The sequence below is a fragment of the Lepus europaeus genome, chromosome 22, assembly GCF_033115175.1.
Source record: "Lepus europaeus isolate LE1 chromosome 22, mLepTim1.pri, whole genome shotgun sequence".
Taxonomy (NCBI): Eukaryota; Metazoa; Chordata; class Mammalia; order Lagomorpha; family Leporidae; genus Lepus; species Lepus europaeus.
The window spans coordinates 32,085,321-32,206,733 of NC_084848.1; the positions used below are offsets into that span (position 1 = coordinate 32,085,321).

Genomic DNA, 121,413 nt, shown 5'->3' on the forward strand with positions numbered 1-121,413 from the left:
GCCGGCCGCAGTGGCCATTGGAGGGTGAACCAACAGCAAAAAGGAAGACCTTTCTCTCTGTTTCTCTCTCTCCCACTATCCACTCTGCCTGTCAAAAAAATTAAAAAAAAGAAGAAGAAGAAGAAGACAAGAGAGCAGGAGACGAAAGCCAGAGATGATGAGGCCCCGTGGCCAGTGGAGTCGCAGGAAGCTGTGCAGTAGCTGCAGGCCAGCCCAGGCACCCCCTCAAGGGGGATGGTTTCTTACCTTTCCCTCTCCTGCCTGCTCCACTCCACAGCCTGACGCGGGCAGCTGCCCTAAGAAAGACATTCTGCCTTTGAAGGCAGCAGTCACCCCTCCGCTACACCTGCAGAGCCTGTGTCAACTCATCTGGCGCACTTCTTTCTTTTTTGTAATTATATGCTCCAACTCAGCGTTCACTCAGAGACATATTGTGGAAAGGTTGGTTTAAAAGCCTTTTCTGCGCCAAAAGTGATTTTCTTTAAGCTTCTCAAGAGAGCAGGGAGAAGGCTAATGAGAACTGATTGCATCACTTAGCCGAGACAGGCTCTGCGACCTTGCCAGGAGATGTTTGAATTTAAGGTCTCTGGACTGTAATTTAAGGGAAATGGGATAGATCATGAGTTCTTCCCTGGAAACCTGGCATTGAAAGGGTTGCCATGGTAATAACCAACCGCTACCTTTGCCCACAAGTATTTGTTGTGGGACTCTGCACTGTTGCAGGAACCCGGAGCCTGACCAGCTAGATGGGAGGAAAAGAGTGTGACGGAGTCGTTTGGTGTCTGCTCCCGGGTGAAGAGTCTGAAGAGCTCTCAGCAATGCTGGTCCTTTCCTCCCAAGGGCCCTGGCCGTTCCCGACAGTGCTTCGCCTCGATGCTGCCTGGGAGCCCAGGTGCCTGTCGGAAGCGCAGTCGCTGCCTAGCACCCGCGATGCAGTTCCAGGAAGGACGACCGTAGGGCGCACTCCGGTTGTCGCAGTGGGAGGTTGCCGTTGGAGGGGAGGCGGAGGCAGCCCCCTGCTTCCTTGAGGAGCACCAGGGCAGGATCTGCAGGCATCGGCATTGCAAGGCTGCGGAGCCCAAACAGTCATGGTTCTGTAGAGTGAACGAGAGGTCTTCAAAAAGTTCATGGAACTGTCTGTTATGAAAAAGTTATTCATGAATTCCAAATGTTTATGCACCATAATAAGTTTTTATTTTTTTAATCCCATTTTCCACAAACTTTTTGAAGTTCCTTGTATACTGAAATATTTACAGGCAAAATGGCATCATACCTGGGATTTGCTTCAAACGATCCCGTGACAGGGTGTAGATGAAATAATATTGGCCACGAAGTGATCACAATTGAAACTAAGTGATGAGCATTAACCTCTGCTTTTTTATATGCTTGAAATTTTCCATTAGTGGAAAGACTGAAAAAGGGGCACCTGCGCTGTGGGGTAGTGGATAAGGCAGCCGCCTGCAGTGTCCACATCCCATATGGGCACCAGTTCGAGTCCCAGCTGCTCCACTTGTGATCCAGCTCTCTGCTATGGCCTGAGAAAGCAGTAGAAGATGGCCCGAGTCCTTGGGCCCCTGCACCCACGTGGGAGATCTGGAAGAAGCTCCTGGCTTCTACCTGACCCAGCCCTGGTTGTTGCAGCCATTTAGGGTATGAACCGGTGGATGGAAGATATTTCTCTCTCTCTCTCTCTCTCTCTCTCTCTCTCTCTCTTTCTCTCTAATTCTTCCTTTCAAATAAATAAAAAAAAATTTTTTTTTTTTTTAAAAACAAGCCTTTGCTCTGGTCTATTTGGATGCTTGGCAGGAGACATCTGTGGCGGTCGGGGGGAGGTGCTGGGCTGTGTCAGGCTGGCCTTCCCAAGCGTGGGAGCCAGGCAAGATGTCTGGAGCCATGGAAGCTGCATTTCTGACACATGCTAATGAGCCTGGCCCAGGGCTGTAGACAGAGACAGCTTCAGACTGCATAGGGGAAGGATAGCCACCCTGGCCCAGCCCCCTTGACTGCTGCTGACTGGACACGGTGCCAGGGCAGAAGGGGCACTTCCCACCTCTTGACAGCGCTACAAAGCCACTTTGGAAAAGCTGCCAACTCTGCCCAGCCTTGGCGCAGGCATCCCCGAGGAGCAAAGCAAATGTGTTTGCTGAATGCCCGATTTCAAGCCTCTCGGCTCGTCCCCAGGATCTTGCCCAGCCTGGTGGGGGGACGGAGCTGTCGCGCTGGGGACCCCAGAGGGCGCCTGCCCCAGGAGTCAGCAGGCTTCATTAAGCCAACACTTGGCAGCTGATTTTGTCATGCTAACTTTAGACCATTCCTAATCAAGGACCACCAGTCCCTGAGGTGGTTGGATCACTGCCTATTTGCAAAAGTAGGTCTTCCTCTAGCAAGCAAATCGGCTCTGAGTTGCGTTACTCGGTTAGTGATGTGGACAGGGCCAAGGAGACCAGGGACACGGATATTCCTCCTGTGGCGACATTAACTGCTCTGTGTCACCTTGAAAGCAGGTGCCAGGAGCTTAAAACAGAACTCCTCACCCCACCCGCCTCGCTGCCCCACCTGCAGCAGCTCTTCCATTCAGGACCGAGACCTGGGCATAAGATTTGATTTCTCTTGCACATCTTCCATATGCAATTGGTACCCAAGTCTTGTTTTCCCCTTTGCCTCCCTGCCTGCGTTCATTCATTCCCACAGATGTTTGCTGGGCACTCTCCATGGGCCAGACACGTGCTCAGCTCCGGGAACGCAGTGGTGCGCCACAGTTCATCTCCACGCAATCCCTGCCTTTGCTTCCTTCGTCCTCTCCTGTCTGGGGCCCCACTGGTCCATTTGCCATTGCACTAACGAAATACCTGATGCCGGGGGCTGTATAAAGAAAAGAGGCTGATTCAGCTCACAGTTTTGGAGACCAGAAGTCCCGTGTGTTCAGCTCCTGGTAAGGGCCGCCCTGGCTGAATCATACCTGGGAGAGTTGGGAAGGGAAAAGGCTGCTTTGTAACAGCCCAGTCCTATGAGAACTACTTTAATCCCTTCCAAGGGCAGGGTCCTAATGATGTCATGACCTGCCACAAGGTGCCACCACCTTTCCACATTGCCAATTCGGGGACCAAGCTTCTAGCACAGAAGCCCTTGGGACTCACACTCTAACGATATTAAAACTGTAGCAGGGAGGGCAGCACTGTGGCAAAGCAGGTAAAGCTGCCGTCTGCAGTGCCGGAATCCCATATGGGCGCCAGTCCAGCTCTCTGCACTGGGCTGGGAAAGCAGTGGAAGATGGCCCAAGGCCTTGGGCCCCTGCAGCCACTTGGGAGACCTGGGAGAAGCTCCTGGCTCCTGGCTTTCCGGCCGTTGCAGCCATCTGGGGAGTGAACCATCAGATGGAAGACCTCTCTCCCTCTCTGCCTCTGCCTTTCTGTAACTCCGACTTTCAAATAAATAAATAAATCTTAAAAAAAAAAAAAAAAAAAAGCATAGCAGGCCCGAATCGCCCTCCCCACTGCCTTAGTTAGGCCCTGCCTTCCCACCTGCTGTTGTTTCCTAACCCATCTTCTCAGTGTGACCCCGGGTCTGTTAGTCACTCGTCATCGTCTTGTCACCAGTGTCAAAATCCCACCCTGATGTAGCTTGGACAACAAGAAATAAGGTGTCCTTTATTGACTTCCAGAGCAAAACCCAGGAAGAGCCAGATGCTCATGGGCCTACTGTCTCTAGTCTCTGCGTTTCTTGCACTCTTCCCTTGGACCAGCATCTTTCACTGGGCTGTCCACAGAGTCCTCAAACTGTACCACTTTGGAAAGATTCCTTCCGGGGGCCGGTGCCGTAGCTCACTTGGCTAATCCTCCACCTGTGGCACTGGAATCCCATATAGGCACCGGGTTCTAGTCCCGGCTGCTCCTCTTCCAATCCAGGTCTCTTCTGTGTCCTGGGGAAGGCAGTGGAGGATGGCCCAAGTGCTTGGGCCCTGCACCCGCATGGGAGACCAGAAGAAGCACCTGGCTCCTGGCTTTGGATTGGCGTAGCACCGGCCGAAGCAGCAATTTTTTTGGGGGGGGGGGGGAGGGGGGTGAACCAACGGAAGGAAGACCTTTCTCTCTGTCTCTCTCTTTCTCTCTCTCACTGTCTAATTCTACCTGTCAAATAAAAAAGAAAAGAAATATTTCTTCTTTCTAGTTGAGTTTTAAAATCCCAAGGAAACATTCTGATTGGCTGAATTTGGGTCACTTAACCTAGGAGCTGGGCTCTGGGTGGTGAGCAGCCTCCAAGGTGACCCCATGGCCCACCCACAGGCTGGTGCCCTCTCTTAAGTGGGGTGGACTTGTTTCTAAAAAGCAGAACACAGCAAAAGTCTTGGGGTCTTACTTCCGGCACAGAGTCATAGGCAGAGAGTGTCTACCGTCTCAGGTGCACCCTGTGACTCTCGCTGGTTGTTCGCCGTGGGGGCAGCCTGCTGCTGCGGACAGCCCTATGCAGAGGGCCCCCGGGAGCCAGCTTGGGGCAGGTCCTCAGAGCCTGCCAAAGGCCATGCCAGCCAATCTGGACACAGATTCTCTAGCTCCGGCTTGACTTACAAACTGCAACCGCAAGAGAGGCTCCGAGCCAGAGCCGCGCATTTGCTGCCCCCGGACTCCTGACCCGCAGAAGCTGTGAGATAATAAATGTCTGCCGATCCCAGCCACTAATTGCGGGGTGTTTGCTACATGACAATGCATCGCTATTAGTCTATAATAAAATGGGAGCTGCTATTCCAACCACAAGAGAAAGCGCGTTTCCCCAAGGAGGGAGGGGGCTGGGCTGGCGATGGAAGAGAACAAGTCCACTCCTACTCCCTAGCGCTTTAGCCTCTGCCTGGCTGTGCAAGAGATTTTTCTATAGTGGAAATCTGATAATGTCGCTTTCCTGCTTAAGTCTTGAAACTCTGTATCACGCTGTCTGGGTCATTTCAGGCTGTTGTAACAAAGTACCTTAGACTGGATGGCTTATAAACAATAAGAATTCCTCTCTGGCAATCTGGAGGCTGCAACGCCCACGATCAGGGCTCCTGCGTGGCCAGGCTCGGGCAAGGGCCCTATTCCAGGCTGCAGGTGTCTCACGGCGAGCAGAGGGCAAGACAGCTCCCTGGGGTCTCATAAAGGCACCAGTTCCATTCACAAGGGCGCCACCCTCCTGACCCAAGCACCCTCCAAAGGCACCACCTCCTAACACCAACACCTTACGGGTTACATTTTCAACATATGCATTTGTGGGGAGACACAAACATTTTAATTCATACTGAAAATAAAATCCGGATTTTTCTTTTTTTGAAGATTTATTTATTTATTTGAAAGTCAGAGTTACACAGAGAGAGGAGAGGCAGAGAGAGAGAAAGGTCTTCCATCTGCTGGTTCATTTCCGGTTGGCCACAATGGCCAGAGCTGGGCTGATCCAAAGCCTGGAGTCAGGAGTTTCTTCTGGGTCTCCCGCAGGGTGCAGGTGCCCAAGCACCTGGGCCATCCTCCACTGCTTTCCCAGGCCACAGCAGAGAGCTGGATTGGAAGTGGAGCAGCCGGGACTAGAACCGGCGCCCACATGGGATGCCAGCACTGGATGCATCAGCTTTACCTGCTGCGCTACAGCACCGGCCCCGAACTCTAGATTTCTTAGCATGACATCTAAGCCCTTCATGATTAGCACCTGCCTGTTTGTCAAAATTTAGCTCGTTGGCCGGCGCTGTGGCTTAACAGGCTAATCCTCCACCTTGCGGCGCTGGCACACCGGGTTCTAGTCCCGGGTGGGGCGCCAGATTCTATTCCGGTTGCCCCTCTTCCAGGCCAGCTCCCTGCTATGGCCCGGGAAGGCAGTGGAGGATGGCCCAAGTGCTTGGGCCCTGCACCCGCATGGGAGACCAGGAGAAGCACCTGGCTCCTGGCTTCGGATCAGCGTGATGCGCCGGCTGCAGCGGCCATTGTAGGGTGAACCAATGGCAAAGGAAGACCTTTCTCTCTGTCTCTCTCTCTCACTATCCACTCTGCCTGTCAAAAAAAAAAAAAAAAAAATTTAGCTCCTAACCCTGCTTCATGCCCCAACCACACCTCTGCCGTTCCACAAGGACACCCCACAGTCTCCCCATGACTTGTAGTGTTTTTCCTTTTAGGGGCCCACACATGTCTAGTTCTTCAAAGCCCACACACTACCGTCAATCATAGGTTAAGGCTCAACTCTGGCGTCACCACCTCCAGGAAGTCTTCCTTGATCATCCAGTCCCTCCACCCCTCCATCTTCTGAGCTCTAACTGCCTCCTTTCCCATGGCTGTTATCCCACCATAGGGAATTGTTGGTGTGATTATCCACCTCCCTCAATAATCTCTGCTTTTTGAAGGAGGAACCAAATCCTTCATATTAGAATCCCTAGTGTCTTCTTGCTATATGTTTGTAATTAATTAGCCAGTTAGCTAATTAATGGATATATTGTATCAGGAAATTACTCTCGCCGCCACCTACCTATTAATACTAGTTTCATTATCAAGGAGTGTGGGAGGGGGTGGAAGATAAAATTTCATCTTTTTAAAAAGATAAAACCTGATTATGATCAAACATATCTTTTTTTAAAAAAAGTTTATTTCTTTATTTTTAATCTATTTGAAAGGCAGAGTGACAGAGGCAGGGAGACAGAGAGAGGTCTTCCAACAGCTGGTTCACTCCCCAAATGACTGCAACAGCCAGAGCTGGGCCATCTGGAGCCAGGAGCCAGGAGCCTCATCCAGGTCTCCCATGCAGGTGCAGGGGCCTAAGCACTTGGGCCATTTTCCACTGCTTTCCCCGGCCATAGCAGAGAGCTGGATTGGAAGAGGTGCAGCTGAGACTCAAACCAGCACCCATATAGGATGCCGGCACTGCAGGTGGGGGCTTTTTCCTGGTACACCATGGTGTCAGCATTTGTTGTTAATAATTTTTTAAAGATTTATTTATTTATTTGAAAGTCAGAGTTACACAGAGAGAGAAGGAGAAGCTGAAAAAGGTTCGATGGTTTACTCCCCAGTTGGCCGCAACGGCCGGAGCTGCATGGATCCAAAGCCAAGAGCCAGGAGCTTCTTTCAGGTCTCCCATGTGGGCGCAGGGGCCCAAGGACTTGGGCCATCTTCTACTGATTTCCCAGACCATAGCAGAGAGCTGGATCAGAAGTGGAGCAGCCAGGACTTGAACTGGCGTCCATATGGGATGCTGACCCTGCAGGTGGTGGCTTTACCTGCTACACCATGGTGCCAGCCCTTGTTGTTAATAATTTTAATTGGATCACCTAACAGATTCCAAAGAGAAATGAAGATAAAGTGGTTTACAGAAATAGCATAATCTAAGAATAAATTCTGCAAGTCAGACATCCTTGGATTCCAGGCCCTGCCATTTCCTAGCTCTGTGATGGTGAGGGGATCACGGAACATCTCTGAAGCTCGACCTCCTTGACATGAGTGGAGATGACAATGATTTCTAGGTCACAGCGTTGGCTTGAGATGGAAATGACACCGTTGATACGTAAACACTTGGGTTCTGGGCGTCGGATCAGCTAGCCACCTGCTCCCCCTTCCCTGGGTCCCCACCCCTCTCCTGTACACTCCTGGGGTAAAAAATCTGGGTCAGCGCGAGTGGCTGCTAAGTGAGAAGAATATTGAAGAGAAAAACCAAGGAATTATAGCCTTCAGGGAAGCTAGAACATTTTACTTAAAAATTGCTTGAGCGAAGTCTTTGTAGAGGTTTGCAATTTGTATGCAAATAAACCGGTCTCCCGGTATCCTGAGCTGAGACCTCGCCCTGGGCAAAAGCTTGAAGAAGACCGGCTGTGTGGCCCGCAGAGGAGCCTCCAGCATCTTCCCTTGCTGCCAGGTTAAATGGAAACGTCCGATAATTTCCACCGCCGTAGCCTTTAACGAATGCACCGGTATGGAAGGCTATTAAAGCCAGGCCATCCCCGTCTGATTTTGCCACATCATCTCTGCTGTACCCACTGTGTCCTTGTTCTCACAGTCACTGTCTGGGCTGGGTCTCCACTGGGGAAAACCGCACCCGACTTCCTGAAAGCCCAAGTCGACAGCTGCCGGAGAGAAAAAGGAGAACAAACGGACAGGCATCCCAATTCCCAGAGACTCGGAACTGAGGGGGAGCAGAGGTTTTGTTGTCTCCATTCGTTCATTCAATCATTCAACAAACACAGCCTGCCGCGAGCTTAGTAGGCACTGTTATTAGGTCTTCTGCTCTCATGCAGTTTTCAGTCCAATGGGAGTACAGAAGGATACAGGCAAATTTTTTAAGGATTTGTTTTATTTATTTGAAACGTAGATGGATGCCCCCCTCCATGCTGCTCTGGCTGGAGGTCCTTGATTCTAATAAATACTTTTAAATTAAAAAAAAAAAGAAGAAAGAAAGAAAAAAAGAAACAGAGTAATAGAGAGAGAGGGGGGAAAAGAGAAACATCTTTCATCTGCTGGTTCACTCCCCAAATGGCCACAACAGCCAGGGCTGGGCCAGACTGAGCCAGGAATCTACAGCTCCATCCAGGACTCCCACATGGATGGCAGGGTCCCAAGGATGTGGGCCATCCTCTGCTGCTTTCCCAGTAGGGAGCTGGATGGGAAACAGAGCAGCCAAGACCTCTGTGGCCTTTTGGGTAGTGAACTAGTTGATGGAAGACTCTGTCTCTCTCTCTGCCTTTCAAATAAGTAAATAAATCTTTAACAAATTAAAAAACAAAAAGCTCATGGTGTGTGTCCTTAAAAAGTTATCTGTGTCCTTAAAAAGTTATGCATGGATTTCAGATTTTTTTTTGGCACCAAAATAAACTTACTTTTTAAATTCCATTTTTCTTAAAGTACCCTCCCTTGGGATTCCTCCCCCCTCCCCACCCACCCCCACAAAAAGCCTGGCGGTTTTTTTTTTTTTTTTTCAGAATTATTTTTGTTTATTTGAAAGAGTGACAGAGAGAGAGAGAGAGAAAGAGAGGGAGATCTTGCATTCCGCTGGTTCACTCCCCAAATGACCACAATGGCCAGAGCTGAGCTGATCCAAAGCCAGGAGCCAGGAGCTTCTTCCAGGTCTCCCACTTGGGTGCAGGGGCCCAGGGACTTGGGCCATCTTCTACTGCTTTCCCAGCCCATAGAAGAGAGCTGGATTGGAAGAGGTGTACCTGACACTCAAACCGGCACCTGCCTTTCAGGGTAGGAGGCCTGGCCATGGGCATTGTCTCATTTGACACCATTTTCCTCCCTCCCTCCCTCCCTCCCTCCCTCCCTCTCTCTCTCTCTCTCTCTCTCTCTTTCTTTCTTTCTTTCTTTCTTTCTTTCTTTCTTTCTTTCTTTCTTTTTTCTTCAGTTGAGAACACTGGACTCAGGAGGCCCAAGTGACTTGCTGAAGGTCTCCAGATTCATGAGTGCCTGGGCCCGAGCCGGAGCCCTCTCCTCTCCTCTCCTGCATGAGCCTGGCTGCTGTGTGAACGTGCAGAGCCTCAGGTGAGCTCCCCGCTCTTCCACAAGGCACCCCAAGTCCCCACCTTGGGCGGATAAGGCCACAGGGCAAGCTACCTACACTGGGGACCCACAAGCACAAAGCTAATTTACCAGGAGAAATAACACAAAACAGGGAGCCTCAAGGCTAGAAAGACATTGGGGGGGGGGGGAGCCTTGGCCAGAAGGCAGAGAGAAAGCAGCCCATGCAGCCAAGGAGCCCTGGGCCAGAACATTCCAGACTGTCACCCTTCTGAGCTCCAGAGAAGATGCCTGACACCGGGCAGAGCGGCAATGGCCTGCGTCGCTGTGCCACGGACGCCGTGTGGCCGGGTCCGCTGAGTGCCGTGCCTCTCATTCCCTGCCTGTGTCTCGAGAGGATTCAGCCCCTTTGCCCGTTTCTACACCTGCAAAGTGAGGAGAGCAGGACCAACCGGGCCCCCCTCGCCATGCAAGCCTGTGGGGTGGCAAGCGTTTGTCTAGCAGAATAGACAAGACCAAGCCTGGCTGGGCTCTGCGGTGAGACCGGGAGAGCTATCTAGAGCCCCAGTGTGCATGAGTGGGACAGCCACACACACCAGGACACAGGGGTCAGCGTCAGTGTGAACCCAGAAGGCCATGAAGGGCAGGAAACAGACCCTGGGTCTGAATTCATGACTTCAAATCTTGCCTCTACCTCCCAGTGGCTGGGTAACCATGAGCAAATGTGAAGACTTCCATGGGCTTCCATTTCCTTGCTTGTAAATGAGGTGATACTACAAACACCTGGGAGGCCGGCACTGTGGTGTAGTAAGTTAAACCTCTGCCTGCAGTGCTGGCATCCCATATGGACGCTGGTTTGAGTCCCAGCTGCTCCACTTCCAATCCAGCTCCCCGCTAATGGCCTGGGAAAGCAGTAGAAGATGACCCAAGTCCTTGGTACCCTGTACCTATATGAGAGATTTGGAAGAAGCTCCTGGCTCTTGGCTTTGGATTGGCTCAGCTCTAGCCATTATAGCCATTTAGGGAGCGGATGGAAGACCTTTCTCTCTCTCTTCCTCTCTCTGTAACTCTGCTTCTCGAATAAATAAATCTTTTTTTTTTTTTTTTGACAGGCAGAGTGGACAGTGAGAGAGAGACAGAGAGAAAGGTCTTCCTTTTTCGTTGGCTCACCCTCCAATGGCCGCCGCGGTAGGCGCGCTGCGGCCGGCGCACCGCGCCGATCCGATGGCAGGAGCCAGGTGCTTCTCCTGGTCTCCCATGGGGGTGCAGGGCCCAAGCACTTGGGCCATCCTCCACTGCACTCCCTGGCCACAGCAGAGAGCTGGCCTGGAAGAGGGGCAACCGGGACAGGATCGGTGCCCCGCCCGGGACTAGAACCCAGTGTGCCGGCACCGCAAGGCGGAGGATTAGCCTAGTGAGCCACGGCGCCGGCAATAAATCTTTAAAAACAAAACAAAAAACAGCCGGGGTGGTGTTTAGCCTAGTGATCCGCACATCCATGTCTCACGCTGGAATTTGTGAGTCCAGTTCCTGACTCCAGCTTCCCTCCAATGCAGCCTCTGGGAGGCAGTGATGATGGCTCAGGTGGCTGGAAGCCTGCCACCGATGTCAGAGAGCTGGACCAAGTTCCTGGCTTCTGACTTCTGCCCCTAACGTTTCCCTGGCCATTGCAGGCGTTTGAGGAGTGAACCAGTGGATGGGGGCTCTGTCTGTCTGCATCTCCAGTGAATGACAGAATTGTTGTAAGGACAGGAGAAGTGTAAGCGTGTGAGTCCCAGCATCTGGTCACTGGGTGACAGGCGTGGCGGTGAGCATCAGTGGACCAGCTTCCCCTGACTTCAGGGAGATGCACGCCCGCCTGCAGGCTGGCCGGTGCAGCCCTGAATCCTTGATTAATGGCTCCTCCGGAGCGGAAGCTCTTCCAAAACGAAGTCGGCCATCTGTGGCTGGCGTTGGGGAAGAAACTCATAAATCACAAAAAGCAAGATCGGCACGTGGCAGCTGGCTCTGTGGCAACCCTGGACCCAGCCTCCCAGCCTCGCTCTCCCTATATATAGAATGCTTTGTGGATGCGAAGTCTCCATTCCTAAATGTAAGAATCCTCTGTCTTCAGAACAAAACAAGGGTGGATGTCTTGCCTAGTGGTTAGGGCCCTGGTTGACACGTCCCATCTCAGAGCACCTGGGTCAGGTCCTGCCTCCACTTCTGAGTCCAGTTTGCTGCAGTGCCCACCCTGGGAGGCGGCAGCTGACGACTCCAGTGGGTGAGTCCCTGCCACCAAGGTGGGACACCTGGGTTGAGTTCGGCCTGGCCCAGCCTTAGCTGTAGCAGGCATCTGGGGAGTGAACCAGAGGATAGAAGAGCTCTGTCCATCTACAAATAAACACACACACACACACACACAGCTAGCGTGCCTTATCTTTTCAATCATTCATTCGACAAGCAAGCATCCACCTTAAGCCTCTGAGAGCCAGGCTCTGGGCGGTGGCTGTGGTTGGCACAAAGATGGAGCAGGTCCATCCCACAGACAGGTGCCCGTCCGGGGATCAGGAGCACAGTGAGGATGAAGGTGGGAGGTGAGCGACTGAAACTGGAACAAGGCTGCAGAGTCTTTCAGGCGGGGAGGGCTGTCATACAGGAGCAGCGTCACCCGGGAGATAACGAGGAACGAGGAACGGCGAATCCACAAATGAGAACGCAGGGAGCAGCTTCAGCAATGGGATGCAGGACGCTTCGGCAGGATCGTAGGGCGAGCAGGAGAGCAGGGGCGCTGAGGCTGGCCTGGCTGGCCGGTGACCATCGCGGTCCTCTGAGCCTTTGTGGGATCGGGGCTCAGCACCGTACTGTGGGCTCCATGGGTCCACGATGATGAAGCCACAGGTGTGGGTCCGTGTGCCCCGCCTAGGGCACCCCCTAGGAACCTGAGCCACTGCGCAGAGCATGCTCCTCCTCACAGCGCCCATCCGAATGGCAGGAGTCAGTCCCATGCCCACCACCTGACAGCTGCAGGTCCAAGACCACACAGCACACACAGAAGAAAGCCCCAGTGCCACCCTGCTGCTCCACCTGCTGCCCCCATGGGGCTGACTGTGACCCGACAGAATCTTCACAACTCCCCTCCGTGCTTCCGCCCACACAGAGACCAAGGCTCTGGAAAGTGCCCTCAGCCTGGGGCCAGGGAACCGGAGCCCTGCAGCTGCCAGAGAGCTCTGGGCCCTGCGGTCCCCTTGTGCAGAGAGCAGCGGGACCCCACTATGCAGGGAGCTGCCCCTAACCAGATGGGGGTGAAGCCTGCGGAGGTGGCCCAGAGCAGCCACCTCCAGAGACCCCCACTCCCTGGGTGTGGGTCCAGAACCCCCCACTCTCCTGCCAGCCCTAGGGTCCTGTCCAACCAATGGTCTCTCGGTTGGAAGATTTCCGTGCCGGTGCTTTGCTCAGGCCTCTGACTCCTAAATCTAATCCAGATTAGACGCAGTAAGGAGTACAGCGATGGCCTCCCCCCCGCCCCCAACTCCTTCTTACAGGGGCCTGGGCTCCACGTGGAGGCAGGGTTGGCCCAGCGCTCCCCGGCATGCCCTCCCCTCTGCGGGCCACCAGCCTTCCCTCTGGGTGCAGATGGGTCACCAGGGCCACTTGTCGACAAACACAGGAGTTCTGAGCCCATGGCTCTCAGCCACAGCCCAGGATGCTACAAGCACCACAAGGGACTCTGAGCAGACTATTGGACTCACAATGAGGGACGCTTATTTGAAAGATAAATTGTTGAAGGACAGGGGCCAGTATTGTGGCATAGCAGGTTAAGGTAAGCTATGAGCTCTGGTTGAGACCTGGCTGCTCTGCTTCTGATCCAGCTCCCTGCTAACGGCCTGGGAAAGCAGGTGAAGATGGTCCAAGTGCTTGGGCCCCTGCACCTACATGGGAGACCCGAAAGAAGCTCCTGGCTCCTGGCTTCAGATTGACCCAGCCCCTGTCATTGTGGCCATTTGGGGAGTGAACCAGCGGATGGAAGATCTCTCTTCCTCCTCTCTCTCTAACTCTGCCCTTCAAGTAAATAAATAAATCTTTCAAAAAAATAAAAATTTAAAAATTTTTAAAATAACGGTAGGAAAACAAACTTACTAAGCATTTAGAAAGGACCAGATGCGTGGCAATCATTAAATAAATCAATCTTCAAAAAATCCCTCAGGGCTTAAAGTAGTTGCATTTTACAGGTCAGGAAACCAGGCCCGAGAGATGATTCCACAGCACACAGCTAGTGAGTGGCAGGGTGGGGGATGGGCCCAGCTGATGGAGCCACGACAGTCCATGCACCTAGAACACTCTTCCCTGTACTTCCTGGGGTTGAACTGAACAGGAGATAGCTGACCTCAGCTGGTCCTCGAGCCACGGCTCCACAGGGCCACCAGACAGCCCGGCTGCCAGACCAGGAGAGAGAGGAGCCTCCCAGCTCCAAGTCCTGGCCTTTGCTACACGCCTGCCGGTGAAGGCCTGCTACGAGGGAAGCCGTGGGCCTCCTCTCTCCTGGAAGCGCACTGACTCAGACCACAGGGGACACTGGGAACATTGCCGGGACTGCAAGTGAGGACATCACCAGCCCTGGGTTTTTTTTGCCAGGTTTCCTTTCCTGTTCCCCGATGGGAGAGGACCACACCCGCTCCAGCGGGCGGACACCCCCAGCAGGCCTGGGCTGCCCTTGGAGAACGTCTGAGTTACTTCTGTCTGCAGGTGGGCGGAGCCCTCCATTTCCCTCCAATCCCAGGAGCCTGGGATTCAGAAATTGCTCCGAGCTGGATACATGGCAGATGTGCTCCCTGCCCTCCCAGCCTGGGCCCTGGGGACAGCTCCTGCTGGTTATGCAAGGCCCGAGGTCATTAGTGACCAGCCCCAGGGCTTCGCGGAGTCCTCCAGCGGCTGGAGGAGAGCCCAGAGCCTCAGTTCCCGGGGAAAAAGAGAAAGAGTGAGAGTGAGAGAGAGAGAGAGAGAGAGAGAGAGAAACGGGCCTGGGGAAGGCTGCGCTCAGAGAGCCAGAGACAAAGCCTGACCCTGGAGAAGCCCTTCCTGCTGAGAAGGGGTGGGCCGTGGGCTGTGCTCCCGGGAGGACGGATGGACAGATGGATGGAGACTGCCGCCGGGTCGTGGTCTGGGGTGAGCTGCATCCTGAGCCCAGGCCCCGCTGGATGCTGCAGCCAACTTGTGAACTCTGCAGCTGGCCAGGGTTTTGCTCCAAGACCCTCAGGCCCAGGGGTCAGCGGCCCTGGGATAAGATGGAGGCAAGGGCAGAGACTGTGTCCCAGAGAGGGCACTAGCACCCTGGCCTGTGGGCGGTGGCTGTCTAGGGGCGCCGCGGCTGCGTTTATTTCTCCCTGGTAGGTTCAGCTTCTGATCACAGAGCTCCTAGGGGTTGTCCTCTGGTTCCCATGGAAACATCAAGCGGAGCACCTGCTCCCTGATCAAGCGAGGCTGGGGGGATAGGACTCTTTCCAGAACGATGTTGCTGGTTTTACCCAGGAAGGGTGTCCCCCTCTGAGTTTTCACCTTTACCTTCTTTTATTTATTTATTTATTTGAGTGGTAGAGTTACAGTGAGAGAGAGAGAGAGAAAGGTCTTCCTTCCATTGGTTCACCCCCCAAATGGCTGCTACAGCCGGAACTACGCGGATCTGAAGCCGGGAGCCAGGAGCTTCTTCTGGGTCTCCCACGTGGGTGCAGGGGCCCAAGGACTTGGGCCATCTTCTACTGCTTTCCCAGGGCACAGCAGAGAGCTGGATTGGAAGTGGAGCAGCCAGGACTAGAACCAGCACCCATGTGGCATTAACCTAGTGCACCACGGCGCCAGCCCCACCCTCGCTGCCTTCTTGTGTGGGGAGAGGAGCAGAAGAAAAGCTCAGAGGGGCCAGGGCCGGCCCCTGGGGAAGGAGAGGGTGGCAAGGCTAAAGGCAAGCGAGGTTGTAGGGCCGGATCCATTCGGAAAGCAGTTGGGTTTCCATTTCCAGATCCCAGCAGTCCCTGCCAATGCCACAGACACCTGCTGCAGCCTTACCTGAGCTGGCGCCTGGGTTCTTGGCCCTGGTCCATGGCAGCAGGACCACCTGCCGGCTCCACCCAGAACTGCCAGCTCCCAGAGCAGTTCTAGAGCCTTAGGTGTGCCCAGGGTGCTCAGATGAAGAAGTTAACCAGGGGCAGGTGTGAGCACGTCCTGCCTCGCTTGGAGGTCTCTACTTCCACTGAGGCATGGGGTGTGGGAGGGTGGCACCGAAGGCCATGGCTCTGGACATGGAAAGGAAGGCGCAGGTGCACGTGAACCTGTAAGAAGTGGTTTTATTCCAGGTGTGTTTCATAAAGATGAAGTCCTCAAGGACAGCTAGTGGCACATGCTTTGGTCAAGAGGAAAAGCAAAACAGAACGGGGCTGAGTCCCCACAAAGGACGGCGGATGGGGGCAGAGCCTGGCTGGACCACAGGAGGTGAGGGGAGACCCTCTGAGCAGCAGTCCTCTTACATTCAACCAGAGAAGCTCCTGCTCACCAGCCCAAGCCTGGCCCAGCCTCCAGGGAGAGGCCTCCCAGGCCCCAGCTCTGTCCTAGGCAGCAGCAAGAGGCTTCCCAGAGGAACAGGGGACCCGAGGCGCCCCCCGATGGTGGCAGTTGAAACATCGGGCGAGAGGACGGAGAAGTGTGGCCATGGGGACAAAGGGCCCTGGGCCTGAGTCCAGGGGTCCTGCGCAAGGGAGCACAGGAGCGCGGCAGAGGATGCCGGTGAGAGACAGGAGGTGAGAGGAAACCGCCAGAGAACCCTCCAGAGTGGGCGCTGCAGACCACGGCTCCAGACCCCAAGGGCTGCGTGGAGTGTGCAGGACGATGGCAGCTGGGGCACACCAGGGAGGGAGACCGGGGGGCAGCAGCTCCAATCCAGAGCAGAGCTTCAGACCCGCTGGGGAAACCCACAGACCCTCCCCCCAGGAAAATGCATATGTGCACACACGTACAATAAACGGGATCATTTCTGGAAGATTCCCACACCTTCTGGAATCCATGAGCTTCTGATGAGTGTGTGGCTCCCTGAAAGATCAGGGGCTCCTGGGATACCTGTGTCTTCCCCAGGCTGATGTGCCTTGGGAGGGAGACCCCCCAGGGGTCCTGATACCAACAGTCTCTTACCCAAAATCCCACTGCTTGAGCCAGTGGGTGGGGCGAGGGGCATGGCAGAAGGGGTTCCCTATAAGGCTGTGGGGCAGACGGGGTAGATGTGTTCTCAGTGGCTGGCACAAGGAACTGGGAGTTCGCTACCCAACCAGGAGCCCCCAGCTGGCCTCCCAGCCCGCTGCAGTGGCTCACCCCTCATCAGAATCCTTCCTGTCGTGGGGAAGGGAAGAAGGAGGTTTAGCCTGGGTGACGCAGCCCCCAGCGACACACGCATTTGTCCACGGTCCAGAAAGGATGCCCCCTCCTCACCGGCCACCCTGACCCACGGTGCTGGATTACAGAGGCAAATTCCTCTGAGAAAGCAGGGATCTGAGGCTATGATGAGGGTGGGGCCGCTCTGGGGTGCGTGGTGGCTGTCCATCTACCCAGGGGCACAGGGGCACAGGGCACCAGCTGGTCAGCCAGGTCCAAGAGAGAGAGGTCTCAGCCTGACACAGGGCCAAGCAGAAGCGGAATCTGTTTTATAAACGACAGCTCAAGTCCGTCCCTAAAGATCCCTCGGCGGTTTCTGGCTAAGCACGTGGGCACCCCCAGGATCAGGACAGGAGGCACCGTGTTGGGCTCTGGCCCCAAGCCTGCCAGTGTGTCCCGGAGAAGATACTGTGTTCTCTTGGTGCTTGGCTATTCCTCCGTCCATGTCCTTTAGCAAATTGCCCATCCCTTGTCCCAGGACCCCTTCCCTCCCGCGCCCAGTCCAGCAAGCACAGCTCTGGATTTGGTCTGAGCGTTTCACCTCCTCCCTGTTCTTGGCCAGCCCGCAGGCAGCCCCTCCCCTCTCCCCTACTCCTCCCAGCCTCCAGCCTGCCCACCGATGCCCGACTTCTTCTATCACATCTGTCCCCACAGGCAGGCTCCAAGACCCTCCTGGGCCCCTGCGTGAGCTTCTGTCCTTGTGCTCCCCAGGCAGCGAGGAGGGGGCCCACCCACACACCACTGTCCAGGCTTCCAGAAGGCTCAAAGGAGAGGATAAAGGGCCAGGCACCTGCCCAGCCACAGTCCAGCACCCCGACCATCTCCTGTCCTGGGGCGAGGGCGGGACAGCACAGGGGGCTTGGGGTGCGCCCCCTGCAGCCACCCCGGATCAAGTTTTGGAGAAACGTGTGTCGTGGCAGGGATGGTTGCTGATGGTTCCTGCAGAGATGTGAGGAGATGGAAACGGCCCTGGACACTTCCCCACCCTAACCCCCGTCCAGCCCCAGAGTCTCATGCACAAGAGGCCCCGGGGCTACCGTCAGGTGTGCGGCAGCAGCTGCCACTGCTGGGCCTGGGCGTCGGCCTGACACTTGCTGGTCACCAGCTGGCCGGGCTTGGTCTCCAGGCAGAGGCCGCTGACCGAGTGCTGGATGAAAGTGCCTTTTCGCCTCCATTTCTGTGAGGGAGGGAGGAGGGAGAGCAATCATTAAACAAGATGCGCCTGCTGCTGCCTGCGTTTCCCAGGGGTGTGCACAATCTCACGGACAGGGGGACTTGGCGAAGCTTGCGGAAAACGTGGAATTCAAATTTCAGCTTATTTTAGTGCAAAAGAAAAAAGTGAAGTCCGTGCCCTTTGCTCGTAATAGCATTTCCCCCGAACTTTGTGAAGAGGCCTTGTATGTGTGGAAGTGCTGCATGTACCTGGGACATTCCTCCTCATTTAAAACAGACAGCACGACCCCCAGAACAAAAGGCTGCCCCGCTCCCAGGCTGTAAGCCAGGCCCTCCCCCCCTGGGGCTCTTGCTTGTGCAGATTGGCAGGGAGTTACGGTCCAGCCCTTAGATGGCCACGCAGAGGCCCGGGGGCTGGAGCCAACCCAGAAAAGAATTTTCTTTGGCCTGCACAATGTTGATCTAAAATTTGGCTTAGTTCGCTCATAAAAAGCTGCATTTCTAGCTTTTATGTAGACGTTAGGCACCATGTTTTTTTTTTTTTTTTTTCTTTTTACATTTTTACTTATTTGAGACAGGGGGAGGGAGGGGGGAGAGGGAGGGAAAGAGAGGGAGAGAGGGAGAGAGGGAGAGAGATCACCCATCATTCATTCACTGGTACATTGCCCAAATGCCTCCAATGGCTAGGGCTGGGCCAGGCAGAAGTCAGGAGCCAGGAACTCCATCTGGGTCTCCCATGTGGGTGGCAGGGACCCAAGTCCTTGAGCCCTCACCTGCTGCCTCCCAGGTGCTCACTAGCAGGAAGTTGGAGTCAGGAGCTGGGGCTGGGATTCGCACCTGCAACTCTGATGGGATGCGAGCGTTGCTGCTGAACGCCCACCGCTGGGCCCCACTTCCCACGGGACAGCTAGCAGGGGCTGAGGATTCCGTCTCTGCTTTGGGGGAGGGGGGCACTCATTCTCCAGTTTGCCATTGCCCCTGACTGCTCCTCACTTCCCCCCAGAGGGCTCCCCACCAGCTCCCTGCGAGTCCTGGTCTGCGTGAATCTCCTACTCCCACAGACGAGAACTCCCTGTGGAGCTCTAAGCCTCTGCCCTGGCCTGTAGCTGTGGGGCGGGGGCCTGCACCCTGTAGAGGGGACTGGCCACCCTCTCTGTAGAGACGGCAGGGCAGCGGGAAGGCTGGCGTTCCCTGACCACAGGCAGAGTCACAGAGGGGCTCCCAGGTCAGTTCCTGCACCTGCTGCTGCCTGCCGTCCCCCAGGTCTGACGAGGGGGAGAACAGCTGTTCTCGGAGAACATTCTGGAAGTGCCTGAATGGAGGGTGGCGCGTTTGGAACACTGAGAAGGGATAAGAGGCTGAGACCCAGGTTTCAAGCCTCTGCGAGACAGGTCTATTTTTAGTTCCTTTCTGCTTTCCCTCCTACGCAACCATCTCTCCCCTTCTTCTGTCCACCTCATCCACCATAGCAGGTGGGAGTGCTCGTGACCGTGTGGGTGGAGCCCAGAGGGCCCTGGGCGGTGGGGGTCCACGTGCTCATTGGAGTCACTGCGGAGGTGGGATGAGCCACCCGGCTCCGGGCCAGGGCCAGGGCTCGCCTTGGGAAAGCAGGGCTGAGAAGTGCCTCTGGGCCTGTGTGGCCCCAGCAGAGAACGTGACGTCAGGGGTGGTGGGTGGGACAGGGCTTGTGCTGTTGCTTTGAGCCCTTGTAGGGCCTGACATTTTCCTGGCCAAACCTCCAGCAATGCCCAGCAGGGGAGGTGAGACCACCCCCTGGCTGGGACAGCGGTGTCACAGGGTGTGTCCACTCTGGGCTGCACAGCCCGAGCCCGGTGCTCCCTCTGCACCCAGCCCCCAGCAGAGTGGTGGCTGCCTCCTTTCCCTTTCTCCCCCACCAGACTTAAGTTCCCTAGGGGTCAAGTCCACGCCTTTCTTTCATCCTTGTGGTCAACATGATCTGCACATGCCCTAGCACAAGGTAGTCACCCAGTGCAGCTTTGTTTTATGATAAATGAATAAATGGGGAGGGGGGGCGGGCACTGTGGCGCAGTGGGTTAAAGCCCTGGCCTGAAGCGCCGGCATCCCGTATGGGCGCCGGCTCGAGTTCCGGCTGCTCCTCTTCTGATCCAGCTCTCTGCTATGGCCTGGGAAAGCAGTGGAGGATGGCCCAAGTCCTTGGGCCCTTGCACCTGCGTGGGAGACCCAGAGGGAGCTCCTGGCTCCAGATCAGCTCAGCTCCGGCCATTGCGGTCATCTGGAGAGTGAACCGGCGGATGGAAGACCTCTCTCTCTGTCTCTACCTCTCTCTGTAACTCTTTCAAATAAATAAATAAATCTTAAAAAAAACAAAAAGAATGAATGAATGGCCCAACCACTGGGATGGGTTCCCCGGGTTGCAGGGTTCTCACTTGCTACCAGCACCATCAGGGCCTCTCTGATTCTCCTGTGCACAGTTCTGGGCCTGGCCAGAGACACAATATCAGGTCCCAGCACTCCCCCACCCCCACAGCCACGACCCTTGCAGATTCCCTTCAGGGCAGGCAGGGAGGAAGCCTCCTGGTTTAGCAGTGGGGAGCCTGGGGCTCAGACAGGTGCAGGGAGTGCCTGGGCTGGGAGCTGGTCTAACACACAGGAGCCTCTCAGAACTGCCTCTGAAGCAGGGACGACTGGGGACCCAGACGGCAGGTGCAGGTTCTAGAGGGTGCCACCGTGGGAGGCTGCTCATCCTGACCCCTGAGCATGGAGGGGCACCAGTACTGGAGCTCCCTGCTGGGGGCCAGGCGGGACTTGCAGGAACAGAGGGAATGGCTCCAAGGAGATTCCCAGGAGCTCCACAAGCCGGGGCAGCGCACAGGGGCGAACGGATACATCAGCCCCAGAGAAATATCTGAGCAGAGGCTGCCCTGGGTGATATTTCCTGCTCTGGCCTCTTCAAGGAGTGGGTGGGGGCTTGAGCTGAAGGGAAGACCCGGGCACCAGCCCCACTGCAGGGCACAGGACAGGCAGCTTCGGGGTGGAAGGGCAGGCTGCACCCCCACAATCAGAAAGTGCTCCAGAAGCCCCAGGGATGCCCATCAGGCAGGCCACAGCACACAGAGCGCTCTCTCTCTCTCTCTCTCTCTCTCTCTCTCTCTCTCACACACACACACACACACACACAGAGGCTGGAGGGAGGAGAGCTGGTTGCTTTCCAGAATGGAATAGCACACTGCCAGTCAACCCTAAAGAGACAGCCGGTCCAGGCACACAGAGAAGGGGCAGGAGGCAAACCCTGCCAGCCGATCAGAGAACCAGGCGGCCTCCCGACCCCTGCACTGACCTCCTGCTGGCCAGCGCGGGCACAGGGAGGACCACCGAGAGCAGTGGGCAGGGGATGGGCTGGGGCAGCCTCTGGCCGTGGGCTCCTGATCCCTCCCAGACAGAAAGGGAGCAGCACAGGAGACAGCCGCGGACTCTGGAAATCCAGCTTCCAGTCCTGCTCTGTCACCGGCTGCTGTGTGCCCAGAGCAAGTGACTGTGTCTCTCGGGGCGGCGTTTCTCTCTTGACGGTTGGCCTGACCTGTCTCCCAGGATTAACAGGGACAGCATGAATGACAGTGCTGGACAAATGCAAAAGGCAGTGCCCACGTGATGCTGGTCGTGCCAGCTTGGAAATGATGGTGTCTGGGGCTCAGGAATTAAAAGGTAAGTTTATTTTGGGGCAAAAGTTTCTGAAATCCATGCCTATGAGTGATCTTCAAAAAGTTCGTGGAAAATGTATATTCTGCACGGATTTCAAAAATTTGTGGCTGCAAAATAAACTTACCCTTTTTTTAAAAAAATATTTATTTTATTTATTTGAAAGGCAGAGTTACAGAGGGGCAGAGGCTGAGGTAGAGGCAGAGAAAGAGAGAGAGAGAGAGAGAGAGAGAGAAAATCTTTCATCAGCTGGTCCACTCTCCAAATGGCCACAGCTGGAGGACCTGTGCTGATCTGAAGCCAGAAGTCAGGAGCTTCCTCTGGGTCTCCCACGTGGGTGCAGGCACCCAAGGACTTAGACTATCTTCCGCTGCTTTCCCAGGCACATTAGCAGGTAAAAACTTACCTTCTAAAAAAGCAATTATTTGGAGCCGGTGCTGTGGTGTAGCAGGTAAAGCCACAACCTGCGGAGCTGGCATTCCATATGGGTGCCAGTTCAGGTCCCAGCTGCTCCACTTCTGATTCAGCTCCCTACTAATGTGCCTGGGAAAGCAGCAGAGGATGACCCAAGTCCTTGGGCCTCTGAACTCATGTGTGAGAACTAGAAGAAGCTCCTGGCTCCTGGCTTCAGATTGGCCCAGCTCTAGCCGTTGTGGCCATTTGGGCAGTATACCAGCAGATGGAAGATCTCTCTCTCTTTCTCTTTGTAACTCTGTCTTTCAAACAAATAAATACATCTTAAAAAAAACCAATTATTTTATTATAGTTCAAAGGCTGAGTAACAGAAAGAGAAAAGGGGAGACCGGGAGACTTTCTCTCTGCTGGTTCACTCCCCAAATAATCACAATGGCCAGGGTTGAGCCAGGCTGAAGCCAGGAGTCGGGAGCTTCATATGAGTCTCTGATGTGGGTGGCAGGGGCGCAAGCACTTGGGCCGTATTTTGCTGCCTTCCCAGGTGTCTGGGATGCAAATCAAGGCTGCAACATGGGATGCCAAGGTTTTTTGCAAGAAGTGACTCAACCTGCTTCGCCACAGTGTCGGCCCCTACAGTAAGCTCATCTTTTAATTCCACTTCCCCAGAACTTTCTGAAGTCCCGTTGTAGTCCCTGCCTTCACAGAGCTCACAGATGGGCAGGACAGACATCAAATACGTGTTTCCTTGTGAGTAACACGTGGGCGGGGCCTGATGCTGACTCGGGCCCCAGGAGCCTCCCTTTAGAAGGCTTAATTGAGCCTACAGGTCTCCAGCCGCCCGTGCCTGCGCGGGACCCTGGCGCGGGGCCACTTACCTGCTTGCCTTCTCTGGGGTTGCACACCTGCAGTGTGACTGGGGATCCAGGCGAGGACATTAAGGTGGAGGTGGCAGCCAGGCACTTCCCCTGCTGCTGGATGAGGTGGTCAGTGAACAGCCAGGCCTGCAGGGAGGAGAGAGCAAGTGAACACGCACAGCCCGGGGCTGGTACTCCGCCCGTGGTGAAGGGCTCCTCGGCAGGTCCGGCAGGTCCGCAGCCCATACTGGGGTCCTCGGGGTGGAGCCCTGGAGCCACTCCTGATTCCAGCTTGCTGTCAGCGCTCACCTGGGAAGGAGCAGGTAACGGCCCAAGTGGTTGGACCCCTATGGGATCCATGTAGGAAACTCTAGTGGTCTGGGCTCCGGGTTTCAGCCTGGGTTGCTCCTGACTATCGCCAGTATTTGAGGCGTGAACCAGCAGGGGGAAGATCTCTCTTTGTCTCTCTCACTGTCTTTTAAATATATAAAATACAGTAAATATTCTAGGTCATAAAAAGTACAGGCATAGAAAAGTGAAAAAAGCAAATACAAGGATACTCCAAAAGTCTGTGACAATGGCATTAAAAAATAGATCTGGGCCGGCGCCGTGGCTTAACAGGCTAATCCTCCGCCTTGCGGCTCCGGCATATCGGGTTCTAGTCCCGGGTGGGGCGCCGGATTCTATCCCGGTTGCCCCTCTTCCAGGCCAGCTCTCTGCTGTGGCCCGGGAAGGCAGTGGAGGATGGCCCAAGTGCTTGGGCCCTGCACCCGCATGGGAGACCAGGAGAAGCACCTGGCTCCTGGCTTCGGATCAGCGAGATGCGCCGGCCGCAGCGGCCATTGGAGGGTGAACCAACGGCAAAAAGGAAGACCTTTCTCTCTGTCTCACTGTCACTATCCACTCTACCTATTAAAAAGAAAAGAAAAGAAAAGAAAAGAAAAGAAAAGAAAAGAAAAGAGGTCTGTTTTAGTGCAAAGAATTTTGAAATCCATGCATAGGAGATCTTCAACAAGTACAGAAGAAATGTGTGTGATGCAAACACTATGCATGGGTTTCAAAACCTGTTGGCACCAAAATAAATCTTTTCATTCCATTTTTTTTTTTTTTTTTGGTGAGCTTTTTGAAGTACCTTGGTACACTGTACATTTTTTTGTAGAATTTTCCACCAATAATCATAGACGCTAGGGGTGAGTGTATGGGTATTCAATGTATAATTCTTTCCATTTTTCTGTATGTTTGAAACTTTTCATGAAAAATATTAGGGTGGGGTGGCTTAGCTACAGCCAGCTGGAGGGCATTCAAGGATGTACCAAGGGATACTAGGGGGTGAGGGAGGCTGACAAGACCAGGGAGGGCCAGGGAGCCGGGCACTCTGAGCCTTCATCGTCTCCTCTAGGTCGTGTGGATTTCTTCCTCCCTCCCTCCCTCCCTCCCTCCCTCCCTTCCTCCCTTCCTTCCTTTGAGAGACAGATAGATGGGTAGAGAGGAAACACTCCCTCACCTGATGGTTCACAACCCAAACAGGGGCCACCAAAGTGGTGAGCTGAGAATGCAAGCCGGGTCTCCCGCCTAGCAGGCAGGAACCCCAATACTCAAGCCGTCACTGCTGCCTTCCAGGGTCTGCATTAACAGGAAGCTGGAGTCAGGCACTCCAGTGTGGGACATGGGAATCCTAATGGGACATGGGAATCTAATTGGTCCTAAGTGCCAGGCCGAACGCTTGGCCCCTACTGTAGTTCTGCCGTGGGGCCCTTAACACGCCTACGTAGCACCAAGGAGACCAGGACGTCTGCTGCCCCCAGCGGTGTCCCAGGAGAGATGGGGCGCCGTTGGGTCCAATGTCTTCCTCTGCAAGGGGAGGTGGGTGCACCGAGGGCTGGAAAGGCGGCACTCCCGTGGCAGGGGCAGAGTGTGGGGCCCTTGAGCAAGGCACAGGGTACAGGCTGAGGACAGGATGTGCAGAGGGAAGCCCTTCACCCCACTCCCGCCCGGTGCCCCTGGCTCATCTGCCACTCCCAGGTCTGACCCCAGGCCCTAAGCTGCTTACCTGGGCTGGAGGGGGGCTCTTGGCAGACCCCCTGCAGATCCCCATTCCGAGCAGGAAGTCACCGGCTGTGTTCTGGCCCTGGGATTCTAAGCAATTGACCCCTTGTTTAATGATGCCTGGGAGCACCTCCTTCACGGGGACACTGAGAGGAAAGACGGGGGTCAGGCTGGACCTCTGCCCCCCACCCCCAGCTTAGCCACCAAGGTCTCTGCGGGAGGGGGCGGGCCTGGCAACAAGGGAGGGGAGTCGGAGATGGGCAGGGGACAGGAGCAGCCCCTGGAGAGACTGGGTCTTGGTCTCCCATGGGTTCTTCTGGAAGCTCCAGGGCTGGCCCTGGAGGTGAGGCCTGAGATAGACCATGGGGACAGAGAGGGCCCCTCCGCACAGGAAGGGGAAGCTTGAGCTGGGGCCTAAATACGGGCTCAAAGTCATTTTCAAAATGACAAGAAAGTGGATATTTTAAAGAGGCAAATTTAAAATACACAAATGAAAATGTGTTCAGCTTCACCAGTGACTAAACAGGGGGATAGTAGGGGGAGGCGCCACTGTGTGCCATGTGCATGGATCCTTCAAAAAGTTCATGCAAAACAGAATCAGAAGGTGAGTTTATTTTGGTGCAAAAAGTTGAAATCCATGCACATACACATTTATGAAAAATGCATCTCAGGAAAAAACTGTGCAAGAATTTCCCAAGTTGTTGCACCAAATACATTTATCTTTTAACTCCATTTCCCACAAACATTTGAAGGCCCCTAGTGTGTACACACACACATATTTTTTTAATACAATGCCCGGTGTTGGCAACAGCTGTGGGGTTGGATCTTCTCACGGCCTGTTGGCAAGAACAGAAGTTAGTCCAAAACTTTATGGGGGCAGGGAGGCTTTATGTATCATAGCCCTTAAACGTGTGCACACTTTTGACCTAACAACGCCGCCTCTAGGAGTTTATCCTATGGAAATAATTACAAATGTGTTAAAAGAGACTCATCTCTTTTAACGGAGCCCTGGTGGGGGTGCACCACTCTCTCTCCACCCACCGGCAGCAGGTATGCTTCCTCTGGCCCCTGGGTTGTGGGTGCACAGCTCCCTAGGATGTGGGTTGGTTTTAACAAAAACATTGGAAATTCCTACACCTGCAACACTCGGGGAGAAGCTAAATAAATTCTCATCCTTGCATGAGATGGAAAATCCTGCAGTCATTGAAAGTGGCTAAGACTAAGGAAGAGGCCCCCGTGGTGCGGTGCAGTGGGTTAAGCTGCAGCCCTGCAATGCCAGCATTCCCTTTGGGCAGCAGTTCCAGCCCTGGCTGCTCCACTTCCTACCCTGGTGCCTGCTCACGGGCACCCTGGGAAGCAGCGGGTGACGACTCAAGAACTTGGATCCCTGCCACCCACGTGGGAGACCCAGATGGAGTTCCTGGCTCCTGGCTTTGGTCTGGCCCAGCCCTGCTTCTTATGGGCATCTGGGGAGTAACCAGCAAATGGAAGAGCGCTCCCTCTCTCTCTCTCTCTCACCTTTGCTCTGTCACTCTGCCTTTCAAATAAATAAATAAATAAATAAATAAATAAATAACTTAAAAGAAAAAAAAATCCAAGCCAGTGGCTGAGTTCACGCAGGCTTGTGCTCCTACAGGTGGTTATCTATGTTCTTGAATTATGGAGCCACGGGTGGGGTGGGAGGGACAGGCAGCCAGCAGGGGTTAGTCTGACCCTGTGCCTAATTGCTGCCCCCTGGGACCCTGTTCTGTCAGGGTGAGATGAGGGGTTTGGTGGCAGGGGCGTGGTGCTCTGCAACATGTCTGGCATTCCTTGATGTGGGGGCCCTGCAGCCTCCTTCAGCACCAAGCTGGGCCTTCCTTCCTCAGGCTGGCTGGAAGCCCACAGAGGCCAGGAATCAACTCACTCACAGAGCCCTGGTGGGGGTACACCACTCTCTCTCCACCCGCTGGCAGCAGGGTGTGCCTCCTCTGGACCCCTGGGGTATGGGTACACAGCTCCCTAGGGTATGGGTGCACAGCTTCCTGGGGTACAGGTGCACAGCTCCTTGGGATGTGGGTGCACAGCCCTCTGGGGTGCAGGTGCACAGGCCCCTGGGGTGCGGGTGCACAGGCCCCTGGGGTGTGGGTGCACAGCCCCCTGGGGTGTGGGTGCACAGGCCCCTGGGGTGCAGGTGCACAGGCCCTTGGGGTGTGGGTGCACAGCTCCCTGGGATACAGGTGCACGGCTCTAGAGTGGAGGTCTGACTCTGGCCCAACCTGGGTCCCAGACACCTTTGGTGCCAACTGGCACAGTGGAGTCACTGCTGCTTTGTATCAGTTGGCAGAATCACGAAATGTGAAGAAAAATCTCAATCTGACTTCTCTTGAAAAAAGATCAGACCACACGGAACCTGCAGCCCAGCATGGCACCCATCCGCTGTCCTGAAGGCTGCTGCCCCCTGTGGATGCGGCTTCTGTATCCCAGTTTCTCACAGTCCCCACGACTTCGTAATGCCTGCTCCCACCCACTTAACTTCCTCACATCACTCAAAGAACTCGAGTTTGCAAGGTGCAGGGGAGCCGGGGACGACAGCCACACCCTGGGTGCCTCGCACAGCAGCAACAGGTCACATTCTCGCTCTCTAAGGAGACCCGACGCCTGCTGAGGCTTCCGAGAGACCTGTGTCCAGAGGAACGCAGCCAGGGGGCCCTCGGCCTTAGGGAGGTGTGCAAGCAGAAGCGAGGCAATGGCCACTGGCACTGAAGGCCTGCCCGGCGATGTTCATGGGGTAACCTTGGGAAGGGCAGCAAGGACAAGGCCAGGTGCGGCTCCTGAGGCGTCTCCGAGGCAGCCGCCCTGGGGCAGCTGGGTGGCCGTCACTGTCACTTTCCCCAGCTCCCCTCCACCCCCCGCACAGCCTGTTTGTTGGATTCTCCCAGTCTGCACCTGCTTCCCTTTTTAGGGGGCCCCTCAAAGTGGGGCTGCCCGTGGACTTTCAGATGTCTTTGTAGAAATAGTAATAGGTGCCCATTTCTCAAGACACTCCACTTCCATTTGTTAGAAAATTGTCCTTGGGGCCGTCGCTGTGGTGCAGTGGGTTGGGCCCCTGCCTGCCACACTGGCATCCCACATGGGCACTGGTTCAAGCCCTGGCTGCTCCAGTTCTGATCCAGCTCTCTACTAATGCACCTGGGAAAGCAGTGGAAGATGGCCTGAGTTCTTGGTCCCCTGCCATCCATGTGGGGAGACCAGATAGAGGTCTAGGCTTCTGGCTTTGGCCTGGCCCAGCCCGGGCCATTGTGGCCAATTTGGGGAGTGAATCAACAGATGGAAGATCTCTCCCTGTTTCACTCCCTTCTCAGAAATTCTGCCTTTCAAATAAAGAAACTTTTAAATAAAAAAGAAAATTGTCCTAATACACTGATTTGTTAGAAGACTTTCCTGCCATCTGCTTGGAAATATTATCATAAATGTACCATGTCCTCTTGTGATTAGCATCTTCACAAACGGGCTGGGTTTGTGCAGTGCACAGCCTGCACAGTTGTTCTTGCTGGTCCTCCTAACAACTGAAATAAATTAGCAGTGGCTTGGGCCTGCTGCAGGGCTGAGTCCTGGATAAGAGGATAGGGTTGCAGGCCAGCCTCCCACTGCACCTCTGTAAGTGTACACAACTCTCAGGACCCCCTCTGGAGGGAAGCTGGTACCACCTGGGCCCTTGGATCTTCTCTCCAACCCACATTTTGATCCACTCCTGGTCCCTAAGCTCAGAGCTGGGGCTGAGTAACCGGGGAGGAATGAGGTCTGGAGTTCCCAGCGTTCACAAGGGGACAGAACAAACAGAAGATGACTCAAATGCTCCTCATTTAACGTAACTGGTTTCCTCCACTCCTCTATCTTGTGATCCATCCAGGTTTCTTTCCTCATCTTTTCAAAACTGTTATGTATTTGAAGAAGAGGGAGAGAGAGAGAGAGAGAGAGAGAGGGAGAGGAAGAGGGAGAGAGGGAGAGGGAGAGGGAGAGAGGGGGAGAGAGAGAGAGAGGGAGGGAGAGAGGGGGAGGGAGAGAGGGGGAGAGAGGGAGAGAGAGAGAGGGAGGGAGAGAGGGAGAGAGAGAGAGGGAGGGAGAGAGGGGGAGAGAGGGAGAGAGAGAGAGAAATCTTCCAACTGCTGGTTTATCCCCCAGATGCTCACAACAGCCAGAGCTGAGCCAGGCCAAAGCCAAGAGCCCAGATCCCCAGCCAGGTCTCTCACGTGGGAGCAGGTGCAGGGACCCAGTGACTTGAGCCATCACCTGCTGCCGCCCAGGATGCATGTAAGCTGGACGCGGGAAGGGAGAGCGGAGCCAGGAGTCCAATCCAGCGCTCGGATCCGGGATGCGGGTGTCCCAAGCGGGGTCTTAACTGCTGTGCCCAACACCTGCCCCGGTCCAGGTTTCTGACGCAACCCTTCTTCCTCTTGGTCCCCAGGGGGTGCTACCTTGGGAACAAGGCGTGGAGAGGAAGGACACATTCCCAGCCCTGCCTCTACAGGCTTCTCGGCTCCTGGGCCTGGGGTCACCGGGCTCCACACGAACGCTCTAAGAACTCTGATGGGAAGTCGAGAAGTGATCGCTCTTCTTCCCTCAGCACCTCTGAGATGACATTCGTGAGCGAGACTGTCCCCTGCAAAGCGGTCCCTTCAGGAAGTTGTCCATTTAGCACCGTCTTCTACATTAATGTTCCTCCTTTCACAGTTATTTTCCGGGGAGCCGGGGCTAGCCAGGCTGTCAACTTTCTTCCAAGGATGCTGCGGTTCTCAGATTGTTCTGGAATTTCTTGGAAATGTCTCCTGGAGTCAGTTTGGACTTGTTACCTTAGAGTCAGCCTGCCTTCAGGACTGGGGATTATATTATCTGGGTTAATCATCTGCTTATTCACTGGACTTGGCTACAACTTACCTGGGCTGCTTACCAAAAATTAAGCCTGCTCTCAAAAGACAAAGATTTGCTTTCTTCAAGGATATGAGGGGTGGAACATTCCAGAAAGCCACGGCAGGGCCCTTGGGGGAAAGCTGGCAGCAGTGGGCTAGTCCTGCTCCCCAAGGTGAGGGCTATCGAGGGACAGTGCTCACTCAGACATCACTGAGCCATCCTGGGCACGCCACTCACAGTGTTGACCGAGTGCCTGTTCTGTGACGGGCACCGTTCCACCTGCTGCAGATAGAGCAGCGAACAAAACAGAGAAAAGCCTCTGTCCCCACGCCACTCACGGGCGCGTGTGGGGCGATGACACCAAAATTAATTGGCCAGATATGAGGTAGGTCCAAAAAGTTCACGGAAAATGGAATTGCAAGATCACGGTGGGGTGGGCATGTAGCCTAGAAGTTATGACACCTGCATCCCACATCTGGGCTCAACTCTCGGCTCTGGCTGCTGACTCCAATGTGCTGCCAACGCAGACCCTGGGGGGGCAGCAGTGATGGCTCAAGCGGCTGGGTCCCTGCCACCCACGTGGGAGACCTGGACAGAGTTCCTGGTTGCCAGCTTTGGCCCCAACCAAAGGCCACTGGGTGCATTTGAGGAATGAGCCTGGGGCAAGGGGCTCTAATTCTCTGTCTCTCAAATAAGTGAATAAGTAGTTTACTAGAAGAAAACTTAAGTTTATTCTGGTGCAAAAATATGTTTAAATTCATGGACGGTTTTTCCTTACTGCATATTTTCTGTGACTTTTTTGAAGACCCCCTCGTATGCATGGATTTCAACATTTTTTGCACCAAAAAAACTTAGACCTTTTCATTACACGTTTCTACTGCCTTTCACCCATGCCGGTCGGGGACTGGGGCTACAGAGCAAAGCAAGCCGGGAAGGCAGAGGAGGAAGGCGCTGCTGCTGCTGCCCCGTGTTCCAGGCCAGCGTCCCTGAGAAGGGCACACCTGAGATACGACTGGAAGACAGCGAGGAAACAAACCACAGGAATGTACCCAGCACAAAGAGGAGGGCTTAGAAAAGGCGACGGGGGCAGGGGCACCACCGTGGGCTCACCCCAGCCACCCAGCTGACTCCCTACAGTCCTCTCTGGAACCCAAGAGTGTTCACACGGAGCTGCAACCGGGAGCCAGCATTGCAGCATAGTAGTATCAGCTGCTGCCTGCGACACTGGCATCCCACATGTCTGCCCGCTGAGTCCCGGCTGCTCCACTTCCGATCCAGCTCCCTGCTAATGTGCCTGGGAAAGCCGCGGAGGATGACCCAAGTGCGTGGGCCCCTGCACCCACGTGGGAGACCTGGAGGAAGCTCCTGGCTCCTGGCTTCGGCCTGGCCCAGCTCCAGCACTAACAGCCGTTTGGGGAGTGGACCAGCAGATGCAAGATTTCCCTCTGTCTCTCTCCCTCTCTCCCTGCCACTCTGCCTATCAAATAAAAAAGCAGCAGAAGCAGTGTACATGTGCCACCGGCCCTTTGCTTTGTCCTCATTCGCTCGTGTGCTCTCACAGTCCTCAGGACTATGATACGGACGAATGCACAACCTGCTTAAGTCGATGGATGGGGAGTCCCTGAACCCAGACCCTGTTTGTTAGCTGTTTCTCATTGTCCCATAGTGGCAGACAAGGCTGCCAGGGACCCTGGTCAGCCACGCGTGTTTTGCTCTGGCCACTTTATTCCCTTAGGATGAACTCCCAGAAGCGAGAGGGCGGGCTCAAGGACAGATGTCTCTGTGGCCTGTGCTACCCAGCACAGGGCTGTTTCTGGAAGGCCATGATGTCCCTTTCTGGGTCTAAGATCTGGTCTATAAAAATGTTGGTTCCCAATGCACCTAACTGATAGCTCCTAGAAACAGCCACTCAGGTCTCCCAGCGCCTTCCCATGAAGATAAACACCAGGGGCTAGAGAGAATCCATTCCTGGGGCGGGGGTCCTCAAGCCGCCAGCCCCTCTCCCACCCCCCCACCCCCAGGCACTCACGTGAGCTCGGGGTAGACGTTCTCCAGGTACCAGCGGAAGGACTTGCAGTTCATCTTCTTCCTCTGCTCGATCCGTGTGGCCACACTGAAGGAGACAAGCTTGGTGGCCGGCGGTGTGGGCAGAAGCCCCCAGGAGGGGTGGAGCCACCCCTACCCCGCAGGGCCCATAGTCTCAGTCCCTCTTCCCACTTTCCTCTGGGGAGCAAGGACCAGGAGCCACCGCGGCCTCTGCTGTGCTGCTCTGGCCTCCTGCCCGAGTCATTCTCTGGGCTCTTGCCCTGAGCCCGCCTTTCAGGACAAGCCCAGCTCTCGGGGGACCAGGCTTTAGCCGGCTTCCTGCCCCCTCCTCCCCAGAGACCTCGGTGCACCCTAAGCTGGTGCTGAGCTTTGCAGAGAGCAGAGCCGATTCCAACAGGTGTCTCTCTCTCCTGAACGCCACTCTCCAAGCGAGGCTGCAGCATTGAGCCACATTTACACCTCCTCTGTGAGTGTGGCCACGACCATGCCAGCTGATGTGTCCATGGGACACCAGCCCCGCGCTCACCTTCCATGCCTACACCTGCCACAGCAGCCTCTGGCCGATGCCCCTGTGGCCTCCCAGCCCAGCCTCCGTGCCTTCCATAGCAGCCCACCCACCCCAGAAGACTTTTCTAAGAATCAGACGAATCTAAGGGGGCGTGAAGGACTGAGCACAGGGCAGGCCCCCAGCAAATGTTAGCTCCCAGTGAACTATTTCGTGGCGTATTTTCTTATAGAGACGGTGACAAATCTGCATGAGGGAGACCAGAATTTAAGCAGGAGATGAAAGTGAGGGGGCTTCAAAAAGTGCATGGGAAAAAAATGGAATTAAAAGATAAGCTTATGGAATCAGCGCTGTGGTGTAGCAGGTAAAGCTGCCGCCTGCAACGCCAGCATCCCATATGGGTGCTGGTTCAAGTCCCAGCTGCTCCACTTCTGATCCAGCTCTCTGCTATGGCCTGGGAAAGCTGTAGAAGATAGCCCAAGTGCTTGGACCCCTGCACCCATGTGGGAGCCCTGAAGAAACTCCAGGCTCCTGGCTTAGGATCAGCACAGCTCCAGCCATTGCAGCCATTTAGGGAGTGAACCAGTGGATGTAAGACCTCTCTCTCTCTCTCTTTCTCTCTGCCTCTGCCTCTCTGTGACTCTGCCTTTCAGATACAGAAAGAAATCTTTTTGTTTAAAAAAAAAAGTAAGCTTATTTGAGTACAAAGCAAATTTCAAAACCCACACGTGGCTTTTCCATAGTGCACATTTTCCATGAACTTTTTGAAGCCTGTTCCTATATCCTCCGCTGTGATCCCATATATACCCATATAGGTAGGACACACACACACACACACATACACACACAACTGAAATCAGAGTTTCATCATACAATGTTTACCCCTCACTGTAATCAACACTAATTTTCTATTCTGTTCAGTGCTGATCTAACCCGTAGTGTTCTCTCTCTCTCAATGCTGGTCACGACCCACACTAAATGGATTTCACAACCCATCTGCCTCTGAAAAACGCTTAGCGAGACTGCAGTCGTCACAGCCGGCAGGAAAACAGGGGAGCAGATCACGGCAGTGAACAGGAGTGGAGAGAAAAGCCCAGACATCTTCTGCAGACAGCCCCTCCCAAGGTCCTGCTACAGATGTCCCCGTGCTGCCGGCAGCGGTGCAGAGCAGCTCAGTCACAATCGACTCTCCCCCCGGGGAGGCTGCGGGCACCTCTGGACCAGGGCCCTGTCCCTGCGTGGCCTCCCAGCCCGGGGAGAGCTCTCTCCCTAGGGAGACTGTGGAGGTAGTTTGCTATGGCTGTGCCCACGTGGATGGAGGGAAACCGAGGGCGTGGGGGTAGGGTCCCACCTGCCGAAGGCCTTCCCGATGGCGGAGGGCCGGGCCTCGTAGTAATACTGCTTGTACTCGTCCATCCACACCTCTGCCGTGCGCTTGGTGTTCCTAGAACAGAAGAGCAAAACAAGGTCGCCAGAGAGACTGCAGGGTGGGGTCAGGGTCGAGATGAACGCCGCCATCCTGCTGGTTAGTTAAAAGTTTGCAGTTTGTGGGGACGGCGCTGTGGCATAGCGGGTAAGGCCACCGCCTGCAGAGCCGGCATCCCATATGGGCACCGGTTCGAGTTCCAGCTGCTCCATTTCTCATCCAGCTCTCTGCTTTAGCCTGGGAAAGCAGTGGAAGATGGTCCAAGTGCTTGGGCCCCTGTACCTGCATGGGAGACCAGGAAGAAGCTCCTGGCTCCTGGCTTCGGATCACTGCAACTCCAGCCGTTGCGACCAACTGGGGAGCGAACCAGCGGATGGAAGACCTCTTTCTCTATCTCTCTGCCTCTCCTTATCTCTCTGTGTAACTCTGACTTTCAAGTAAATAAATAAATCTTAAAAAAAATAAGTATGCAATTGCAGTTTGTGAAAAAATGAGCAAGCAGGCTCTCAGGAGCATGTGCAAACGCATGCCGATTGGGGTGATATAAATTAGCGTAGTCTCCAGGGAGCGAGGAACATCTGTCAGTGTCCACCACAGACTCGGACACTCTCTAAGGAATCCATTCTACAGACGTGCAAAACCTCCCCGGCATAGCAAGGCCACGCACAAGAACATGGAGAACAAAGCACCTCCACGTGATGGAGTGTGAGGCCGCTCTGGGAAAGGGTGCAAGGCTGCAGGCTCAGCATGGGTGCGTCACATGAACAGACGCCTCTGCTCCACCCTGTGCAGCGTAGCCAAAACACAGGCGTCAGGAACAACCACAGCATGGCCCCCTTTCCATAAAAACACCAGCATGGACCAGTGGCTGTGTGTGTCTGTCTCTGTGCGTGGAAGCCAAAGCTATGGACGTGCAGAGCGGCTACCTTTCAATAGTAGCCACTCCTGTGGAGCCAAGAGGAGGAAGACAGGTCATGAGTGGCTTTCCAGGCTAACAGCAGGTGCACCCTGTGGCTGGGGACTTGGCTGCAGAGACAATGGATGAAGTCAGGCATCCGTGACCAGCAAGCGGGCCTCAGTGAGTGGCGGGCAGCACAAGTCAGTGAGTGAAAAATGTAGCAGACAGAAAGTAAGGGTAGGGGCCAGAAGAGAGGCGGATTGTGATGCGGCAGATGGATGAAGTTCTCATAGAGAAGAACACATCGGAGCTGAGACCTGGACCAGCCAGGGAGGCAGTCGCTTGGTCCAAGAGAGCCAAGGCAAGGGAGACCTGGTGGAAACTTCCTGGAGGACCTGCAATCCCAGAATGTCAGACCTGGGAGGGGGCGAATGGGGAAACCAGGGTGTGTGTGCGTGTGGGTGTGCATGTGCGTGACTGCCCGAAGTCACGGCTGAGCAACTGGGAGGCTCAGCGTCTAGAGCCAAGGCGTCCCAATCCAAGCCCAGGGCACGTCCCGCCGAGACTCACCTGATGTAGGTCAGGGCATTGCCCTCGGGGAAGTTGTAGGGGTGCCGCTTCCTGAAGACGTGGCCCACGCGGCTGCACGGGATGATCTCCAAGCTCCCACCGCACATCCACACCCTGAAGGAGAGCTCTGCAGGAGACGGCAGGGGTCAGAGGGCGAGGGGCTGCAGGCCGAGGTCCACTGAGTGACGGTGGGGAGGGGCTGGGCCTTCTCTCCGTGGTGTCTCATGGTGGGGAAGGCTGGGGTGGCAGTTCCCTGGGCCGATGAAGCTTGGTGCCCGTCTTGCTGACAGTTCACACCCCCCTGGCCTGGTGCATGCGCACATGTGCCTGCACGCCCATGGAGGCACGCCCACTCCACGCTGCAGTTTGCCTAAGATTTGGCCCCGGGAAGACATGCAGGAGTGTAGTTCCCCAAGTCTGTGTTAACGGTGCTAAGAGGGCAGAAACTGGCGGGGCCCCTGATGAAGATGGGTTTAGGTCATTACCTGGGGCCCCCGTGCCTGGATGCTGCTGGCTTTCTAAGTGAGGAGAGACCACAGAGAGGTGGACACACCGCTCCCTGTCTCCTGCCCCAGGAGGCTCTGTGCTGCCTCGGACTTCGCCAGGAGTTAGACCTTGTACCTCCAGAACTATGAGCCCCAACAAACCTCTTTTTCTTTGCAAAGTAACCCACTTCTGGTATATATATATATTTTAATATTTTACTTATTTGAAAGGCAGAGCGACAGAGAGAAGGAGGGAGAGACAGAGAGTGGGATCTTCCATCCGCTGGGTCACTTCCCCAATGGCAGCAACAGCAGGGGCAGGCCTATCCCAGTTGTGGAATTGCAAAACAAAGCTCACAATTGGTCCTGTGCTGTTCTAATCAGATCCTCTAGCTCATGCCACAAACTTTTATTGAGCATCTATTATATGGTCAGAAGCTGTCTTGGACTCCTTTATACTGTAGTGGCAGGGGGAGGGGGCAGGAACTCAGTAAAATAAGAAATAAAAAAATAGAAGTCACAAGCAAATGAGTGAGCTATGCTCATTAATTAAGCAGGGAAGAGGGCTGTGCGTGTGCGTGTGTGTGTGTGTGTGTGTCCCATTTTGAATGAATTAGGCTGATTAGGGAGGTACTCACTGAGCTAGGCCCTGAAGCAGGGAGACACCTGGCTCCCAGGGGACGAGCACCCCCCCAGGCAGAGGGGCAGGGAGGGCAATGGACTCCTAATTAGTAACGGCGGCAAGTTCCAGGGCAAAGAGGAAGCCCGGCCACGGGAGCGCAGTGAGGACTGGGAGATGAGGGCGGGGCTCGCAGGCTGTGGTTTTGGAGGGAAGGGCTGAGAACAGGTTTGGTAGTGACAGAAAGGGCTTGGGGTTTGCTCTGAGTGACTTGGGAGCAGGTTTTGAGCAGAAGAGGACGTGATCCAGCTATGGGTTTTGTTTGAACTTTTACGATTATTTGAGAGGCAGAGATCAGATAGGGTGGTTGGTAGGAAGAGGGAGAGTAAGTGGGGGCGGAGGGAGAGCCGCCACCTGCTAGTTCACTCCCCCAGATGCCCACAGTGGCTGTGGCCCACACTGGGTTGGGTTGAAGCTGGGAACTCAGTGCAGGTCTCCCACGTCGGGTGGCAGGAACCCAGTTACTGGAGCCAAGCCATCACCAGGTCTGCATTAGCAGGAAGCTGCAGTCAGGGGCCGGAGCTGGGGCTCAAGCCCAGGCACCCCGACGTGTCCTTACCCACCAGGCTACGTGCCTGTGCCCCGCTATGTTTAAAAAGGATCCTTTGCTTGAATCCACTCAGGGCGGCCTCTGGGCTGCTGAGTCTGGTGTCCCTGGGGACACAGGAACACATCTCGACTCGGTGTGGGCGTCTGCCTTCCTTCAAAAAAGGAATAAAAGAAAGGCCTGCACCCCCCAGAGACGGGCGTCCCGCGGCTCCCTTGGTGGAACAGTGCCCCAGCCAGCCTAGACCTTTCTTGGAATTTTTTCTAAGAAACAAAACCCTGGCCAGAACCACTCCACTGGTCCCCTTTCAAGTTCCCGCAGGTGGAGCCCTGGCCTCGGGCGCAGTTTGAAGTGAGCTATTTGATCATTCACTTGTTTCTCCATCGGTCCCCAGCCAGAGGAAGAAAGAAAGGAAAAAGCAAAGCCTTGGGGAGCCGGGAGACAGCTGCTTCCCAGCTTCCAAAGGCTTTCCCGAAGCCGTGGCTGCTGAAGCTCGCTCAGGCCCAGGACACAAAGGAGGTCACCAGGGCCCCGAACCCATGGGAGGGGGTCAGGACAGAAGGGTCGCTGCCCCAGGACGTTCAGCATTTGCTTCTCCAAATGCCTGCCTTCAATGGATTCCAGGAGTGAATGACAAAGGGAGGGCCCCCGCCCCCCCCCCCCAACCCCACCCATCGCCACTCCGGTTGATTTGGAGTTGGGGTCAGGGCTGTTCCAAGTCCGGCTGTTGTTCTCTGGCTCCTGTAATGCTGCTGCCTACAGCCGGGAGAGATGGCGAATTTCCCGACTGAGATGTGGAAGGCGGCACCCACCTCGGTTTTTCTGCCTGCCCAATGGGTGATGGTCTGAGAAACCCGGCCAGGCTGAGAAAGGAGGCAGTGGGGAAAGGCTGGGTCTGGTGCAGGGGCAGAGCTGGGCCCCCGTCCTGCTCAGGCACACATGGACCTGCAAGTTCCTGCGGACCCCTGGGTGGCTCCGCACCCTGCTCTGTGTCGGCAGCTGCCAGCCGGAGAGAGGCGCGAGGGTGAGGGCAGCTGTTTCCCCCGACTCCCTCCTCCTGGAGCCTGGCTGGCAGCCCGGGCCCCAAGACCACAGCCAGAGGTGCTCCCTCCATGTCTTTCAGACCTGGGGTGGGCACAACCCACCCCCAGTAGCACACTGTCCCCGGTAGCTCCCCATATCTTGCTCACTCTGGGTAAATGCATCCTTAAGAAAAAAACAACAACACAACCCACATTGGAGGCACCAGCTGTGTCCCACCAGGCCCTTGCCCGAGAGAACTCAGTCTCACCAGCAACCCTGGGAAAGAAGGGCCTTCACTTCCTGTTTCGCAAATGAGGACCTCAGATCCCAAAAGCTGTCTCCGGGGTGGGCATGTGGAACAGTGGCTAAGATGTCACGTGGGATGCCCGCATCCTGAACCTGGGTGCCTGGGTTTGAGTCCAGGCTCCACTTCCAGTCCCAGCTTCCCGCGAATGTGCACTGTGGGAGGCCACAGATGATGGCTCAAGTCCTTGGGTCCCTGATCCCGACGTGGGAGACCTCTACGGAATTCCTGGATTCTGGTTTCAGTCTGGCCCAGCCCTGGCTATTGCAGGCACTTGGGGAGTGAACCAGTAGATGGAAGATCTCTGTCTTCTTTAAAAAAAAAAAAAAAACAAATCTCTTTACCCAAGGACACCCCGCCCCACATACTACAGCCTGGAGCCTGGGCTCGGATCCGCTGTGACCACTGCACGGTGCTCCGTGGCCCTCAGAGCATGCTGAGAAACAAGAGCGTGGGGCAGCGAGTCCAGCCCCTACTGAACGTTGCTCGCCCGCCCGCCCGTGTCTGTCTCCTCCACCGTTGCTCCAGGAAGCGGCGGGCAGCGGCCCCCTGCTCCTGGGCCTGGAGCGCTCCGCCGGCCTCACGCTGCAGGACAGTGGCCGCCAGCTCCGTGCTGTGTGTCCTCACGCATCACGCCCCCACCCTCAGCGACCTCCTGCAGAGACTTGGCCTCCGAGAAGCGTCACGCGTGCAGGGCTTGCACCCTGGCCGTCTGGCCCATCGTCACCCTCCACTGCCCACCTCCCAGCCTCTCCGGCAGGAGAGCTGCCCTCTAGTTAAGCTGTGACCTGTGTGTTACACCCCACGCAACCAGCCACGTGGCCCCCTGCTCTCCCAAACCCCCAGACTTCTCTGTTAGCTGACTGTGTGGCTCTGGACAAAGGGCTTAACCTCTCTGTGCCTGAGTTTTGTTTTGTTTTAATCAATAAGATGGAGATTATAGCATGTATCTCAGAGGCCCTGAGGATTAAATGACTTCATTATGTGTAGACCCCTTAGGCCAGGGCCACAGGCACAGGAGGCACCTAGGGGTGACTTTGATTATAGGCCCTGTTGTGGCTCCTGTTACTATTTCCCAACTCACCAAAATTCTCTCCGCCCCAGATGTCCATCTGGGCATCATACTTTCCCAGGTGGTTAAACCAGGCCTTGTCAATGACAAAGATTCCTCCAGCTATGACCGGCGTCCTGGGAGCAAGGAGAAGGAGAGGTGACACGCGAGCCGCGGGAGCCGGGAGCCGAGGCCCTTGGTCCTCACACACCTGCTTGCAGGGTCACTGAGGCACAACCGTCCCAAGGCCTCTGTCCTCTCTGTCCCTGCAGGCAGGGCTCTGAGGGCCCCCAAGCCACGAGCACTGCAACTGTGCACTGACCTGGCCTCCCAGGCCCCTGCCCCGGGCAGGAGGAGTCTCCCCAGGGCCCGCAGCAGCCTGACCTGATGGGCCTGGTCGGGTCTGTGCGGGTTATCTTCTGCTCCAGGGGGATCTGCTCCCATTTGAAGTGCAGGCTCCAGTCAAATCCTAGGGCCAGAGCAAGGCAAGGATGGGGCTCAGGGCAGAGCCCCCCAAGAGGCTGCGGACCTCCCTCGGGGCCTCCCTCGGGCAGAATCCAGCTTGCAGAGGGCCCTGGGCTCTGCATGTGGCCAGTCCCCTTGTTCAGAATAAGGCCAGGGCCACAGGCTGGAGCCAGCCCTGTGGCTCAGGGGGCTAAGCTGCTGTCTGCAGAATAAGGCCAGGCCCTGCCTTCAGGAAGTTTACAATCCACTGGGTGACACTGAGCCAACAAAGACAGGGGAGTGGACACTATGTCTTCCCAGGGTTAAAAGCACTAAAGAAGAACACAAAGGAGGGAGCCCACGCTACGGTAGCAAGAGGGCATGGAGTGGGCACCTGCCCTGCAGGAAGGTCCCGCGCACGTATCTGGGGGAAGAGAATTCCAGGCAGAGAGAGCAGCAGGCACACAGGCCACAGGTGCTTGTCCAAAGGGGAAATGCCTGGCTCCCACCTGACCCCAGGAAGGAACTGAGGGCTGGGTCCATTTCCTGGGAGTCCTGGCCCCAGACAGGGAATGCTACAGCCAGCTGGCTCCCAGCCACAGAGTCCCCGGGCCAGGAGCAGTCCTGTATAGGGAGCAGTCCTCTATCGGGAGAATGTTCTAGCTACACGATCCAGAATGGCAGCCTCTGACCGCATGAAGCTCTTGAAATGCAGCTGGTACAACAAAAGAATTGAATTTCCAATTCTGTTTCATTTTAATTAATTTAAGCAGTCAAATGTGGCTATTGTCAACTGTGTTAAAGAGCACAGCTTCAGCATCTCCAGCCTTCAGTCCAAGGGAGACACAATACAAGCCACAAATGTGAGTCACAATGTAATTTAAAATGATCTCATAGTCATAGCCAAAAAATAAGAACATATGAGACTAATTTGAATAAAGTATTTTAATGGAATACGAGGGTACTTCAAGATGTTCATGAAAAATGGAACTCAAAGATAAGTTTATTTTGGTGCCAAAAAAATTGAAATCTTCACAGATGAGAGGTCTTTAAAGCATTCATGAAAAATATGAATTATGAAAAAATGAGGCACGGGTTTTGATTTGTTTTTTTGTATCAAACTAAACTTATCTTTTAATTCTAATTTTCCACAAACTTTTTGAAACACCCTCGTATATTCAAAATATTGTCATTTCCGCACGTAGTCAACATAAACAGTTACTAATGAGATAGTTTCTATTATTTCACCCTATGGCTTGGAAACCTAACGTGTGTTCTTATCTTTACAGCCCATCTCATTTCCAGCTGGTTGCTCTTTAAGACGAGCCACATTTCCGGAGCCCAAGAGCCAGACTGGCCAAGAGCCACTTTTGCCCTCCTCTGGGGTGTGGCTGTTAGGAGCTCATGCAAAGCCACACGCCAAGACAGCTGTCACCTTATGGCCTGCACCCAGGATCACCTTGGGAAGCCAACATTTGGGGGGCAGGAGAGATGAGACACTAGTTTGATTCTTGCAGTTGCCAGCTCTGGGCCCTTTGTCCTTAACCCCAGGGCTCCAAATGACCCCTCCTCATTTTCTCTTTGGGAATAAGGATGGGGGTGGTGGAATGAGCCTCTCTGACACCATGGGGAAGGGCACCGCTATGGGAGCAGGACCCACCTCCACGAAGGTCAGCAGATGCCGCGAGGTAGGCGAAATTGTCCAGGCTGATGACGTCGATGATGGGGCTCACCACACGGGTGTGGTCCTAGGAGAGATGTGAGATGCGGTGAGACCAGGCCCAACTGATACTCTGGGGAGACGATCTGGCTGAGATGGGGGCCCCAGCACAAACCTCCCTGCGCAGGACCACCCAGAGCCCTGGTGGGCCCTGGGTGCTGGGCTGCATCACCACGCCCACGGGCCCCACGGCCATAGTCCTCTCCTGGCCTCATCATTTTGAGCCCTGCTGGGATTCTGCCTTCTCGGACAAAGCCTTCCCTGAACGCTGCAGGCTGAAGGGTTTCTTCCTCTTTTAAGCTGTTCTCACAATCACGGTCCAGACAGTTCCTGGGATGCTGACTCATTGCTGCCCGAGGTGGCCCTTCCGTGGCTGGTGGGAGTCGCTGATTTGCTCACTGCCATTTACCTCTGTACATGTTGGGGTTGAGTCTTTTCTTTCTTTCTTTTAAAATTTATTTATTTGAGAGGCAGAGTTACAGAGAGAGGGGGAGAGACAGAGAGAAAGGTTCACTCCCCAAATGGCTGCAATGGCCAGAGCTAGGCCAATCTGAAGCCAGGAGCCAGGAGGTTCCTCCGGGTCTCCCACGCGGGTGCAGGGACCCAAGGCCTTGGACCATCTTCCACTGCTTTCCCAGGCCATAAGCAGAGAGCTGGATCAGAAGAGGAACAGCCAGGACTTGAACCTGTGCCCATATGGGATGCCGGTGCTGCAGGTGAAGGCTCAGCCTACTACGCCACAGCGCTGGCCCAGGATTGAGTCTTTCCAATGGGACTGCTAACAGCTCAAAGACAAGGACTCTGGGGGCCGGCGCCGTGGCTCACTTGGTTAGTCCTCTGCCTGCAGCGCCGGCGTCCCATATGGGCACCGGGTTCTGGTCCTGGTTGCTCCTCTTCCAGTCCAGCTCTCTGCTGTGGCCCAGGAGGGTGGTGGAGGATGGCCCAAGTGCTTGGGTGCCTGCACCCACATGGGAGACCAGGGGGAGGCACCTGGCTCCTGGCTTCGGATTGGCATAGTTCGGCCGTGGCGGCCATTTGGGGAGTGAACCAGTGGAGGGGGGATCTTTCTCTCTATCTCTCTCTCTGTCTGACTCTATCTGTCGAATAAAAAAAAGAGAGATAGGGACCCTGGGGACCCCACAACGCTGGGTGTTCTTTCCCAGGCCACACTTACTTCAAGGTCAGACTTGCCATTGCTTCCAGCACCTCCCACAACACAAGTCCAACCCAAAACGTGGGTGAGTCAGGTGGATTTCACTGAGGGCTCTTGGGGTGGTGATGATGGTGGTGGATGATGTCATACTTCAAGTGCAAACATTAATGACCTTCAGCAGCCCTGTCTGCTTGCTCCCTCTGTGGGAGGACACGGACCCGAGCCTCATCTGTCTCTCTTCTTTGTCGTCTGCAGATCCTCTTGTCTGCACCTGCACCCCATGTCTGCGTATCCCAGAGTAACAGCAGCCCCCGGGGCGGGTGGCTGATGAGGGAGATCACAGGGAGAGGAGTGCAGGGCTCTGTGGATGGGGCAGGGGCTCATCTTCTTCATAGGGTTTTTTGAGCTAAGATCCCATACATGTGCCACCCGGCTCACCATGTTGCAAGAGAGCAGTCGGGTAGATTTCAGCGTGTTCGCAAAGCTGTGGCACCCTCACACCATCAGGTGGGGAACACTTTCACCTCTCCATTAAGAAACCGAGGGACTTCTGACTCCCACAGACTTGCTTACTCTGAGCATCTCATGTAATACGTGGCCTTCTGTGACTGGCTTGCATTTCGCACAGGGCCTTCAAGGTTTAGTCACACCGCCACACAGGGCCGTGGATGGATACGCCACATTTCGGTTATCCGTCCGTCAGCTGATAAGCAGCTGGGTGGTTCCACCTTTTGGTTTTTTGGAACAGAGTTGCTCTGAACATGGGTGGACAAGTTTTTGTGCAGACACAGGTTTTTATTTTTCTCAATTATAAGAGGACGCTTCAAGTGTTCGTGGAATGGAATTAAAAGAATCATTTATTTTGGTGCAAAAAGATTTGAAATTCATGCATATGAGGAGTCTTCATGAAGTTCACAGTAAAATGTGTATTAAGAGAAAACCATGCATGGATTTCAAAATGTTTGCATCAAAGTAAGTTTCTCCTTTTTTTTTTTAAAAAAAAAATTATTTTGAGAAGCAGAGAGACACAGACAGAGCGAGCGAGCTGCCATCTGCTAGTTCACTCCACACACACCCAGAACAGCCGGAGGACTAAAGCCAGGAGCCAGAAACGGCTGGCAGAGGCCCAGCTACTTGAGCCATTACCACTCCCTCTCAGAGTTTGCATTAGCAGGAAGCTGGGATCAGGAGCCAGAGCCAGGAACTGAACCCAGGCATTTTAATGTGGGAGGCAGGCGTCCTAATTAACATCTTAATAACTAGTCTAAAAGCTGGTCCCAACTTATCTTTTTTATTTTTAAAAAAAATTTATTTATTTGATAGGCAGAGTTACAGAGAGAGTTTCCATCTGCTGGTTCACTCCCCAAATAGCCTCAGCACTCAAGGAAGGACCAGGCCAAAGCCAGGACTAAGGAGCTTCTTCCAGGTCTCTCAAGGGCCCAAGCACTTGGGCCATCTTCTGCTGTTTTCCCAGGCACATTAGCAGGGAGCTGGATGGGAAGTGGAGCAGCCGGGACTCAAACTGGCACCCACATGGGATGCTGTGTTGCAGGCGCCAGCCTAACCCGCTACGCCACAATGCTGCCCTCTCCCACCCCCACCCCCATTTATCTTTTAATTCCATTTTCCACAAACCTTCTGAAGTTCCCAGTCACAATTGGCCATGGAACTGCCAGGTAAGTCTATGTTGTTTAAACTTCTGAGGAGCTGTCCAACTGTGTTCCGAATTGGCTGCACTGCTTAGCGTGCCGCCCGGCCCCACGGGAGCTCTCCTATCTATCCACATCATTGCTAGCACTTGTTGCTATCCATCCTTTTGATAGCAGGCATCCATTCGGTAGGTATGAAGTGGCATCTCATTACGGTTTTGAGTTGCATTTCTCTAGTGGCACGGAGCATTCTTTCATGGATTCATTGGTCATCTGTATACCTTCCTTGGAGAAAAGTCTTTGCAAATCCTTTTCCCATTTTTTAAGTCCTGTCATTCTTTTCATCACATCCTTTTGCCGTCTGTCCAAAGCCTCCCCCTCCTCCCCACTGTCTTGGAGAGCACCTGGTTCTCCTCCCTCTCTCCAGGGCCTCCCAGCCAGACCAAAATCTCCCCCAGCAGAGAAACAGCACCTGTGCATGGGAGGAGCCTTCCAGTGTGTTCAGGCTCCCATCCAATTTCATTGTCCCAACCCCCCAGTGGATCAACTATTGCACGTATCCCCGTTTTCAGCTGACGTCACCCAGCAGGACGCAGAGCAGGCAGGCACCCCAGGACGGCAGCCCAGCTCCAGAGACTGCTCCACAAGCCCTCGAGCCACGACTGTGGCGGGCGCGTCCCCGGGGCAGACGGCTCACCTCCTTCACCCGCTGCAGCATGGGCTGCAGCCACTCGGTGTTCACTTCGCAGTGGCTGTCCAGAAAGGTGAGGATGGCAGCTGTGGCCACATCTGCCCCGCGAACTCGGGACCGGATCAGCCCTGCAATGCAGTGGGCGGGCGTTGGTGCTGGGACTGAACCAATTTGCTTCTCAGCCGTTCCCCCCAAGGTCCTGGGGCTCCCGTCCCTTCAGGGGCTGGGGACTCCTCCGATTATGGTGACTGGACTTTCCTTTTTACTCCTCTGTGAGTCCTTCCTCCCCGACTGCGCCCCTCTCTTGTTCTCATCCATCCATCTATCCATCCTTCCACCATGACTCCAGGGTCACAGCCTGAGTGACACCCCAAGGAACAGTCCAAGTTCAGGGCATGGAGACTGCATTGGTTGGGGACTGAAGGAGGACCAGAAAGCAAAGCTTATCCCCTGGGAACCTATGGGGGTCCCCTCTAGCCACATCACCATGGTGACATGGACAAAGCCTTCCGGACTAAGTTCTCTGCGTGCCAGCACTCACCCAGAGCACGTGATTTAACCTCTCTGAACCTCAGGCTTCTTGTCTGTAAGATTCGGAGAGAAAACAGTCCCTGTCCGCCAGGACTGAACAAGACAACAAGGAGGCAGCCTGGCGCCTGGGGCCCCTTGCATGTGTTAGGATCGGCTCTTCTTCTAGCCAGGTTTCCCGATGGTCTCACCAACTGCTCACTGCTTTGGGTAGCCCAGCTGGTCCTGGCCCTGCCCAAGCAGCCATCCACGCCCTGTGGGCTGTGGGGAGGGAAGGGTCTCACTTTGAGATCGTGGAATGGAAGTGACTTCTTGCAGGGATGTCCCTGGCCACATCTCTGCCTGGCACTCTGCCGCTGTCCATCTGTCTAGCCTCCCATCTGTCCGAAAGCCCATCCCAGGTATCTGTACTGCATTCTAATCATACGTGTCTGTCCATGGTTGGCAGAACTCCAGGGACAGCATATCCCCAGCCCGGATGGCGCCCACAAGCCCTGTCTTGGGAGACAGCTCTCTCTGGCCTCTTCCACTGTCTCCCTCACCAACATCCTCGTGGCCCCTCGGCCTGACTGGTCTCCCCTCGGCATCGCTATCCCACCTCTCTACCTCTAGAACCTGGATCTTTTCCAGAAGCAGAGGGAGGCTAAGGGAGAGGCTGGCTTTGGGTTGGGAAGCAGGTTCAAATCCAGACTCCTCTGTTCACCATCCTGAGTGAATTACTGAATCTCTTTAAGCCTCAGTTTCCCTATTTGCAAATGGGCTGCACTGAGGACTGAATGGGAGAATGTGGGTGCTATGGTTTGGATGTTCCTTGCACCAACAAGGGTTCATGGGCTGGGAGTTTGGTCTCCAGCATGGTGATCTGGGAACAGACGGAGCCTTTGGGGGTGGGGTGGGTGGGGGGTTGGTCATCGAGGGTGCTGCCCTCGGAAGGATTAAGGTAGTTCCCTTGGACGCCCTGGTAGTTCTCTCAAGAGAGCTGTTAGACAAGGCGTGAGCCTGGTCCCATCGGCTCGCGAGCTTCCTGTTTGGAGATGTGAACCTTCCCCTACAGGAGCTCTGACAGGGCATGAGGCCCTCACCAGAGGCTGCACAGTGCTCTTTGGACTTCCCGCTTCCAAATCTGTGAGCTAAATAAACCTCTTTTCTTTGTAAAGTTAGATCGCCGCGGGTGCTGCCTTAGAGCAGTGACAGGCCCGTCCAGCAGGCGCAGGGGCTGCCGGGCAGGGCCCGTGAGCACCTGACCTGTACTCACCCCTGACTGATGCCTTTGCCTGCAGAGCTCCCAGCCTGGCAGGCCCTCCCCTGCTGCCCTCCCCTGTCCCCTCGTGCCCCCTCCTCCTGAAAGCCCTCCCGCCTCACTCCAGCTCGCCATCAGCTCCCTCTCTTCCAATCTTCATGCTATTTCCAGGTAACTATGTCCAGCCTGTTGCTGCGATGGGTTTTGATCCCCCACAGCCCCAAGGGCAAGGACCGTGTTTTGCATTTCTCTGTTGTCCCCTAGAGTGCTGTGCACGGTGCCATGCCTCGGCTGGTGCTGCAAACCCAGCCTTTCCACGTGGCCTATCTCATTTAACGCTTCCGATAACCTGGCCAGGCAGAAAAGGCTGCTCCGAGGTGACAGCGACGGCAGCCCGACGGGGAGCCACTAGCCTACAGTTGTGGGGGGCTAGGGGCTGGCCTGGGGAGGAGGAGCGCCTCCTGCACACCCTGGTCCGAGCCATCCGGAACACAGCAGGCCTCACGGCTCGCTGTGATAACAGTTCCCAAGGGGATGAGCAGGACCTCCCACCCCCACCCTCCACTGTGGAAGCCGGGCTCCGAGGACCCACCTTCCCGCCGGTCGTTGCGCAGGCACTTGACTTTGGGGATCCTGGTCAGGAGCAGGCAGTCTTCAGCTGCGGGTGGAGAAAAGGAAGGCAAGCTCCTTCAGGCCAGGGTGCCGGGCCACCACCAGGAGCTGCCCCTGACCAGGCCTTGGAAAGGGCTGGGGATGGGGGAGGGTGAAGGGCCTGGTCATCACTACTGCCCAAGGGGTTGCCCCGCCCCCGGCTCCAGGCCGGACTGAGGGTGGCCTGTGCCCACCCTCCCCCACAGTGCACCAAGGGCACAGCAACGGTTCCCAGCCCAGCTCTCCACGCTCTGCTGAACCAACACTTGCTGCATTTGGCAGCTGTAATAATGGATGTTGTTGATGTTTCTATTTTTTTTTTGACAGGCAGAGTGGACAGTGAGAGAGAGAGAGAGAGACGGAGAGAAAGGTCTTCCTTTGCCGTTGGTTCACCCTCCAATGGCCGCTGCGGCCAGCTCACTGCACTGATCCGAAGGCAGGAGCCAGGTGCTTCTCCTGGTCTCCCATGGGGTGCAGGGCCCAAGCACTTGGGCCATCCTCCACTGCACTCCCGGGCCACAGCAGAGAGCTGGCCTGGAAGAGGGGCAACTGGGACAGAATCCGGTGCCCCGACCAGGACCAGAACCTGGTGTGCCGACGCCACAAGCGGAGGATTAGTCTATTGAGCCGCGGCGCCAGCCATGGCCCCATATGTTTCTATTTTTATGGGCCCAGTTTTGTGGTGTGGCAAGTAAAGCTGCCCTCTGAGTTTCTGGCATCCCATATGGACCCCAGTTCAAGTCCAAGCTGCTCCACTTCCAATCCAGCTCTCTGCTGTGGCCTGGGAAAGCAGTAGAAGATGGCCCAAGTCCTTGGGCCCCTGCACACAAATGGGAGACCCAGAAGAAGCTCCTGGCTCCTGACTTCCGCGTGCTGCAGCCCCAGCCATTGCAGCCATTTGGGGTGTGAAGCAGCATAGAGCAGATCGCTCTCTTTCTCTATCTCTTCCTCTCTGTGTAACTCTTTCAAATAAATAAATAAATCTAAAAATAAAATAAAATGTATTTATTTAAAGGGGTCAGAGGGAGGGAAGGAGAGAGAGTGTTCCCATCTGATGAATGGTAATCCAAATATCCACGAAGGCTGGGCCGGGCCAAGGCCAAAGTGAGCTGGAAACTCAATCCAGATCTCCCTTAGGCGTGGCAGGAACCCAAGTGCTAGGGCAACCGTGGCTGCCTCCCAGGTCTGCACTGGCAGGAAGCTGGAGTCAGGGGCTGCAGGCAGACTCTCAGATACGGTACACAGGTGTCTAAACTGCCAAGCCAAATGCCCACCCCTCCCCTTTTGAGGTCATCTCTTTGGTGCCCGCTCCAAAGCCATTCCACTCTTTCCTGTCCTCTGGCACCAAAGAGTAGGACCAGGGAGGGGCCTAGGAAAGCCCGCGGGTCCCCACTGAGGACAGAGGCAGAGAGATCAGGCTGTGATGCCAGGAGTCGCGCATTCTGGGGAAGCAGGGGCAGGGTGGAGGAGGCGACGTGCAGTGGGGGAGGAGGGCACTCACGATCCGAACTGAAGTCATCCACTAGAATGATCTCCTGGATCAAGCTGGCAGGAGTTCGGTTCAGGACACTGGAGCAGCAGTGGGGACAGAGAAAGAGCCGGGATTGAGAGGCCACTTTTCTGCGTCACGAGGCTGACCCAGTGCTCAGCTGCAGGGCCAGCGCACTGGCCGTGGGCACCTGCTGGCAGACCTCCTGGGCCCTCCCCAGTTCTGGGAAGCAGTGTGTCTCATGGCTAGACCAAGGCTCATCCAGGGACATGGTTTGCCCTGTTGCCTGGACCCTCAGATGCTTGGGACCACTTGCAGACAGCAGGGCGAGGGGGTGGGGGTGCCCTGGCTGAATTATCAAGGCAGGAGCTGGGGCTGCTCTGTTGCCCAAGGCTTAACAAGCCCTCCCAGGGACAGGAGCTGCTGGACAGGGCTGGGGAGGCTCCGTCCAGCCAGGAAGGCTGTTCGCAAGGAGCCCTTCTCCCCCCCTGCCTGGAATGCCACTGGGCACTCCTTCTCATTCTTGTCTCGGTTCACTGAGGAAATGAGGTGAACGGGGTGCTACTGGACCACAGACAAAGCTGGGGAGGGGGCGGAAGGGGCATCTCTCTCTCTGATTCCCCAACAGGCCCCTACTGGGCTGATCTCTGCTCTCCTGAGACTTCTGCTCCATCCCTGCCCCATCCCCCATGCCCTTGACCCCTGCATTTCTATACTTAGGCTCGACCCATGACCGTGTGTTGGACGGCTCTGAGCTCTGGGGATCCCCTTGACTCTGGCTCACCAGTCCCAGTTTCTCAAGACAGGTCTGCCCTCCAGGGCCACTGGGTGACAACACCTCATCTCAGTGACCTCCCTTTGCCAGAGACAGGCTGTGCAGGTCCCGTGAGGCCATAGTCCCGCTGGGGGTGGGCTCACCTCTTCACCGTGCGCAGGAGGGTGGAGCGGGCCTCATTGTGGAAGGTGATGATGACGCTGGTGGCCGGCAGGTCCAAGGAGTAGGACACAGACGGGCAGCTGAGGAGGGAGCAGGGAGGTGAGTGGCATCCCCAGGGCCAGCTTGAGGCCTTTCTCTGTCTGCCACCCCCCTGGGATACTTCTTCAAGATGGAGAGGGCCAGGCAGAAGCCAGGACACAGGCCTCACCTCCTCCATACCACCCCAGCCCACACTGGCCAACTGGGGGTCAAGGAGAGAGAAGAAGCGGCAGGTGTCATAGGAGGTGGGGGCTCTTTTTTTTTTAAGATTTTATTTTAAGGGTAGAGTGACAGAAAGAGAGGGAGAGAGAGGAAGAAATCTTCCACAGTGGCAGGGCTGGGCCAGGCACTTGGCCATCTTCCACTGCCTCCCTGGGTGCACTAGCGAGGAGCCGACTCAGAAGCAGAGCAGCCAGTCCTGGAACCAGAGCTCCTAAGGGATGCTGACGCCACACTCAGTGGCTTGACCTCTTAGATCACAACACCAGTCCCTGCCCCTCCCCAGCAGCTCAGGGCTCCGTCAGCTCCCAACACCACGTGTGGGTCTGCTGGTGCCGCCTTCTCCACAGAGGGAATGAGGTCATTGGCACTGCCGGGCCTCCACTGGGCCTTGCGGGCGGGTGCACTACGCTGGACCGGCCGCACTCTTCATGATCACGCCTGCTCTCCAGCCATCCCAGCAGTGACCATCTTCCCCCTGGCTCTGATCCCACGGCCCACAGTGCACAGCCCGAATTCCCAGGCCCCTTCCTGCCTTGCAAAGCAGACCGGATCAGACAGGTAGGAGCCCCACGGGCCTGGCACCCTCATGGGAGAAATCCTGAGGCTTTAAAATCATTGTCCTCTGGGAGACAGATGTGAGTGGCCATGGCAGGGGCAGGAGTGGACCTGGCTGGCTGGGAAGGCGCTTCAGCGAGAGGCCCCGTCACCTGTCCCATCTCCCTGTTCTCTGTCCCCATCAATCTGCTGCCCAAGAAGGAGGGACTCTGGATGAGGGTGCCCATTCTCTTCCTGCAGGGGGCAAACTACCCCCAGCCTGTCTGGAGGGCGTACTGGAACTCCACCTACCCCTCCCACCTCCTCTGCCAGGTGGCCCTGCGGGAGTCAGATCTGTAAAGACGGCTGAGGAATTCTAGAAGGGTCTGTTTGCTTCAGGCCCATCGTGTGGGTTTGGGCTGTCGGGTTTTCTCTGTGACCCTTGTAGGTCTGTCTGCAGAGCTTTCTACCACTCTGCTGCTCACAGTGGGCTCCCTGGGCTGTACCAGGAACTCGGCCCACAGTCTGGCATCCAGCAGCACTCCATGGCTCACACCAGTTCCACCAGAGGATGCCCTGCTTGTCAAGGTCAGCATGTCCTTTGCACCCTCTGCACACACACACACACACGTGCACACATGCATACAGTCACACCCCTCCCCCACACTCCGGATCTACCTCCAGCCCAGAGAGCGCCCGGCAGCAACACAGGGCACCTCCCCACCTGCCATGGCCTTGAATTTGGGATCTCATTTAAAAAGCTGTACACAGCTGTACACCCCCTTTAAGGTTCTCAGTGAGCACCTGGGAAGGTTCCCAGAGAGATGGACTGGGAGGATGGGAGGCGCCTCCAGGGGCCAAGCCCTTGATTCACAGACTTGAATGGGCAGATCCTCCAGGCCATGGGTGCGAGACTGGCCATGGCTGGGGCTGCCATGCGGACAGAACCTGAGGGGAGGCTGCCCTGGGACTGACTGGGAAAGGACTTCTGATGTCCGGAAGTGGCCATGAGGTCCCGGGGGGGGGGGGGGGCCTGCCCAGCCACAGGGTCACTGACATGTTTGGGGCATGAGAAGTTTCTGAAAGCTGACAGTGGTGATAGGACTTCCCCAGTCCTGGGTCCATCCTATCCCACCCAAGCTGCCCCAGCCCACTGGACCCCAGGCATGTCTCTGTGAGTGATAAGGAAGGTGCTAGAACCACCCTCCATCTGCACTGTCCTTCCATCTACCCTGGAGCCAGGACTAGACGAAGGCCCTGCCTCGCTTTGAATCGAGCTCCTGTGGGTCATCCTGAACTGAAGCTGGATGGTGGTGAGCTCCAGCAGCACCCTCCAGTGGCTGGACCTCGGCACGGAGCACAGAGGAGGTGCCAAGGTCCTGGGGCCAGCTTCCCAGGAGGGGAGGGTGCTGCGGGGGTGGGGGCAGGGCGGGTAGCATGCTCAGGCAGAGGAAAGAGTTATGAGGGAGGGGGCGGGGGACAGGGGAGGGTGGGACTATGGGGGCATGAAGGGCCGTGGTGGAGGGAGGATGGTGGGTGAGGCCAGTCATGGGAGAAGGATGTGCTCCAAGATCCAGAGCTCAGAAAGAAGAAAGACCACAGGTGGTGGCTCTCACACTCTGGACAAGAGCAAGGAGGTGGTGAGGGACTTGCCCTTGGCCCCCGAGCTGAGTCGGAGCTAGGATTGGATGCAGGCGTCCTTGGTCCTGGGCCAGGAGCTCTCCTGCCTCACCACCCTGCCCAGGAGAATGAAGGGCAGGACTGGGGTGCACTGCTGGGAGTGGCTGAGGGCTGGGGTGCAGGGCAGGAGGAAGGGATGTCAATGGGGGGGTCGCCCAGGGCAGGGCTGATGGCTCCTCTTCAACCCAGGTACCGCCAGTAGGGCGCCAAGAGCACCTGGCCCGCCCACACGCCCAGCTCCCCCCGCCTCCCATGGTTCCGGAAGGTCACTCTTCCTGGAGTGCCAGACTGAGGCAGGTCCCCAGAGCGCTGATGAAATAAAGAGGGGACAAGCAGGCTCTGAAGGAGGAGCCCGCCGGTGTCAGCGCCCCCGCATGGGAGCCAGCAGGCCATACCTGTAATGGCGGGTGTCGCGGATGGGCCGGTCTGGGCTCAGCTTGTCGCTCTCCAGCTGGTTGAAGGCGTGCTGCCTGTAGGGGTCCTCTCCCGGCTTCAGCTGCTTGGCCGACAGGTAGGCCTTCTCATCGAAGCCCTTGGAGGGCGTCCCTGTCACCTGAGACAGAGGTTAGTGTCAGAGGGAGCCCCAGGCGTGAGCATCCCACCGTGTGCCAGGGGCGCAGGACACACCAGGCGGCAGCTCACTGTTCCCTGCCACTGGCACCTCACCCCAACTCTGTGTGGAGAGCGTGAGCTACCCCACTGTACAGAGCAGGCAACTGAGGCATGAAAGGCTTTTTTTTTTTTTAAGGTTTATTTATTTATTTGAAAGGCAGAGTTATAGACACAGAGAGGAAGAGAGAGCGTTTCCATCCACTGGTTCACTCCCCAAATGGCCATGATGGCAGGAGCTGAGCAGGTCCAAGCCAGGAGCCAGGAGCTTCTTCCAAGTCTTTCATGTGAGTGCAGGGGCCCAAGCACTTGCATCATCCCCCACTGGTTTCCCAGGCCATCAGTAGGGAACTGGATGAGAAGTGAGCAGCCGGGACTTGAACCTTTGCCCATATGGGATGCCGGCTTTGCAGGCACCTGCCCCTGTTGCTATTATTAGTAAGTATTATTTTCTGAGCGCATATGACACACCAGGCCCTTTGCTCAGGGTGATGACACAAATACAGACAAGTCAGAAATGGACCCCACTCTCAAGAATTCACATACTATAGGGTGGGTGTTTGGTGCTGTAATGAAGACACCACTGAGATGCCGGATCCAATATCACAGTGCCTGGGTTCGAGTCTCGGCTTTGCTCCCAAATCCAGCTTCCTGCTAACGTGTGCCCTGGGAGGCAGTGGATGACGGCTCAAGTATTTGGGCCCCTGCTGCTCCCACGGGCTCGGTACACAGGAGGTTCCTCACCAGGGCTTGGCCAAGCTGCTGCAGAGAAAAGCAGGCCCCACAGAGCCCAGGCAGAGCCTGCAGGACTCAAGTGCACAGACATTGATGCGCCCTCTCGGGGACTTCCCTTGCTGCTGAAATGGCCCCGGGCATGTGCACTGAGCCCACGGTGCTAAGTGCTGGGGAGTGATGGATGGCAGGTATCATGGCCCAGCCCCCCTTGCTCCTTAGCCACACCCTCCCCCGCACTCCCAGAGTCTCCAGTGAGTCACACTGGGGAGGAAAGCATCTGAGATGAATGCATGGAGAGAGGCATCCTGACATCTCACTCCTGGAACCGACACTGGCGGATGTTCCCCAGAGTGCCGCGAAACAGCATCTATCCTGGGGCCTCCCAGCTGCAACAACTCCTCCCGACCAGAGGCCCCAGGCTGGAACTCTGGGCCCCCAGGGGCATCGGGAAAGTGGGTGAGAATGGCCCATCCCCTGAACCCTTGCATGAGCACCCACCTCCCAGCCTGGAATGGATGGCCCATGGCAAGCCTGCTGAGGGCAGAGCCCATGGGGGAGACCCTGCTGTGTGTACTGAGCCAGCCCCAGACTAGACCCAGATACTCAGGATGGTGGTACTGTGCACTGTGACATTCGGAGTTGGTGTCACCCCAGGGAATGCACAGATGTGGCAGAGCTTCCCATGGCTTAAATCCATGTCAGGAAAGACAGCTGGGGAAGGAGGAGGGAGGGGGAGAGGAGGAGAGAGAATGTTCGGGCTTGAGCCCTGGCTCGCCTAAGAAGGATCCGAGCCATTCAACGTTGAGAGCGAGAATGAAAGGGAGAGCGAATGTTTGCGTCCTTCCCACTTGGGGAAATACTGGGTGCTAACTACCCCACTCCCACGTTCCCAGCTGGGGTGTGGGAAACAGACAGGAGCCTCCCATTGGCTGAGGTGCTAAGACTGCGGAACTACAAGGCTCGGGAGCTCCCAGAGTGGGCACAGCACTCCATTCTCTGAGCCAACGGCAGAACACACCCGTGTTTGCTGATTCAGGACCTGGGAGCATGCCGGGGCACAGGAGACCCCTGAGTCCTCAGCCCACGCTCAGTCACTGTCCGGGAAGAACTGACGGAGAGCACCCTGCTCCCACCAGGCGCTGGGGTGCCTGCTGCCAGGGCCGGTTCTCCCATCTGCTTATGAGTGCTTCAGATCCCTCCCTCCTTCCCCCCTCCTCTCCCTCCCTCCCTCCCTTCCATGGTCCAGGGTCCCAGCTGTGAGACAACTTGGAAGGCAATGTCCCAGGCCCACTCCCTCCCAGAGGTCTGGGCTCCCTCCCCATGGTGTCCCACAAGGCCCTTGGGTTTGGAGCTGAAACCTCAATGCGCCTTGAGTCAGCTGCATTGAGGGGGACACCGAGGGAGGCCTCTCCAGGGCTTCTACTTCCTCCTCAGACTCCCCCTGACCTCACCCCGGTCCCCACCCCGAGCCCTTCTACCTCTGACATCGGAACCCCAGGTGGTATGCCCTAGTGGAGCTCAATCCCTGCCAGCTCACAAGTCCCTCCTTTTGTCTTCAGCCCCATTCTTTGACCATGAGACTTCCGGGCCTCTGAATGTCTCACGGGGGCCTCTCACTCGGAAGCCCCCAAGGGATTCCTGATTTATCCCAAAGCAGCTGTTTCCCCTGCATTCCCTCTTGCAGAGACGGGCAGTGTTGCAAGTTCAGGGTCACCCTTGGTGCCCTTACCCACGCTCTGCAGCCTGAATTCTGATCTACCCTGGGATCCATCCACAGGTGGCGTCCTAGGGACATGCCGCTAGTATTAACCCCACCACCATCTATTGAAATCTACTGTGCAGGGGGTTGGGAATATGGGAATAAGCCAAAGGCAGCATGGCCCCCAGAAGAGGAGTTCAGGAAACTCACTGCTTTCCTGCCCCCTTCCATGTCAGGAACGGCCATGGAAGATCACCAAGGGGAAACCCAACCCAACCTTGGTGCCTGGGCAGCTGCAGAACTGGCCGTAGGGCCTCCCCCACCCCACCCCAGTTGGTGACCACTGACTGGTGACCACTGAACGCAGTCTCCCTTCTCCCCTCTTCTAAAGGGGTTCTCATCCACACTGCTTCTTAAGTCTCTTGGCGAGGAAGTAAATGCACCATTCAGAGCCACGGGCATTGCGCCTGGAGCAGCCTGAGAGACAGGAGAGCCTGGGCTTGGAGCCCCCGGGTGGCACTGGCATTGCTGCCCTTCTCGAAGGGATGCGGGTACTGGGGGCAGCTCATGCACTCTCATGTCAGGCAGGGGCACGTGTCACGTGGTCCTGACATCTGTGCTCTCCTTGCCACTAGACCGTGAGCTGCCTGCACCGGGCACCTAGTAGGCACTCAGCAGGCCTGGATAGAACAACGGATGGAGGATGAATGAGCACCTAAACAGTGTCCCTGCTCTCAAATTATTTGTGATCAACTGGGGAGAAAACAAGAGCGAGCAGAGGGACGCCTCTGACACATCCTGTGACCTTCAGTGCCCTCTGCTGCACACAGCATAAAGCCCGGAGCGCCCAGCGGCCCACAGGAGCATCTAGGAGCGGCGCCCTGACACCCTGCCTCCTGTGGCCTCTGCCACTGGCCCTGCTTGCTCTGCCGCAGCCACACTGGCCTCTCGGCTCTGTCTTAAGCCCACAGGCACCCTCCCCCTTAGCCCTTTTGTTCTTTCTGGAAGACTCTTATCCCAGACACCTGCAGGGCTCTGCTCAAATCGCTTCCCCCCCTCTGTGAGCCTTCCCAGGCCAGCCCATGTAAAACGGTGACCTCAGTTCACCTGCTGCTGGCCAGGCTGTCATTCACCATCCTGCTGTCCCACCAACACGCCAATCGTGATCACTGGGGCGTGCACAAGACACAGGAGGTCAATGTTACTACTGCACCCCTAGGTACAGTGATTGGCTCAGGTATGGGCATCTGAGTCTGTCTGAGCCAATCAGAATCTCCTCCTGAGACTGTTTATTTACATTTGAAAGACAGAAAGAGGGAGCACAGCGGCCCAAGGGACAGGGCACCCTATCTGCTAGTTCACTCCCCAGATACCTTCACAGGCAGGGCTGGGCTGAGGCTGAAGCCAGGAGCCAGGAATTCAATCAGGGTCTCCCCTGTGGGCGGGAAGGACTCAGCGCTTGGGCCATCCCTTGCTGCCTCCCAGGGTCTGCAATAGCAGGAAGCTGGAGTGGACGGCACAGCCCAGTGGCCTGAGATGGGATCCGGGCCGCCCACGTGGCACCCAGTGCTCACCGCTCCCTGAGACTGTCTGTACAATGAGCTCTTTTCATCAGTGCTGCGAAGCTTGGGAAATGAGGCTCTTCCTGCCATTACCTGGAGAAATCTTGTCTGAAGAATGGAACCAGGAAGAGACCATCAAAGCCAAGAACTGGAACAGAAGGACTCTAATACAGTATGTGAGTCCCTGGATCCAGTTCTCTGTGTCTGTCTGTCTCCCTGTGTACATACATCTTCTGTTGTTGTTGCCGCTAACTGGTTGGAGCTGAGTGTCCTTCTGTAGGAATCAAGTTCAGTCCTTTCAAGGAACAGGAAGTCACCCTCCAAGAGTACAAAGCGAGTCAAAAACCAAACCCAACAACCGAGCCACGGACAGCCCTGACACAAGGTAGGTGGCAGCCATCCCCTTCTCTCTGGCATTGGGCCCGGTGGCTTGAGTCCAGAGCTGGGTGGGAAGAGGGCTCTGTTCAGGCTGTGAGGCAGGGGGCTCCATCTGGACCATGGCTTCAGAAGCCCTCGCGTTGCCATGGTGAGGATCGAGGGTTGGGGACACAGTGAGTGCTGGCCTGATGAGCCTCCCACATCCTGCAGCCTCCTGTAGAGAGGGCTTGGCTGAGCCACCCTCTCCCCTCCAGGGACCGCCAAACCCAGCACTTCTGCGTCCAGTAGGGTCCATAACATCAGAAAGAGCTGGAGCTGAATAGCAACTCTTCCCCACACCACGGGAGGCCTGGCTTCTCTTGGAGAGCTTCCTTTCCAGCCCATCTCTTGGATTAAACATTGAAATTTGCCTGACTGGCTTCAGATATTTTCTCCCTGATACATTTGCCTATGGCTGCTTGGCCTGCTAAATTTAGAAAACAAACAGCCAAGGGGGAGGCTTAAAATAAGACTGAAAAATATTTTCTGTTTCATTTTCATCAGAAACAGTTCAACCCAAATCCCCCAACCTTGTAAACTTTCTTTTTAAGACATATACATACCCCTCAGTTTTAGTTTTAAACAACTCTAACTCCTTTTAAATAATTGCTGTCCAATTCCTTTTTATTGCCTGTAAAACAGGTACCTGCTGGGTTTGCCTTTCACTAAATTTCAATGAAACTGCACATAAAAAGGCCCTGGTCCTATTTTGTGGCTGGCTCTTGATTTTTTTTTTTTTTTTTTTTGAGTCTGCTATAAACCAAAAAACACCTGGTGAACAAAGTGTGCGCCCCCCCCCCCCTTCCCCGTCTCCTGGGAGTGCAGTCTCATCAGAAGCTCTGTCCCAAGTTGAAAGACAGCCATTCATTAGCAGAGCCTGGAAGCCAAGTGCATGATTCAACATCTCTAAGTTCAAGGGCTCAGGTTGCGGCTGTCCCAGGTGAAAAGGCTGACCTGCCTTGGGAAGCAACCAGCCCAGAGCTCTCACCTAGCCAGACCAGGTGGGGCGAGCAGCACAGGGAAGGAAACTCGGGTTGTGTACAAGGGAACAGGGTCCCCGAGGAGCCTGCCTCGGACATGCCCCCATCTTCCACTCCACAAGCAGTAGCTACAGTGGTGAGCAGCCAGGGCCGTGAAATCTGGCCCGGGCCTGGGGGAGAACACCAGCTCTCACGGCCCTCTGGCCTTAGAAAGTCACTTACGCTTTCTGAGTTTGCTTCTCCACCCGGGAAGATGGGAGTTACGAAGATTAAAGGAGGCACTGTATCGTTATCATTATTACTTTGCCTGCCTTTTGACCAGCTCTCCACCTTGGCCACACGTTAGAATCACCTGGAAAGATGTTTATTACAGCACTGCGCACAGTGGCCAAGAAATGGAATCAACCTAGGCCGGCGCCGCGGCTCACTAGGCTAATCCTCCACCTTGCGGCGCCGGCACACCGGGTTCTAGTCCCGGTCGGGGCACCGATCCTGTCCCGGTTGCCCCTCTTCCAGGCCAGCTCTCTGCTGTGGCCCGGGAGTGCAGTGGAGGATGGCCCAAGTGCTTGGGCCCTGCACTCGCACGGGAGACCAGGAGAAGCACCTGGCTCCTGCCATCGGATCAGCGCGGTGCGCAGGCCACAGCGCACCAGCCGCGGCGGCCATTGGAGGGTGAACCAACGGCAAAAGGAAGACCTTTCTCTCTGTCTCTCTCTCACTGTCCACTCTGCCTGTCAAAAATTAAAAAAAAAAAATGGAATCAACCTAAGTGTCCACCAACGAGTGAATGAAGAAACTGTGCTGTATAGACATAATGAAATGCCATTCGGCCATGAAAAAATCAAAATCCAACACAGACGAACCGGAGGACACTGTGTCACGGGAACTGAAGCCAGGCACAGGGAGACAAACACCACACGCTCTCAACTACATGAGAACTTTACAAGCTGATCTCACCCAAGAAGTAGAAAATAGAACGGCGGGTACCGGAGACTGGGGAGTGGGGGAGGCGGAGAGATGGAGAGAGACTGGCTGACTGGTACTGAGTTCCAGTTGGAAAGGGTAATTCCCGTGTTCCATTGCACAGTAGCGTGACTATTGCACACTTCGAAATAGAAGAGAAGGTTTTAAGTGTTTTCATCACAAAGAAACGACGGGTGTTTGAGGGGATGGATTTGCAAAATCCTCTGCTCTTATCACATAGTAGTCAAACAAATTGAAACATCACTGTACACTCCATAAATATGTACAAGTATTGTGTCAATTAAGAAAAAAACTAAAAAAGAATGACTTGGAAAAATGTTTAAAAGGCTGATGTCCAGGTCACACTCAAAGTGACCTGAAGGAGACTCTTTGGAGGTGGGACAAGCACAGGAGGTCTTAGAGCTCCAGGCGGCTCCAAGAGGCTTCACTGAGAGGGGCCACACGATGGTGGGGGCCACCCACCACTGGCTGGTGAAGTCACAGGGTCTTAGGAGCTACCTCCTCTGACGGCCCCTCCCCCATCCCCACCGCCCCCGCCCAAGGAGCCTCACGGTGAGTTTGGATCTTCGGTCTGTATTTGTACTGGCGGAGCCTCTGCCATCACTATGGAAACCCACCACCTGGCAGCTCTTTTGTCTCATAAGCCTGGAAGGCTCCCATTAATTACAAATGGAAGGGCTTGGAATAGAGGCTGCCTCGGGGACTCCCACCTAGGACCTGCAGTTAGCTGTGCAGTCCTGACACGTCTTCCCCCTGCGTGCCGACGACCCACACCAGGGGTCTCACCAAGGAAGGGGTCTCTGAGTTCCAGCGGCTCCCCCAAGTCCCCAAGGTTCCCCCTTAGGAATCTGAGCAACCAGGGTTTTTATTCAAGGCTGGGACAAGGAATCAAGCTTCCATTCCAGATAGTCTCTGCTCAGATCCAGAGAGAACTCCAAGTTTAACAGGCTTCTCAGGCCCCCAGTCCCTACCTTCTGCCCAGCCCATAGGCCAGCTGGGGTTGGAAGGCTTCTGAGGACGGTCCCTACCAGAGACTGGTGGTATGACAGCCATGCCAGGTGCTTTCACAGACATAAGTTCAAGTCCTCCTGCTAAAATAGGAGCTTGTCTTATCCTGAGGTCCAGAGAGGGGCCACACCAAGTCCAAGGTCACGGCAGCTGAGCAGCCAGGTGTGGCTGGAATTGAGGCTGTCTGCCTGTTGAGCCAAAGCACAAAGCCTTTTCTGTGCCTTCCGACTACTCCTGGGCTCAGACGCGCCCGGCACTCTCTTGCAATTCTTGCCTCCAGTGCCCAGCACACAAGCTGGCCCTGACAAGTGCAGGCAGGAAGCTGCCTCCCTCCTTGGCTCAGGGATCAGAGCGTCAGCCCATGGCTCAGCTGGGGACTTGCCCAACACTGTCACCTCTTGGCCTGAACACGGACTTGGAAGCACCTCTCTGCTTGCGGCTCAAAAGAACACAGAAAAAAGGCAAAATTACAAGTGTTTGTGTTACTCGGACGAAAATAGCACATAGCTGGATTTCCCCAGGTCAGCCTGGGCCTTTCTGGGTCTTCCCAGCTGGGGACATCCTCCGGGACCTGCTGACCCTTAGCTGTGCTCAGAAGTCGAGTAAGACAAAGCTGATTCCTGCGCAGGGTCTTCCCTGCCCAGTTACAACACAGCCACGCTCTAGGGCTGAGGGAGAGAGATGAGATGAATTCTGAGACCAGACAGCCTCGGGGGGGGGGGGCCCCCAGGCCCCAACAAACACCCTCCCAGCTGACAAATGGCACAGGTCAACACCTGTTGTGCCGTAGTTTCATGTGTTAAGTGTCAGGGTCCGCGCGCTGTTGCTGCATTGCAAAGTCAGGATCTACTCAGCCGAGACCTGCCAGGTGTTCACAGGAAACCAAAGCAAAAACGGGCCATGCAACGCACAGAACACACACGGTGGCTGCTGCAAAGGTAGTGACAGCCTCCTGCCCCGCCTCCTGAGGTCAGGTTCCATCCATAAGGACTCAGCCAGGCCCGAAGCATCAGCCAGGTGTCTCAGTCTGTAACATTTTTCAGAATAAAGGGTCCAGTCAGGGTAGTGGCCCACGGAGTGTGTAACTGGTGTGTGGGTCAAATTTACAAGGATGGGGCTGGCGCTGTGGCGCAGCGGGTTAAAGCCCTGGCCTGAAGCGCCAGCATCCCATATGGGCTCCGGTTCTAGTCCCAGCTGCTCCTCTTCCGATCCGGCTCTCTGCTATGGTCTGGGAAAGCAGTGAAGATGGTCCAAGTCCTTGGGCCCCTGCACCTGCGTAGGAGACCCGGAAGAAGCTCCTAGCTCCTGATCAGCGCAGCTCCAGCCGTTGCGGCCATCTGGGGAGTGAACCAGGGGATAGAAGACCTCTCTCTCTGTCTCTGCCTCTCTCTGTAACTCTTTCAAATAAATAAATCTTAAAAAAAAAAAAAAAAAACTGCACTCTTAAAATGGAAAAAAAAAATTTACAAGGATGTTTCCTATGGCTTGAGACTAGTAATTAAACCATCAAGTTCTACCCATTGGACAGAACAGGACAGAGACACGTTTTTAAATCAGATTAAGCATAAAGACAAACAGCAGGAAAGGAGAGCTCGGGAAGGGGCAACCTGCCCTACGTGTGACTTTTTTTTTTTTTGGTGGGGGGAGGACTGCTGTGATTTGCAGGTGTCCCCTTCCTAAATCTATGTTGAATCCTGATTCCCACGGTGGAGGTATTGGGAGGTGGCACCTTCGGGGAAGTGTTGGAGGCGCAAGGCTCTGCCCTCCAGAGTGAATCCAAGCCCTTAGAACAGAAGCTCCAGTGAGAGTTCACCCTTTTGCCCTTTTGCCTTCTGCCAGGTGGAGACACAGCGCTCGTCTCTCCCACGCAGCGTCAGGGCACCAGCTTAGAAGCAGAGAGAGCATCTCTCGCCAGACACCAAACACACCGGCACCTGAGTCTCGGAATCCCAGCCTTCAGAAGTAAGAGAGAAACGCTTCTGTTGTTCCTAAGCCAGCCAGTCTGTGGAATTCTGTTAGAGCAGCACACACAGAGCCACTGCTGGGACAGATATACTGTGTCCCTCAAAAGGACCATACCCCTGGACTGGCATCTCCTCCTGCAATATAGTGCCAATGTACAAAGCTACCATACAAATCTGGAAAAGGATGGTGCTAATTTTTTTTTAAACGGACTTGTTTTGATTGCTTTCGGGACATGCCAAAGGCGCAGTGTTAATTCAAGGAGAAAAGAGAGACACAAATGTTTTGATCACAGCATGTCACGGATCGGTGCAATCCGATCAGTGCACAGTGCGCTGAACCGTACCCTGCCAGCCTGCAACAACACGGCCCCGTGTATTGTGATGTGATCCCAACCAGCCACTTGCCCTGGGTGTTGGTCCGAGTTTGCCTTTATGGTCACCCAGCCTGTACTTAAACAGACCTTGAAGGAAGACATAGCTTGACTCCTGAGAAAGACTCCATGATGGAGAAATATAAACCCTCTGACTTAATCAATGTAGTCCTCATCAAATAACAACGGGGGCGGGAGGGGTGGGCTGAGGGGGAGCTCAGCTGGAAGCATTTAAACATGAGAGAATAATCAGGAAATCTGAAAAAAAAATTAAGGATGGAGAAATAGCCCTATTCATCTATTAAGACATATTGTAAGACTACCAACTACCTATAGCAAAATACTATTGTTGTAAAGGGAAACAGATCAATCAGAGAAAATACCGTGGTCAGAAGAGACCCAGGTACACACCAAGGGTTGACAAGATACAGTTGTGGGGCTGGCACTTCAGGTAAAGCAAATGCTTGCAGTGCGGCATCCCATATGGGCGCTGGTTCGAGTCCTGGCTGCTCCACTTCCAATCCAGCTCTCTGCACTGGGCTGGGAAGCAGTGGAAGATGGCCCAAGTCCTTGGGCCCCTGCACCCGCGTGGGAGACCAGGAGGAAGCTCCTGGCTCTTGGCTTCAGATCGGCGCAACTCCAGCCATTGTGGCCATCTGGGGAGTGAGCTAGCAGATGGAAGACCTCTCTCTCTGCCTCTCCTTCTCTCTCTGTGTAACTTTGATTTTCAAATAAATAAATGAATCTTTAAAAAAAAAATACACAGTTGCACACCAGTGGTGGTGAGGAGGGAGACAGATGTTGTTCAGTGGCAACAAGGAAATGAACAAAGCTGAGCACATTTCTGAAACCAAAATAAATTCCAGGTGGCTCCAACATTACTTTAATTTTTTAAATTAACTAATTAATTTTAAATTAAAATTTAATTTAATTTTTCAAATTAAAATTTGAAAAACAAACTAAAACTAATAACAAAGGGTTCTTTTTTTAAATCTTGGACATAAATCCCAAATTCTATACAAGAAAACACTATCTAAGACTTAGCATTTTCATAAGGCAAAGCATTACAATACAGACATCACCTTGGGAAAAGAAATATTAGCCAAGTATATGTCAAGGAGCTAACTTCTTTAATATACAAAGAGTCTGTATAAATAAAAAAAAGCTCGACTAATTTTAAAAAACATAGACCTAAGGGATATGAAGAAGGAGTTAATAGAAAAATGAAATATAGTTGCCAACAACAAATAAAAAATGTTCAACCTCACTGATTATTAAATAAGTGCCAATTAAAACAAGACATCACTTCTTAATGATTCATCTGACAAAGTTCAACAACAAATATCAATGCTCAGGATTTTGACAATTCGAAGAAATAAAAGTTCTTGTACGTTGGTGGGTGATGAATTAGTACAATAGTGATAAAGGCGTGTTTGGCAACATCCCCATGTTTAGTGCTACTCTGACTTAGCAAGAGTTTCGTTTTTAGGTGAGAATATAGCTGGTTTTCCTGAGCCATGCCCAGAGTGCACCTGTGCTTTCAGGAGCCCTGCTGAAGTAGCAGTTGTCTGCGTTAGATGAGATAGGCATTAACCTCACTATAGTTAGTCACAACTAAAGTGTGTGAAATGCACAAATATATCAATCGCAGCATTATTTGTAATAAAAAATGCTGAAGATAAATGTCAGTAGATGGCTGATTAAATAGCCTGGTTTATCCTTACATTAGGATTCTTTTTATTTTAATTTTTAAAAGTTTTATTTATTTACTTATTTTTATGTATTTGGAACTCAGAGAGAGAAAAAAAAATGTCTTCCATCCACTGGCCTATTCTTCAAATGCACACAACAGCAGGAGCTGGGCCAGGCCGAAGCCAGGAGCTGGAACTCCCTCCGGGTCTCCCACACGCATGGCAGGGACCCAGATACCTGAGTCATCACCTGCTGCCTCCTAGGGTGCGCATTAGCAGGAAGTTGGATCGGAAGCAGAGCGGGGACGCCAATCTAGCACGGCAGTGTGAGATATGGATGTACCAAGTGGCATCTTAATTGCTGTGCCAAATGCCCACCCTAATTTTAAAATTTTTATTTATTTGAAAGGCAGACACATACTCACACACACACGTGCCCGCACAAAGAAAAATCTTCCACCTGCTGGTTTCATTCTCTAATTGCCCACAACAGCCAGGGCTGGGCCAGGCCAAAGTCAGGAGCCAGGAGCCAAGACTTCCATCCAGGTCTCCCACACAGATGGCAGGGACCTGGAGCTATATCACCTGTTGCCTCCCAGGGAGTGCATTAGCAGGAAGCTGGAATGGAGAGCAGACCCAGGACTCGGCCCCAGGCCCTCCAATATGGGATGCAGGCATTCCACACAGCCATCTACCCACCGTGCCCAGCGCCCATCCCCTTATGTGAGACGTCTAAATGAGTGTTGGAAGGAAGAGCTTAGATATAGCCAGTGTGATTCGTCTTATGGAAACTGCCCGGACAAATGCAAACGCACACATGTATCTGGAAAAACGCATGGCCAACTGCCGAGTGGTCGTCCCCTCTGCCAAGCAGCCCTGGAGTGAGTTGGAAAATGGAAGAATTCTAACTTTTCCTTTGTATAATAAGTCATATGTTTTTGCAATATGACATTTGTTCTTTTATAATAAAATTTGTTGGGGTGGGGGGAGAGATGAAACTGAATGCTTTTCTACCTAAAATGGTGGAGCTAGCTACTGTCAGCATCAGGAGTGAAGGGATGGATGTGACATCTGGGGACGGGGTGTTCACTCCCGGGGGTGCATGCGGAGGGAAGGCAGCACTGGGGTGGGCACAGGAGATGTCTCCCAGGGGAGTTCACCATTCAGGTGACCTTTGGAGACCCACTGTGAGTCCCTTAGTCTCACTCCAAAGTACAAGCTTGACAGTTGCAACCAGGGCAGGAGTGGGGCCAAGTCTGTCTGAATGCCACGTTCACAGCCACGTTTTCACCGTAGCCAAGTGAGGGACCAACCTAAGTGTCCGTGTCAGATGGACAGATAGTGACCACATGGCACACACAGGAAGGTCCACTATTCAGTCTTCAGCAAGTAGGAAACTGCAACCACGTGGAGAAATCCAGAGAGCAATATATACCTTGAAATAAGCCAATCAGAAAGACCTCATGATCTCACATATACAGGAGTTCTTGGAAAACGAGTATCATCAGAAAGAAAAAAAACTAGGCGTGGATTTCAAGAGTTTTTCACTAATATAAACTTATCTTCGAATTCTATTTTGCACAATCATTTTGAAGTACCCTCTATCATGAAGCTAAAGCAATGGAGCTCACAGAAGTAGCGTAGATGGTGGTTGGGGCAGGGGGATGGGGAGATGAGGTCAACAGGTAGGAAGCCTCAGTGAGATGGGCATATAGCGCTGCTTTTCTTCGACACCTGTTGCCCAGCGTGGTGAGTGCCATGCATTTCAATGCTGTTGGGAGGGTGGATCACTAATGTTCTCATCTTGGAAGATGTCAAATGTTTGAGATGATGGATGGGTTGGCTGGCTGGATCTGGTCATTCCATGTTGGACCCAAAAATCCCAACAGCACTTTGTATTCTGTAAATCAGTACAACCACATTTGGTCAACATAATTAAACACACACACACACACACACACTCACACACACAGGGAAAGCAGGGGCCTACAAGCTAAGCTCTGGTCAAGGGCCATCAGCCTGCTCTGTATTGCAGACTCCAACCACAGAACACTCCGGAGAGGTTGGTGCTTAGGCACGTGGGCGGCCAGTACCATGTCTTTTTTCCATTTTGTCCACTTTCAGTACTTTTTTTTTTTCATCTTTATTTTCTCTAAAGCACCTGGTGTACTTAACTTAGTAACTTAGCTAAAGGGGACAGGCAGGGCAAGGAAGGCTGCAAAAGGCTATCAGCCCAGTCCCTCAGGCTAGGCCACAAGCTATTCTGCAGCCAGTGTGAGCTGACCTGAGCCAGCAGTTTTCAGCTGTAGGAGGGAGGTAATGATACTGCCTGGAGCTGTTGAGCACTGGAAACAAAACTGTGGCATTGGGTCCGTGGGAGGCCCTCCTTAAAGGATTGAGTAGGGGGAGAGGGTTGAGCGCCTGTCTCCAAGGCCTCTTCCACCTGGAACGTTAAATGACCTCAGCCCATCACTGCCCAGTACACATTTATGGCAGATCAGGGAACAAATATCCAAACAGTGAGGGCCGGGGCCCTGGGCGCGTTTCTCTGTGTGTGACCTATCTCTGCTCAGCACACAGTGAGTGCTCAGGGTGTATGCACCTGGAGACATGTGCGCACCTGAAGATGTGTGTGCAGCAGGAGATGTGTGTGCACCTGAAGACGTGTGTGCACCTGGAGACGTGTGTCCACCTGAAGATGTGTGTACAGCAGGAGATGTGTGTGCACCTGGAGACTTGTGTGCAGCAGGAAACGTGTGTGCACCTGGAGACGTGTGTGCAGCAGGAGACGTGTGTGCACCTGGAGACGTGTGTGCACCTGAGACGTGTGTGCACCTGGAGATGTGTGTGCACCTGGAGATGTGTGTGCACCTGGAGACGTGTGTGCAGCAGGAGACGTGTGCACACCTGGAGACATGTGTGTGCACCTGGAGACGTGTGTGCAGCAGGAGACGTGTGTGCACCTGAAGACGTGTGTGTACCTGGAGATGTGTGTGCACCTGGAGACGTGTGTGCACCTGAAGACGCGTGTGCACCTGGAGATGTGTGTGCAGCAGGAGACGTGTGTGCACCTGAAGACGTGTGTGCACCTGGAGATGTGTGTGCACCTGGAGATGTGTGTGCACCTGGAGATGTGTGCGCACCTGGAGACGTGTGTGCAGCAGGAGATGTGTGCGCACCTGGAGACGTGTGTGCACCTGAAGACGTGTGCGCACCTGGAGACGTGTGTGCACCTGGAGACGTGTGTCCACCTGAAGATGTGTGTACAGCAGGAGATGTGTGTGCACCTGGAGACTTGTGTGTGCACCTGGAGACGTGTGTGCACCTGGAGACGTGTGTGCAGCAGGAGATGTGTGTGCACCTGGAGACGTGTGTGCACACCTGGAGACGTGTGTGCACCTGGAGACGTGTGTGCACCTGGAGATGTGTGTGCATCTGGAGACGTGTGCGCACCTGGAGACATGTGTGTGCACCTGGAGACGTGTGTGCACCTGGAGATGTGTGCGCACCTGGAGATGTATATGCACAATGTGCCCAGAGAGCTGGCCTCTGCAGAAGCTGGAGGAGCAGCCAGCAGCTCTGATTTTTATTTTTTAAAAAATTAGCTATTTGAAAGGCAGAGAGAGAGAATCTTCCATCTGTGGATTCACTCCCAAAATGGCTGCAACAGCCAGACAGAAGCCAGGAATCCAGAACTCCATCAGCGGCTCCCATGTGGGGTAGGGGCCCAAGCACTTGGGCATCCTCCACTGTCTTCTCAGATGCATTAGCAGAGAGCTGGATTGGAAGCAGAGCAGCTGGGACTCGAACCAGAGATCTGATACGGGATGTCCGTGTTGGAAACGGCAGCTTATAAAGTGTCACCAAGGGGCCAGCACTGTGGTGTAGCGGATACAGCCGATGTCTGCAGTGCCAGCATCCCATATGGGCGCCGGTTCAAGTCCTGGCTGCTCCATTTCTGATCCAGCTCTCTGCTATGGCCTGGGAAAGCAGTAAATGATGGCCCAAGTCCTTGGGCCCCTGCAACCGCGTGGGAGACCCAGAAGAAGCTCCTGGCTCCTGGCTTCTGATCGGCGCAGCTCCAGCCACTGCAGCCCTTTGGGCAGTGAACCAGTGGATAGAAGACCTCTCTCTCTCTCTCTGCCTCTGTCTCTCTGTCTTTCAAATAATAAATAAAATATTTAAAATAAATAAATAAGGCCGGCGCCGCGACTCAATAGGCTAATCCTCCGCCTATAGCGCCGGCACCCCGGGTTCTAGTCCCGGTCGGGGCGCCGGATTCTGTCCTGGTTGCTCCTCTTCCAGTCCAGCTCTCTGTGTGGCCTGGGAGTACAGTGGAGGATGGCCCAAGACTTGCATGGGAGACCAGGAGAAGCACCTGGCTCCTGCCTTCGGATCAGCGCGGTGCGCCGGCCGCAGCAGCCATTGCAGGGGTGAACCAACAGCAAAGGAAGACCTTTCTCTCTGTCTCTTTCTCTCACTGTCCACTCTGCCTGTCAAAAAATAAGTAAATAAATAAATAGTCACCAAAATGGTACTTGCTCAACCCTCGGGGGCCTGGAGCTTTAACAGGGAACACAAATGCTAAGGATCTTTAGACCAGGAGCACCCCAGGAAGAGGGTTACCCTGCAAGCGCCCAGGGGGCTCTGGCCAAGGGCATGAGCCAGGCGTCTGGCGTGCCAGCTTTAGGTCCGAGAGGGACACAAAGATATGTTTTATTGTAGCAGAAGAGTCCCCCGTGGGGAATGGCATTATTGCAAGTTAATGGAGAATAATGCTTTTCCTCCTTACCCAGCATCTTTGAATAGTACATTAAATTGTTTTTAAGCCACAAGAGTGGTTATTAAATGAGTACCCTTTGGAAGACAGTCTGGCAGTATGTTTCTTGTGCTCTATCCTTTGGCACATGGCCTTTCTATTTCATTCTGTCTACTACCTCCCGCCAGCCATGGCAAAGGGCCTAAACCTCCCTTTTCCCCAGAAGATTTAAATTTAACTTTGGGGAAGAGGGAGTAACATGCATAAATATGCCCTCTCACTCAGGATCCCTACACTACTCATGATTCAAATTACAGATAAATATTAGGCACAAAAATGTTTAGTGTTATTTATAAAAATGAAAATTTGAAATCTGAAAATAATCTAAGTATCAACTGAGGAAAGAGTAAAAAATTATGTTGCCATCAACTGAATAGAATCTTTGGCAACCCTTTTTAATACCTGCTGTAGGCTGTGGGGAAATAAGTACTCTCTGTACACTCCTCTTTTTTCTTTTTAAGGTTTATTTATTTATTTATTTGAAAGAGTTATCGAGAAGGAGAGGCACAGGCAGAACGAGAGGTCTTCCATCCCCTGGTTCATTCCCCGACTGGCCACAACAGCTGGAGCTGCGCTGACCTGAAGCCAGGAGCCAGGAGCTTCTTCCAGGTCTCCCACATGGGCGCAGGGGCCCAAGCACTTGGGCCATCTTCTACTGCTTTCCCAGGCCATAGCAGAGAGCTGGATGGGAAGAGGAGCAGCCAGGACTAGAACCAGCGCCCATATGGGATACCAGCGCCTCAGGCCAGGGCTTTAACCCGCTGCGCCATAGTGCCGGCCCCTGTAACTCTGCCTCTCAAATAAACAAATAAATCTTTCAAAAAAATAAAAAAAGGATGATGTAGACATCTTTAGCATCGAAAGATGTTTGCCATCCACAGTTAAATGGAAGGAAAAACAAGCAAAAAAATTAATATGTGCATTGTGATTCCATTTTTGTTTATCTAGATGTTCTAATTTATCTTAATGAATAATTGTTACCTGTGAAATCAGAGAAAAATGACGGCAGCAGGATTCACTACAAAAGTTCTGTTCCAGCACCAGCAACGCTTGCACAATAGTGGGAGGAAAGGGCAGGATACAGGCTGTACCTGCTGTGGAGTTGCAGTGATGGAAAAAAGATGGCTCTTGACAAAAAAGAAAAATACTGAAAAATAAAATAAAAAACACTGAAAATTACTGAAAAATAAAAATTGTGATCTGTTAGTGTAGGGGATTGTGGGTAATTTTCTTTCCATTCAAGTTGTTGTTACTGATTACGTGATTTTTATTTTTTGAGTGGAAAAAAAAAAAACCCTCCTCTTTTAGACTTTTTCCTCCGTGACCTCTCCCTGCCTTGGAATGACTGTCCTTATGGTAAGGAAGTTACGTGCTAAAAATAAGGCCGTCCATGGGTCTAGCAGGCAGCTGACTGTTCCTTCACATGGGAAAGCGACGGTCTCTTCCACCAAAGGCTACGGATTCCTTTTCCTGACCCTGGGTGAAGTCTCTACTTTCTCTCTCCAGTTCCCCATCAGCACTGACCCCTGACCTCTGGCCCCTGACCCCAAGCAGCCTGATGATGTCAGGCTAACAGGAGTGCCCTTGGGGTTCGCTGGCACTTTCAGCCCCTTCACCCCCACTCTTAGCTATCTTGAACTCCAGGAATAAAACTTGCCAACCTTGAATCGTAATGTCTCAGAAGCCTGCCGGGGCAGAAACTGGCATAGACCACTGTTTAAACCCAAGCCAGGCAACGGGAACATCAATGTCACTGAGCACTTATTTATTTTAAAAATACTTGTATTTTATTGGAGAGGTAGAGAGGAAGAAGGCATAGCTTCCATCCGCAAGTTTACTCCCCAGGCACCCGTGGCTATGGCTGGGATGAGCCAGCTGAAGCTGGGAGCCTGGCACTCAATCCAGGCCTCCCGCGTGGGTCCGGGAACTTCGTTACGGGAGCCGTCGCTGCTTCCTCCCAGGGTCTGCCTCAGCGGGAGCTGCGGTCAGGAGCTGCAGCCAGGGACTGAACCCATGGACTCCAAGGTGGGTCTCCGCGTCAAACACCTGCCCCTACACCGCGATGGAGGGGTCAGTGCTTGGGTAGCCCCTCCAGAAAGAGGTGCTGTCACACAGGAAACAACCTGGCCAATGCACCCAAAGCCCTAAAATGGGCACAACTCCTAGTCCAGCAGTTTGGATTATTTTAGGGTCATATAAAATAAATATATGGAGATGTGTGGCACAAAGAGATGCTGCTCGGGTTTGGTTATTGTAAGATTTATTTATTTATTTATCAGAAAGGCAGAGTTACAGAGATGGAGAGAGAGAGAGAGAGAGAGAGAGAGAGAAAGTCCACTGGTTTGCTCACAAAATGGCCACCACAGGCCAGAATGAGCCAGGCTGAAGCCAGGCACCTGGAACTGAATCTGGATCTCTCAAGTAGGCGCAGGGGCCCAAGGACTTGGCCCATCTTCTGCTAGTTTCCCAGGCACATTATCTTTTTTTTTTTTTAGGTCTATTTTATTTATTTGAAAGGCAGAATTACGGAGAGAGAGAGGGAGAGATCTTCCATCTGCTGGTTCAATCCCCAAATGTCCACAATGGCCAGGGCTGCAGCCAGGTTGAAGCCAGGAGCCAGGAGCTTCATCCAGGTCTCCCACGTAGGTGCAGGAGCCCAAGGACTTGGGCCACCTTCCACTGCTTTCCCTGGCATATTAGCAGAGAGCTGGATCAGAAGTGGAGCAGCCAGGACTTGAACTGGAGCTGAAGTGGGATGCCGGTGTTGCAGGTGGCAGCTCAACCCGTTACACCAGAACGCCAGTCCCCTCCCAGGCACATTAGCAGGGAGCTGGGTTGGAAGTGGAGCAGCTGGGACTCTAATTGGTACTCCTATGGGACGCCAGTGCAGCAGGTGGTAGCTTACTCCTCTACACCATAATGCTGCTACCCTCAGTATCTTTTGTGATAACAAAGCATGGCAAATAATCAAAATGCCCAACAATAAGAAACAAGTAGGCTTACTTATGCCATGCTATAAGGTCATCATATAAAATACAATACATCTAGTTAAATTAGAATTTCAGATAAGTGACAATTTTTAGTGTTAAGTACATCTCATATATTATATAGGATATAATTATTCCAATGTATTCGTTGCTAATCTGAAAGTCACATTGGGACATTGTTATACTAAAATGTTGTTTGTTATTTATCTGAAATAAATTGACTGGGATACCCTCTAGTTTTATTTGCTACATCTGGTCACCTTACATACCCATATAGTAGAATACTATAATCATTGAAACTCATGTCTTTTTTTGGGTCAGTGGCTTTGCCCTTGTGTCTCTTCTCCCCTGTGTTTTACCCGGAACTTCCACTTTTTATCTCTTGTATTCCAGACTACTATGTCAGAGTTGTTTTGAAAACAAGGAGGGGCAGGCATTTGGCTCAGTGGTTACTCTGCTGCATATGGGAATGCCTGACCTGAGTCCTGGCCCTGCTTCCAATTCCAGCTTCCTGCTAACGCACACCTGGGAGGCAGGGATGGTTCAAGCACTTGAGTCCTGCCACCCAGGCGGGAGGGCCAGATGGAGTTCCAGGCTCCCGGCTTTGGCCTAGTCCAGCTCCAGCTGTTGAGGGCATTTGGGGACTGACCAATGGATGGGAGATCTCTCTCCCTCTTTTTCTCCCTTTGCTTTTCAAATAAATAACTCATAAAAATACGGAATCTATTACTAAAAGAAGTTTGAAAGCATTGTTCTGTAAAACTAGCAACGGGGGAGAGTTTCTCATAAAATATTAAATAGAAAACACAACATTGAAAATCAGTATGATTCTAGTTGGCACACATACACACTGGTGAGGGCAGAGACAAGACAGACAGAGAGACAACAGTCACTCTGGAAAAATCTTTAAAAAAAGTTATAGGGGCTGGTGTGGTGGCACAGCAAGTTAAGTTGCCTCTGCTTCTGATCCTGCTACTGTGTCTGAGACAGCAGCAGAAGATGGCCCAAGTGCTTGGCCCCTCCACCCATGTGGGGAGACCTGGATGGAGTTCCAGGCTTCGGGATTCAGCCTGACCAAGTGCTGGCCATTGCGGCCATATGGTGAGTGAATAATGGATGGAAGATCTCTCTCTCTCTCTCTGTAACTCTGCTTTCAAATTTTTTTAAAAATTAAAAAACAGTTATAATCACTGGATGTTAGGATTATTAGTGATTTTTGAAGATATCTAAAAGAATTTTTAAGATTTTCTACAATGAACTAATGCATTTTCATTTTGAAAAAAAAAAGAATGATTATTAAAAACATCTATCCTCTTAGACAACACTGACACTTGAACATCATCGGGTCTCTGTGTCTGGGATCCTCAGAGTTGAGAGTTAGGGTCTCTCTGGAGGAACTGATGGAACAAATCCCTGTGTCGCATGTGTAGAAGGTACATTCACATGGCGTTCTGCTACAACCCCTGCTCCCCCACTCTGGATTCTAGAACAGAATTCCCTCACTCTGCCTGCCTAGAGGGATGTTCCGTCCTTGAGGTTCTTGGCTGTTGAGGGATGAGGAGCCGGGGGAGTGATCATGCACCTGCTCAAAGCCCAGGTTAAAAGTTACAGACTCAGGGCTGGGGCTGTGGCGTAGTGGGTAAAGCTGCCATCTGCAGTGCCAGCATCCCGTATAGGAGCACCTGAATCTCGCTGCTCTGCTTCTGATCCAGCTCCCTGCTAATGCACCTGGGAAAGCAGCAAAAGATGGCCCAAGTACCTGGACCCCTGCAGACCACAGGGGAGACCTGGATGAAGTTCTAGGCTCCTAGCTCCAGCCTGGTCTAGCCCCAGCTGTTGTGACCATTTAGAGAGTGAACCTGTGGTTGGAAGCTTTCTTCCTCTCTGTCTCCCTCTCTGTCACTCTGTATTTCAAATAAATAAATAAATAAATAAATAAATAAATAAATCTTAAAAAAAACAAAACCCACATGGGCTCTGTCCTCAGGGAGAAAAGCACACACGGCTGCAGGTGGTCACAAGCCCCTGAGAGCCACTCTTAGAGTCCAGGATCACAACCCCTGCTGAAATCCCAAGCTGTTGGCAGTCGCTGGAGCCCTGACACGGCCAAGTGCCTTGAGGGCCAGACAGGCTAAATATGGATTTGGAAAAAAAAAAAAAAAGGACAAAGCCAGGGACAGAATCTAGCTCAGCATTCCCAGGGCACTGCTTCACGGAAGCAAGCACATTAAAGCAGTGTGTGTGTGTGTGTGTGTGTGTGTGACAGAGAGACAGAGACAGAGACAATGGTGCAAAGGAAGACTCTTGCAGTCTTAGTACCTCTGAAAAGCATTCGAGTTTGGAAGTCTGCGTGCATAGGAAGAAGCAGCAGGAGGGAAATTTAAGCTTGGTGTCTCGCATCCTCAGATCTGCACCCTTTGGCAGGGCAGAGTGGGCAGGGTGGGCACTGGTGCGGTGGAGTGGGGTTAGGGTACAGGAATTCTGCTTCCATTCCATGTTGGCTCCCTCAAATGACAAAGGGCGGGAGCTGCCAGGAGCCTGGGAGATCCTGCGTGGAGGGCACGCACGTTGGCGGGAGCTGTGTGAGAATTACACACTCCGACTGACATGGCAAAAATTCTGCAGATGATCCACGGCCACTCCTCAGGTCAACATGCAGAGCCGCTCCTGCAAGCCGGGGCCCCAGGGAGGTGAGAGCAAGAGTGGTTCTCTGAGAGATCACAGAAGGCTGCCTGGGGTCCCTGGGGAGCAGCAGCTCTTGGACATGGCCCTGGCAGCTACAGCAGCACCCACAGCCAGGGGCTCGGAGGCTATGAGGACAGAAACAGCTTCAGCCCGCCCCACGTGGGTCAGTGTTTCCCTGCTTGTTCTGCGTGTGCGTACGTGTGCTCATGTGTGGGTGCACCTGTGGGTGCGTGGTTGTGGGCATGCTTCTATATGGACATGACCTGTCGTGCATGAGTCCACACGTGTCGTATGCATCATGAATGGGGCACACACACCTTAAATAGTAAAGCAATTCGGAAGGCACAGTGAGGTTCACCCCATTGGCTAGAGATTGGCGGATTTTGGAGGGGGCTCTTTTCAAGTCTCTCAACTGTTGGAGGGAAAGCAGGCAGCGTAGCAGGGAAACATCCCACACCTAAAGTGTGCACACACGGGAGCTGGGGTCCGGGGAAGAGAGGCCCCGGCCTCCGAGGCCTCAGCTTCCATCTTGTCTCACTCTGGGACCGCTTGAGTTTCTCCCCAGCTCCTTCAGGCCCTGAAGTGCAGTGGCCCGGGTGTCTCAGGAGGAGACAGGGGTCTGGGAGGGGCCCTGCCCCTCGCTGGCACCACCTTCCACCCAGCCCGCAGCCTGACAGCCCCATGGGAAAGGGGGCAGGTGTGCAGGGCCTGGAGGTGACAAAGGCCAGGATAAAGGGTCACGTGTCAGATGCATGGGGTGGGAAGGAGGCGGCAGAGCACTGGGCCTGGCTCCCGGTGCCCACGTCAGTCAGATAAAGGGGTTTGGTCTGTGCCTCGGGGACATGCTGTAATCCATCAGGGGACACACAGGGACGAGACCCACGTGGCCGCCACCCCCTTGCTCTCAGATGTCTGGACACTTTCATCATTCAACAAGATATGGGTACAAGAAGTATGCAAACTGCTCATGCATCGTTTTACAAATTTATTTTTTAATTTTATTTAAAAGGCAAAGAAACCTTCCATCTGTTGGTTCGCTTCCCCCGGATGCCTGCAACAGCTGGCGTTGGACCAGACCAAAGCTGGGAACTGGAAACTCAGTCTGGGCCTCCCATGTGGGTGGGGTGGCGGGATCAAGGATTTGCAGCAGCAGGAAGCTGGGACTGGGAGCAGAGCTGTGGCTTGAACCCATGCACTCTGATATGGGATGTGGAAGTCCCAAGCAGTGGCTTAACCACTGTGCCCAAGCCAGCCCCAGCCCATGCATCTTTAAAGGAAATAAGAGATGCCCACAGCTTGGTGGGGCCTCAGGCCCTGATACCCGGCCCCCCGCCGCCCCAAGAGATGTTTCTTATCCTTGGCAGGTGAGAGGTTCTGGACCAGGTCCAGGGGGCCCTGCAGGTGCAGTGCCAGGGGCGAGGGCAGCGAGTGGGCCTGCCAAGTCTTCCCAGGGACTTGGCCCAGAGGTTTGCCCAACATTAAAGTGAGGCCAGGGTTCAGAGGGCAAGAAGTTGCGAGACTGGATCCAAGTCTCACTCCCCTAAGTTGTGGAACCTCACCCAGCCTCCATTGCTGCACCTGCAAAATGGGCACGGGGACAAAACCTCCTTCTCGGAGGGAATAGGAAGATGGGAGGAGCTAGCACTCCCCACCCCATGTTAGCAACTGAGGCCGCCCCAGCTCTGAGGCCCCTGCCCCCGGAGACCTCTGCAGTCCAACTGTCCCCGGGCCCTGGCCTGTGTCCCCACCCTGACAGATACGCACCCCACAACACTGCCCAGCAGACCAAAGCGGCTACATGCAGATCGCTGTCCCTGGAGCTGCTCCTCGGAACCTGGGCCTCCAGGTGACTTCCCTCAGGGAGTAATTGGAGTTAGAACAGGCAGGGACTGGGCCCTGAGCCTTGGGCCCCTCCAAAGCTCAAGAGTCAGGGCAGGAGGAGGCCCCACAACAGACAAGGGGATGCAAGGGGCAGGTGCCAAGAGTGCCAAGGGAGCGGAGCAGGCGTTGTGCCTCAGCAGGTTAGACCAGCACTTGCGACACTGGCTCCCATGTCAGAGTGGCATTTCAAGTCCCGGACGCTCTGCTTCAGATCCGGCTCCTTGCTAATAACTCACAGGGGAGGAGGCAACACTTGATGGCTCAGCTTTGGGTCCCCGCCACCGATGTGAGATCTTGGCTTCTGACTTCAGCTTGGCCCAACCCCAGCTGTTGTAGGCATTCGGGGAGTGAATCCACAGATGAAAGATCTCTCTCTCTCTCTCTCTCTCTCTCTCTCTCTCTCTCTTTCTCTTTCTCTCTTTGCCTTTCAAATAAATAAATAAAATAAACGTTAAAAAGAAAAGAAGAACAGAGAGGGAGCAACAGTGTCAAAGCCGCTGATAGAAAAGGGTGAGACCCGGGAATCAGCTCTGGACTCAGCCTCGCGTAGCAGTCAGCGGTGACCTTGACCAGACCACTTTTGGAGGCACGGCCAGGACAAAGCCCTGACCAGAGTGGCTAAGAACTCACGGAAGGAGAGAAAGGGTGTGCAGGGCCACACAACTCTGCCCAGGACTCCACTGCTTTTGCACCCACAGCACAGAGACGCAGAAGTGGCACGCCGTCTCCCCAGGGCTACAGCAGGTCTGCAGGCCTGCCTGGACCCCCCTTAGCATCAGCATCTCACAGACGTGGGCTGTTCTCAGCAGCAGGACCGCTGTGCTCCAAGCACAAGGCCTCAGCCTTAGGGGATGTGCAGAGTGGAGTCTTGGGGGCCTCTGGGTACACAGGTGCAGTGCTGGCATCCCTGGGCTACTGGTGCAGGCTACCTCTGCCCCAAGGTTCAGACACATGCCTCCCCGCCAGGCCCCGGCCCTGCTCAGTCACAGGCCCTGCCTTCAGCTCCACACCCAGAGGATGTCCTGAAGCCTCCCCCAGCTCTTCCCAGCCAACCCCAGATTTGGTTTATTAAATTGTCTTCAGCCCCAGAGACCCGGGTACTGACAACAGCCATTGCCATGGCAACTACACAGCCAACCTGTTATTCCGCTGACAGCCATGAACCTCCTGCTGCCTACTTGGCTTGGAGAACCACTGGGAAGGACACCCCCAAAGTGTCTGAGAGGCTGGCACACACTGGGGGGAAGCAGGAAGAACGGAGAGGGAGTGGGAACATGCTCATGAATTTTGGGGCTCCGTGCCGTTGGAATGGTCTGGATTCCCCACCACCGGGTAGGGGCTGAGAGAGCTATATGACGACTTGTGCCACAGGGATCCCTATGCCATCTTGTGATGCCAGCCACCGTGGACAACGCCCCCCTCCCTCTGCTCCCTCTGCACGCTGAAGGAGGGAGGGACCCCCGGAGACAGAGAGAGGCCGCACACAGCCAGGAGAGCATCTGCCAGTGCACCAAAGGGATGGGGCACTGTCCAGCCCAGACGTGGCGTGGGCTGTTAGGAACTGGTATGCGTGGGCTCCAAGGTCACGCTTCCAGGGCCGTGCCCTGTGCCCTCCTGACTTCCTCTAGCCAGCCTTGAGGGTCTCCAGTCTGAACTAGAGTTGAATGACGAGATTGAAGTCACACGGACAGAGTTGGAGCCTCGGCTCCTTCACTCTCTACCTGTTTAACCTTAGGCAAAGTAGGTAACTTCTCTGAGTCTCGGTTTCCTTAGCTGGACAATGGGGAGGTGTACAGTCATGATCTTATCAGACTATTCTACGGGTTTCTTGAGATAGAGCACACAGAGCACGCCCGGTGCAGGGTCTGGTCACGGCCCAGTGAGGTCATCTTTACAGCCCTGCTGTCCCCTCGTGATGATTGCACTGGCCAGCAGACCTGGAGGCTGAGGACACAGAATCGAGAAAGACCAAAGCAGAGTGCGCACAGCATGGTGTCATTTTTGTGTAAAAAATACTGAACAGTGGATACCTCTAGGTAATGGCACTACATTTTTCCTTTGTGGTTTTTTTTTTTTTTTTTTTTTTTTTTAGTTTTTCCGGCTTTTCCTGACCTAAACATGTAATATTTCAGAAATCAAAAAAGCATTTTTCTTAAAGGTGAGAGATGAGCATTAAGCATGAACTAAGGCCTACTCACTATTGCCATGTACACTTTACATGGCTGAACCGAATGGGATGTGAATTATATCTCAATGTGCTTTTTAAAATTTTTATTTATTTGAAAGAGTTACAGGGAGAGGTAGGGACAGAGAGTGGGCTTCCATCTGCTGGTTCACTCTCCAGATGGCTGCAAAGGCTGGAGCTGAGTCTATCTGAAGCCAAGGACCAGGAGCTTCTTCTGGGTCTCCCACGTGGGTGCAGGGGCCCAAAGACTTGGGCCATCTTCTACTGCTTTCCCAGGCACATTACCAGGGAGCTGGATTGGAAGTGGAGCAGCCGGGACTCAAACTGGTGCTCATACGGGTGCTGGCGCTGCAGGCCAGGACTTTAACCCACTGTGCCACAGCGCCGGACCCTCAATGTGCTATTTTTTTAAAAGCCTTTTAATATGAGCCTAGGTATGCAAGAATACTCACTCAAACATTCTTGACATAAAAATGCATAAAATCAGCAAAAAATTGGGGAATGAAGTCACTGCATTTGTTGTGGCAAGATTGCATTTTGGTACCACAGCCAAAGAGGGCAAATCAATGAAAATTATAAATGTGACAAATCATATTCCCTCTGACCCAGCAATTCCCTTTTAGGAAATTTATTCCACGGATATCCTAGAGTGAGAAGTGATGTGTATACCAGGCTATGGACCATGGCATTGCTTGTAGTACTGTAAGATTGGAAATAACCCAAATGTCCATGACAAGTGACTGATTGAATGAGTTAAGGCATATCCATACCACAAAATAATGTTTATCTGTAAAAATAAAAATAAAAGAAGGTGGAAACCATCTTCTGATACAAAAAGATTTCTAAGGTAGAATAGTCAGTGAAAAAAAAAGATGCCAAACGGTATATATAATATGCTACATTTGTGTAAAATGGAAGGCTATATATTCCTATTTTATTTCAGATGCAAAAAAAATTCTGGAATGATACAAGAACATACAGTAGTGAGAGAGCTCTGAGTGCAAACTGAGCAGATGGGAGATAGAATTCTCTAGAGTGAAACTGAGTACCTTTTACACTCTCCGGTCTTATAACCTTATGAACATATCCCTTATTAGAAATTAAATAAAACTCGGCCGGCGCCGCGGCTCAATAGGCTAATCCTCCGCCTTGCGGCACTGGCACACCGGGTTCTAGTCCCGGTCGGGGCACCGATCCTGTCCCGGTTGCCCCTCTTCCAGGCCAGCTCTCTGCTGTGGCCAGGGAGTGCAGTGGAGGATGGCCCAAGTGCTTGGGCCCTGCACCCCATGGGAGACCAGGAGAAGCACCTGGCTCCTGCCATCGGATCAGCGCGGTGCGCCGGCCGCAGCGCGCTACCGCGGCGGCCATTGGAGGGTGAACCAACGGCAAAAGGAAGACCTTTCTCTCTGTCTCTCTCTCTCACTGTCCACTCTGCCTGTCAAAAAAAAAAAAGAAATTAAATAAAACTCATGCTCAAAGAGAAGAAGTTAAAGAGTGAAATGATATAATGTCTGGGATTTACTACAACATTCTCCAGAAAAAAAAATCATGGGAGAAGTCTACATGAAACACCCATGGCAACAAGAGTCGAATGTCAACGTTGATGGTAATTGATGGGTCTGTGGGAGTTCCTTTCCTAAGGAATCATCAAAAGTTCATAGAAAATGTGATTTATTTTTAAAAAAACATGATGGTTTTTTTTTCTTTTCTTTCTTTCTTTCTTTATTTTTTTTTTATTAAACTTTTATTTAATGAATATAAGTTTCCAAAGTATAGCTTATGGGTTACAATGGCTTCCCCCCTCCCATAACTTCCCTCCCGCCCGCAACCCTCCCCTTTCCTGCTCCCTTTCCCCTTCCATTCATGTAAAGATTCATTTTCAATTCTCTTTGTATACAGAAGATCAGTTTAGTATATATTAGGTAAAGATTTCAACATTTTGCCCATATAGCAACATAAAGTGAAAAAACTACCATTGGATTACTAATTATAGCATTAAATAGCAATGTACAGCACATTAAAGACAGAGATCCTACATAATTTTTTTTAAATTAATTAATTTTCTAAAACGTTTTCCACTAGGGCCAGCGCTGTGGTGCAGCAGGTTAAGCCACTATCTGCAGTACCAGCATCCCATATGGACGCTGGTTCAAGACCCGGCTGCTCCACTTCTGATCCAGCTCCCTGCTAATGCACCTGGGAAAGCAGCTGAAGATAAAGTTCTTGGGCTCCTGCACCCATGTGGGACCTGAAAGAAGCTCCTGGCTCCTGGCTTTGGATGGGTCTAGCTCTAGCCGTTGGGTGATGTTTCTCTGTCTCTCTCCTTCTGTAACTCTGCCCTTCAAATAAATAAATAAATGTTTTAAAAATAAAATGTTTTCTACTGCCTGGGGTACTGGCATCCCAATCAGAGTGCCAGTTTGAGTCCCAGCCGCTCTACTTCTGATCCAGCTCCCTGCTAATGTGCCTGGGAAAGCAATAGAAGATGGTCCTAGTACTTGGGCCCCTGCACCCACGTGGGTTCTTGACTCTGGGCTTCAGTAGCTGTTGTGGCCATTTGGTGAATGAACCAGTGGATGGAAGATTTTTCTCTCTTTCTCTCGCTCATTCTGTGGTGTTCTGCCTTTCACATAAATAAATATTTTATCTCTCTCTCTATATATATATATATGTGTGTGTGTGTGTGTGTGTGTGTCCAAACGTTTAACCACCATACTGACATCACCTAATTCAGGTTGTTATGAGAACTAAATAAAAATAAGTAATTCACAGAGCTTGACATATATAGTACGTACTCGATAAAAGCTAGCCGGGGAGGAAACCACTATTTAATTGACTCAAATGGCTTGGGTTTGCCTAATTGTATTGTGAAATGTTCAGAGAGAAGCAAGCCAAGCCCGTTTCAGAAACTGTCTGAAAGGCAAGTGCTAAGCTCCACAGCGCAGTCATAACACCCTCCCTGTCTGGGTTAGACTCTCAGGGCTGGGGCCGTGGAGAGAAGTCAGGGCCGTTCCTGGCAGGCCTGGGTTTCTTTGCAAGGCAACATGGCTGTGAGCCTAGGAGTTCAGAGCCCAGGCTTTTGGACAAAACAAACAAGTCCATCCTGGCTCTTCGACTCATGTGGCCATCACAGTAACAAGACACTGGACTTTTTGAGTCTTGGTTTCCTTATCTGTAAAATGGGTTGACAAAAACATGAAGACTGTGAGGACTACATACTGCAACACAGGCAGAGCTCTCAGCGCAGGTTCCTGACGCACACTTAGGGCTTCAGCCATGAGGCTGCCGTATTCCACCCAAATTCACCCACAGACGCGGTTGTCACTGAAGCTCACTAAGGAGGAGCTGATCCAAATGCCATACTATCGGCATGGGTCCAACTTTCCCACCACGGGCAAAGGCTGCCTGTAGGTCCACCACAGGCAAGTCACCACTGGGTTCCCCGAGACGGCTTTGGGGACAAAACTCAAAGCTTCCTATTTTTTTAAAGAAAACTCACTTATTTGAAATGCAGAGTGACAAAGAGGGAGAGAGAAACAGAGAGAACTTCCATCCACTGGTTCACTCCCCAGTGGCCAGGTCTGGGCCAGGATCTATGTCCAGGTCTCCCCTGGGGGTGGCAGGAGCCCAAGTACTCAGGACATTAGCAGGGAGCTGGACTGGCAGCAGAGTAGCCAGGACTTGAACTGGCTCGGATACAGGATGCCAGCATTGCAAGCTGTGGCACCACAATGCCTGCCCCTGTAACATTTTAAAATAGTCTCTTAAAAAAAAAAATCAGAGACCTGCTCCTCCACAAAGAATCTACCCAGCCTTCCCCTAAGGAAGAGAACGCAGGAGCTCCGAGTGTGAGGGTGAAGAGAGGGCCACGCAGGCCCAGGGGGGTTTCAAGAGCCTCCCCTCTTGGGCCGGCGCTGGGCTCACTAGGCTAATCCTCTGCCTGCGGCGCCAGCACCCCGGTTCTAGTCCCGGTAGGGGCGCCGGATTCTGTCCTGGTTGCTCCTCTTCCAGTCCAGCTCTCTGCTGTGGCCCGGGAGTGCAGTGGAGGATGGCCCAAGTGCTTGGGCCCTGCACTCGCACGGGAGACCAGGAGAAGCACCTGGCTCCTGGCTTCGGATCAGCGCAGCGCACCGGCCGTAGAGGCCATTTGGGGGGTGAACCAAAGGTAAAGGAAGACCTTTCTCTCTGTCTCTCTCTCACTAACTCTGTCAAAAAAAAAAAAAAAAAAAAAAAAGCCTCCCCCTCACTGCTGCCCTGAGAGGTGTGGGTGGCCAGGGGGCTCCAAGGACCCCAAATGCTGCGGGGAGCCTGTGCAGGCGACCCTGGCCTCCCCAACACTGTGGCGGTGCCACCCAGCATAAACTCCACAGACCCTTAGGGGGCTCATTCTTTCCAGTGCGGGCTGCAGGAGCCGGCTTTGCTCTCCTCCCGCGTGTCCTGAGACCACTGCTGTTTGTGCTGAGATTCCGTCCCGAGGGGTGAGGGGCCTGGGGGCTCGCCCTAAGCCCCTCTGACTTCCAGGAGGCCACATTCTTAATGAAAACCTTTCGATCGCTGGCCACCAGGCCCTTGCTATTTTCACAACCTTTGCTTTTGCTTCTGTAGGTTTGCAATCGCCAACAGCAAGACCGAGGGGCAAGGCCCAGGCCCACATCTCGTCTCCACTCCTCCGAGCAGGCGCCAAACACAGATGCTTCTGGAAGCCTGCCCCTGCGGGGCTGTTCTCAGCCACAGGCAGCCTGGGTCGCATTCTGACATCTGGGGACAGCTTTCTCTTCCCCCGCCTTCCTGTTTGCCTGCAAGGCCGTCCAAGATGTTGGCTTCCTGAGGCAAAGGGTCCTTCTGGGAGCACCAAATTCAGTAAAAAAAAATAAAAATAAATTTAAAAAAAAATTCCTCCTCCCAGGAACCGTGCGACGATGAGGCAAGCCCGTGTGGGCCGCAGCGCAGGCTTGAGGCCAGCGGCAGGTCTGATGAGAAAGACACAGCTTTCCAGAGCCGCCCCCGCCAGGTCCCGACATTGACCAAGGCCTACGTCCACATGAAACTAATTCCCAGGAATATCTTGGCACCTGCTCCACGCCGAGGGTCGGGAAGCCTGGTACCCACTCCACCTGTCTGTGAACGCCCTGGTTTCCTTGAAGGGAGCTGCCCTTGTCCCAGAGGGCACCGTCCGCAAGGGTAAAAGCCATCACTACCGCCGCCGCCGCCGCCACGGACATCAGAGGGCCCCTTTGGAGACATCCCATTTCTCCCTCCCGCAGGGCAACCCTGGGACTTAGGCTGGGCCCATGGAGGGCCTCACAGGCCCCCAGCTTGAGACCAGCAACAGAATCTGTAGGCTGTGAGCCTGCCGGTGGGGTGAGGCGCCTTTGGAAGTCTGCACCACGGAGCCGGCCCCAGCCTGTTTCCCCACATCCCTGGTACCCGTATTCTAGCAACGCATCCCCTTCCCATTTCACTTAGTTGTCCTAACTTAGGGCCGGAGGCTCCAACCTGGAGTGACCAGACCTTATACACCCGGTCTTCAAAAATCCATGGGAAATGCAGATTATGAACAAACGATGCAAGGATTTCAATATCTTTTGCACAAAAATAAGCTTATCTTTTAATTCCAAGTTTCCACAAACTTTTTGAAGTAGCCTTATAGTTTGCATAATTCACTTGAGGAGCCAATTATGCCTCTTTTGTTTTTAAGATTTAGTTTATTTATTTGAAAAGTGGAGTGACAAAAAAGGGAAGGAAGGAGGGAGGAGAGAGAGAGAGAGAGAGAGAGAAACCTTCCATACAGATGGCCACAACAGCTGGAACTGAGCCAGGCTGAAGCTCAGAGTTCCATCCAGGTCTCCTATGTGAATGCTGGGGCCCAAGTACTCAAGCCATCTTCCGCTGCTTTCCTAGACACATTAGCAAGGAGCCGGATGGGAAGTGGAGCAGCTGGGACTCAAACCAGTGCTCATATGGCAGGGTGGCATCGCGCGCAGTGGCAGTCCCTGTCAAAGTTATCTTAATTCCTCAACTTTTTCAAGCCCCCTTGTACAAGTTAGGGTGTTGGTGGTTCCATCAAAGCCATGACTTCCTCTTGAGCCCAACCACCCTCACCTCCCTGGGGCTTCCAGTAGCTCAGCACCTGTCGGAGGCCACACAAGGAAGATTCTAGAAGGCCTCAAGGGCCCTGCCAACATCAGACTCGCAGGCCCTGGCCCACGGGTGCAGTCCCTCAGCCTCTGGGTGCTGACTTTCCCAGGCCCCGTGTCAAGTTTCTGACGCTGTACAGTGACGATCTATAGATTTCTGGGTTTATGGAATCATATTGGAAACTTCTGGGCTTTGAGGATGTGTGGAGGTTCCAGGAATCTCACTGTCGCCCAGTAATTCCAGATGGTAACCAAGTGCGATCCAGGGCCACAGCTCACTTGTTGGCTACAGAGTTCATTCATTCTCTTTTTTCTTTTATTCTTTTTTTTTTTTTAAAGATTTATCTATTTATCTGAAAGGCAGAGTTACAGAGAGGCAGAGAGAGAGAGAGAGAAAGAGAGAGAGAGAGAGAGAGAGAGAGAGAGGTCTTCCATTCACTGGTTCACTCCCCAAATGACCACAACAGCCAGAGCTGGGCTGATGTGAAGTCAGGAGCCAGGAACTTCTCCTGGTCTCCCATGCGGGTACAGGAACCCAAGGACTTGGGCCATCCTCCATTGCTTTCCCAGGCCATAGCAGAGAGCTGGATCAGAAGTAGAGCAGCCGGGACTCGTACTACACCACAGCGCCGGGCCCCTAGTTCATTCACAGGCCTGTTCACAGCTGGCTGGCACCCTGCTCTGACTGCCTAGCGGTCTGCCTTCATGCACAGCAAATGTCCTGTGGCTGTCTGAGGAGGAGGGGGAGGCGAGGTGGCGAGGCAGCCGGGAGGCCTCCACTCCGGCCCTCCTCTGCCCAAGGAAGCTGGGCAACTTTACACAAATGACACTTCCCCTTGACCTTGGTCTCCTCCCGCTGTCAATCAGCGCCCTTGCGGCCTCCCGGGTCATCTCCCTGCTGGAAGGCCGTGCACAGGGACGGTGGCAGAGGCTGTTGAACTTGAAAGCTCACTGAGACCAAGAAACTCTTTGGGTTCTGAGCACCTTGGTGTTTGAGGCCTCAGAATACTCCAAGGAGAGTTCAGAGCGCCTGGCGCGAGGGAGGGCTTTCTCCGGGCCCTCAGAATTTGTCACCAAATGCCCAATGAGGGTCAAGTGGGAAAGGTCCTGCCGGGCTGGGGGCCTGAGAGGCAGTGACGTCATCCGCAAGCTGCGGTTTCCTCCCAGATCCGACCCCAGGGACAGTGAGGCCCAGAAGATAGAGCTGTGGACGCAGGAAAGGCAGAATCCTGGCTCTGCTGCTGTTTGCTTTTGGACGAGTCCCTTAACCTCTCTGAGCTGGTTCCCTCACCAGCAGATGGTGTCATATATGTATTATGTATTCCCCATAGGGTTGGACACAGGAGGCTAAGGAAATGCAAAGGCTAAGGCATGCAGCTGCCCCACCCTTTTTAAAGAGATTCTCTCCTGCTGCCCTAACCTGTGTTCAGTGCCCGGGGACTCTCAGCACCTCGCCGCAGCTGTTCCATGCCACTGGCCACCACCTGACCCAAAGACGGGCCTGCTGGGTGGTAGTTAAAGATGGACCTTTGGCCGGCGCCACGGCTCAACAGGCTAATCCTCCACCTGCAGCACCGGCACACAAGGTTCTAGTCCCGGTCGGGGCACCGGATTCTGTCCCGGTTGCCCCTCTTCCAGGCCAGCTCTCTGCTATGGCCCGGGAGTGCAGTGGAGGATGGCCCACATGGGAGACCAGGAGAAGCACCTGGCTCCTGGCTTCGGATCAGCGTGGTGCGCCGGCTGCAGTGGCCATTGTGGGGTGAACCAACGGAAAAAGGAAGACCTTTCTCTCTGTCTCTCTCTCTCACTGTCCACTCTGTCTGTCAAAAAAAAAAAGACGGACCTTTAACCTCTGTGGTCTGGCTCGGGAGGATGAGCTGGGTGAGTCACCGGCTTTCTCAGGAGGTAGGGAACTGAGAGACTGCACCGGGCAGGCAGGGACGCTACGCTGACCTACCAGGAGGCACATTTGCTGCTGGGGCTGCATGACCCTGGGCCGCCCGCCAGCGGAAGCAGGGAGAAGCCGGCCTAGTGAGGAAGACGGGGTGAATGCCCAGGAGGCGACGAGACTGGAAGAGACGACCCCGAGCCAAGGCCTCAGTTGCCTTCGGTCCCAGCTCCCTGGTGTCCTCAGAAACTGTCTCTGTGGCCACTCCTACAGGCCTTTCTTCCAGGCAGTGACACCAGCCTCGCCTACAGTGGAAATGTAGATGACAGCACAGTACAGGTGCAGAACTGACAGCCTGATGGGAACATTAGAGGAGCTGACCGAAATGCAGCCATCTGACGTCTGTGCCCTGGGCTAGAGGCATGACCAAACTGTTCCAGGAAAATGATGACAAGCTGGGGGCAGGCATTTGGCGCAGCGGTTACAACACTGCTTGGGACACTCACGGCACATCAGAGTGTCCGGGTTCATGTCCCAGCTCCACCTCTGATTCCAGCTTCCTGCTAACGCACACCCTGGAGGCAGCAAGTGATGCTGCATGTACTTGAGACCCTGCCACCCATGTGGGAGACCTGAATTACATTTAGGGCCCCCGGCTTTGGCTTAACCCAGCTGCTGTGGGCATCTGGGGAGTGAGCCACTGGTTGGAAGGTCTCTATCTGTCTCTGTCTCTGCTTTTCTTTTTTCTTTCTTTCTTTCTTTTTATTTTTTTGACAGGCAGAGTGGACAGTGAGAGAGAGACAGAGAGAAAGGTCTTCCTTTGCCGTTGGTTCACGCCCCAATGGCCGCTGTAGCTGGCGCGCTGTGACCAGCGCACCGCGCTGATCTGAAGCCAGGAGCCAGGTGCTTCTCCTGGTCTCCCATGGGGTGCAGGGCCCAAGCACTTGGGCCATCCTCCACTGCACTCCCTGGCCACAGCAGAGAGCTGGACTGGAAGAGGGGCAACCAGGACAGAATCCGGCGCCCCGACCAGGACTAGAACCCAGCGTGCCGGCGCCACAGGCGGAAGATTAGCCTATTGAGCCCCGGTGCCGGCCTCTGTCTCTGCTTTCCAAACACATTTTTTAAATTTAAGAAAAATAGGAAAAACCAAAATGTTTTTCTTCAATGACAGCAGCAATACGCCAAGCACAACGCTACGCGACTTGGACGCAGTTTCACCTGATCCCCAGCTCAATCCTATTTACGCGGCGTGGACTTTTATCGGCTGTATTTTGCAATCAAAGAAACAGAACGGAGGTGTGATTTGCCCAAGCCCACAGAGTTAGCAAGTTGTGGAAGTGGAATTTGCGGTACTGGGAAGCCACAGGTCACAGTATTTTGCACAAGCAGCTCCTTGATGGGAGCATGAGCTCAATGGAGGCCCCCAAGTTGTGCCCAGAACGAGGAGCCAAGTTTCCTGTCCCGGGGAGTCTGTCATGGTGAGCAGCCACGTGGGAAGAGTCGCTCCAGACCATTACCTGCTGTGCACACGCAGCCCAGGAGCTGCCCTGCTGCGGGGCTCCTCCCTGATCCCCACAGGTGCAGCTCCTGAAGGAGCCGCCTGCTCCGTCTTTGCTGACCATGACAAGGGGCCCTCAGGCCCCGAGAGTCTGGATAGTGGCAGGACCGCCCTGCCGCTGGGATCTGGGTGGCAGCGGCGCTCCCTGCGCCCTGTGGCTGACACACAGGCAGCCTTTCCCGGGGGACTGCTGGGCTGTGTTTGTGTGCAGGGTGAGGCCCTGGGTCTTCACAGCTCCTGGTGGCTCTGAGAAGTCTGGGTGATGCCAGTCTCAGGAGAGGGGTCAGATAGTAGGGCAGGGAGTAGGGAGCACCGGGAAGAAAAATCCATTCTCCCAAACCAGGAGGAGGAGGCTGCACTGGTTCCTCTTAGCAGGTACACCTGCCCCCAGCTTGATCCACACCTCTGTCATCCTCTGTTCCTGACCCTGACCTTGAGGACAGGGTCCCAAATGCCTTGTTCACCTGAATTCCCCAGCACCAGCCACAGTCCTTGACACACAGTAGGTACTTCATGAATACAGACGCTCCTTGACTGACAATGGGATGGCTTTCCAATAAACCAAACACACTGCGCTGACCACACCTTACGCCTGGAGCGTTCTCGCTTAACCATACAGAGCCCTACAGAGTGCAGGCTGCCATCTTTGCAAGCACGGGGCTGGCTGGAGCGGCACTCATGGCCGCTGCCCTGCGCCGTGAGGGAGCACAGGCCAGCCTGGGAACAGATGGAAACTGAAAATCCAAAGCACACTTTCTACTGAAACTGAATTGCTGTTGCCCTATCATAAAGCCAAAAAATCATAATTGGATCAAAAGTCCAAAACTATCTGTGTATTTTCAATGAAGGAAATCTGAGAAAACAAGGAGGAAGTAATAATAAAATTGATGAAATGGGGTTCGGCACTGTGGCCTAGCAGGTAAAGCCACTGCCTGCAGGGCCAGCATTCTATATGGGTGCCGGTTCGAGACCCGGCTGCTCCACTTCTGATCCAGCTCTCTGCTATGGCCTGGGAAAGCAGTAGAAGACGCCCCAAGTCCTTGGGCCCCTGCACCCATGTAGGAGACCTGGAAGAAGCTCCTGGATCCTGGCTTCAGATCAGTGCAGCTCCGGCCATTGTGGCCATCTGGGGAGTGAACCAGTGAATGGAAGACCTCTCTCTCTCTCTCTCTCTCTCCTTCTATCTCTGTGTAACTATGAGTTTCAAATAAATAAATAAATATTTTTTAAAAAATTAATGAAGCTCCTACTAAGCCCTGGGCACCTTTCTTTCTTTTCTCTCTTTTTTTAAGGATTTATTTGAAAGGCAGAGTGATGGAGAAAGAGAAAGAGAGGGGGAGAGATACACAGAGAGAGATCTTGGATTTGCTGGCTCACTCCCTAAATGGCTGCAGCAGCTAGGGTTGGGCCAGGCCAAAGCCAAGATCCAGGAGCTTCTTCCAGGTCTCCCACATGGGTGCAGGGGCCCGAGCACGTGGGCCATCCCCCACGGCCTTCCCAGGCGCATGAGCAGGGAGCTGGATCAGAAGCAGAATAGCGGGACTCAAACCAGCTCTCGGATGTGAGGTGCCGGCATCCTTGTCCTCCAGGGCGGTGGTTTAACCTGCTGTGCCATCTCCCACAGGGCACTCTTCAACAGCACTGTCTGTAGTAAGTCCCCAGGGCTTCCGAATCCCCCTGTGATGTCGGCAGCGAGGCACGGAAAGGTTAAGAAAGTTGCCCAACATCCCAGAGCCAGGAAGTGGGAGACCCTGACTTGAGCCCAGGCACTTAGACTATCTAGGCCCACTATCCTCTTTCCCACCCTGGGAAGGCATCCTGCTGTGTGACACCAAGCCCCTCACTGGTCTGCCCCAGGAATCAGGACCTGTAAGAGGCCCACTGTGACCCTGGCAGTCACACGGACGTCCCAGCCACTGAGAGGCCATGATGCAACCTGCAGACGGCCGAGTGTCGGCCCAGCAGCAGCAGCCACACCAGCAACATCAGCTTCCCTTGCATTCAGCCAACGCTCACAGCGAGCCCTCTCAGGGCCAGGTACCATCCAGGCCCTGGCCCCACCAGACAGACCTGCTGCTGTCCTCGAAGAACCCCGGTGAGTGGCGCTGATGACCCGTTGTTTGTGATGTGCTTCTTGTTGTGCCCTGGCCGTAACTATGCCCATTGTATGGATGAAGAAATTGAGGATTCGAGAGGTCACTCGCCCTGTGGTCCAGGTAGGCGCACGGCAGGTGCTGTTCTGGTGATGCAGCAGTGAACATCATAAATAAGACTGCTTCTGGGGGCAGTAGTGCGGGGACGGCAATCGAGAAACGGAAAGAGCTGGAAAGTGTATGGGGAGAGGAGCTGACGATGGTCAGACAGGGGCGGGGTGTCCCAGGCTGAGGGAACAGCCGGTACAAAGGGCTCAGGGCAGGACAACCTGAGCAGCTGGTGCAGGGAAGAAGGGCAGTGGGGCTGCAGCACCGTGAACAGAGGGCAGAACGAGTCCTTAAAGCGGGGGTCAGAACCCAGGCCAGGTTGACCCCAGGCTTGTGTGATCCAGCAGCACACGACGCTGTGTGCCAGCAGACCTGTGCAAGGGGATCGCCCGAGGAGTGGCCTCGGAGGACAAGGTTATGAAAAGTAATCGGCCTAACACTTGGTCTTTGCGGAGCAAGGACTCCCCAGCAGGAAGCAGTTTCAGAATGGATACTGTTTCTTTTACAGCCCGGGGTCGCTAGGGTTGCCTGGGGCTTAGGCAGGCCCTCTGGACAGGCTCAGCTCCTACCCAGCACCTGACCCTCGTGTTTGCAGGAATGGAGGGCAGGACTGGGCTTCCCAGTACAAGCCTGTGGACTACCGGTCTCAGAAAGGCCACACAGAAAGTCCTGTGTTCTGGGATGCAGAGAGAGTGACGTCAGTGTTCTTGAGCAAGCCTCTTTGCCCCCAGTGTCACATTAGGGCTCGCCTCATGTCGCCCAGGGATGGAGGGCTCCCTGGGGGTCCTGACCACAGGGATGTGGCCTCTGCCTCTGACCCCACAGGCAGACAGGAGAGGGACTTGTACCGGTCTCAAGCAGCTGTGAAAGTGGGGAGTAGAGACAAGCAGTGCACCAGGTCCCCCCGTCCCCCGGCTTTGGGAAATCCCCTCCTCCTTCCCTCTCCTTCCCCCATGCCCCACTGGTTCACCCCACAAATGGCAGCAAATGCCAGGGCTGGGCTAGGTGGAAGCCAGGAGCCAGGAGTTTCTTCCGGGGCTCCCATGTGGGTGCAGGGGTCCAAGCACTTGGAGCATCCTCCCTGCTCTCTCAGACGCATTAGCAGGGAGCTGGATTGGAAGTGGCGTGGCCAGGACACAAACCAGCACTCTAGGGGTCCCAGGCAGGGCTCCACCACTGTGCCACAGCGCCGGCCCAGGTCCCTGCATTTCTTCTTCTTCTTCTTTTTTTTTAATAAATAAAGCTTTTTAATTTTTTTAAGGTTTATTTTATTTTTTTGAAAGAGAATTAGAGGCAGAGAGAGAGAAAGGTCTTCCATCCACTGGTTCTCTCCCCAGTTGGCTGCAATATGCCGATACGAAGCCAGGAGCCAGAAGCTTCTTCCGGGTCTCCCACGCAGGTGCAGGGGCCCAAGGACCTGGGCCATCTTGTGCTGCTTTCCCAGGCCATAGCAGAGAGCCAGACAGGAAGTGGAGCAGCTGGGTCTTGAACCGGCGACCACACGGGGTGCCGGCACTGCAGGCGGCGGCTTTACCGGCTACGCCACAGCACCGGCCCCAGGTCCCTGCATTTCTATCAGCCATGGCCAGCCAGCCCACCCTGCTGCTTTTGTCCTGAACTCAGCTGACTGAAGCTGCCACCTGCCCACTCCTCTCTCTTCCTGAGAGTCACAGCTCTCACTGGCACTGCGGAGAGAAGCCGGGAGGGAATGGCGGGCTCCCAAAGAGTGTCCTCAGCTTCTGCCCCAAGGGGGAGGGCAGGAAGGAGAGCTAAGCTACTGAGCAGAGCCTGGCCATCAAGGGAGCCCCTGGAGGCAGAGGCTTTGCCACTGGGGCTGGCCTCGGGCCTCCCACCTGCCCCTCTCGGCTCACAGCTCTGCGACCTGGGAAAAGTTGCACTGCCTCCGTGAGCGATGTTCTTTGCACACTAACCAGGGGCAGCAGCCATGTTAGGGGCTGTTTCCTTATCTAATCAGTTCATAAGAAGAGCAAAACGACAGGATGGTTGTTCTTCCGGAGACCACAGAACTGCCATGTGATGCAGCAGTTCCACGCTGGGCACATACACGGGAGAACTGAATGCAAGTCTTGAACCGACCCTTGCACAGCCATGCTCACAGCGGCACTGTCCAGAGAGCCAGACCCTGGAGCAACCCAGGCGTCCGCTCGTGGGTGTGCAGAGAAGCAAAATGTGGTCTGTCCTTACAACGGGGTATTGTTATGCCTGAGAAAGGAAGGTGACGCGCGTACACGCTACAACACGGATGAACACGAAGGACCCCACGCTGCGTGAAGGCAACCATCACAAAAGGTACTTACAGGAGGTGCCTAGAGCAGTCAAGGTCACAGACACAGAAGGAGGATGCTCGGTTCCCCGGGAGAGGGGTGAGAGGCGCTGGTGGGGAGCTGGTGCTTAATGAAAGTAGGGTTTGAGTTTGGGAAGATGAAAAAGTTCTAGAGACAAAGGTGGTGACGTTGTACAACAACGCAAATATCCTTAGCACCCCTGAATTGTACTGTTAAAAATGATTAAAACAGCACAGTTTGGGGGCCAGTGCTGTGGCCCAGTGGGTTAAAGCCCTGGCCTGAAGCGCCGGCACCCCACATGGGTGCTGGTTTGAGTCCCGGCTGCTCCACTTCCGATCCAGCTCTCTGATGTGGCCTGGGAAAGCAGTAGAAGATGGCCCAAGTCCTTGGGCCCCTGCACCCCCATGGGAGACCCGGAAGAAGCTCCTGGCTCCTGGCTTCAGAGTGGCACACCTCTGGCCATTGAGGCCAATTGGGGAGTGAACCATCGGATGGAGCACCTCTCTCTCTCTCTCTCTCTCTCTCTCTGCCTCTCCTCTGTGTAACTCTGACTTTCAAATAAATAAATAAATCCTAAAAGAAAAAGAAAAATTAAAAAAAGATAAGCATATTTTGGGACAAAAGTTTTTGAGATCCAAGCATTTGTAAAATCTTCAAACATTTCATGAATATGTGTATTATGAAAAAAATTATGTATATACTTCAAAAAATTTTGCACCAAAATGAACTTATTTAATTCCATTTCCCACAAACTTTTTGAAGCATGCTCATGGGAGGAATTCTTTTGTATTATTATTTTTTTGACAGGCAGAGTGGACAGTGAGAGAGAGAGACAGAGAGAAAAGTCTTCCATTTCCGTTGGTTCACCCCCTTAATGGCTGCTGCAGCCGGCGCACCGCGCTAATCTGAAGCCAGGAGCCAGGTGCTTCTCCTGGTCTCCCTTGCGGGTGCAGGGCCCAAGCACTTGGGCCATCCTCCACTGCACTCCCGGGCCACAGCAGAGAGCTGGACTGGAAGAGGAGCACCCAGGACAGAATCCGGCACCCCGACCGGGACTAGAACCCGGGGTGCTGGCGCTGCAGGCGGAGGATTAGCCAAGTGAGCCAAGGCGCTGGCCTCTTTTGTATTATTTTAACTCAAATAAGTGATATCATAACAAACTATCTTGTTATACAACTGGGTTTTTTTCCCCTCAACATCATATGGTGAGAAGCCCCATTCATACTGGTCTATTTTGATTTTCCAGTTCATTTATTTTACTATTGTAAGGAATTTGCTTTGCATGGAACTCTGTGGAGTGTTAGCAACCCGGAGGCTTTTCTGACCCCAGGGCCTCCACTGCTGACCCCCAGGAAGGGGCCTGCCCCAGCCTACATCCTTCCAGCTCATAAAGCCCCCCCACTTCGCCCAGCCCCCCATCTTCCCACAGCCTTGGCACCTGCCGAGATCCAAGAATCCACCTTCCCCTCCCCAGAAGCTGTGCCCCACAGGTGGTGGCATCTGAACTGGCTCTGGCTTTGCAGCCAGGCAGCGTGGTTGATTCTGGGCTCTGCTGAGTCAGGTGCCTTCTCTGAGAAATGGGGAAAGTGAGGCTCAGCTCCCAGGCCTGCTGTGACGGCGAGGGGCCAGGAGCCGACAGCCGAGGCAGCCGAGAAGCACTTCTGCCCTGGCCGTACTTGCATCTATCCTCACACCATCGTAGAAGTCACCTTCCTCCAAGGCTAGGATAAACAGGGGTTGCAACATGGGCCTTGGCTTGCTGGATGACATGCTCTGGGGAAGCCACCATCAGCCCATGAGGAACACAGAGGCCCCCTGGCAATAGCCAGTACCGTGGTGCCCACCACAGAGTGAGAAAAACACCTTAGATCCTTTAGATGCCCACAGTCCCGACTGACAGGTGCCTGTATCCCAGAAACCCCAGGCCAAGCCACTCCCAAAGTCCCCAACCCACAGAAACAGTGAGGAATGTGATCATTGTTCTAAGTCATTAAGTTGTAGGGTGGTTTGCTATCATAAACACAGTAACAAATAATACTGACTTCTCATTGCAGACAACCCCAGTTATGGCACTTACTGTTTGTTAGGCCCAACTGCAATCTCCATGTGTGAACTGATTCATTTACTCTTCACAGCAAACCTCTGAAATTGGGACTCCTGGGATTCTCACTGCCCAGGTGGAAAACCGAGACACAGACTGTGTCAGCAGCTCGCTCGCGAGGGGCAGACACGGGGCACAAATCCCCACGCTCTGGCCACAGTGTTTGCACCCATAGCCACTAGCTCATGCCTCATCCTGAACAGAGCCATAGCCAGAAAACCAGGAAGCAAGAAATACTCTCCACAAGGGAAGGAGGGAGGGACAAAGGAAAGGGGTCAACCCTCCCCCCTTCCCCCAGACCCCCCAGGATCCCACCCTTCCTCCCAGTCTACAGCTCCCCCCATCTCCTATGCTGCCAGTAGGCTGCCGGGGTCCAAGTCACAGTCACCTCCACCGAGCAGATGGAGGGGGTATCGGGAGTCTCCCAGCAAAGCAGCTTGTAAGGTTCTGCACATCTCCCAGGTGGGGTCCCGGCCCGTGGAGACGAGCAATGTCCCTGACTCCCTGCAAGCCCTGTCCACAGTGGCAGAAACATCACTTGGAAAAAGACCACTTTGTCCCGGGCAGGATTAGCAAGTGCCAGGCGCACGTTCTCACATCCCTTTCCAAGCCCTTCACAGGCATGGTTAATCGATCATCGCCTCTTTCCCACTCAGCCTGGGAGCAGCTTCAGAATCCTTCTCACCATGGTGCCCCAGGCTGCCACTTCCATAGGCTCTGGGCTGGCATCAGCGCTGAGACCTATTTGTCATCCTGGCTCTAACAGGACAAAGACTGAACACCAGAGGCAGCAGACTGGAACTAATCCCTCTGCTCTCCAGGGGAGTGAAAGGCTGCCTGCCTCCCCTGCTCCTGCCCCTCCTCCAAAGCCCATTTTCGTCAGAGCAAGAGCTTAGAAGGGAGTTCTGACACCTTAAGAAAACTGACCCTGATTTGAATAATGGTCTGGGGCGTGTGGGAGGGGGGCTAGGCTAGGCGGTGTCTTGTGCCCACAGGTGATAGCCAGTTAGCAACCAGTTGTTCCCAGCAGCTGGACCAGAAAGACTCACGTTGAAGGCAAGGTAAGCCAGGTTGGGCATTTTTCACACTGTATCTGAGGGGAATTCAAAAAGTTCGTGGAAGAATGGAGGTGAAAGAGAAGCTTATTTTTGTGCCAACATTTTTTGAAACTCATGCATGTTCTTTTCATAATATGTATTTTCCATGAGCTTTTTTTCAAAGATTTTATTTATTTGACAGGTAAAGTTACAGACAGTGAGAGAGACAGAGAGAAAAGTCCTCCTTCCGTTGGTTCACCCCCCAAATGGCCACTACGGCTGGTGCGCTGCGCCGATCCGCAGCCAGGAGCCAGGTGCTTCTTCCTGGTCTCCCACGCGGGCGCAGGGCTCAAGCACTTGGGCCATCCTCCACTGCCCTCCCGGGCCACAGCAGAGAGCTGGACTGGAAGAGGAGGAACCGGGACCAGAACCCGGCGCCCATATGGGATGCCGGCACTGCAGGTGGAGGATTAACCTAGTGCACCATGGCGCCGGCCCCCTAAAATATTTATTTATGTATTTGAAAGGCAGAGGCAGAGAGAGAGAGAGAGAGAGAGAGAGAGAGAGAGAGAGAGAGAGAGGTCTTCCATCTGCTGGTTCACTCCCCAGATGGCTGCAACAGCCAGAGCTGGGCCTATCTGAAGCCAGGAGTTTCTTCCAGGTCTCCCATATGAGTGCAAGGGCCAAGAACTTGGGCCATGTTCTACTGCTTTCCCAGGCACATTAGCAGAGAGCTGGATTTGAAGTAGAGCACCCAGACTCGAACCGGCACCCATATGGGATGCCAGCACTGCAGGCGGTGGGTTTACCTGCTACACCACAGCGCCCGCCCTGAGCTTGAGCTTTTGAAGATCCCTCTATGCTGGGATTGCTGAGATCTCTTTTTTTTTTTTCTAAAGATTTTTTTATTTATTTGAAAGAGTTACAGAGAGAGAGAGGAGAGGTAGAAAGAGAGAGAGAGGCCTTCCATCTGCTGGTTCACTCTCCAAATGGCCACATCAGCCAGAGCTGAGCCGATCCGAAGCCAGGAGCCAGGAGCTTCTTCCAGTTCTCCCACGTGGGTGCAGGGGCCCAAAGACTTAAGCCATTTTCCACTGCTTTTCCAGGCCGTAGCAGAAAGCTGGATCAGAAGTGGAGCAGCCGGGTCTCGAACCAGCGCCCACAACCCACTACGCCACAGCGCCAGCCCCGGCTGGGATTTCAAAAAATTTTGCACCAAAATAAGCTTGTTCTCACTCTCGCTCTCTCTCTCTCTCTCAATTTTTTGAAAGGCAGAGAGAGAGAGAGAGAGAGAGAGAGAGAGAGAGAGAGAGAGATCTTCCATTCTTCCATCTGCTGGTTCACGGCACAAATGGCTGAAACAGCCAGGGCTAAGCCAGACTGAAGCTGAGCGTCAGGAACTCCATCTGGGTCTCCCCTCCGGAGGTCGCAGCAGCCCAAGCACTCGAGGCTGTTTTCCACTGCCCTCCCAGGCAGATGAGCAGGGAGCTGGATGGGAAGCGGAGCAGCTGGGGCTGGAAGCAGCTCTCTGATAGGGGATGCCGGCACTGCAAGCAGCAGCTTAACCCATTGTGCCACAACATCAGCCCCAAGCTTCTCTTTAATTCCGTTTTCCACCTCGGTGGAGGTGAGGGTGGGGGTTGACAGGCAGAGAGAGAGAGAGAGAGAGAGAGAGAGAGAGATCCTATTACTGATTGACTGTCCAAATGCCTACAACGGTGGGGCTGGGCTGGGCTGGACTGGGGCCAGAGGCAAGAATGGGGAACTCAAGCCTGGAATCCCATGTGGGAAGCAGAAATTTAATTACTTGAGGCAGCACCTGCTGCCTCCCAGCGTCCACATTAGCAGTAAGGACGTCAGGAGCCAGAGCCAGGCATGGAATCCAAGTCTGGGTGTCCTAACTGATACTCTAACTGCTAGGCTAAATACCCACCCCTCCCCCAAGTTTCCGAAGCACTCTCACACACATTCCTGTACAATCCCCAGCACTTTAGAGAGAGCTTGTGAATGAACATGAGCACCAGCCCTGCCCAGTGGAAATAGGATACAAGCCACATATGTCGTTGGACATTTTCTAATAACCATATTGAATGAGCAAAGAGAAACAGGTGAAATCAATTTGTTTTATTAAATATATTAAATAATATGTTTTATTTAGCCCAACATATTAAAATAGTATTTCAATTTGTAAAAAAAAAAAAAAAATAGCACTAGTGAAATGTTTTAAATTCTTTTTTGGGGCCGGCGCCTTGGCTCAACAGGCTAATCCTCCGCCTGCGGCGCCAGCACACCGGCTTCTAGTCCCAGTCAGGGTGCCGGATTCTGTCCCAGTTGCCCCTCTTCCAGGCCAGCTCTCTGCTATGGCCCGGGAGTGCAGTGGAGGATGGCCCAAGTGCTTGGGCCCTGCACCCAATGGGAGACCAGGAGAAGCACCTGGCTCCTGGCTTCAGATCAGTGCGATGCGCCAGTCGCGGCGGCCATTGGAGGGTGAACCACCAGCAAAGGAAGACCTTTCTCTCTGTCTGTCTCTCACTGTCCACTCTGCCTGTTTAAAAAAAAAAATTCTTTTTTGGACACCAAGTCTGAAATTAAGTATTTTACATTTATAATATTTTTCAATTTAGATACTAAATATTTACCTGAAGTATGTCATGTGTATTCAGAGTTTATATAATTAACAGTTGAGGGCTGGGTATTTGTTGTTTTTAAAAATATTTACTTATTTTATTTGAAAGGCAGAGAGAGAAGAGACAGATCTTTCATCCGTTAGTTCACTCCTGAAATGGCCACAACGGCCAGGGGTGGGCCAGTCCAAAGCCAGGAGCCAGAACTCCATTTCCATCTCCCACATGGGCAGCAGGGGTGCACGTACCTGGACCAGCAGGGAGCTGGATCAGAAGTGGAGCAGCCAGGACCCAGGCTGGCACTCTGATATGGGATGCTGGCATTGCAAGCAGCAACTTAACCGGCTGTGCCACAACACCTGCCCCTCAACTTTCTTCTAATTGCATCTTACAAACACTTTGAAGTCCCCCTTGTATTCAGGTGATGCTGGGTTCTCTGTCGTACCCTCAAAGAAACAAAATCAGGGTTGGGGCTGGCTCTGTGGCGTAGGGGGTAAAGCTGCCGCCTGCAGTGCCAGGATCCCATATGGGCACCGGTTCAAGTCCCGGCTGCTCCACTTCTGACCCAGCTCTGCTATGGCCTAGGAAAGCAGTAGAAGATGGCCCAAGTCCTTGGGCTCCTGCACCCTTGTGGGAAACCCGGAAGAAGCTCCTGGCTTTGGATCGGTACAGCGCCATTTGGGAAGTGAACCAGCGGATGGAAGACCTCTCTCTGCCTCTGCCTCTCTGTAACTCTGCCTTTCAAATAAATAAATAAATCTTTTTAAAAAAATCAGGGTTGACCATGTTGGAGTGCACCCAGGAGGAGGCATTTCAGAGTTTTTGCAAAAGGAGCTTGCCGTTTCCATGCCCCCACAGAGCGGCACCAAGACCACAGGTGGGCAGCTTCTGCTTTCGACCCCATTGTCTGGTAGCTCCAAAAGGCCCTCCACGCCCTCCCTGTTCCCTGCAGGGTGTTGGCTCTGGGCCCTGGTTCCCTTCATCCAGCCGCCTGCGTTCATGAACCACTTGGGGCTGACCACTCTGCCCGTCCCAGCCACGGCAGGGAACCAGAGCAGACATCACTAGTTGATCGCACGCGCTTCCTTGCTAAGCTTCAGGCTGGGCGCCTAGCCCAATCCCCAGGAGAGTGCCCCAAGCCTCCCACGCACCCCCTCATCTCCCACCCCCAGTGAAACTCCCACAGAGAGGGGGAAAGCCTCAGAGCACAGACCCGCAGGCACCAGACGCAAAGGCCCCTGGAGCTGACCGCCGGCTGGGCAGCTCAGGAACGCAATGTGGCTCCCGCTGCCTGTGGCACCCCAAGGCCAGACCCCTTGAAATGAAAGGCCTTCGCAGTCTGCTTAAAGGAGCCAAAGCCAGAGCTGCGAGAGAAGAGAAAGGCAGCAAAATCCGACCTCCAGCGGGCGGCATCTGAGGGGGCGTGGCCGGCGGCCCAGGATGGAGCAGGTGTGGCCGGCACAGAAATGAGGCCCGGGCAGTGGGCCGGGCACGGAAGCCCCACCGCGCGTCGCCTGGGCTCGGGGGACGCAGGCCGAGCCTCAGGAGCCTCGGTCAGGCCCGGGCCAGCACCGCCCTCCGGCAGGCAGCCCTCCACCTGCTGCTCCCTGAAACAAGCCGCGAGGCGCAGCGCCCACTCCGCGCGAGGGGAGGCCCTGGACGGCGTCAGCCCTGGGCAGAAACTGCCTTGGGGGAACGCGTCATTGGCAGAGCCCAGCTGTACCCAGCTACCACCACTGAGGGGCGCTGTCCTCCCACACGGCCCTCTTCTGTCTGCCATCTCTCAGAGCCCCTCTGCCCCCTCCATCCTCACACCACACCCACCACACAGACACATACACACGACACCCACACACACACATACCACACACCACTCACATATCACACACCACACACACATACATACCACACACACATACATACCACACATACCACATACACATACACACCACACCCACCACACAGACACATACACATGACACACACATACATACCACACACACATGACACTCACACACACATACCACACACCACTCACATATCACACACCACACACACATACATACCACACATACCACATACACATACACACCACACCCATCACACAGACACATACACATGACACACACATACATACCACACACACAGACATTCACACACACATACCACACACCACTCACATATCATACACCACACACACATACATACCACACACACATACACACCACACCCATCACACAGACACATACACACAACATCCACACACACATGACATCCACATATACCACACACACATATCACACACACCACACACATACATACCACTCATACCACATACACATACATACCACACCCACCACACAGACACATAAATACAACACACATACACATGATATCTACACACATACATACCACATGCACATGCACATATACATACCACACACATACCACACATACCACATACATGTCACATATACCACACACATACCACATACACACATACCACACACACCACACACACATATCACACACCACACACATACACATACACATACACACCACACATACCACATACACATACATACCACACCCACCACACATACACATACATATGACACACATACACATGGCATCCACATCCACATACATACCATACACACCACATACACACATACCACATGCACCACATACACATATCACACACCACACACATACACACACCACATACACATACATATCACACACCACATATATACCACACACATACACACAACGTCCACATACACTACATGCCACACACACCACACACATATATCATGCACCACACACATACATACCACACACCACATGCACATACATATCACACACCACATACATACCACACACATACACACAACGTCCACATACACTACATGCCACACACACCACACACATATATCATGCACCACACACATACATACCACACACCACATGCACACACATATCACACCACATACATACACATACATACCACACACATACATGTGATGTCCACATATACACATGCCACACACATACATATCACACACATATACATACATACCACACACATACCACATACACCACACACATACAAATACATACCACATATACCACACACATACATATATACACCACACAATGCACAAATACACATACATACCACGCACATACACAACACACACACACATACATACCACATCCACATCCACATACATACCACACACACCCCACACACATACACATGCATACCACACATACACCACACACATACACGTACATACCATGTCCACACACCATACACCTACATACATACCATACATATCATACACACACCACATCCACACACACCACACACATACATACATACCACACCTCCTGTACACAAGCCATACCACCACATACACACCACACATACCACCCCACATGCTCATACACATATACCAGATCCCCTAGACACACAACATGCCACATATACACATACAACCCCATATATATCACATTCCCTATACACATACCATGCCACATGCACACACAATCCCTTATACACATCAGATCGCATTTATACCCAATATATGTCACATACCACACCCCTTACATACACAGTACACACACAACATCCACCACATACCATACCACATACGCCACATACAGCCACATACATGTATCATACACCCCATATGCACACACCACCCACAAAACACATATACACCTCACATATCACATACACACACATACCACACATACCCTATTTACATACATCATATATAGACCCCTTGCCACATACACACACACACCATAATACCCCATATACACACACCACAGCAAACACCACACACCACATGTATACACATACCTCATACTCTATATACACACACCATACACACAACACATACATTCCACTTACAAACCATACACACTCTTCAACACAACATAGACAACCCATACATACACACCACACACCACACCACATATATACACATACCTCACTCTATATGCACACATCATACACAATACACACACCCACATACCACACACATCACACCACAACCCACAAGCAAGGACCTCACTGATCCCACATTATAAGGAGACGAAGGGTTCAAAGCCACAGAACATTTTCCAGAGAACTTTTGTTTACCTCCTACAGAGCCAGCGCTTGGAAATAACTCTGACCATCTTGCTGGAAAATCTTCTGCAATGAGTGACACACACCCCCGACTCCCCAGGCAGGCTGGTTCGCGGAATGTAACCTGTCACTTCCTGGTGATGCAGGGACGCCTCTCCAGCCGGCCTCACCCTAGCGCCTGAGGCCCGGCCATCGCCTCCCCCGCTGGCCCCCGCTGGCCTCATTCCCGCTGGCTCAGGCTGCCCCAGCCAAGCGCAGCAGGCACACGCCCGCCGGGGCCCTTGGCCTCAGCTGCCCGAACACTCTCCCTACTCACCCTTTGCCTTCATGCCTCCGTCCAAGTGCCACTTTCCCTGGCCATCCCACGGCCCTCCCTCTGCCCCTTTCTGTTGCTTTAGTTTATTTCCACGGTGTCTGCCACTACCTCGTGCATAATGTTGATCTAGAGGATGTGCCTGTTGTGTTGTCTCTTACAACACTCCCGGCACACAGCAGGTGCTCAGTAAGTAAGGGTCAAGGGTAGGAGAGCAGGCTGTCCTTAGCATTCTGCCCAGGGCGTGGCGGCCCCTTTGCTGTCAGCTGTCACTTCTCAGTGTGTCCGCAGCTCCTAGCTTGCTTGTCTAATCTGTTGCATGGGGAACCTAGGACAAGCTGAAGGTTGCTAGGAGATGATCAAACTCCCGAACGACTTCTGCTGACTTCTCGAAGTGGTGTCTGTGCCCAGGCTGTGGCCTGAGGGCCACTGCCCGCCTGCTTTCGGAGCCACTGTGACATGACTGTTAATCTTCTGCCAGGGGTCTCTGGGGGGCCTTCTGGCCCTCTGGGACTGCTGAGAGGTAAGGAGGTTATCTGGAGCTGCGGCCGCAGGCAGGTCCGTTATCCCCGACACACTCACGGAGCCGCCAGCTTCTAGACCAGCCCTGCTCTGTCCGTGTTCCAGGGACAGGAGTAGAGAGGCCAGTGCAGTCCTTGGGAGGAGGGTTTCCAGCCTCTCTGGACACAGTGACCTGGGTTTTTCTTGCCTCCCCCTCTGGCCTTATTCTCCTTCTTTCATTCTTTCTCTTTCTTTTTTAAGATTTATTTTATTTATTTGAAAGGCAGAGTTACAGAGAGAAAGAGAGGGAGAGACAGAGACAGAGAGACAGAGAGTTCTTCCATATGCAGGTTCACTCCTCAAATGGCCACCATTGCCACCATGGCCAGGGCTGGACCAGGAAGAAGCCAGGACCCAGGAGCTTCATCTGCGTCTCCCACGTGGGTGCAGGGGCCCAGGGACTTGGGCCATCTTCCTCTGCTTTCCCAGGTGCATTAGCAGGGAGCTGGATGGGCAGTGGAGCAGCTGAGACTGGAACCGGTGCCCATATGGGATGCTGATGCCACAGGTGGTGGCTTTACCCTCTAGGCCACAGCACTGCCTCTCCTCCTTCTGTTGAGCACTGAGGGCCACGTGACTAACCCAGGACAGGCACACCAAGGTCAGGGTGGTTCCAGCTAGGAGGGACCTGGAAATGCAGTAGAGTAGGGGTGGGGAAGCTTTTCGTGCCCAGGGCTGTCTGGACATGTATAGCGTCATTCAAGGGCCATACACAATCATCAGCTGAAAAACTCGCCCGTTGTAGCTCATTGTCTTCCGAGTCCCACCTGCAGTTGCCTTGGCAGGGCCGGACCCAGTGATTTTGCGGATCCTACACATTCCCCACCCCTGCTCTACATCAACCCTCGTCACACGGATGAGGGACGGACGGCCCAATGAGCAGAAGTGACTCACCTAGGAAAGTGTGGGACAGGGCCGGGCCTTCATCTGCGTCCCTGACAGCTAGCATCGGCCTCCATCCTGGCACTCCCCCCCTACCTCTGCCTCGCCAAGCTGGGGGCCCCGCGGATCCCATAACTCATGTCAAGAAATGTTACGAGGGCCAGCACTGCGGTGTGGAAAGTTAAGCTGCCTGTGACGCTGGCATCCCATATGGGTGCTGGTTTGAGTCCTGGCTGCTCCACTTCTGATCCAGCTCTCTGCTGTGGCCTGGGAAAGCAGCAGAAGATGGTCCAAGGGCTTGGGGCCCTGCACCCGCATGGGAGACCTGGATGGAGTTCCAGGTTCCTGGCTCGAGCTGGGCCCAGCCATTGTAGCCATTTGGAAAGTAAACCAGTGGATGAAAGATCTCTCTCTCTCTCTCTCTTTTTCCCTCTTTCTCTCTTTATCCCTCCCTCTCTTGTCACTCTGCCTTTCAAATAAATAAATCTTTAAAAACCAGAAATGATCTTTCCATGGCCCCTGTTACCCAAAATATTCCCAGTTGCCCGATCTGAAAGGTTCACAGAGCTCTCTGGGTAGCCACACTGCCTCTAGCCTGCTACAGGTCACAGGTGCAGCTGAAAGGCAGTGGGCAAACAGGCAGGCCTAGGCTCCAGCCTCCCCCATGAAGAGAGCTCAGGTGCATTGCCAACCAGCGCCGGGCAGGAAGGCAAGGCTCAGGGGTCCCGGGAGACAGGACAGGCAACCTGGAAGCTGTACCCGGGCTGCACTGGGGAAACAGACCTGGAATATGGGAAGGTTGGACTCGAGGAGCCCCCGCCAGGTAGAGGGGCCTTTGTGGGCTCGGTCCTGGGGAGTAGGAGAAGATGCTGGACACCAGCACTTCCAACTTTGCCACTTGGCCTCTGGCTGCCTTGGCCCTTGCTGCCTCCGCGCTGGGCAGCTCCACAGGCAGGGCAAGAGCACAGTAGTAGTTGAGTTCTCTCACCTCTCACCTCTGCAGCCCAGCTTCCCAGGGTGCCAGGTCTCCTGCAGTGAAATAATTGGGCCTTATTTCACGATGGGGTCTTTTCTCTCCCCTACCTGCTGCTGCTGGAAGCGCTTATCTGACCACAGAGAGTGTGGACTGAAGCCCAATCTATTGGCTTTGGATCACTCCAAGGTTGACTGTTAAGTCAGAAAGTTTTCCTTCTCCTGCAAAGAAACCTCCCCGTGCCGCCTCCACCCACTGGCCCCAGCTCTAGTGCTTGGAGCCCCACAGGTAACCCGAGTAGGTCTCCTGCCTTTCTGTTGGCTCAGTGCTAAGCATTGATGGGGTTCACAGGAATAAGATGCGGCTGAGAGGTTTCCACGTCAGGGCTGGGCCTTGTGGCACAATGGGTTAAGCAGCTGCTTGGGATCCATCCTCCCACATTGGAGGGCCTGGGATCGAGCCCTGGCTCTGCTTTCCACCCTGGGCACCCCGGGAGGCAGCAAATGATGGCCCAAGTACCAGGGTTCTTGCCAGCCATGGGGGTGGAGCTCCTGGCTCCTGGCTTCAGCGTGGTCCAGCCCTAGCTGCTTGGGGCATTTGGGGGAGTAAACCAGTGGATGGAAGAGCTCTCTTTCTATCTTTCCCTCTCTTTTTGACACTTTGCCTTTTAAATAAATAAATCTTTAAAAAAGAAAACACTCTATTTGAGTAGTCAAGAGTGATTTTTAGTCATCTAATATTTTATGCCCTTATTGGTTTTATCATTGTAATGTTAGTTGATACTTATGGAAAATATTCAGGGGAAAAAACAGATAGAAGTGATTTCCCATAATCCTATTTGCCTTCTGTTCACATGTTCTGACCGGTTTTGCTATTTTTCCCCAGAAACGTTCACGAGGGAACATGAAGCAAGGTGCTGGGCCCTCCAGGAAAGAACACTGAGTCACTTGCCCCTGGATGTCTGAGGCGCATGGGTTCCGGATGCTCCTCTAGGCCCACAGTCCAGGATGCTCACGCCCTTCTACACAATGCCATACCATCTCCACGCAGCCCGCACATCCTCCCATATATGCTAACTCATCTCTGGATTACTGATAATACTCAACACAAGGTAAATGCTATGTAAATGGTTGTTGTGCTGCATTGTTTGGGGAATAAAAACTAGGAGAGAAGTCTGTATATGCTCAGTACAGATGCAGTCCCTCCTCCCATACTTTCAAGCTGGGGTTGATTGAATCTGTGTGCACAGAACCTGAGGAGACAGAGGGCCGCCTCTTCATCCGACACGGATCTCACTCCCATCATGCTCCAGGGGAAGAACACCTGAGCATGGGATTTAGAGACAAAACACCTAGTTTCAAATGCACTCTCTAGGGGCTGGCTCTGTGGTGTAGTAGGTTAAGCCCCTGCCTGTGGCACCAGCATCCCATATGGGCACCAGTTTGAGTCCCAGCTGCTCCTCTTCTGATCCAGCTCTCTGCTATGGCCTGAGAAAGCAGTAGAAGATGGCCCAAGTGCTTGGGCCCCTGCAACCTCATGGGAGACCTGGAAGAAGCTCCTGGCTCCTAGCTTCGGATTGGCCCAACTAGGGCCATTTGTGGCCATTTAGGGAGTAAACCAGCAGATGGAAGACCCTTCTCTCTGTCTCTCCCTCTCTCTGTTGTAACTCTACCTCTCAAATAAATAAATAAAATCTTTAATTTAAAAAAATGCACTCATGAGTTGTCAGGCCATGGGGTTAGCCTGTTACCCAGACTTAATGATGGGACCTAACTCATCAGCAGTTGAGGGGATTTAAGGAGGCAGAGGTGGAGAAACAACCAATCCAGGCTCTAAGTGTCCAATGAATGTGGCCCCCATCAATAAAATACAGAGTGGGCAGCGAGGCCGGAGGCTGGACAGGTCCAGATCAAAGGCCACAGTGTTCAGAGGAAAGAGACTAAGCTACCCACTTGACACCATTTCCAGAGGGGACTGACGACCCACGGACTGCAAGCACACTGATTGAGTGAACCCAGGTTAGTGCCAAGCTTCCAGGGCTCCCAGTCCATTCAGCCTCCTTGGGCCTTTGTCCTGCTGTCCAAGTGTGATGAGCAGTGGGCCAGAGGCTCCCCTCTGCCCGCAGGGCCCTTTCTTCCACCACAGCAAGCCAGCCCCTGGGCTCTGCCTGGCCTTGCTACCCACCAGGTTGCCCTCGCTCTCCTGGCACTTCCAGGCCCAAGGACTTCCTTTGTTCGACAAACATCAGCACCAGACAGGCTCGTCCTGCTCCCAAAGCTTTCAGAACAGGGTGAGGAGCTGCTGGGAGAGCCGAGGCATAAAGCACCTGCCAGGAGAATGAGCAGCACCCCAAAACTCCTCCTGTGTCCCTGGGCCTCGGGCCTCCCAGGAAGAAGACCCTTGGGCTGCCAGGGTGCACCCCCAACCTTGGGTGCTGCTGGGCTGTCCCCATGTCTCACAGGCAGGTCCCAACACAGTCTAGGGACAGACCCCTGTGGCAGCTACTGTGGCCTTGACACCTGAACCTTTTGGCCAAGGGATTGTGGGTGTCTGTGCTTCCCCTCCCCACTGATTCTCGCATGAGGCACCCAAATTAAATACACAATCATTTTCTGTCACTTAGGCAAATCATATTCCCTCAGCTCCCAAACGCACACATTATAAATAAAATATAAACTCAGCCAGATCTTATTGAAGCCTGTGCTCTCAGAGAACAGTGCCACAGGAGCCATCGGCTGTCCCTGTCTGCGAGGGCAGTGGGCACCCAGCAAGCCTGGGGCTGCCTGCGGGACCTCGCCCGGCCGGGGCCAGGCCTCCACCAGCATCAGCCGCACTCCCAGGAGAACTCAATCACCTCCTGGAGAGGAAAGTGCAAGAATCCTTGCAAATCATTTACCTAAATGTAACACATACAATAACCAAGGTCCTGAGATGTCAGGTATTTGGCCCAGGGTTACTCAGCAGTATCCCAACTTCAGGATAAAAACAAAACTCCATTTTAGGGGCCAGCGTAGTGGCGCACTGGTTAAACTACCGCCTGCAACACCAGCATCCCATATGAGCACCAGTTCAAGTCTAGGACGTTCCACTTCCAATATAGCTCCCTGCTAATGAGCCTGGGAAACCAGTGTACTATGGCCCAAGTCCTAGGGCTCCTGCTACCCACACGGGAGACCAAGAAGAAGCTCCTGACTTTTGCAGCCATCTGTGGGAGTGAATCAGCAAATGAAAGATCTCTTTCTGTTTCTCCCTCTCTTTCTTTAACTCTGTCCTTCAAATAAATAAGTACATCTTTAAAAAACAAAAGAGGGGGCATCCCATATGGGCACCAGTTTGAGTCCCGGCTACTCCTCTCCTGATCCAGCTCTCTGCTGAAGGCATGGGAAGGCAGTGGAAGATGGCCCAAGTGCCTGAGCCCCTGCATCCACATGGGAGGCCAGGGGAAAAGGTCCTGGCTCCTGGCTTCGGGTCAGCTAGCCCTGACCATAAGGGCCATTTAGACAGTGAACCAGCGAATGGAAGATCCTTCTCTCTCTCTGTAACTCGGCCTTACAAACAAATGACTACATCTTTAAAACAAACAAAAAAACTCCAGTTTAGGAAAACTCTTGGCAAAATCTTTCTAAATAGGAGACTCTTGTCGCAATGAGTACACCCATGCTGGAAACACTCACAACGGGTAAGCTTTTAAAAAGACAGCAGTGAAATTCCATGTATGACCTTAGCCTCCCACCCATGCCTGTCAGAGAGCCAGCGTAGGCAGAACCTGAGTCCCAAACCAGAACAACCGCAAATGTTCCCCCCAAGTGGGAGACCCCAAGGGCAGCCACGTCTGCTCTGTGTCCCGCATTAGCTCTGCCCTGTGCCAGCGTACAGCCGTGTAAACTCAAGGGGAGGTCCCCAAATGTACGGTCTTGCTCACAACGTGCAGCGTGGAAAACATCACAGACCTTGCCACGTTGCAAGCAGCCGTATAGAGATGAAATCAGCCTCTCCCTTTAGTTGCGCAGATCCCGCAACACATGGGTTGACAGCAGGACAGAATATTACAAATCAAGACCTCCCTGTAAAGTCTGGCCCAGACGGTTGCCATGCCGACACCCTACAATGCCAAACAAGCATCTGCAAGGTCCAGAAGCAACTTGGCTGCTTCCAATAGCCAAGAGATTGTAAAGGCAGAGCCGCCTCCTGGTCCAGGCTCTCCTGCGGGCCCTCCCTCTCCCAGCTCAGCTCTCTCTCTGATTCCCCAGGGGAGTGATGATGACGCTTGTCTGAATTTGCTCAGCCTCTGACAGCACGGCCGGCCACATCATTCTCTAAGAATCTGAAAATCCACACGCAGCGCCCTGGCTCAGCCAGACAGAGAATTGTTTTTGGGAAGGCAAGGACAGCGCGTGGTCGTCACAAATTTCAGAGAAAAAGCAAATCCGTCGTTGTACTGGCTTCATTGAATTTGAACAAAGGGTCAATTCCTGGAGGTGCTGGAACATGTATCCCCCTACCTCCTCAGTCAAGTGAGAGATGGCAATAAAATACTAAGGATAAATTCAGGGGAAGGAGCAGGCATTTGGCGTAGTGCTTAAGATGCCAACTAAGAAGTCCATGCCCCATTTGGGAGTGCCTGCGTTTGACACCCGGCTTCACTTGCGACTCCAACTTCCTCCTAATGCAGACCTTGGGAGGCACCAGTGATGCACAAGTGATTAGATTCCTGCTACCCAGGGAGGAGACCTGGACTGAGTTCTCAGCTCTGGGCTTCAGCCCCAGCCAGGGGGCTGTCCTGGCCATTTGGAGAGTAAAACAGCAGAGGAGAGCTCACACTCTTGTGTCTCTCTGCCTCTCAAATAAGTAAATATTAGCAAAAAATATGAAGTGGCTATGCAGCTTAGACCTCCAGCACTTTAGGAAGTGCTGAAGTTGTGCTGTGTGCATCAACGTGGGGCTTCGAGGGGCTTCCAGCAGAGTCAGTGCACATATTGCTTGGGTCCTACTGAGGACCACACTGAAGTGAAATAACCGAGACAGCAACACAGCACAAGGCAGTGCCAGAGGCAGGGTGTGGCGGGGCAGGTGCAGAGGGACCAGGGCTGCTGGAACAGACACCCAGAGCCAAAGCTTCAGGAAAGAGAGGCAGCCGGCCTGTGAGGCTCCCTCTAGGACTCCCTTTCCTTCTGCACCTCCACCTCCTGGCTGCCAGGTATCTCAAACTTAGCTGCCGGATGTCAGTCCTGTATCCTCAGCAGCAAGTCAGTTCCTGCTGGGATGAGGATCTCGCTGGACTCCACGGCCTCCCGCTGCCATCCTTTAAACCCTACAGTGCCCCCTGTACCACTCCAGGGCTCGCACAGGAAGTGCCTTCCCCACACATCTCCCAGCTGGCAGGGCGCAGGGCGGAGCAGGGCGGAGGTGCAGCAGCAAGCTCAGGACCCAGGGATCTGGAGCAGAGCTTCCTCACCCTCTTCCCTCCCCTGCTCCTCCTCCCCTTCCAGCTCTGAGCCTCTCCCCACCTCACACATGGGACAAGACCGGGGATCTGGCCAGCCCTGCCAGCTCCTGGGTGGCCTCCCTGCCACCACAGCTGGTCCTCTCCAGAGGTAAGAATGGGGGCTGCAGGGCTGGGATCCGGCTCCGGCCTGTCCAGCAGCTCTCACATCTCACCCTGGGCTTCCAGCTGCAGCAGGCTCCCCCTGCTCTGCCTCTCCGTGCAAACACCCACGAGTGCTTCGGGAACAGTGTCTCGAGCACGGGTCAGAGGGACTACTCCACCCAACCGGGCTGGCTCCAGAGAGCGGGCCACACGGATCTAGGACAAAACGCACAACCCTCAGGGCCCCTCGAGCTAAGCTCAGAAGTCATAAGGCATCTGGGCCACGAGGAGGCCCTGAGGGCGCGTCCATACGGACTCTCCCCGTATTCTTGCGGGGTAGAGCCGCCTGTGGACAAGTACCTCCCCGAGGAGCCAGTACCGCCCCCGCCCCCGCGCGCCGTGTCCTCCTAGTGACCGTCGGGCCCAGCGGCCACCGCTCGGCAGGCCGTCCCGAGGGTCACGCAGGGCTCTCGCCCACCACGCGCAGCGGTCGGCAGGTCGCGTCCGCCGGAGCGCGCTCCCAGCAGGTCCCAGAGCCTCCAGCCTCAACAGGTGCCCCTGCTTGGCCACACAGAGCTGTCACCAGGGCGAAGGCGGAGCCAGGGACGCCCCCTGCAGGACGGCTGGGGCTCCGCACGCCCCCGCCGGGGACCCCAGGGCTCCGACGACCCCCGCAGCTCCGCTGAGGCGCCCGGCGGGCCACACCGCCTTTGTTTCCACGGCGGGGCTTAGAGGACGCGGGCTGACCTCAAGCTAGGGAATGACCCGGCCGGGGCGCGGACCCATACTGCCCTCTGGTCCGTGGAGGGGGTGAGGGTGGGGGGTGGGGGATCCTAACGTTGGGGTGAGGGGCGCAGACCAGACCTTCCCCTACCCCACCCCACCCCCGAGAACACCGCAGGGTGTCAGTGCGGAGAAACCGGTTCAAGTTGACGCGGGCTGAGAACGGGGCGCAGGAGCAACGCCTAGCGACCCTGCCCTCCCCACGCCGCCACCGACGTCCTTTGCCCCCAGGAGGCTGGAGAGGGGGTGCGCACCTCCACCTACGCGCTCGGCTGCGCGCCGCTCCCAACGCCTGCCTGCTGCGCTCAAGGTCCAGCAGCCCGCAGCCCCCCAACCCCCGGGCCGGCGGCGCCTTGCGGGGAGAGCCGCCACGTTCCCCGTCGCGCGCGCACGCCGGGCCCACCAAACTTGCAGCACTTTCTCCCAGCCCCCACCCGCTGTCACCCTCCCCTTGTCCGCGCACCCCGGCCCCGCCAGCCCGGCCGGGGTTGCCATAACAACGAGCTGGAATGCTCCAACATATACAAAGCCGGCCCGGCGCGCGGCGGGCACTCAGCCCCCGGCCGGGCCCCGCGCCCTCGGCTGCCGCGCGGGGGCAGGACGCGCGCCGCGGCTCCCCGGCCGGCCGCGCGGCGCACCGGGCGGACTCACAATGAGCGGGATGGTGCGGTCCTCGCGGAGCTGCTCCGGCCTCCCGCCGGCCCGCGGCGCGCCCCGGCCGCCGGAGGATGCTGCGTGGGCTCGGTTGTCCTGCCATAAGTAGTAGAAAGTGCCCAGGATCCAGGCTACGGTCAGGATGGCGATAGCATTGGCGCGGATTTTCCTCATGGTGGGCGGACGGGCGCCCCGGCTGGGGGCCGGGCCGGCTGCTCTCCGGGCCGGGGCGGGGGCGCTCGCAGCCCCAGCTGTTTGTTTGCGCTCGCGCCTGGCTGCTCAGTCCTGCAGAGCAGAAAAAGGAGCGAGGTGGGGGGGTGGGGGTGATAGGGAGAGACAGGAGCGCCGAGCGATCCTCACGGTCCTAATGCCCTTCAGCCCCGAGCGCGCGCGTCCCCCGGGCGCCCATTCATTCACGCGCACAGCCCGCCGGCCGCTGCGCACCGGGAGAGGAGCGCGCGGGCTGGGAAGCCGCGGCGCGGGCCTGCCTCGGGTGCCCGGGGCCCCAGCCGAGACCGACGCCCGCGGCGGAATGGCGACGGGCCAGAGCCAGCCTTGGCTCCCAGCGCCCAGGGCAGCGAGCGCCCGGCGGCTGCCCCCGCGCGGCCCTGGTCAGTCCCGCCTACCCAGACTCGCCCCGGGACCGAGCGGCCCTGAGTCACCGGCTGGAGATGCGCGACCCCCGGCCTGGGCCCGCCCCGTGCAGCTGCAGTTCCGGGCCGCGCGCTCTGAACTGCGCTCTGGCGCGGGGTTCAAGGTGTGTGTTCGGCGAGTCCTTGGGAAGGAGCGCCTGGGCGGGGAGGAGAGCCCAGAGTTTGCACTGGAATCCTCCGCAGCCTTGGATTCAGAGCCGCCCGAGGGCCCGCCCCGAGGAGGGCTAGGAAGCTGGTGCACTTGACATTGGGGGACAGCGCAGGGCATGCGACGGTGCCTCAAAGCTGGCGCAAGGAGAACGGGGGTGCAGCCACCTCACGTCTTTCCCTAGCCTGGCGCTAACAGCTTTCACGAAGCTTCCCCCCACTCTGCTCTCGCCTCATCATCAGATGATTCTCCCCACGATGCCTGGCTAATGAGTGGACAGAGCCCGGGGTCCAAGCTATCGCCCATCTGACACTTTCCAACAAAGTGCAGAACGCGGTGGGAAGAGCCCAGGACCCAGACGCAGCAAAGTTTGCGCCCCGTTGAGAATCGGCTGGGAACTACTCCCCATCCGGGCAGAAGGCACGGTGGGCTGGACTCCTCACCCGGCACAGGGCTGGGCACAAAGCAACAGATGTGAAATAAGCAGGAAGTCGGCATGGGGTGGGGGGAGAGCATTGCAAGGTGGTCTTTTGGGAGGCTTCTCAGAGAAAGTGGATAAATCCTTAGACTAAATCCCCAAGGGGCAGGGGAGGGGGAGGGGAGGGGTTAGGGTGCGGGCTGCAGCAGTTATGGGAGCAGAGGTCCAGGACTTGGACCTGCCGGAGGAGCTCTGAGAGAGGGCTGTCCGGCACTGCACGGGAGCCAGGATGCTGGAAGGGTTTGGTGGGAGTTGGCATTGGCCGTTGGGGGCCCCTCTGGACTCAGGAGGGCCTTGAATGCCAGGGGCAGAGGTGGCAGCAGAGTTGCTTCCTGCTCGGACTGGTGGACACCGCGTCTGAAGACACAGATAGGGTCCGGTCTCCACATGAAGCCGCTTTGGGCACTGAATCCCCTCCCGCCCCCATCCTTACACTAGAGGCACACAAGTGAAATCAGGCAGTGTTTTCCGTTTTTTCAGCACCAGGGCTGAGCATGCCTGTGATGGATGCTCCATGTACATTTCAGGTGAAGGGAAGAAAACTCTACTTGGCATTTTGATGCCGGAAGCCCGGGTCACAGCTGCAACTATGATTCCTCTCTCATCACGAGGATGCCTGAGTGCATCCAGAAGTGGCCAGCAATGTGAACCTCTAAAGAGAGAATGTGCAAAAGGGGGTCCTGCAGAGGGTCTGGAAAGGCAGCTGAGGGCCGGCATCGTGACAACGTATTCTGTGACCATGTGTCGTCCCCTTTTCACAGATGGTGAGACGGATGCCTGTGGGGGTCCCCAGCCATCCAGGTGAGCATCTGCACCAGAGGTTCATTGGGCTCATTGTTCTGGAGGCCGGGACACCTCAGAGCATGGCGCCTATATCTTCATGCCCTCTGGTGAGGGTGTTTTGTTTTGTTTTTTTCTTTTTTTAAAGATTTGTTATTTGAAAGACTTCCACGGAGAGATCTATCCACTGGTTCACTCCCCAGATGGCCGCAATGGCTGGGGCTGGGCCAGGCCGAAGCCAGGAGCCAGGAGCTTCATCCAGGACTCCCACATGGGTGTCAGGGGCCATCCTCCCCTGCTTTCCCAGGCCATAGCAGGGAGCTGGATGGGAAGAGGGGAAGCCGGAACTTGAACCAGCACCCATATGGGATGCCGGCATTGCAGGCAGTGGCTTTATCCACTACGCCACAGCGCCGGCCCCAGGGACCTTCTTGCTGCATTGTAGCCTGGCAGAGGCAGGGCAGGTGCGCTAGCTTGGGTCTCTCTTCCTCTTCGTATAAAGTCACTGATGCCATCATGCCCCCCGCCCTCCCTGTCCTCATCTAATCCCAACCACCTCCACATCCCATTAACTTAGGACTTTGCGGGACAGGAACAAAACTCCAATGCATGAACTCTGGGGGACACAATCAGAGCCTAGCATGGGGGCTGCCCCATGGAGAGAGGATGAGAAAGGAGGGAAGGAATGACCCCGATTCTGGTGAGCAACTGCAGGAATTACCGTGTTACCCGGATTGTGCAACAGGCCAGCTGCTGCACTTGGGGGAGGGAGGACCGCAGGGGCTGCGAGCTACTGAGCGATGTGTCCGATACTTGTGCTAGAACAAGGAATTCATGCACAGGAGAAAGCCATAAAGCAGCGGACCAGCAGAAGCAGTCCCAGAGGCAGGGCTCTGTCTAAGGCCTCCCCGTTCCCACAGCCTCTGCAGAGCTGAGGTCGTCAGAGCAGACCAGATGGCCCACCAAGACGCCAGGCCCGGGCCTGCCACGTGCCTGTGTCAGAGGAAATGAATTAACGGATGGCTGTGCAGGGTGGCAGGCTGCTGCCACTCCCCATTCTGTCCCATGAAAATGCCAAGCGCCAAGTCCAGTGCCTGTTTGCCCATTGGCTGGGTATTTCCGGGCCCTTCTTTGCCCTTCCTTCTTGGGCACGTACCACACCAGGCACTCCTAGGTCCTAGGGATACAAACTGAACAGGATCCGGTCCCAGCTTCTGAGGAGCCCAGTAGTTGACAACAGGGAAATAAACATAAAAACAGGACGATGGAATAGGGGTCTGCAGAGGCAGCACCTTCACAGACCAGAAGTCACTTGAGAGCTGATCCTTAAGGTGTCAAAGAGTGGGCTCCCAGGGAAGAGGGGCAAACAAAGCCTGCTCTGATGCGTACCTGGACACCCTAACATATGTGTGGGAGGGGCAGGCATCGTGGCCAAGCAGGTTAAGCCACTGCTGCATCGTGGATCAGAGATGGCTGGAGTCCCAGCTGCTCCACTTCTGATCTGGCTCTCTGCTAATTCACCTGGGAAGCAGGAGACGATGGCTCAAAAACTTGAGTCCCTACAACCCTCTTGGGAGGTGTGGAGGGGCTCCTGGCTCCTGACTTCAACCTGGCCCAGCCCTGGCTGTTGCAGGCATTTGGGGAATGAACAAGTGAATGGAAGATCTCTCGCTCTCTTTCTGTCTGGCTTTCAAATAAATATTTTTAGAAGTGTGTATGGGAGCAGAAACCTTGTATGCTAAGGAATCTGGATTTGTTCTGGTAAGCCGGGGAGAAACATCCACAATTATAAAACAGAGAGTGAGTGCCATGGTCAGTTATGAATCTGAGTGAGAAGGCTCAAGACTAGCGGCGGGGCATCCCAGTGATACGGCAAATCTCCAAGCAGCCAATCTTGTGGTCTGATTGGAGCAGTAACGTGGGAGCAGGAGAGAAAAAGGTGGACTCCAAGGATTTGCTGATCAGTGGGAGGTGGACATGAGAGAGGAGGCATGAGAACATGAACACCTCTTGTTTAGGAGACAAGTGCTTGGTGTATGGGAACCACTCGCTGAAAACGGGATGCAGGAGATTTGGAAGGTGTGTTCAGCTGAACTTGGGCTCTCGGGGGTCAGCCCGAGAGGGCAGCAACGGATCCGGGACAGGCCTCAGGAAGAGGAGTGCACAGGGCTGCTCGGGAAAAAATGAGAACTCAGAACCACAGTGAGACAACCAGGTTGCTGGAAGGCTCCCGTGTGCCCTGCACCGAGGCATGGGAGAGGCCATGTGCACCAGCAGAGAGGGCTTCTGGGTCCCTGTGTGAAGTCAGAGAGACAGAGAGCTGGCATCGCTCTATCTGCCTCCGTCAGCTGCCCAGACTCAAGCCCCCGGAGCCAGGCCCTTAGGAACACTTTTTTTTTTTTTTTTTTAAATAAATCGAGGACCTCATCATCTGCTCCCTATCAGAACGGGCTCCCAGGCCTAGGCTCGAAAAAACTCTGGCTCAGTCTCAAAGAGGTCAGGCAACAAAACCAGAGAGAACTCGAATTGAAGAGACCCGTGACCCTGGTCTCGCATTTCTTTCAGCCCAACAGCATCTATCATTGATGCCTCCATTTTCCTCGTGAAACCGGGCCGCAGAAATGGAGGGAATGTCTCCAGGACTGGTATGTATTTTGAAACTCTCAGCCGGGCTCAAAGTAGCCATCGATATACTTTGGAGTGTAATGTCTACTCCCTTACCAGTCAAAATAATTGAACAGGAAGAAGAAGCTGTTAATGCAGGAGGCGTATAATGGGAAAACCACAGTGCTTGGGAATTTACAATTTCAGAGCAATTGAGGGTTTTTACAGCCAGCGTTGACAGTCAACCGTGCCCCCCGGCCCCCAGCCACCCTCTGGAGCCATCAACCCAGTGTGGGACACTGTGAATGTCCACTGTGTCTGGAGCTGGTGTCACAGCAATTTTAAAAAATCATCCTGCCATGTTATCAGCACAGCAATATTGCAGTTTCCTCTTGGTGGGTGGTGGTAATGGGCAAGGGGGGAGGGGCTGTCTCTCAGCGCTCAGGGAGCCAGAGTGCGGCATGGGGCTGGCACCCCTCCTTCTGGGCACCCCCACCCCGTATCCATGCACTTGTCCTCTTAGTCTGGTCTGACACTTCTCCCTCCTGCCCAACAACAAAAATGCCTGCCCCTGTCTCTTGCCCAGGGACAGCAGGTCCCTGAGCAGGGGTGGCGCTGTGCTGCCTCTCACAGTCCCTGAGTCTCAGCCTGGACTCCAGCAGCACAGATTCTGTCAACTATCGGCTTCTGTCATCGGCCAGTGCCTGTGCGCACAGGGGTGCTTGTGGCGGGGAGGGACGTATTTTGTTTATTTGAAAGGCAGAGTTACAGTGAGAGAGAGGGAGAGAGAGAAAGAGATCTTCCATCTGTTGGTTCACTCCCTGAATGGTTGCAACAGCTGAGGCTGGGCAAGGCCGAAGTCAGAAGCTTCTTCCGGGTCTCCCATGTGGCTGCAGGGGGCCCCAAGACCAGGATCAGCCTTCGCTGCTTTCCCAGGTACATTTGCAGATCAGAAGTGGAGCAGTCAGGACTTGAACCAGCGCCCATATGGGATGCCGGCATCACAGGTAGCCTTACCCACTACCTGGCAAAGTCGGCCCCTCCACTTTTCAGTTGGAATTTGATTTTAAGGCTTTCCTGGAATAACTGATGTCCTTCCCAACATTTGTGTCCACTGGAAGAAATTTCTGAATCCATGCCTAATCATTTGTCTTCCTCCAAGTGCTAAATCGAGTATCTTTACAAAGACCTCTACCCAAAAACAGAACACGTGATGTGTTCATGGGAAAGTGGGCTGATTGGGAGGTGGGAATCCTAGCCTGGGTTTTAATACCACGTGTGCCATCACCCAGCCTGGTGACCCTGGAAAAGTCATCTACCTGGGCCTCTTTTGCATGTTTACAATCAGGGCCTGGAGGGTCCTTTCTGATGGTAGCATTTTAGGGTTCTGTTTACTCATGTTAATATGACAAACCCTTATCTGCCCCCATGAAAATTAGTGGCAAAAAACCTGAGGTGTCAATTAACCCCCCCACACACGTACACGAACACATTACATACACACATATACACCCACACAGTTTAAAAGACTCCCTTTGACCAAGAGTCTGAAAACCTGCGGATTACCAGAGACCTATGAAGGAGAATTGGAACGTACTGGGAACAGGTGCACCTGGGAGAAGAGCGCGGGAAAGCCTGCATTTACTGCACACCCTGCTGCACCTTCTCAATTTGTTGCCTTGACTTCCTCTTCACCTCAACACTGCTTTAAGAGCAAAGTTCTCCTTTCTCTTTCTCCTCCCGTGGGCCTCTGTGTAGCTCGCTCCCTAGGGAAGCTGAGCCCAGTGGTGGCGCCGGAAGCCGCCCTTCAGGCCTGGCTCTGCTCTCCGGCTGCCCCACAGGCCAGCAGGCATCCTGTGGGGCACAGCCCTTGCTGGCTATCTTGCCCCCAGCACTCTTCTGGGTCGTCAGGCAGTGCAGGGACTCCACTCAGGGCGTTCCAGGAAGGACCGGGCTCTCCCAGCTCCAGCAACCAGAGGAGCAAAGAGACTTGTGACCAGCAAGAGGGACACACACCCAGCCTAAAGTCCCTTTCAAGGACAGACTGCCACCTTGTTTGCTGCTGTGACCGTAACAAGAGCACAGGGACGCTGAAGAAGAAAAGGGCTTGAATGAACAGGGGGGAGGCTCTCCCAGGATGCCTTTTTTCCGGGCCTCACCCCACACTGCTCACCCCGCTTGGCACAGCTGGGCTGCCTCACTTCCTCCGCCCTGGCTTTCTCCCCTCTGCTGGCTCCTCCTCAGCCTCCCCTCACAACATCTCAACTCCACCTGCCTTCCTTTTCTGGCTCTGATTGAAACCTTGGATGGGTGCAGGTCCCTCGCTCCCCTCCACCCTCCTCTGGTTCCACTCATCCCTCTACCTGTGGCTGACCTGCTGCTGGGCCACACTGCCAAGAGACAGCCGCCATCCGTGAGGTCTGCTGCCCAGTCTGGAGCCGTCACCTGCCCGCAGCTGAGGCTGCTCAAGGCAGGCTCCCCCCCAGCCCCTCTTCACACCCTACTTCTTTCCCGGATCAACACAGCCAATTTCCCATTAGCAAATGAAAAATAGCAGCTCGTTCCCTTTGCATCAGCTCTTGCTAGGAACCAAAGATCCTAGTAACCATATGCTTATGATTACTCTTAAGTCTCGTAGATGGTCTCCGTGCTGGGGTGGGGAGAAGCCACGCTGGGGCTCTGCACTTCTGGCGTCTTCTCTTTGCTCAGCCCGGGGCAGTCTGGCGAGGCCCGGCACCGACTGCCACCTCGGATTGCTGGCCCCAGGGTCCAGCTTCTCCTGCCCCCCAAGCTGCACACCCAGCAGAGTCTGGTGGGAAGCAGAGTGGACACTCACGGACCCCAGGAGATAAAGAGATACAGAGCACAAAAAAAAAAGTCGGCTTTGGGAAAAGAAAACGCAGAGAGTGAAAAACCAATAAAAGTGTTGAGTAAATGCTAAAACCAGAAAGGCCTGAAGAGAAACCATGCAGAGAGCAGCGGTTTGGGGTCAGAGAGGAGGCGGCAGGGGGCTGGGTGGTCAACAGCCAAGCGGCTGGAGGCTGGAGGCAAGAGGACTGGCGCGACATTAATCTCCCGGGAAGGGTCACTCACCTTCCAAGCTGTCGGGCTCACTGGCTGCAGCAAGCAGAATCTATTTAAAACACACCAGGCATTTCGCCTCGTGTTTCCCTGCCCAGAAAAGGCTGGAGCCAGAGGCTGAAGAAACCAATTGCAGCAGGAGGACCTGACACAGACCACAGGCTGGGACCCTGAAGATCCCTGCCCCGTCTTGAGTGAGCCCCCCTTCCATCCTCCCCTCCACCAGCGGCCAGGCCTCCAGGCAAAAGTGAACGGAGTCCCAAACCTGCCTGTAGTATCCACCTGTACAGGGACAGACTCTCTTCATCTTGTCTTCAAGCATGTCAGAGAGCAGATGCTGCTCCAATGTGACAGCTGCTCCAAGGCCATGCTCCAAGGGAGCTCCCTGGCCCGTGATAATTCTGTAATGATGGCCGAGAGGTACTGGGTGTTGCAGTCGGAGCAAGACAGAGAGAGCAAGAAAGGGCTTCAGAAATGACACAGCCCCAGGGAAACCATAGGGGACCTGAACCGGAAACACCAACAGCTGCACTCCTCTCCCTGTACTGCGTATCTCTGCGAAGCACCACCCTGACGCTGACTGCTGTCCACCTGCCAGAGAGAGTACAAAGTGAGGCTGGGAGCTAGAAGTCACCAAGGAAAGCCATCCACGAAGCTTTGCTTCCTCTCCTACTCAAAGGGTTGGGAATGAGCAGTCTCTCCTTCCCTAGCTCTGAAGCCAATGAGCAAAATACTGTCCGGTAAGACTGATTATATTAAGGATCTTCAAAAAATTCATGAAGGGGGCAGTGCTATGGCATAGCAGGTAAAGCTGCTGCCTGCAGTGCTGGCATCCCATATGGGCATAGGTTCGAGTCCCAGCTGCTCCACTTCCGATCCAACTCTCTGCTATGGCCTGGGAAATCAGTAGAAGATGGCCCAAGTCCTTGTGCCCCT

At 54.2% G+C, this 121,413-nt stretch overlaps 1 protein-coding gene across 2 annotated transcripts; it reads right to left on the reverse strand.

Annotated features, from left to right (window-relative positions):
- Positions 1-15,718: 15,718 nt before the first annotated feature.
- On the reverse strand, positions 15,719-113,133 carry GALNT16 (polypeptide N-acetylgalactosaminyltransferase 16). Of its 2 annotated transcripts, XM_062181290.1 has the most exons (16): positions 112,731-113,133; positions 52,800-52,957; positions 49,911-50,009; positions 49,005-49,072; positions 47,445-47,510; positions 45,091-45,212; positions 41,532-41,619; positions 39,812-39,896; positions 39,461-39,564; positions 35,339-35,465; positions 33,796-33,888; positions 31,923-32,006; positions 25,008-25,149; positions 22,979-23,104; positions 17,876-18,015; positions 15,719-17,777 (listed from the first exon to the last, which is right to left on the reverse strand). In XM_062181290.1, the coding sequence occupies exons 1-15, from the start codon at positions 112,905-112,907 to the stop codon at positions 17,878-17,880; spliced, it is 1,677 nt and encodes a 558-aa protein (XP_062037274.1). In that variant the 5' UTR covers positions 112,908-113,133; the 3' UTR covers positions 15,719-17,777; positions 17,876-17,877. The 2 variants fall into 2 exon arrangements, with proteins under 2 accessions (XP_062037274.1, XP_062037273.1); XM_062181289.1 differs by having other exon boundaries at positions 15,719-18,015.
- Between the last annotated feature and the right edge of the window lie 8,280 nt (positions 113,134-121,413).

Coding starts and splice junctions, on each gene's coding strand:
- GALNT16 (XM_062181290.1), bottom strand. CDS start 112,907: ATGAGGAAAATCCGCGCCAATGCTATCGCCATCCTGACCGTAGCCTGG. Junction 35,466..39,460: donor CTGGGGCGGAGAGAATTTTG/GTGAGTTGGGAA, acceptor CGTCTCCTGCAG/AGCTCTCCTTCAGGGTGTGG. Junction 25,150..31,922: donor AACGTCTACCCCGAGCTCAC/GTGAGTGCCTGG, acceptor CTTTCCTCTCAG/TGTCCCCGTGAAGGAGGTGC.